Source organism: Adiantum capillus-veneris, chromosome 9 (assembly GCF_014529385.1).
Source record: "Adiantum capillus-veneris isolate H3 chromosome 9, ASM1452938v2, whole genome shotgun sequence".
Taxonomy (NCBI): Eukaryota; Viridiplantae; Streptophyta; class Polypodiopsida; order Polypodiales; family Pteridaceae; genus Adiantum; species Adiantum capillus-veneris.
The window spans coordinates 6,452,592-6,596,770 of NC_140939.1; the positions used below are offsets into that span (position 1 = coordinate 6,452,592).

The 144,179-nt window shown below is 42.6% G+C and overlaps 1 protein-coding gene and 1 pseudogene across 2 annotated transcripts; both read left to right on the forward strand.

The window, feature by feature from the left end:
- The first annotated feature begins 6,601 nt into the window (after positions 1-6,601).
- LOC147450079 (peptidyl-prolyl cis-trans isomerase CYP59-like) lies at positions 6,602-83,822 on the forward strand. Of its 2 annotated transcripts, XM_086519411.1 has the most exons (16): positions 6,602-6,844; positions 23,182-23,284; positions 23,491-23,595; positions 23,673-23,790; positions 23,877-23,927; positions 24,054-24,145; positions 24,229-24,328; positions 81,189-81,308; positions 81,393-81,470; positions 81,553-81,599; positions 81,684-81,739; positions 81,824-81,864; positions 82,023-82,137; positions 82,202-82,370; positions 82,462-83,073; positions 83,196-83,822. In XM_086519411.1, exons 2-16 carry the CDS (start codon positions 23,187-23,189, stop codon positions 83,353-83,355), a joined length of 1,962 nt encoding a protein of 653 aa, XP_086375537.1. In that variant the 5' UTR covers positions 6,602-6,844; positions 23,182-23,186; the 3' UTR covers positions 83,356-83,822. The 2 variants fall into 2 exon arrangements, with proteins under 2 accessions (XP_086375537.1, XP_086375536.1); XM_086519410.1 differs by having other exon boundaries at positions 6,604-6,844; positions 82,235-82,370; positions 82,462-83,265.
- An 18,589-nt stretch (positions 83,823-102,411) lies between these two features.
- On the forward strand, positions 102,412-103,749 carry LOC147450080 (uncharacterized; annotated as a pseudogene).
- The last annotated feature ends 40,430 nt before the right edge of the window (positions 103,750-144,179 follow it).

Sequence of the window (144,179 nt, forward strand, 5' to 3'; positions counted from 1 at the left end):
TCAACCACTGTATTCAACCAAAGCTACAAACGGTAGACAAGCAGTCGAGCTTAACCCACCATCAATCATCCATACTTCAAAAGTCAAGAAAACACAGGTAGTTATATATAAGCAGGAATGGGTAGTTAAGCAACTTGTCACAGCTCAAAAATCAACACCCAGAATGTGGATTCGAAAACATCAAAGTTCAATTCACCCCTTATGGTCAACAACCCCAAGAAGTACTTTAAAGACACAAAAACACTTGCCAAAGTTAGAACACACATAACAGTATGGCATCCTCAACTTTCGACACAAATTCCAGGGAAAAAGCCATTTTATTTTTTGTCAATTCAAAAAATGCAATGTAGAATTACAACACTTGTTACATGGTACGTGCTCATTAACACATGAACAAGTCAACCTTGTCGTCAAATGCCCTTAAGCACTTTCTTAAGACCCACCTCTTGCTCAACATTAACCTTTCCATGCATTGACTGAGTATGCATCCATAGGGCCACATTACAAGGCCTTGCATAGACACTCCTTTGATGTCCATGTGCAACACAACCGTGACGACTCACTGTCATTTAGGAGAACTCTAACTAGGAGGGGGGAGGCATTTGAAATGTCGATCAAATGAGAAAAGGGCATTGTTGGCATTTGATATCACATTTGACAAAACTTTTTGTTTTTATGTCCTGAAAAGATGAGGTATATCAAGAGTAAGGGACAAACATCAAATATGAGCCCTTAGGTGTGTGTAAATATGTACATAGTAGTGATTTTTGTTAAGAATATAAGTAAAATTGGAGCAATCCATCGAAAAAAATAACAATTAAGGATTTTTCTTTTGAAATCATACTTTTCTAATTTTCATTTAGTTTTGCTATTTTTCTCTATTTTCTAATGTTTTTCCTAATTTTTAAAGCAAAAATCACAAAAAGGTGGAGAAATTATAGAAAAAGCAAAATACAAGCACAAAGAGTCTATGAAGTGACAAGAACTTTGAGAAGTTGATTTGGAGACTGTTTGGTCAAGGTTCAACAATGGTTATTGAAGTTACGAAAACCGTTTTTTAAAGTGAAAAGCCTAGGGTTGGCAAAACTGATGGAATTTTACCATACGATGTCTGTTTTCAGAGATTTTTGATCCATAGGTCATCACACACATGCGGTAGAACTAACTACGAAGTCTCGTCAAAAGGTGAATTGACAACCTAGGATATGTAAAGATTAACCTCCATTACAGGCCTCAATTTTACTTTGTGTGTGTGTGTGTGTGTGTGTGTGTGAGAGAGAGAGAGAGAGAGAGAGAGAGAGAGAGAGAGAGAGAGAGAGAGAGCTAGTTTGTGGAGCAAGCTTTGCTTCCTCCATTCGCCAGCACACTTTGAGTCATGACATCAGCTATGAGAAGTACGATCCCTACCCATTGTACTATTGTTATATTAAGCTGCATGTCAAAAACGGTACATATAAACCTTGGTGAGACCTTAGCTTACAAAATGCAAACCAAGTCGTAACTCTTGCCCTGATTAATCAAATTATATCAGACTTCATAGATAGGTTTCTCTTTAGTCTACTAACCAATCCCTAGCTTCAAAATCACCATTGACCCTAGGAGAAAACCCTGCTGTAGAAAAACGCGTTATTTTCCTTGAGTCAGATGACCACCAAATTTTACTAACTGTTCACAGACATGAAGACTACCAACTTTTGTGAAGGGGGATCAATAATAATAGGGTAGGTGATGGACTAATAGCAAGAGAGCTTTGTGGCCAAAGAAAGCGTCCAATTGCCGCAAATCATGCAATGACATCAAAATGGAGTGATGCTTCCATAGGTCACCCACCTCGTGTCCCTAGCAGTGTGCCATGCAATAACCTATGGTCCAATTCAGATTGCAGAGGATCTTTTTTGGGGGCAAAATTGCCTAGTGAGTGATGTTACTACCCAGTTGTTGAGGTGACACCTCAAATGGGTCTCCAAGAAGTATATGGTTATGCAAGGATATTTACTTAAATGAAAAATTGGCTCTTTGTACTAGGTAAGAAAAAAACGTGTTTTTTTTCTCTCCCTCAGCCATTTGGTAGCACATTGAGTTTTGATGGTTACCAAATTGTTCTCATCACATTGAAAAATCAATGTCCAAGAAGATTCACATGCATTGGGTTTCTATTTTTCCCATACCTAGGATTTTCACCTAATAGAAAGTTTGAAGTTAGCCAAAATCTTGCCAGAAGTGCCACATTCAAGGTACATGTGGCTCAACATCCTTGTAGCATGTGGGGAACATGCCCACAAACCATGAATTTCATCAAACCTAGAATTTCCAATATGTGGAATAAAACACGTTTTTTCTCAAAGAGCTTAATCACAAGCCAAATAAGGTTTTCAACTTAATAGCCCTTTTGGAAAGAGCATGCAAACCACATTTGTGGGGTCAAAACTCAAAAATCCAGAGGTCTCCACTATGGAATATGTAAGATAGCACAAGCGTTCAACGGAAGGGTATTAAATTTGCAAAATTTATTATACATTAGGGGTATACATAAAGGATAGAGATAAATTTATTGAAGGCGTTTTTAAAACTCCCAAACATCAAGAAGCTTGAATGCATTTGCTTATGCTCGCCTAGCTAACAAACTTGCATTGATTTACCTAATATACATATGAAGAAATTTTTGGTGGCATACACAATCCTTACCTAAACACCTAGTGCATCTAAAAGTACAAATGATTGACAATGGGGGCTCAAAGTACAAATGCATGGGAAATGCATCTATGAAAACTCAGGCTCTACGTTACATTAGAGTTGTACATTTCTAGAGTGCAATGTGAGGCCATACAAGCCTCGAACTTTTGGAATGACTGAGTCTAAAATACTTGCATGACATATTGGAAACAATGAGATATTATGTGGATGGACTCAAATTCGCAAGTGGTTCTTTTATCTTAATTGCTTAGGAATGTCGTCAAGCACTACTTAATAAATATGGGCCTTATGTGCACACACGAGGATGGGGTGAACATATTCTTGCTAAAGGGTCAGCCTTACCTTGAGGAAGTGAAAGATTTGGTCTTCCATGTGGTCAAAACATGTGTCCCTAAGAGCATGTTCCTATAAGGCACATAAAAAGCAGTTTCAAAAGGGGCCATATACATTCAAAGGGCTCGCTTACCAATGCTTTGGAAATCCGTACACCTCATCCCGTTAAGCTTTTGCCACTGGATTCTAACACTATTCCAGTGACGCAAGCCAGAAGTCGCAAGTGAAGAGGAAGGAAGAGGGGCCGATTTGAAGCCTCAACTTGTCTCGATATTGCGCTATGTGTGTGTGAGAAGTGCGTGCTGAGAGCCTGGAATGTTGGGAAGTGCAGTTCTAGACGGTGGTTCAAACACCCTCTAACTCCATTCAACACTGGCTTTTGGGGGGAGGTGATACTAAGGCCCGTGTCAGATGAGTCCGGACAGACACTTTGAGTGCTGAGCTGTGCCAATAGGAGGGGGCACCAATGCTTCTCCATGTCACACAGATCCGGAGAACATCTCTCGTTTTGTTGTGCTAGCATGCCAAATCATGGGCAATAACCCCTCAACGACGGCAACCCCCCCAGGACCTTAACATTGCTAATTCGTCGGTTGCGTGTACCATGCTGTATTCTTTGCCACTTTTTGATCATGGGCATTCGCCTAGAGTGATCAAGATTGCAAATATTCTTTTACGCTTAAAAATGGAAACCCACCTTTAGTATGCCATGTCAGCAATGGCCACCGCCCTTGTGTGGCAAAGGCCTAAAACCAAAATGGTTTTGACTAAGCTCATCCCGCCCTTGCAAGCGGGGAAGAAGAAGAAGGCATGTAAGGCTAAATTAGTGTTCGGGAAAGGTTGCCTCAACTTAGTCTAGAGCCGGTTGAAAATCTGTCTCAGCCGCTTTCAAGCCAAGGCAGAAGGAAAAAAACCCCCGGTAAAAGTCCCCAAAGAGTTGGTCTAACGATAAGGCTTTGGTCTCTCAACTTACGGGTTGTGGGTTCAAATCCCTTGTTCGGTCACCTCTAGAGGGAATCCTAGTGCTCACTTGGTGTTCACGTTGCTAGGGCTCTTTCCCTTGGACACTCGAGTGTATCTTCCTTGATCACCCCAGGAGGAGGGGGTTCCTAGTTGGTTGCTCCCAGCAAGTGGTGCATCAATTAGATGGTACGCGGCCCATGTTTCATGGCTAATATTTGGAAGGCCCCTTGTGCATCGAAAAAAAACCCAGGTAAAAAATACATAAAAATAGTTCAAAAATCCTTCAAAAATTTACGTGAGCCAAAGTCTCTTTTTCATGTACCACGTGGCACATGGTTCAAAAATTAAAGAAAATAACACCGTGAAAAGCTCTGTTCAGCTGTTAATAAAAAAAGCCAAGAAAAGTGAGAAGCACCGTCCTCAAAAGCTTCCAAGTAATAAAAGGATATGCGCAGAGGCCGTTCGCACGTTCGCACAACCAATTCGGAGCAGTTCGCTGCAGCAGCAGTTCGGAGCGGAGCTTTTTGTGCAGGTTTGTGAGAGAGAGAGAGAGAGAGAGAGAGAGAGAGAGAGAGAGAGAGAGAGAGAGAGAGAGAGAGAGAGCTGCATATTGTTGTCCTCACGCTGTGTATCGCCATTGGTAATCTCACGCATAATTTTGATGACCAACCACTTGTTGATGGGTGTAGCAGCGAATTGGCTATTTGCATGCTAAGAACGACCACCAAAACCCCCACAAAGGCATTCATGTTCTGAATTCAAATCTAGAACATGAGAACTAGTAAGAAAGTGATTGTCCTTATCTGGACTGTGGTAATCTCGCAGCAAGCTAGCACCACGACACTGAAATCATCTTTATCTTTGCTATCAAAAGGTCTCGCCCATCTCTCTCTCTCTCTCTCTCATTCAGAGTTAGTTAAAAGCATCCAAGAACCTGTGTCATGACCAGGCTGTGGTGTTGACTAAGCACTATCCCCAAGATATTGACATCGGTGAGAAAACTCACATTGAGATTCCTAATCAGAAAAAAATGGGAGAAATCACTCAGAGTGACATGATTGCTAGTGTCTCTTGTCCGCAGCTGTGGAAAAGTATCAATAGATTTCGTGAGAGCCAAACCAGGGCCATGCACCATTTGCAACACTGTCAAGAAGCCGAGGTTTGACAGATTTGTAGACAAGTTTGGAGGTGAGTATGTGAACTTGACAAGTTGACGGGTTGACAAAGACAAGCAAAACAGTGGGAGCGCTTTTCAATGATAGTGGTTTTTCAACGGCATTTTTCTTAGCGATTTGCTTTTTAGCAACGTTCTTATCAATCTTAGGTGCTGACCATGCGATTAGAATATAGGGCAATGGCCTAGATCATGCCAAGTGGCCAGGTCCCAGCTCTAGAATGTAAAAACCTATATTAGGCTCATTAAGGTTAAAAAAAATTGAATATTTTTAAACCTTCAAATTAAGAAACTTTTTAGTTAACCGAAAACCTTAAAATTGTTAATGAACCAAAAACCTTAAATTGAGAAACTTTTTAGTGAAGCTTGAGAATAACTAGGGACAAAAGAAAAGTTTAAAATAAAAACTCTCGAGCTTGAGAATAACCAGGGACATAGCAATGGCAGGGCCGGAGCACATGTCAACAAATATGTCATGTTTTTATTTTAAAGCCTACGCCCTTGCATCTTCCTCCTCTCAAAGACGGTGTAATCTCAAACTTTGTCAAAAACGACGGACTTGAGCAAGGGTGCAAAGCTGGAGTAGAAGCCCCGCGTGTAGATCCGCTCTTAATTGGGCAAAAGACCCTAGATATTGAACATCACAAAGGAATATAAGAGAGTATGGCTCCACCCACTCAAACTTGATCATAAAAACCAGGAATAAATGGACCTTGTTGCTGAATTGTACTCACTAAAAAAATAGACCAAAACGAGCCCACAATGAGCGCTAGTCAACAGACAACCCAATTTTCTCTAATCAAATTTCAATTAAGTACAAGTATTCTCTTTAAGCTTGATCAATATCCTACATCTATTGTATTTGTCTTAATGCATGTTTACTTGGTTTGTGTATGGCAGGAAAGACATACAACACTTGACATTTCGATTATATGAGCGCGACTCGAGCTGGACTACAGTGCAAGGTTCGTTATCTCCATCCAACTCCCCATGACTATGCGTTTGCCTGGCGCAACACATAAACGCTACGGAGCAGGACACGGCTTTCGTTCTTATAATTTTTGGAGAGACCATAGTGCCAACTCTCCACCATACTTTTGTATGGCACTTCTGCATGACGTGCACTGTATACTTTGCAATTTCAGTCTGTGACATTTCATTGCAAGACGTAATGTTTAACTATTCACATTGCTTTTTTGTAACTTGCCTCAAATATCGGCATGTAGATTGGACAATTGAAAAGCACCAGTATAACATTGCAGGTCCGTAAAACACTTTATTCCTTGTTGCAATTCATTACCGCTTTATCTATTTGATTGGTTCGGTTTATTGGGACTTGTTTTCAGAACTATGCATTCGATGTCGATCAAGATCTAGACATGTTAATAACGCACGCAACTCTTCGTAGTGTATGGAAGTTGTGAATGCACAAGTAGTGCCTCCGTTGCCAAAGTTGTCATGGTCTTGTTTCCTTTACTGCTAGATGCTAAAACTCAATTTGCGTATATTCTAAAGATGTTATATAGCGAGGCCCACCAAGCAAGACTAGTTTCTCCCTGGGGTCCTCGAGTTGAGGGTGGGTGCAGGTACAGCAGGCGAGGTTGGTGGACTGAACCAGGGCACAAGCGCGGTGGACCTGCTGCAGCGGCTAAGGCACCCACATCGGTTTCTCTTGTTTTGGCAAGTGCATTTCTCTGTAGGCTACAGAAGTTTTAATAAACCATTCGTTTTTTTAGGGGTTCAAGGGATGTGAGTATTCTAAGCGCTTGCAGGAGAGTTAAATTCACACTTGTTTGTATGATGTGCTTGAACTGCCATTGCTTACACACCACATATCTCATCCGACAAAATAGTTATTTGCAAACTCTCCATTGATTCTAGTCCTTGCTTCTACTAATCAAATGTGAGTGATGAGAAGTGTTGCTTATGTTTGCAATTGGCATACTCCTGCAGGCATTGTTTGTTGTGATTTCGCTCTACATACCCTGCCTTGTGACTTACAGTCAATATTTGAATCGCATGAAGTTCGGCTATGAAGGACGTTGTTTTAATATGCTCTGGAATTTTAGCGTTGTGTGAAGAGTCTCAACGATAGGTATTCCAATCTCTGTGGTCGCAGATAGTGGTTTACTCTTGCCAAGGTAGCTCCACTCTTGAGCCTCTCTGAAGAAGGAAAGATGAAGAAATTCAACGAGGGACGTTTGCCTGAATTTTGTAGACGCATCCGCAAGATACTTTGCAAGGGATGGTGGAGTCAGCAATACAAGCTTAAAATGTACATCTCAGTGTACGCAGAATCTAATCCACGGAATCATTGAACACAGAAACATCAAATTTTTGTTAACCCTCCTCGACAGATATGTGGCTATCCGAAGAAATTTTGGAGTAAGGGAATTCAAACTGACTCTAAGATTTTGAACAAAAGATCCTTGAACTTTAAGTGGGAGGGAAGGTCTTGATCAAAGTTAAATCTTTGAAGAACTCATAAATTGCATATTGCTTTTATGCACTAGATATGCATGTGTCTAACCAAGTCGATCACTCTCGAGCATTGATGAGAGCAGGATCAAGTTGGAACATTGTTCTATGAGATGAACTGGTTTGCTAACCATCCAAAAGGTCAATAATTGATTTGGTATCCGGTAGTTCTCCCACAAATTATCTGCTATTGCAGGTAGGACATTACAAAGAACCATCTGCGATTTCAAGCAAGAAAAGCTTTCACTAAGCTTGAGTACCTTATGAACCAACATCCCCTACACAGTAAGGAAAGACATGGTAGTGCATTTTTTACAGGTGAATGAACACTCTTTTTATGAGGGAAGGAGCACAAGAGACGGCCTTGGCCTATGCTTGTAGAATTCTAGATTTGAAATCCTAGTTTATTGGATGAGCGGGTTTGCTCTGGAACCAAGTTGAGGATCATCTGGTTGAGCGTGTTCGCTCTGAGAATCTTACAAAAGGAAGGAAACCTTCCGAGTTCATAAAAGCTCTGATTTTGACATAGCATGAGTATTATGTACACTTTTAGGTACATGGCCAAAGCATAAAGATGCAGACCTTGTTGTCAAGGTGAGTTGACTACCAAGCAATTTTTTTCTGCTAGCCAGAATGAGATAAGCCACCTTCCGTTTCAGGAAGTGGAACGGCATTTGAGATAGTGCTTTTGAGCGCTCTTTTGCGCGTCATGATATTCCGACACAAGAATCTCTTTGTGAGTTCTGTTCGGTTGCTCCGTATTTCTCTTTTGAGAAGGGATTTTCTAACAGTCATTGAACATCGTGTGCACCACTTGGATTGACTACTCAAGTAGCAAGTTATGGTTGTCGCATACGCTTCCCCATAAGCAATTCAAGTGATGAACTCTTATGTTCCAAGATGAAAAGAACTACCTTCACCATATTTGGGAGAACATCCCTGAGAATCAAAGAGGGTTCGCTCTATTGTGAACCGGGTTTGAACGTACGTTCAAAAAATGCTATGGCTAGAATCCTATCTACCTGAGATTTTGCAAGTCGTCATTGATGCTTGCAAGGTGAAACTGAACTTGCAGGTACTTCATGGCTGAAAAACGTTGCATTGCTATGGTTGAAAATGCTGCGAATCTCCAAACGTTGGGGTATGCAAAATCGCTAGCTTGCTTGGTTCTGTTGGCGATGATGCTGATGCAAAACGCTAGGCTTGGGAGGTCCTGTGGCGATGGTATCCTGATGAAAAAACGCCAGACTAATGCAGTGGATGGCGAAGGTGCTTGATGAAGAAAACGCTAGCATGGGGGAAGGTTCTTCTTGCTTGGAGGAAATCCACCAAGTTCTTGTTGGAGAAGTTGCCTGTTGAGCTTGGCTCTTGTTGCCTCTTCTGCCATTTAGTGCTAGTCTAGGTTTGCTTATATACAAACTTACTCAATTTGCCCTACCTACTTTCCAACAAAAGTCACTTAAAAATAATAAGTGAAAAATGTCAAAAATAGGTAAAATAGGCTAAATGCATTGGAAAATTCTCCTGAAGGATTCTGATGGGAATGCTTATGATCATGCTGTGTGCAACCAAAGAATATGCATCTACAGTAAGTGTCTGGGCATGCACGGTCTACGAATAGACTCACAAAAGTGCCAGATCACTTCTAAATCTAGACTGACTGAACCCTTGTCGTGCTGTAGCTTGTCCACGGACTCATAGGGTTGGATGTGTCAGGTGACATCCCCTCCTTTTCAAAGTGAGGTACTGGTACCGAACTATATGGCGTCAAGGGAGATCGCCAATAACATCCGAAATTCTGGAAGGGACTCTTCGCCGGCCCACTCTGATGTGTGGGTCGTGTGATACTTGAACTTCATAAAGGTCTGCAAAGCTTGCTTCTTTGGGCGGCGTCGAAAGCGACAAAGTCTTTTGTGGCTCCTTCAATGCTTCAACTTCGTCAAGTGTCATGCTTCTTTCCTCTTCAAGAATCTCCAGGGCTGAAATTTCCTGAAACCATTTCCAACACAAAACCATGAATATACCTATTCCATGTAAAGTGAGTGGAAAAAATCGTCTTCCTCAAAGACTGTGTATGCAATGTAGATAAACAAAGAGACAGAGTGCCAAACCGTTCACCACACACACGCAAACAATGAGATCGAATCTTTCTCTTCTGATCTAGAGCAATCAACTGTGGCAATTCACAACGGAAATACCCATGCTTGGTGCTAGACTTTCCTGTCCTTTTTCTACAATTGTGTCGTGCCAAGGAAGAGACATGGAATGTGACTTCCTTGAATGTATACTTTCCAGCTTTTCATGAAAAATTCGCATACATCCGTGCTCATTCAAGAGTGAAACGTGCTCAACGTACAATATGTCATGCCTAGGAAAAGGGATCACATAAAGACGTTGACGAAAATACAGGAAACGATCACGAATGAAACACTCGTACAATGCGTGCTGACTAATCATGCGAACACATAGTACTTCTTGTGAGGGTTTTTGAGACCTAGGCTCAAGAGTCAAGATCGGTTCTTCCTGAGGGGGTTCTTTGGACCTAGGCTCGAGAGCCAAGATTGGTTCTTCGTGATTGATCGAATCTGCATAACGAGGTTAGCTTCGCTAGAAAAAGCATCAACTAACTCATCCTTCTTGTGAACAATCACATCTTCTTCATTCAAATCATCATGCTCGTGAGAAATCACATCTTGATCATGCAAATCATCATGCTTGTCATTGTCATCCAAATCATCATGCAAATCATTACCATTCAAATCATCATGCTTATCATCATGCAAATCCTGTGTATCATGCTGTGGAGAAGAAGAGACTGAGAGAGTCTCCGTTTCCCGAATCTCTTGCATCTATGCCTGAACTTGAGAAAAGAGTGGCAAGAATTCTTTCATGTGTTAGTCTCTCTGTTCTTGTCTTGCTTTGGCTGCTGCCATTCTTTCTTGGTGTTTGCGTTCCATTTCTTCTTTTCTTTCTGCGTGTCTGCGTTCCATTTCTGCCATTCTTTCTGCATGTCTTGCTTCGCGTTCTAACTTCCTTTTTATAAACATCTGGTCCAACTCCTCCATAGGAGTTAGTGCAATCCTTGGCGTAGATGGGGAAGGGGGAGGGTCGGACAAACCTCCTGGTGGGGAAAATTCTTCTTCGCCTCTCTCATGCTCATCACCTCCAAGCGAAGTATCCATTCCGCTTGGAGTGATGACCATCCACTGAAGTCGTGGGTTCTTGTGGTCTTGGGTTCTTAAGTTCACGAGGAACTTGGGTTCTTGAGGATCTTGAGGTTCTTGAGGTTTTTCTTTCGCTTGCAAATCGTGTTTGAGAAGGATCTTCTCTTCACCCGAATTCTACTCTTTTCCACGGGCGCACCCCTTGGCGGCCTTGCGCTCACACCAAGGTTGCTTTTTCCCACCTCACGTCGATTGGCCGGCCACTAAGTGCACGGTCTGCTCTCAATGAGTGAAAAGAGACACAAGGGGAGGTTGGACAAGCCCTTCTTTCTTGGGATTCCTGTCACTCTTCAAACACACAATCAGGAATCGACACGCCCAAAGAACTTGGGTTCGTGCGACCGCAACAAGCAAAAAAAATAAAAATTCTTGTGATTCATGTGGTTCTTTCCTTGAGTGATAGAGAACACTGCCAAAGCTCTGATACCAATGTAACAGTGCAACGGAATGAATGTTTGCGCTTTGCTCAAGATGAGTGCTCCGAACTGTGCTCAAGGTTCCTTTTGTTCTTATGGAAGGGAGAGCCTTCCATTCTTAATGAGAGAATGCTATGATCATAAAGAAAGTGAATGGACACTGTGCGTGTAAGTGTATGAGACTGAGAGATAGAGAGAGAGAAGAGAGATACGACACCAGAGACGTTGTAAAACCCTCCTCCGAAGGCCCCACTCTCCTTGGCGAGAGTGGTCTACTTATGATTGCACAAACTGGTACAAACTGAATGCATGTGACTGATGCAAGTCTAGGCTATGTCGACGATGACGACGAGGATGACGAGACTGACCTAAGGGCTGAAATATGCAATCTTCTATTTGCTGTCCAAAAACGCTATGGGCTAAAATCTGCTGCTAGTCCAAAAACGCTGATTTTGGGGGCTGTTTCTGTGGGTCTTTGACGCTGAAAATCTGCAGGTCTAGGGCTGAAAACTGAGGTTCTTAAGGTTGAAAACTGATGGTCTTTCCTGGCTGAATCTGCTACTCTCCTACTTCATGGCTGAAAAACGCTGCATTGCTGTGGTTGAAAACGTTGCAAATCTGCAAATGTTGGGGTATGCAAAAACGCTAGCTTGCTGGGTTCTGCTGGCGATGATGTTGATGCAGGCTTGGGAAGGTCCTGTGGCGATGGTATCCTGTTGAAAAGACGCCAGATTGATGTAGTGGATGGCGAAGGTGCTTGATGAAGAAAACGCTAGCATGAGGGAAGGTTCTTCTTGCTTGGAGGAAATCCACCAAGTTCTTGTTGGAGAAGTTGCCTGCTGAGCTTGGCTCCTGTTGCCTCTTCTGCCATTTAGTGCTAGTCTAGGTTTGCTTATATACAAACTTACTCAATTTGCCCTACCTACTTTTCAACAAAAGTCACTTAAAAATAATAAGTGAAAAATGTCAAAAATAGGTAAAATAGGCTAAATGCATTGGGAAATTCCCCTGAAGGATTTTGATGGATTCTGATGGGAATGCTTATGATCATGCTGTGTGCAACCAGAGGATATGCATCTACACTAAGTGTCTGGGCATGCATGGTCTACGAATAAACTCACAAAAGTGCCAGATCACTTCTAAATCTAGACTGATTGGATTGATTGAACCCTTGTCGTGCTGTAGCTTGTCCACGGACACATAGGGTTGGATGTGTCACGTGACAATGTGAGCGCATTGTCCTTTAAGAAAGTGACAACTTTTCTGACTTTAGAGGCTTCTGTAAAATTCCCTCCTGCATAAGCTGTATCAAACTGCCGAAGGAAAGTAAGAGCCTTTGCTTTATCCTCGAAGCCACTAAAGGTATTGAACTTCATAGCTGCACCTCCTTCTTGGTATGGTTTTGGCTTCTCTATTGGCCCCAAATTGTCATAGGGAAGCGTCTGCAGCATGGGCACTGTAGTAGGACCATCTGTGCCCCTTGGTCATTGAGATTCTGCATCAAAGGTGCCATATCTGGTTGCTGTCCAGAAAAACCAGCCATGCCAAAATTGACCTGTGGCACCCCAAACTAGCCCTGATTGCTCTGAAAGCCTTGCTGCATGCCAATGTTACCATACATGGGGTTTGGCGTCATGCCATGCATACACCCAAACACTGTTCCAGGCATGTATTGCTGGTTTCCAGGCGCATAACCAACCATACTTTGGAACACGGATCCACCCCTGAAATACCTAGGATGTATCGTGGGTGGTGGAAAAACCTGATGCATTGCCTGGAGACTGGTTCCTTGTCCATTCAATTCAACATTTTGACCCTAAAAGGTGGCGGGCTGAACTGGCAAAACTTGTGGAGTAGGGATCCTCGCCACCTGTTCATGGACAGGAGGGACCTGTCTAGGAGCCTGATGTGACTCCGCAACATGTGAATGCTCTCTATCCTGCTCAGTCGCATGGGGACCTGGGCTTGAGCCTCAACGGGCTCTGTATACTGAGGGCATTCCCTTGCTTGCTGTGACTTTAATGGTGCTTGCAGATAATCCATAAACCTGGGATTCTGCACCAATTGAGGGAAGACATTCACAGCAGCAACTAGTTGTGTCCTGAACGCATCCTCTTCAAAGTGCCCAATCATGAACCCTTGAACCTGTTCTCGCTGTGCATTCACACGAACAAAAGGCGTAGATAGTGGCGGTCGTGAACACTCGCCAACTTCATGCTGTAAAGGAATAGCCTGTCTACCCTGGGAAGAGGAACCCTCTTCTCTAGCATTGTCTGTCCTGTCAGCCATAGTGTAATTCCAAATTCCTGTGCTTTGTGTCTTCGCCGCAAACCAACCAAGGCTCACTTCTTGAGGAAAAAGTGATCTGGTCCCGGCAATGGAACCATGAAACCGGCCCTAGGATGGTAGACGTTAGCTTTCGCCCGATTCTTTAACACTTGACTATACGACACAAAGCAATGACTTAAAAGGAACCGGTCACGGAGACTGGAATTACAATTCAAAACAAAAGCACGGCTAGGAAGCTAGAATGCTCCCAAGCAGACAACGACACCTGTAGGCCCCCAAAGGTTGGCGCCCCTTTTGGTATTTCTTTATTCTTTAACAGAGGGAATAAAACCTGTGATTTCCTACAAGCTGCCCCACACAATCTGGGCTGAATTCCATTTGTTCTGGCCCGATTTCGGTAGCATAACTGTACTAGGTCACTTCACAGTCAGTATCCCCATGCAATAGATGACTTTTCCGACGCATACGGACACTTTGCAAAACTTGGTGAGAATCTGAAGCACGCTAAATTCTCTGTTTTCTGCCCCGAAAATGTGCTAGATCACCTCTACAGCGGTCCCCTCGCGTCCTCGAATCTGGGGGTATTAGGGACCATTTAGGGCCGAAACCCTAAACTTGCAAAAATACACAGCAGACTGTAATTTCCTGTTTTGGGCTCTGTTTCGCGTGCCGGTCGCATCGTAGCAAGTCCTCGAGCTCTCGCAGCTATAGGGCTACTTGCCCTTTGAATCGGACGAGATTTCTCACGTGAAACCTCTCCGAATTCATGTACCTGCATGGGATTAGCCACTAGCTAATCCAGTACCTGTGCAAGAGGCTCTTGCCTCGGCAATCGCGCATGAAACCACAGAACTGTACATTGGTCAGGGCATAACATAACTGCTCGTAGGGGAGAGAGAGAGCAGTGCGTAGCGTGCAAGGCATCACTCCTGGCACTGTACTATACATAAGAGGGAAAGGAAGCACTCCATAGCTCTTAACTTGTGACAATCCGCCTACAGTTGAAACTTGCGCCCCCTTTCTCTTGTAGACTCGCCCAGAGTGGCAGAAGTGCTCACAGAGTGACACCTTGCCCAATTTCTGACTTTGGCCAACTTCGCTAAAAAAATCTCAACTGGTACGTCAGTTGACTTGGCAGCAGAGCAATAAAATGTTCCCCTTGTCATTCCAGAGCTAATGACGCAAACACATTTTCAGGTCCAAAATAGCAGTTCCCTAAATTTTAGGAGATGCTTCCATGACACTCACACTGGCCATCTCACCATCAGTCACCACTGGAACCACATCGAAAAATGCAATGTCGGCCAGCTATCAGGTGATTTACACTCGTAGCCCCACCGTGGCTAACCTTAGTCCATTTACCCAACTTCAGTGCTCACTGGCGGTCCGGCCTAGACTCTCACCATCCGCCTCACACCATGCACCTCGGGCATTGGCATCTCCAGAGGGGTGCTTTAAAACAAGTCAAATAAAATTTCCCCAAAAAGAAATCAACAAGTAAAGTTGCCACAGACTCGTGACAGATACCAGGATCAGAGATACCTCGAATTATACTTACTGGAGATTCGCAAACACAGAGAGGACCTCTTGAAGAGGGGCACAATGAGAGAGATCCAGCGACAACGGAAGATTACAGATTTCTTTCAGTCACAGACAGAGGAATTTGAGCAACAACCCCCACAACATAACAACACCAGAGGCACCAGAGGCATACTGCTTGATCGAGCGATAGAGTTGGGGCGGTCCCGATGCCCACGGATGAGGGGGCTCTCTTGATATCGACGCAGATTGTGATAGAGGATCCATACTATACTGGCGCGACATAGGAGCCGTCTCGGATACTGATGTATATGCATATGATGCCTCGATTGTAAGAGAGCTCCATTGTATCAGCTCACCCTTTGTATTCCCTTTGTATCAGCTTTCATCCACCCCTACCCACTATTTTCTTTTCAGTTCTTTGTACTTTTTGTACCCAGACCTCGTATTAGATTCACCACATGTAACCTTTTGGTCTCATAGGTCATTTTGGCCTTTTGAAGACGTTAATATTACATTTCATTACATCTCTCTCTCTCTCTCTCTCTCTACAAGAAAAGGGGTTGTATTTTGTGTACATAAGAGACATCTAGAGATGCACAATGGCCCATCACCCAAAGGAAGTACAAAAGTGGGCTAACAAGGTGTGAACTATATATACATCAAGGTGGCCTATATGATGAATGTACAAGGAACCACTGTGGGGGTGCATAATGCCATGTGATGTAGCCATGATCTCGACGGAAAAGAACAGTTGATCTTGCTTATGCTTATCTGTAGGGGCTGTATTCTTTGTACATAAAGAGACCTATGGAGATGCACAATGGCCTATCACCTAGAGAAAGTACTAAAGCAGGGCAACAATGTGTAGCCTACGTAAACATCAAGGTGGTCTATACGATGAGTGTAGAATGAACTAGTGTGAGGGTGCAGAATGAACTGTGAGGGTGCAAATTGAACCAGTGTGAGGGTGCATAATGCCACGTGATGTCGCGGTGATCCCGACGAAAAGGAACTGATGACCTCGCCCATGTGTGAAGAAAGGCATCTCTCTCTCTCTCTCTCTCTCTCTCTCACACAGCGTGAGAAGCTCGATTAAGGTTTGCGCGGCAGACTGTGGGCAGGAGATTCGCGCGGCAGACAGGGGGCTGGAGACTCATGTGAAAGCCTGCGGGCAAGAGAGGACTCACGCAGCAGGACTAGGTCGCTCTCTCTCAGGTTCAGCAGCGCGCATAGTTTCTCTCTCTCTCTCTCTCTCTCTCTCTCTCTCTCTCTCTCTCTCTCTCTGTGAAGCTCTGTGGAGGAGCAGGTCTGGCGCGAGGCTGAAGCAAGGCAGTGGCAGCGCGTAGGTGCAGCTCCACCCCCTCGCAACCCCCCCCTCCTGCTGCTGTGGTAAGCTCGCGCTCAGGTGCAGCAAGGCAGTGGCGGGTCTGTCTCAACGTGAGCAGGACTGCAGCGGCCAGTAACACCGCCTCCCAGCACCACCAACCCCACGGGGAGGGCACGCGGACTGCAGCAACCAGGTATGAGCTCTCTCTCTCTCTCTCAGTGTGAGCAGCACTGCAAACGCTGCGCAGGCAATACAGTAGGCTTACCGCACAGCCCACAGCCCGAGTGCCATCGCAGGCCTTTAGGAGGTGGTCGTGGTCAGCCCTTCCCTGCAGCTGGCCCATCGCGAGCAGTCCACACAGCATCTACGTTGCTCCAGCAGTTATAACAATTTTCAGCCTTCCCATAATCCCTGCTTTGCAGCACAACAATACCACAATGTTCAACGCGGAGTTCCTAGTGTTTCCTTCGCGAAGAATTGTTGCATCAGCATCTGTCGGTCGGCCCAGTGTTGCATCAGCATATTGCAATAGGTTCGTGCAACCGAAAGTAAATACCAATCCGGCAACGGAGTGGGGGGCCCTTGGAGGAGGGTCTGGGACCCCATCTGGTGTATGTCTTTTGCGAAATGGTAAGTGAGCCGGATACATCTCTTGAACAACAAAACATGGAAGCAATCTCCCCTGCAATTGACCCTACACAGGACACGGAAGCCGTCTATATCTCGCCTGTTTGCAAGTCGCGTGCAAAGGCAACCTTCATGCTCACGAACAAGCGGATGGCGCAGATGGAGAGGGAAATGAAGGAGTGGAAAACAGAGATGGAAGGATGGTGGAAGGAGAAGGCCAACCTCCTTCAGATAGTCTTCAATGAAGGCGCACAATGGAAGAAGGAGAAAGAGAGCCTTAACGCAGAAATACAAACACTCAAAGAAGAAGTCTCAACCCTCAAACATGCGAACCCAAACGCTGAGATACGGACACTCAAAAAAGAAGTCTCAGCCCTTAAACAGGAGCTTGTTGATAGAGTAAGCAGTGGACTAGAGGAAGGCGAATTTCAGCCCTCGGTAATAGATGAAATCAAGGAGATCAACGAACAGATAAGGATGATCACAGAGAAAGAGAAACTGAGTGTGGCAAAGACAGCTTCATGGGCGGAGATGATAACAAGGACACAGAAAAAGGCGAACGAGACCGAAAATGGATTGAGGTCGCCAAGAAAGGGAAAGGTCAAGAAACCCCTTGTACACCGACGCTTATCAACATGACCCTCGAAGAGGAACAAAGAAGGCGGACGCGAGCAGTACATGTGAGAGTGACCGGTCTCAAGGACATAAACAATGTGGAGAAAGAGGTCACAAGCCTTACATCCATGATGGGTATGGAGAAGCCTTTGCACACAAAGGCGTGGAGGGTTGGTAAGAAAAGTGATGGCACGGGAGAGTCTTCAAAGGGGAGAGCTCTCATACTACGCTTCCCCTCGTTGGAAGAGAAGAAGGAATTCTTGAGGAAGAGGCCTACTCTCAAAAAGACAGGTATTTTCCTCGGTGATGACCCGACTCTCTCACAGCTCGCACATATGAGAGAGGTAATGCCAGAGATTTCAACGGCAAGGGAGAAGGGAAAGATAGCCTTTTACAGAGATGGACGGGTGGTGATTTTAGAGCGGCGCACTGCATGACGGTGCGAGACCTATGGGACCACACTGAAGATAGCTACCTGGAATTGTAATGGGTCTATGAGGTGGATGTGGGTGCATTTGAGGACAGTTTCAAAGACAAGTATATTGTATTCTTCTCAAAGACTTATCAGGCCCTTGGACAAGCGATGCCACAGGTGATGGGATATAGATGGGAGACAACTCAGGACAGAAGCGAGATCTGAGCATGGGAGTAGAGGTTCAGGAGTAGTAGTAGTGCTATTCAGAGAGGAACTACAACCATTACTGTATATTGTACGAAGAGATGATCATGCTAGATATATGTGGGTGAGACTGAGAGCTGACACAGGTCAATTCCTATATATTGCTATATGTTACTTTCCTCCCAGTACATCAGTGTATGCTGCATCCAGAGGGCAGTCGCCTTTCTCTATTCTAGATGATGACATATGGGAGTTTTCTAGGGATGGTGATATCATTCTGCTAGGGGACTTCAATGCCCGAACGGGCAACTCACAGACAGTCTTCTACGACACTTCAAATGAGATGCTTAGAGAGCTGGATGTGAGTGAGTTGGGACTTGATAGATGCTCTGATGACAGAGAGCGGACGGAGTATAGGAGATACCTTATGAAAATGACGACTACACATGGATTAGCCATACTTAACGGCTTACAACGATTTCCTAAAGCAGCCGGTTTCACATGCTTCCCACACAGACATGGGGCCAGTACAGTGGATTATGTTATGACACAACCGAGCTTTGTCCCCTACATTCAGGATTTCACAGTGGGAGCCAGGCCAGTGGGCATAGTAGTAGATCATGCTCTCTTGACACTGTCCGTTAAATTTCAGTATAGTACAACCCAGACATCAGGAGGCAGGTCACACACCGCTATACATTTACTCTAGAGACTGATTTCGTTTATACAGAGGAGATCTAGGACCGTCTATCGGAAGGCACAACTGGTACAAATGGTACAGGCCTCTCAGTGGAGGAGTGCACCACTCTACTGACTGAGACACTGCATGGGGCTGCATCAGTGGCATACCCACACACTCAGCCGGGCAAGAGACGACATTTTGGGAGCATGCCCCAGAATAGTTGGTATGATGAGGAATGCAGAGAGATGAGAGCCTAGCTTCAGAGGGATCTTCTTTTAGGAGTCATCACTTACAGACAGTCTCGGATTGCTTTCCGACGCCTTGTGCGACGGAAGAATCGAGCTTACCTAGCTCAGATGGAGCGAGACTTATATAAGATGTTCTTGAGTAGGGACTCAGGAGAGGCATGGCGACTCTTCCATGAGCACTCCCTTCCCCCAGTGATTACTTCACTTGATGTGGGGCCAATATGCGAGATCATTATATACGGTTCCTTGACAGGAACCCCTTCCAGACCCTACCAAGCCTTGCCCAGCTACGAGCACTTTCTTTACACTTGAGATGGTACAAAGGGCCATCGACAGGATGAGGACCGGGGAAGGCATATGATCATGAAGGTCTAGTAGCGGAGCACTTTATACATGCCAGGGATATGCTGATGGAGGTTCTCGCAGTGTTGTTCAATCGTGCCATGTGTGACGGATTACCTGAGACTTGGAGGTTGTCTAATATTGTGTCCATCTTCAAGGCTGGTGACCCTACAGAGCCTGGGAACTACCGCACTATTATGGTTGGACACACATTGGCACGGTTGTATGCATCTATTCTGGAGCAACACTTGAGTAATTGGGCAGAGGGCGAGGGTGTACGAGCAAAGGGTCAGGCTGGCTTGAGGAGGGGTTTCTCCACTCTTGATCATATTCTGACACTCAGGGCCATCATTGAGGAGGGCAGAGCACATGGGAGACGAATCTATTGTAGCTTCGTGGATTTTCGCAAAGCATTTGACATGGTACCAAGAGCTCAATTGATGCGTAGACTGCAGGAGATGGGGGTGCCCATAGAGGTGATTTGGGGGATTATGGCTTTGTACAGATCAGTGGTGGGACATGTACGCACTCCGGAAGGGGTATCTGATTTAGTTCACTCTATTATTGGAGTGAAATAGGGTTGCCCATTGTCTCCTACTCTATTTGGTATGTATGTTGATGAGGTGTCTGATTACATTGACAGAGAGGGTGACAGGGGTGCCCAGCTGGCAGGGACGTGGATCCCATTGTTGCTATATGCTGATGATATTGTGCTGATATCTGACTCACTAGAAGGTATGCAACGACATTTGGATGCACTACACAGTTTTGCAGAGGATAGTGGACTGTGTGTAAACCTAGGTAAAACCAAGGTTATGGTGTTTAACACCACACCGCAATGGGTCAGGAGATCAGTACCTACTTTCAAATATGGTATGAAGATTGTGGAGTACAGATGCATACACTTACCTGGGGGTGGTCTTTATTGGGCCGAGATTTTCTTCGAGAAGAGCAGCAGAGACTAGACTAACTAGAGCTGGTGCGCCTCTGGGAGGAATGGAGAGGATGTGTTCGCAGGTTGAGTTCCAGGAACCTAGGACAAAGTTATGGCTCTTTGACACTTTGGTTGCCTCTACTATGTTATATGGGGTGCAGGTTTGGGGACCTTCTATAAGCCAGGATGGCTGGAGGCGTATGGAGAAGCCCCTGGTATCTATGATCTCTCTGCTGATTAGAGCCAAGGCTTCCGTACCGCATGATATCATTCGAGCATAATTAGCTGCCCCCCCTATGGAGATTGAGGCGCTTACCAGATCAGTCTCCTTTGTACACAGTCTGTGGGATACTACCAGAGACAGATATGCCAGGGTGGCTCTAAAGTCCTCCAGACAATTAGCTGTTAATGAGGATACATCATGCTGGTATGCACAGATGGCATCATGGTTTCAGACACATGGTTTTACCATGGACATGTTGCCTCCTTTTCAATACTCTCTACAGGCACCCTTGAGGTCTCTGACACGGGTAGAGATTAATAGACTTATTCGTCAGGATCTGATCCAGCTGGACACGAGGAGGACATGGATAGAGCCGTTACAGGAGTTGGGTACAAAGATGGCTTTCTATAGAGAGCATCTTCTCCACCTCACGGGGGATGGGTTTGTGATTCGACCTAGCTATATGGACACGCATCTTTCTCATGGTTTGCGTTGTGCCATTGGCCAGATACGCACGTCCTCACATCAACTCGAGATTGAGACTTGCAGATTCAGAAGGACACCAGCAGACAGCAGGATATGCCGCTTATGCCATCTAGAGCCAGAGACAGAAGTACATTACATATGTCATTGCACAATGTACTATGAGATACAAGGCCGTTTTCATTGTCTATTCAGAGAAGGTTTTGGGCCTCTATCTAGGGTCATGAGTTATGAGGATCAAAGATGTCTTGGGCTATATCTACTTGAGTTACACAGGAATAGAGAAACTTTAATGAGGAGAGCTGAAGAGAGACAACCCCAGAGACAGATCACAGATTTCTTTACACTAGATATTGTACACCCAGAAGAACAGACAGAGGAGCAGCCAACTGTGGAGAGGTCTAATCGCACTACTGGCATTCTCATAGACCGAGCATTGGAGCTAGGGAGATCTAGACGACCCCCATGGAGAAGAGGAGCTACACAGTTTGGAAGGAGGCTACAACAAAGGATTTGAGCCATACTCTTTCGTCGTCCAAAGTGCAGATGAAGATGGATCTTTATGAAGATGGATCTCTACTCCCCTCCCATATTGTCTTCACATTGTATTGCTTAGTTTAGGATCCCGCAGTATTTATATTTTGTTATCCTAGTTTAATTTATTTTGTTAATCTGACTTTGTATCAGATACACCGCATTGTAACTTTCTGGTCTCATAGGTCACTTTGGCCTTTTGAAGACGTTAATATAACATTTCATTTCATTTCTCTCTCTCTCTCTCTCTCTCTCTCTTTGCTTGGATGCATCCTTCCTATCTCTCACACGGACAAAGATTACTAGGCTCATTAGTCAGGATCTAATTCAGCTAGATGCTAGGAGCACATGGATACAGCCGACACAGGAGTTGGGCACGAAGGTGGCTTTCTATAGAGAGCATCTTCTCCAATTCATGGAGGACGGCTTTGTGACTTACATGGTTACACACTTATCTCATGGGATGCGGTGTGCTATTGGCCAGATACCAGATAGGCACATCCTTGCATCAGCTTCAGATCGAGACTGGCAGATTTCAAGTAGTACCAGCAGAGGCCAGGATATGTCACATGTCGTATAGGTCCGGATACAGAGCTACATTACATAGTACATATGTCATTACCCCGTGTACTATGAGATACGAGGCCGCTTCCATTGTCAATTCAGAGTGTTTTTGACCACTTTTTAGAGTCATGAGATACGAGGACCAGAGGTGCCTCGGATTGTCTTTACTCGAGCTGGGCAGATATAGAGAGAGCTTGCTGAGGACATTAGGGGGGAGCCAGTCTCAGAGGCAGATCACAGATTTCTTTACACCAGCCAGTGGACAGCCAGACGAGCAGTCACAGCCAATCTCAGATCCCACCCACACTAGAGGTACGCTGACTGATCGAGCGACTAAGCTAGGAAAATCCAAACGCCCATGACCACGGGGTGCCTCACAGCCTTTTACGGAGGTTGCAGTAAAGGATTTGGATCACTCTAGCTCGACATGTGAGATGCCCATTCTTAGTACTGATCATGGAGGATATTGATAAGATTCGACAGCGACCGATGATGGATTTCTTGTGAGTTTGATCCACCTGCCTCTGTTGATTTGTATCACTCATTGTTTCAGCTCATTCATTGTATCAGATCCACCCCTCCCCCCCCCCCCCCCCCCCCCCCCCCCCCCCCCGCCCTCGCACTCTTTTTTTTCTGTACTCAGACATTGTATCAGATTCACCACTTGTAACTTTTTGGTCTCAGGGGTCATTTGGCCTTTTGAAGACGTTAATATAACATTTCATTTCCTTCATCTCTCTCTCTCGGGAGGATTGATGTCTTATGACTTGCATGAGTATGTGTTGTGATAATGACATTAGCGTGTTTGCTTTTTACTTTCAACTGTCCTTTAAACTAAACATGCTAATACTTGTTGTCTTCACAATGCAGATCATATGGCAGTCCTGCTAAACACAAGTCTTGGAGATATGGTCGTGGATCTTTACACTGAAGAATGCCCTTTGACCACCAAAAACTTCTTAAAACTCTGCAAGTAAGTTCCAACACATTAAGGGTTTTTATGCATTGTGCAGACTTGATATTACATGCACATGAAAAAGAAGATTGGGTATCTTGATCATTTGTTTTGACTAGGCCCAAGTAACTTATATGCTCACTGTCTGCAAAAGTTAGGTTGTTTCTGTTTACTAGTTAAGCAATTGCAGCACCTTATTTCTAAATCATTGCGAGCGGCTGCAGAATCAAATACTACAACAATTGCCTTTTCCATTCGGTGCAAAAAGATTTTTTGGTTCAAACTGGGGACCCCACTGGAACAGGAACTGGTGGAGATTCAATTTATAAGTAAGATCTGTTCCTATCATACTTTCAGCTCATAATTGGAATGTGCTTCAAAACATAAAGTTGTTTCATGCTGTTAGGTTTTTATATGGAGAGCAAGCAAGGTTTTTTAATGACGAGATCCATCAGAACTTGAAGCATGACAGAGTTGGGGTTGTTGCAATGGCCAGTGCTGGAGAAAACTTGAATGCTTCTCAGGTTTTCTTTCTCATCTATAGTAAACTTAATAGATTCTCTCTGGCCTATTCTGCACATGATGCAAACTTTTTTGAAATAATTTACAGTTTTACTTAACAACCCGTGCAGATCTTGATTATCTTGATGGGAAGCATACGGTATGATATCCTTGTCATCTCTTTATGGGTCAATTTTGTGACTTGGAGATTGAGTTTTGTGGCATAGTTTTGGTGAAATGAAGAACTCGGTTGTAAGATCTCTCTGTCTTGCTTTGTGGATAACAGGTGTTTGGAGTTGTTGCAGAGGGTGAAGAAATTCTTATGAAAATAAATGAAGCATTTGTGGATGATAAATTTCGCCCGTATAAAAACATAAGGTGGTAATGGAACCATTTGAGTCTGTCGGTCTTGTTTAAAGGTCAGGATTATTCTCACTTGTGGCTATTCTTGTGATTGATAGGATAAAGCACACTTGCATTTTGGATGACCCCTTCGATGATCCAGTTCAACTTGCTGAGTTCGTACCTGAAAATTCACCTGTTTTGCCACCCCCAGCGAAGGTAAAGGATCTGTTATTCTTTGGTCATTTTAAATTCATTTTTAATGCCATCTAATTGATGTATGAAGAGCGACAAGGCCGTTTATAAAAGGCAGTGAAGAAAGTTGGCTCTTTCTAGCCAACATTTTCAAAATATCATTAACATAAAAGAACCCTACAAGCCTTGAACTCAAGACTCGAGAGATTTACATACATGTGTGTGTGTATCTATTCACCTGTTTTGCTACATATATGTGTATACGTACATATATACACACATATTGTCACAACCTGATGATGTGGCATGCCCAAACTTGAAGATGTTTGGCTGAGAGGACATTTGGGGGTTAGTGTTAAAAACGTAACCCCACACAACTTACAGATTCTGGTAGAGAGATCCAAAGGGGGTTAGCCTAACCATATTAACTTAGAGAACCCGGCCAAGGGGCCTAAACCCTTTAAATATAAAGCAGGACCCTAGTATTTCATGGAGCATGACACGTGGCAGACTGTATGGCAGCCCCCATGTTTTGCGCTAACTGTTGACGTGGCACTGTACGGATTTCCGCGAATTATAGAATCAGCCTAGAGGACGCCGACTTTTGGTACAGAGCTTGTGGGATCTAGTGCTTTTGGAACAGAGCTTTTCATGCGACAAGGGGCCTTTATAAGTGTGCTAAGGCCTCTTCTCTTGGGGATTGGCTTGGGAGCACTGCAAGAGAGAGAACCCTTGGACAAAGTAATAATAAAGAAAATACCGGGAAGGGGTGCCAGTCTTTGGGGCCAGTGTATCTGGGGATGGAACTCCACCCTGCTGTGTCAACTCTCCTCTTGCAGATGATATTGTATTGATAGCAGAATCACCAGATGGAATGCAGAGGCAGCTAGATGCATCACATAAATTCGCGGAGGACAGTGGACTGTCGGTAAACTTGGGTAAAACCAAAGTTATGGTGTTTAACACCACACCGCAGTGGGTTAGGAGATCGGCACCTACATTTGCATATGGCTAGGATACAGTAGAGTACACAGATGCATACACATACCTTGGTGTGGTATTTGGAGGACCGAAGTTTACTCTTAAGAAAGCAGCGGATGCTAGATTGTCCAGAGCCTCTGCGGCCTTGGGAGGGTTGGAGAGGATGTGTTGACAAGTGCAGTTTCAGGAACCACGAACAAAACTTTGGCTCTTTGATACCGTGGTGGCTTCAGCTATGCTTTATGGGGTCCAGATTTGGGGACCATCTGTGGATCAAGATAATTGGAAGTCAATGGAGAGACCTTTGGTATCTATGATTTCCCGAATGATTAGAGCCAAGGCCTCCGTACCACACGCGATTACCCGAGCAGAACTAGCTGCCCCTCCGATAGAAATTGAAGCTCTTACTAGATCAGTGTTCTTTATACATGGTTTGTGGGATACAAATAACTGCCGATATACTAGACTGGCCCTCGAATCCTCTCGACAATTAGCAATGAAAGGGGATACATCATGCTGGTATGCGCAACTGTCCTCGTGGTTTCAAAGACACGGGTTCAGTATTGAAAGATTACCCCCCTTCCAATACTCTCTTGAGGCTCCATCACTGGCAATTACACGAATGGAGATTAATAAAATCATCCGTCAGGATCTTATACAGTTGGATACTAAGAGGACATGGGTAGACCCTACACAAGAATTGGGCACGAAGATGGCCTACTACAAAGAAAACTTCCTACAGCTATCTGAAGATGGATTTGTGATTCGCCTGAGCTACATGGATACCCACCTATCTCATGGTTTGAGATGTGCTATTGGTCATATTCGTACATCCTCACACCAACTGAAAATTGAATTTGGCAGATTTAGGGGAATCCCACCTGAGAGCAGAATTTGCAAGTTCGGAGACAGAATCACACTACATATGCCATTGCACCGTATACTATGAGATACGTGGGCGTTTCCATTGCCTATTTAAAGAAGGCTTTGGACCTCTAGATAGAGTCATGCAATACCAAGAAAAAGATGCTTAGGCTTGTACCTACTGGAACTACATCGGCACAGGGATAATCTAATGAGAAGACAAAGAGCACTACAGCCTTAGAGGCAAATCACAGATTTCTTCGGATCGAGAGAAGCAGGAGTGGAAGGAAAAGCAAGAGGCCAGCAGCCAGCACAAAGGAGTACCCACATTCATACCAAAGGCACCCTCATTGACAGGGCGATTGAGCTTAGGAAATCGAGACGACCACGACCGAGATGCAGAAGCACACTTCACCGGAGGAGACTACAACAAAGGATTAGAAGCATTCTAGCCAGACACCCAGAATGCTCCTAAGAAGTTTATTTATACTGTGTATTTAGTTTTTCACATTCACATTTATTTTCACACTTTCACACTTTTCACACTTAGTACTTTGGTACTAAGGTACCCAGACATTGTAACAATTCACCACTTTTGTATCAGTTTGGTCTCATAGGTCATTCTGGCCTTTTGAAGACGTTAATATAACATTTCATTTCATTTTCTGTCTCTCTCTCTCTCTCTCTCTCTCTCTCTCTCTCTCTCTCTTAGTTTAGTTCAATTGTTCTCTCAAGTGTGTTGCTGTAGATCTTTGGCTTGGAGTGTCTTAAGTCTATTACAATGGTATCATAGCTCAAATGGTTCTTCTTCTACAGAGGATCCAATTCTTTTTTCTGCAACACACATGGGTTCCCTCAATGATCCAGTGAAGGGAGAGTACTCAACTTCATGATGATGAAGTCAACCCCAATCCTAGTGGGGGATCAATAGATGCCAATGGGACTTTGGACGGGGGGAGGCCTCCCTCGGAAGAATCAGGGGGCCCGCTCCTGCCAAGTGAATACGACAAGATGGAGTTTTAGCATCAATTGCAGGTTGACACCTGTGCTAAGTAGCTGATGAAGTACTCCATGGATCCACAATATGCAAATTACCTAAAGAATCACCCACTTGACAAGGTTCATTCACGATGGCACGTTGTCGTTCACTCGCCTCTCAAGTCAGTCTTGAAGTAGAAAGCAAAGCCGGTGAGAGGCGGGTGTCATGAGACTGGACAACCACTATATATATTTGTTGGTTTCTTTCCCTTGATTTTTATTTAATTTTTGGGACCCTCTTGTTGAAATCACAAATGCATGGACATTGCATGGCCAATGTCAAACGACCGTTGGCTGAGAGTTTCACTCGTAGGAGTCAAGGCGAGGCAACCACGAATTGGTTGGGCCGATTAGCACTGGAATCAGACTTGTAAAGAATGGCTAGGCTCAGTTAGTCATTTAGGCCCCTCGGCAAGACTTTATAAGTTGGTGGGTACTAGGAATTGAACCAAAAGGAGCAAATTGGACACATGGCAGTAGGAGAGCAACCTGCAGGTCAACACACAGTCCAAAATATCTCATCCCAAGAGGGGGCGTCCAAAATTGAGGTTGAGGCTGATTTTTATCATTGTGCTCCACAGTGTGTGTGTGTGGTGCTCACAGCTTCAATGGAAAGCTTGCCTTCTCCCTTGTCTCATGGAGCGCGATGATTTGCTCTCGTGCATCTCTCTCTCCTCTTTGCACATATGGTAATACCCCGCTAGTATGGCTTCTCAGATGACCATGTACAGTTTTGGGGGTTTTATGCACGCTTACCAAGGCAAGAGCCTTTTGTATAAGGATCGGATCTCTCTCATTGCGTGTGGGAGCTTTTGAGACACGCGTAGACGTGTTTGCTCCGCTCAAAATGATACGAAATAGAAAATTATAGCTTGCTGTGTTTTTCTGTAGGTTTAGGGTTTCGTACCTAATCTGCAAGGTAATGCAAGGGGAGCCTCGGGAAAGCCTTGGGTGCTTGTACATGACAATTTAGAGAGATTTCCCGCGAGGAATCTCGTCTAATTCATAGGGCAAGTGATCGTATAGGTGCAAGAGCTCGAGGGCTACCCACAGGAGTGATCAGCACGCGAATCAGAGTAAAAATAGAGTGACAACTTGCTGTAATTTTTTGCAAGTTTAGGGTTTTGGCCAGTTTTGATGCCTACAGGTTCGAGGAGCTTTGGGGAAGCTAGGGAATCATTGAACAGGTGTTTTGGTGCAAATTGGAGGCCCAAAACAGAGATTTCAGCGTGCTGTAATTTCCATAGTTACAGGGGATGGAGGGGACGGGGCTTAGGGATGCAAAACGGCAGTAACCGGGCTGGGGACGGAGGGGAACGGCTTGGAACGGCCAGATTTTCATCCGACCGGCGGGAACGCAGCTTGCCGTACCGAGGACGGATGGGGACGGACCGGGGATGGGTTGGGACGGCTGGGAAGCGGGCATTTTTTCAAAACTTGAAAAAGTGATCGTTTTTAACGGGCAGAGGCAGCCAACGTCTACTTTTCTGGGAGGGCTTTGGCCCTTGGGAGCCTATAAAAGCACCCTTGGGCCTCATCTTCTCTCAAGTTCAATGAAGGCTCTCCTCTCTACCGTCTACTATCTAGACTCTACGCCGTCTATGGTCTACCTACGGGCGCTCAAGCTCTACCCTTGAGTCTCTCTACCCACTGTCTCCCTCTTCTACCCCTCAACTTTGAAGCTCTCCTCTATTCTCTCTCCACACAAGCTCTCCTCTTAGCTCTACTCTCTCTCCACCATCATGTCATCTCAAGCTAACTCCACTTCTCAAGCTGGTTCTTCTTGAAGGAGGCCCGCCGTGCAAACATGGTCGTGGTGGGATTAAGTCGACTCTACCGTGCGTGGTAAAGGTGGCGGTGCAAGACCATGGACGTGCAAGCTATGCCCGTACAGGAGAACGGGTGGTGCAAACAAAGTGCGAGCCCATCTTCTTCATGAACCCGGTCACGAGGTGAAGTTTTCCCCTCGAGTATCTCCCGAGAAGAGGTTGGAGCTTCTTGAGAAGCTCGCGGTGTATGAGGTCGCGGAAGTGGCCAAGAGGGGCCTTTTTGTTGCCATTGATCCCTCCGCCATGGCGACACCACGAGAGCAAAGGGAAGCCAACCTTGACTCCACCTCTCAAGCGTTCAAGACAAATGCATCTACACTGTCCTCTTCCATTGCGCATCGCCAAAGCACCCTGAACGAAAGTTGGAATCCTAAATTGAAGGAAAGGTGGATAGGTCGGTTGCCCGATTCTTCTTCCACGACCACATTGTTTTCCATGCTTCGTGGTGAGTTTCCCTTGGCATATGCACATTGCAATCTCCCATTTTGCATTCATTATGGGGTCTCGACTCTCGACTCTCCATACCAACACAACATGCTCTATTTTGTGTGAATAGGTCTCCATACTTTTGAATGGTTACGAAAATAGGGGAATATGGCTCCTCTTATGTGCCACCTTCATCGGAGAGGCTTCGCACCACCCTTCTTGACAAAGAGAAGCTTGCCATGGAGCAAGCGGCCCAAGCAACAAAGGATTTGTGGTCAAAGGATTTCGATCGGTGGAATCTGTTAGGTGTAGCGGAATGAATGTTGAACTTTGCTCAAGATGAGTGCTCTGAACTGTGCTCAAGGTTCCTTTTACTTATGGAAAGGAGAGCCTTCCGTTCCTTTAGTGAGAGAGTGCAATGGACTTGTACAAACAAAGTGAATGGACACTGTGAATGGAAGTGCATGCGACTGAGAGATAGAGAGAGAAGAGAATACGACACCAGGAAGCGAAGGCCCCACTCTCTATGGCGAGAGCGGTCTACTTATGCTTGGGTTTGCCGACGATGTCGACGAGATGGGCTGAAAATTGAAAACGCTAAGGGCTGAAATTTGCAAATCTTTATCTGCTGAATTCTGACTCTATGTCGAAGACGATGTCAATGGCAACGATAAGACGACGACGCGCTGAAAACGCAGATGCTGAAATCTGCGTTTGCTGGGCTGAATCTGTAAACCTTGCGGAATCCGACCGTGCGGCGAGGATCTGCTGTGGGAAGGTGAGATCTGTGAGGTTCGGGGGTTCTTCTGCGAGTGCTAAAGGCTGAAAACTGAAAACGCTGATGCTTCTGCTGATTCCGTCGCGGAGGAACTGCAAAACGCTAGGTGCTTTGCTGTCCCAAAAACGCTAGGGCTGAAATTGGTCCTGCTGCTGCCGATTGTTCTGCAAATGCAAAACGCTAGGCTGATCTGCTGTGTCATGATGACGCCGGGCTGATTTGCTGAACAAAACCGCCAGGCTGGTCTATTGATGCAAAAACGCTAGTGTAGCTGCTGTGAGGCAAAAACGCTAGGGATCTTGCGAGTTTTGTTGAGAAAAGTTGCCTGTTGAGCGAGTGCTCCTGTTGCCTCTTCTGCCAGAAAGTGCTAGCGCTAGGTTTTTATTTATACAAACTTAGCAAAATTGCCCTACCTACTTTCCAACAAAAGTCACTTAAAAATAATAAGTGAAAAATGTCAAAAATAGGGAAAATAGGTTTAATGCACTGGAAAATGCTCTTGATGGATTTTTTTGGTAATGTTGATGGTCATGTTGTGTGCAACCAGAGGATATGCATCTACTCTAAGTGACTGGTCATGCACGGTCTGCGAACAGACTCACAAAAGTGCCAAATCACTTCCTATTCTAGACTAACTTGACTGAACTGAACCCTTGTCATGTAGTAGCTTGTCCACGGACACATAGAGTTGGATGTGTCACGTGACATCCCCTCCTTTTCAAAGTGAGGTACTGGTACCGAACTGTATGGCATCGAGGGAGATCGCCAATAACATCCAGAATCCTGGAAAGGACTCTTCGCCGGCCCACTTTGATGCATGGGTCGTGCGATACCTGAACTTCATAAAGGTCTGCAATGCCTTCTTCTTTGGGCCATGCCGAAAATGACAGTCTTCTGTGGCTCCTTCAATGCTTCAATTTTGTCTATGGACGTAGGTCCGTCTTCTTAAAGAATCTCCTGAGGCTGAAAATTCTTGAAACCACTGCTAACACAAAAGCATGAACATACCTATTCCATGTAAGTGAGTGGAAAAAATCTCGTCTTCTCTAAAGATTGTGCATGCAGTGTAGATGAACAAATAGACGGAGTGCCAAACCGTTCACCACACACACGCAAACAATGAGATCGAATAGTGTCTTTCTGATCTAAATCAATGAACTGTGGCAATTCACAACGGAAATGCCCATGCTTGATGCTCAAACTTTCTTGTGCTCTTTCTACGACTGTGTCGTGCGAAGTAAGAGACATGGAATTTGACTTCCCTTGAATGCATACTTTTCAGCTTTTCATGAATAATCCGCATACATCCGTGCTCATTCATGGGCGAAACGTGCTCAATGTACAATATATCATGTCTAGAAAAAGGGATCACATAAAGACGTTGACCAAAATACAGAAAACGATCTCTAATGAAACACTAGAACAATGCGTGCTGACTAATCATGCGAACACATAGTTGTCACCAACGTGTGACTACTATCTATCCTTTTTGTTGATTTCTTTCTTATTATCTATTTACTTTCACCTTTTGGAAACACCCCTCGGGAAATCTAACTGCCCTGCATTGCATAGCTAGTGTGGAACTATTCAGAGGGAGTCCAGGCCTGAGGGCAAGAGAGCACTAAGGTTGGACAAGGACTATGGTTAGCCAAGTGGGGTCATTGACTAGCCAAAGTGGAATCCTTTGCTACAGAGGCTACATTTCAGTTCTGGATGTGGCCGCAGTGTACAAAGAGGGTCGGATGACCTAGAAAGATACAATGGCAGCATCTCCTAAAATTTAGGGAACTGCTATTTTGGGACCTGAAAATGTGTTGGCGTCATTACCTCCGGAATGACAAGGGGAACATTTTCTTGCTCTGCTGCAAAGTCAACTGACGCACCAGTTGAGATATTTTTAGCCGGGAATGCCCAAAGTCGGAAAATGTGCCATGTGGCACTCTGTGAGCATTCTGCTACTCGTGGCCAGAGAGGGGGCGCCTAAAATGAGAGAGGAGGCTGATTTTCAGATTTTGTCACAGGTTAAGAGCTATGGAGTGCTTGCTTTCCTTCTTATGCACAATGCGGTGCCAGGAGTGATGCCCTGCACGCTACGCACTGCCCTCTCTCTCCCCTTTGGCAGTATGTTATGCCCCTCTAGTGGGCTCTTCATTTGACCAATGTACAGTTGTGTGGGTTCATGTGCGATTGCCGAGGCAAGAGCCTCTTGCACAGGTACTGGATTAGCTAGCGGCTAATGCCCCCCACAGGTACAGGTGAATTCGGAGAGGTTTCACGCCAGAAATCTGGTCCGATTCAAAGGGCAAGTAGCCCTACAGGTGCGGGAGCTCGAGGACTTGCTACGGATGCGACCGACACGCGAAACGGAGCCCGAAACAGTAAATTACAGCCTGCTGTGTATTTTTGCAGGTTTAGGGTTTTGGCCCTAAACAGACCCTAATACCCCCAGGAGGTTCGGGGACGCAAGGGGACCGCTGTACAGGCGATCTGGCGCATTTTCGGGGCTGAAAACAGAGAATTCAGCGTGCTGTAGATTCTCGCCAGGTCTTGCAAAGTGCCCGTATGCGTCGGGAAAGTCACTCAATGCGTGGGAATACTGACTGTGAAGGGTCCTAGTACAGTTATGCTGCCGAAATCGGGCCGGAATAGTTGAAATTCAGCCAAGTTTGTGCGGGGCAGCTTGTAGGGATCCACAACGTTTATTCCGTCTTTGGAAGAATAAAGAAATACCGAAAGGGGCGCCTAAGTTAGGGGCCAATCTGGTGTCGGTCTTCTCATATAGGTGCATTCTAGCATCTCTATCCCATTCCCCTCTCTTGTGTCACTATAGCGCAGGTATAATAGACGACTAATAATGGGTGAAAGCTAAATCAAGGTTTGAAGTAAAGTCTACCGCCCTTTTTGGATTGAACAGGCCGGTTACATGGTTCCATTGACGGGATTAAATCACTTTTTCCCATAGAAGTGAGCCTTGGTCAGTTTTGGGCTTGAAGACACAGGGGATCATAGACCAGACACAGGGAATTGCAATTATGGCTGACAGACCAGATGATGTGACTGAAGAGGTTTCCTCTTCACAGGGTCAACAGACACATGAAGTGGGTGAGTCCTCAAGACCACCACAGACAAATGACGATATATTCAGGACCCAGTTGGCTACTGCTGTGGCTATGTTCACACAAGTAATGCAGAACCCGAGGTTTTTAGCCTTTCTGCAACCTCTTGTTCCGTCTCAGCAAGTTGGGTCACTGGATCATATTCAAAAGCCTGTTAAGGCTCGAGCACAGGTGATTCATACCGCACAGTCAATGGAAACACCTGTACACTTGACGGAGAACATGCAGTCTCCACAACCTATGCCTAAGGTGCAAGAACAGGTGGCTGAGATGCCAGTCTTTCAAGCTGTACCAGTTCAGCCCGCCACCTTTCAACAGCCTATAGCTAGTTCTAATGGGCAGGGAAGCAACCTACAGGCTATGCAACAGGTCTTCCCACCACCTTCAGTACACCCTGGCTATTTTGGAGGTGGATCGGTATCCCAGAGCATGGCTGGTCATGCACCTGGAAATCAGTTTTACACGCCAGGAACAGTGTTCGGGGGTGCTCAAACGATGATACGTAACCCCATGTATGGTGTCACGGGCATGCTACCATGGTTTCAGAGCACTCAGGGCCAATTTGGGATGCCACAGGCAAATTTTGGTATGGCTGGAATTACAAATCAGCAGCCAAATATGGCATTTCCAGGTCAACTTAATTGCGGCCAGGGAACACAAATGAACCCTAACAGTGTTCCCATGTTTCAGTCACTTCCATATGACAATTTGACGCCGCTGGAGAGGCCAACTCCGTACAAAAAAGGTGGCAAAGGTGTGTCTTTCACGACCTTTACAGGGTTTGATGACAGGAAGAAGGCTCTCTCATTCCTCCAGCAGTTTGACAAGGCCTATGCAGGGGGAAACTTTACAGAGGCTTCAAAGGTCCGCAAGGCAGCCACTTTCTTGACAGGGAATGTGGGACAATGGTGGACAACTTTATTGCTTCAAGGGCAAGCTCCGTCCACATGGATTTATTTCAAGCAGATTTTTGCAGCAGCATGGTTATCTAATGACTTTGAAGCAGATGTCATGACAGAATGGCACCAGCTTAATGCTGCCACTTGCAGAAATCTGGATGATTACAATCGGAAGTTTTGGAAAGCTCTACTTCCAGTAACTTCCTATAGGTTTGTGCCATTGACAGAACAGATTGAAAAATACTGTTGTGGCCTACCTAAAGGATTGAGAAAGTACTGTACGAAGACAAAAGTCACTACTTTGACGCAACTCATCGAGGTAGCAAACACTGGCAATGGGTTGCTCAAGGGAGAAGATTGTGAATTTAACACTAGCGTCAAGGCATCAGGCAAGAAAATTCAGCCAAGAAGCACGTTCCCAATGAGGCTCCTAAAGGGACTCAGGAGTCAGCCAACGTAGGGAAAGATAAAGCTACGGTTGAATCAGAAAAGGGACAGCGAAGAAATGGAAAAGACGTTTTCCTCGCAAGTTTGAAGAGCAAAAGAAGGTCCTGAGGACAGAGAACAAATGCTTTATTTGTGAGCAGCCTGGCCACATTGCTTACAATTGTCCTACAAGAAAAGGCCAGCTGATTCTGATGACAAGGAAGACAAGAAAGGAAAGAAGCCCATGGCTAGTCTAGTGCCAGATATGGTGGGCGACAAGACAAATTCACATGCAAGTGAGCTTTGCAGAGCATGGGGAAAGGTCAGGGATCAAACAGTGCTTATCTTCTTTGATCCAGGTGCCAAAGCCATCTTCATTTCCTCAGAATTGGCTTCAAAGTTGGGAATCAGACCTGAAGAGATGGGGTATACAGCAGAGGCAGGTTTGGCATGTCTTGGCCATACAGAGGCTGTGACACCCATCATTGGAAAATTGCGCCTACATATCCAGTCCTAAGTAGATGCTGAAGAATTTTACATCATGCCACTGAATGGATGTGATGTGTTGTTAGGTATTCCTTGGTTGTTTCGTGTACAGGGAATCTTGGATGCCTACAACAAAAAGATCACTGAACAGAGCAGGGAAAAGACTCACATTCTGGATGTAAAGCTTAAAGGGGAGTCTATTCCCACTGTATCAGCTTCTGCTATTACTTCTGTAATGAAAAAGCATCTTTCTGCGTACTTGGTTTTTGCACGTGAAGTGTCAGATTGTGATGAATCAAATTTATCTGTGCTAGATAAAGAAAGGTCAATGTTTTTACAACAGTATAGTGACTGCTTTTCCGATTCATTACCGTCTCAATTACCGCCAGAGAGACCCGAGGACCATGCGATAGATTTGGTGCCAGGCAGTAGCCCACCAAATAAGCCTCCGTACAGGGTTAGTGCAGCTCAGCAAAAAGAGATAATGGGCCAAGTACAGGAGTTGTTAGAAAAGGGGCTGATTCAGCCCAGTTCATCTCCATTCTGTTCTCCAGTATTGTTGGTGCAGAAAAAGGATGGCTCATGGCGTATGTGCATAGACTACTGTGCATTGAACAAGAATACCATCAAGAATAGGTTCCCTATACCTAGAATTGATGATATTATGGACAAATTAGAAGGAGTAGCTATGTTTAGCAGGATAGATCTAAAGAGTGGGTACCATCAGATCCGCATTAGATCAGAGGATGTGCACAAGACTGCTTTTAGAACGACGTTTGGCCTTTACGAATTTTTAGTGATGCCCTTTGGTCTCACAAATGCTCCTGCTACGTTCAATAGGATGATGGACAGAATTTTCCGTCCACACCACCGGTTTGTTGGTACATTCTTTGATGACATGATAGTCTACTCAAAGAATGAAGAGGAGCATAGGCATCACTTGGCCATTGTGTTCAAAGAGCTACGCAGTCATAGGTTGCTCATCAATGTAAAGAAAAGTGAGTTTTTTCTCGAAGAGATTCACTTTCTGGGACACATTGTCTCAAAGGATGGTGTCAGAATGGATCCTGCAAAAGTTGAAGCGATCAAGTCATGGCCAAATTTGAAGACGGTGCATGATGTCCGAAGCTTCTTGGGACTATGCTCCTATTACAGAAGGTTTATCCGAAATTTCGCTGAGATTGCTTCACCTTTACATGCTCTTCAAAAGAAGGCAGTCACCTTTAGATGGACACAGAAAGAGATTTCAGCTTTTAATCTCTTAAAGGAAAAGATGACTTCAGATCCAGTCATTGTGTTGCCAGATCTTAGGAAGTCATTTGTGGTCCAGTGCGACGCCTGTGGTAGTAGCATTGGTGCAGTGCTAATGCAAGATGGCCGGGTAGTAGCCTATGAGAGCAGAATTTTGCAAGGGCCAGAGATGACCGTGCAGGTCTATGAGAAAGAGTTACTGGCTGTGATTCATGCGCTCTTAAGTTGGAAACACTACCTGGTAGGTGCAGATTTCGTTGTCCAAACGGACCATCAGACCTTGCGGTACTTCTTGACACAGACAAAGTTATCTGAGAAGCATATGCGATGGGCAAATATCTTGTCCATGTTCCATTTTCAGATTGTGCATGTGGAAGGAAAGAAGAATGTTGTGGCTGATGCCTTGTCAAGGAAGCCACAAATTTCAGCTGTGTCGATTCCTTATCATCATGCACTTGATGATATGAGAGAACAGTATGAAAATGATGAAGATTTTGCAAGGGTCTTTGAGCAGCTAATGCAAGGACAACGTCATGAACACTATCTTCTCAAAGATGGGTTCATGATGATGCATGGCAGATTGTGTCACAAAGCCATTGCGACGCAAAGTTATGGAAGAGAGTCATGTCCCACCGTATGCAGGGCATCGTGGTATCGATGCTACAGTTAAAGCGGTTGAGACATTCTTCTATTGGCCTACATTGAGAAGAGATGTGGATGCCTTTGTGCGAGAATGCCTAATTTGCCAGAAGGTCAAGTTTGACAGGCAAAAGGCACCAGGATTATTGCAACCACTACCTATTCCAGATAAACCATGGGAAAGTATTGCTATGGATTTTATCTTTGATCTTCCGAGAACGCAGACAGGAAACGATGGTATTTGGACCATTATTTGCAGATTCAGCAAACAGGCTCATTTTATTCCTGTCAGGAAGAAGATAAAACCAGATCAGATGGCACGCTTGTTTATGAGCAATATTTTCAAGTATCATGGCATGCCACAGTCGATTGTTAGCGACCGTGATCCACGCATGACAAGTTTGTTATGGAGAGGCTTGTTTGAGAATATGGGCACCACACTCAAATTCTCTTCGTCGTTTCATCCTCAAACAGATGGGCAGTCAGAAGAGGCAAATTCTATTGTCCTAGATCTGCTGAAGTGCTATGTGTCAGAGCATAAAGGAAAGTGGGAGCAGTATTTGCCATTGGTGGAGTATGCATACAATAATACAGTGCATTCATCAACTGGCAAGGCACCTTTTGAGATTGTTGAAGGTGGCAAGAAAGTTCCTCCCATAGTGCATACAAAAGACAAGATATTTGAAGCAGATAAGTATGTTCAGGACATGGATGAAATGTACAAGAAGGTCAAAGTGGCCTTAGAAAAGACTCAGGCAAAGCAAAAGAAAGCAGCTGATCGTCACTGTCGTGAAGTGGTATATTCACTTGGTGATTGGGTGCTTTTACGCTTTGAAAAGGCAAGGTTAAAGAAGATGAAGGGCAAGGAAAGACTGTTTCCAAAGCTCAGCATGCGTTACTATGGGCCTTTTCAAGTATGCGACATAATCAGTGATGTTGCATATAGGCTGAAATTGCATGATAGTTGGAAGATTCACAACGCGTTTCATGTGAGTCTTCTCAGACCCTATGTGGGTGATGTGCCAGAAGATATGCCAGCTGAAGATCAGCCGGTAGTCGAGGAACTTGACGAGATCTTGGTCCTGGAACAGATTTTGGCACACAAAGAAAGGAAAGTGAAAGGCAAGGTTGCTAGGCGTTACTTGGTAAAGTTCAGAAACTATCCACCAATGGATGCTAAGTGGATGGAAGAAGGTGAACTTGCAGAGTCACCAACTGTGTTATCACTTTACCTTGAAGCCTTCGGTTTGCAACCTACCTTGACCCCATGAGTTTTAGAGCTACATGGATTGTCAGTGTGACAATGGCTTCTGAAACAAATGATGTACATGGTATTTAAAGTGAGCTCAAATGAAATACTTGTTACATGAATGTTAGAGCTAAACAGATTGTCAGTTTGGCAATTGCTCTTATGGAATGTCCAAAAGTTTGGTTAGTGCTATAGAAGTGAGTATTTCTTGTCAGTTTCTCAAGGATACAATAGTTGCTTCTATTAAAGAGTACATGTGTAACTGCATTCTTAAACTGTCGGTTTGGGTATGCTCGAAAGTGTTACGGGATCCAACGTGTACTATTAAACAGTGGCAAAATGTGCAACTACCATTTTGTCATTGGAAAGTTAGTGACTCAAAGCAATGGCAGAGTGCGAAGCTACCACTATGTCATTGGGACAGGGTTCACACGCAGGCAATACATGTGTCGACGAGGTGTTGAATACACCAGGGTTGACAATGAGCATGTATGTGTCGTACATGTGTCGACAGGTGTTGAATACATCAGTGTTGACTAGGAGCATGTACGACATAGATGCAAACGAGGACGTTTGAGATTTCAAGAGGGGGGTATGTCACCAGCGTGTGACTACTATATATCCTTTTTGTTGATTTCTTTCTTATTATCTATTTACTTTCACCTTTTGGAAACACCCCTCGGGAAATCTAACTGCCCTGCATTGCATAGCTAGTGTGGAACTGTTCAGAGGGAGTCCAGGCCTGAGGGCAAGAGAGCACTAAGGTTGGACAAGGACTATGGTTAGCCAAGTGGGGTCATTGACTAGCCAAAGTGGAATCCTTTGCTACAGAGGCTACATTTCAGTTCTGGATGTGGCCGCAGTGTACAAAGAGGGTCGGATGACCTAGAAAGATACAATGGCAGCATCTCCTAAAATTTAGGGAACTGCTATTTTGGGACCTGAAAATGTGTTGGCGTCATTACCTCCGGAATGACAAGGGGAACATTTTCTTGCTCTGCTGCAAAGTCAACTGACGCACCAGTTGAGATATTTTTAGCCGGGAATGCCCAAAGTCGGAAAATGTGCCATGTGGCACTCTGTGAGCATTCTGCTACTCGTGGCCAGAGAGGGGGCGCCTAAAATGAGAGAGGAGGCTGATTTTCAGATTTTGTCACAGGTTAAGAGCTATGGAGTGCTTGCTTTCCCTCTTATGCACAATGCGGTGCCAGGAGTGATGCCCTGCACGCTACGCACTGCCCTCTCTCTCCCCTTTGGCAGTATGTTATGCCCCTCTAGTGGGCTCTTCATTTGACCAATGTACAGTTGTGTGGGTTCATGCGCGATTGCCGAGGCAAGAGCCTCTTGCACAGGTACTGGATTAGCTAGCGGCTAATCCCCCCCGCAGGTACAGGTGAATTCGGAGAGGTTTCACGCCAGAAATCTGGTCCGATTCAAAGGGCAAGTAGCCCTACAGGTGCGGGAGCTCGAGGACTTGCTACGGATGCGACCGGCACGCGAAACGGAGCCCAAAACAGTAAATTACAGCCTGCTGTGTATTTTTGCAGGTTTAGGGTTTTGGCCCTAAACGGACCCTAATACCCCCAGGAGGTTCGGGGATGCAAGGGGACCGCTGTACAGGCGATCTGGCGCATTTTCGGGGCTGAAAACAGAGAATTCAGCGTGCTGTAGATTCTCGCCAGGTCTTGCAAAGTGCCCATATGCGTCGGGAAAGTCACTCAATGCGTGGGAATATTGACTGTGAAGGGTCCTAGTACAGTTATGCTGCCGAAATCGGGCCGGAACAGTTGAAATTCAGCCAAGTTTGTGCGGGGCAGCTTGTAGGGATCCACAGCGTTTATTCCCTCTTTGGAAGAATAAAGAAATACCGAAAGGGGCGCCTAAGTTAGGGGCCAATCTGGTGTCGGTCTTCTCATATAGGTGCATTCTAGCATCTCTATCCCATTCCCCTCTCTTGTGTCACTATAGCGCAGGTATAATAGACGACTAATAATGGGTGAAAGCTAAATCAAGGTTTGAAGTAAAGTCTACCGCCCTTTTTGGATTGAACAGGCGGGTTACAATAGTACTTCCTGTAAGGGTTCTTTGGACCTAGGCTCGAAAGCCAAGATCGGTTCGTCGGGTTTGGTTGAAGCTTCTTGTGGGGGCTCTGTGGACCTCGACTCGAGAGCCAAGACCGGTTCTTCGTGATTGATCGAATCTGCAATGAGGTTAGCTTCGCTAGAAAAAGCATCAACTAAACCATCATCCTTGTGAACAATCACGTCTTGATCATACAAATCATCATGCTTGTGAGAAAACATATCTTGATCATCATGCAAATTATCATGCTTGTCATTGTCATTCAAATCATCATGCTTATTATTATCATTCAATTTATCATGCTTATCATCATGCAAATCCTGTGTGTCATGCTTTGGAGACGAAGAGACTGAGAGACTCTCCTTTTCCCGAATCTCTTGCATCTGTGCCTACACTTGAGAAAAGAGTTGCAACATCTCTTTCATGTGTCGGTCGTTCATGGCTTTTCTTGCTTTGTTCTCGCGATCCATTTCTGCTTTTCTTTCTGCGCATTCACGATCAAATTCTGCCATTCTTTTTGCTCTTCTTGCTTTGCGTTCTAACTTAGTGTCCATCATCATCATGTCGAAAGCCTCCATAGGAGTTAGTGCAATCCTTTGCGTAGATGGGGAAGGGAGAGGGCTGGAAAAAACCTCTTGGTGGGGAAAATTCTTCTTCGCCTCTCTCATGCTCATCATTTCCAAGCGAAGTATCCATTCCGCTTCGAGTGATGACCATCCACTGAAGTCTTGGGTTCTTGTGGTCTTGGGTTCTTAAGTTCACGAGGAACTTGGGTTCTTGGGTGTCTTGGTGTTCTTGGTTCTTGGGGTTCTTGAGGGTCTTGAGGGTCTTGAGGTTCTTCTTCGCTTGCAATCTGTGTTAGAGAAGGATCTTCTCTTCACCCGAGTTTTACTCTTTTCCCCCTTGGCGGCCTTGCGCTCACACCAAGGTTGCTTTTTTCCAGCTCACGTCCATTGGCCGGCCGCTAAGTGCACGGTCCGCTCTCAATGAGTGAAAAGAGGCACAAGGGGAGGCTGGACAAGCCCTTCTTTCTTGGGTTTCCTGTCACTCTTCAAAAACACGATTAGGAATCGACACGCCCAAGAGGACTTGGGTTACGTGCGATTGCAACAAGCAAAAAAATTATGTGGTTCTTGTGGTTCTTTCCTTGAGTGATATAGAACACTGCCAAAGCTCTGATACCAATGTAAGGTGCAGCGGAATGAATGTTGAACTTTGCTCAAGATGAGTGCTCTGAACTGTTCTCAAGGTTCCTTTTACTTATGGAAGGGAGAGCCTTCCGTTCCTTTAGTGAGAGAGTGCAATGGACACAAACAAAGTGAATGGACACTGAATGGAAGTGCATGAGACTGAGAGATAGAGAGAGAAGAGAATACGACACCGGGAAGTTGTCAAACCCTCCTCCGAAGGCTCCACTCTATGGCGAGAGCGGTCTACTTATGATTGCACAAATCTCTACAATGCTTGGGCTTGCCGACGATGTCGACGACGATGAGGACGATGACGAGACGGGCTGAAAACTGAAAACGCTAAGGGTTGAAATCTGCAAATATTTTCTGCTGAATTCTGACTTTATGTCGAAGATGATGTCGATGGCGACGATGCGTCGATGACGCGCTGAAAATGCAGATGCTGAAATCTGCGTTTTCCGGGCTGAATCTGTAAACCTTGCGGAAATTGACCGTGTGGCGAGGATCTGCTGCGGGAAGATGAGATCTGCGAGGTTCGGGGGTTCTTTCTGCGAGTGCCAAAAACGCTAGGGATGAAATTAGTCGTGCTGCTGCCGGTTGTTCTGCAAATGCAAAACGCTAGGCTGATCTGCTGTGTCGTGATGACGTCGGGCTGATTTGCTGAACAAAACCGCCAGGGCTGGTCTACTGATGTAAAAACGCTAGTGTAGCTGCTGTGAGGCAAAAACGCTAGGGATCTTGCGGGTTCTGCTGAGAATTTGCTTGTTGAGCGAGTGCTCCTGCTGCCTCTTCTGCCAGAAAGTGCTAGCGCAAGTTTTTGATTATACAAACTTAGCAAAATTGCCCTACCTACTTTTCCAACCAAAGTCACTTAAAAGTAATAAGTGAAAAATGTCAAAAATAGGTTTAATGCATTGGAAGATGCTCTTGATGGATTCTGTTGGATTTTGATGGTAATGTTGATGATCATGCAGTGTGCAACTAGAGGATATGCATCTACTCTAAGTGCCTGGTCATGCACGGTTTGCGAACAGACTCACAAAAATGCCAAATCACTTCCTATTCTAGACTGACTTGACTGAACTGAACCCTTGTCATGCTGTAGCTTGTCCATGGACACATAGAGTTGGATGTGTCACGTGACAGAATCGGCCCTGGTTGCTTGGGTGGTGGTGGTCTTGCCCTTGGTGGAGAGATCTGATTCTGTCTTCCTCTATTGAAGTTTTGCCTTCTTGGATGAGGACAGTAGTACATGCCATGGCCGTCCTCTCCACAGTTGTAACAATGGTAGTCTTGATTCTGTCTTCGCTGCCCTCTTCCTTGCTCTGGATTTTTGATAGGTGCATGCCTTTGTTGCACCAGATGTACTGAAAGATTCTCTAGCTAGTTGGTGATTCGGTTGAGCAGGTCTTGTTGATCTTCAGCCGGTTCCTGTGGCTGATTCCTCTGGACGACTGCTGCAGGTGCAGCTAGGTGTGGTCGGGCCCTTCCCGGTTTCTCTTCCTCGGTAGTTCTGGCTTGTAGACGCAACGACCAACAAGGAGGTGAGCATAGGATGGCGGCTTGCATTGGAGCGCCTTGAGCCTAGCAGTGACACTAGGCGCAAGATTAGAGACGAACTACTCAACTACAGGCAAAAGAAGGGCTCCTATGGATGTGTAGATGCACAACTTGATCGCAACAAGATTGGCTCGATTTTGTGATGGGAGGACTATGGAGGAGATGGCCCACATTTGCAGCGCTTGGCTGTTCGTGTCCTTAGCCAAGCATGTACCACTAGTTGCTTGGAGCAACTATGGAGTGTGTACAACCACATTGCCTCTAAGAAGAGTAATCGCCTTGGGGTCCAGAGAGTCAATGATTTGGTGTTTGTGAGCGCTAACTTGCGCATGCTTGCCAAGAGCGTCACACACAAGGCAGATCCCTTCACCGAGTGGGAGATGGCACAAGAGAATCCATCTATGGCCGAGACACTTTTGGAGGAGCTAGAGGAGGACTTCGAGCCTCAATGCGAGCCTCGCGAGGCCTCATATGTCGCTGACAACCAGTTTACGACGACGATATGGAGATTCGGCAGGCGAGCACTTCTTGAGTTTGATGATCATTGATCAATCTTGAGTCTAGAGTCTACTCCTCTAGTTTCTTTAGCCCTTTGTACTTTTTGTTATCCTTGAGGCTTGTCCTAAGTCCTTTTTGAGCCCTTGTGGCATGCACTTTCATTTTGTATCCATTGATGTTTTATTAGCACATTGCGCCTATATGACTCGTGCTCTTTGATCTATTTAGTGTAAATTTGTGGTCAAAGTGATGCTCTATGTGTGTGGCATGTGTAGGTCAATAAATGCCAAAAAAACTCTATTTTTTTTGCCGTTCCGACCCCCGTCCCCGTTTCCTGACTTTTGGCGTTCCCTCCCCGTTGCCGACCCCAACCTGCCGTCCCTTGTAACTCTGGTAATTTCTGGCCAGGTTTTGCAAAGTGCTCTAAAGTGCGTGGAAAGTCATTGTTTACTTGGAATTTTGTTCGTGGATACTTCTACTATGGTTATGTTGCCAAAATCGAGTTAGAGTAGGGAATTTGAGCCTGATAAAAGTGGGACATCAAGAGGGGGGTATGTCACCAGCGTGTGACTACTATCTATCCTTTTTGTTGATTTCTTTCTTATTATCTATTTACTTTCACTTTTTGGAAACACCCCTCGGGAAATCTAACTGCCCTGCATTGCATAGCTAGTGTGGAACTGTCCAGAGGGAGTCCAGGCCTGAGGGCAAGAGAGCACTAAGCTTGGACAAGGACTATGGTTAGCCAAGTGGGGTCATTGACTAGCCAAAGTGGAATCCTTTGCTACAGAGGCTACATTTCAGTTTTGGATGTGGCCGCAGTGTACAAAGAGGGTCGGATGACCTAGAAAGATACAATGGCAGCATCTCCTAAAATTTAGGGAACTGCTATTTTGGGACCTGAAAATGTGTTGGCGTCATTACCTCCGGAATGACAAAGGGAACATTTTCTTACTCTGCCGTGAAGTCAACTGGGCAACCGGTTTGGATATTTTTAGACGGCAACCCCGAAACGGGAAAATGCTTATAAATGTGCCAAGTGGCACATTCTGGTGCAGTTTCCAATGCAAGAGAGAGTTGGCGCTGAATTTGAAGGGAAGAAGGGCTCATTTGCTGATTTTTGGTCACAGGTTAAGAGCTATGGAGTGCTTGCTTTCCCTCTTATGCACAGTGCGGTGCCAGGAGTGATGCCCTGCACGCTACGCACTGCCCTCTCTCTCCCCTTTGGCAGTATGTTATGCCCCTCTAGTGGGCTCTTCATTTGACCAATGTACAGTTGTGTGGGTTCATGCGCGATTGCCGAGGCAAGAGCCTCTTGCATAGGTACTGGATAAGCTAGCGGCTAATCCCCCCGCAGGTACAGGTGAATTCGGAGAGGTTTCACGCCAGAAATCTCGTCCGATTCAAAGGGCAAGTAGCCCTACAGGTGCGGGAGCTCGAGGACTTGCTAGGGATGCGACCGGCACGCGGAACGGATCCCGAAACAGTGAATTACAGCCTGCTGTGTATTTTTGCAGGTTTAGGGTTTTGGCCCTAAACGGACCCTAATACCCCCAGGAGGTTTGGGGACGCAAGGGGACCGCTGTACAGGCGATCTGGCGCATTTTCAGGGCTGAAAACAGAGAATTCAGCGTGCTGCAGATTCTCGCCAGGTTTTGCAAAGTGCCCGTATGCGTCGGGAAAGTCAGTCAATGCGTGGGAATACTGACCGTGAAGGGTTCTAGTACAGTTATGCTGCCGAAATCGGGCTGGAACAGTGGAAATTCAGCCGAGTTTGTGCGGGGCAGCTTGTAGGAACCACAGCGTTTATTCCCTCTTTTGAACAATAAAGAAATACCGAAAGGGGCGCCTAAGTTAGGGGCCAATCTGGTGTCTGTCTACTCATACAGGTGCAATCTAGCAGCCTGTATCCCTCTCCCCTTTGTTGTGTCTTGAAAGTACAGGTAAAATAGACGACTAATAATGGGTGAAAGCTAAATCAAGGTTTAAAGTAAAGTCTACCGCCCTTTTTGGATTGAACAGGCCGGTTACAGACACCTTGTAGAAGTTTATAGGTTTTTCTCAAGTGTAATAAGAATAAAGAAATACCGAAAGGGGCGCCAGTCTTTGGGGCCAACAGGGTGTCATTTTCTTGGGAGTGCTCTAGCTGCCAAGCCGTGGTTTGTTTGAAGTGTTGAATTCTTGTCATAGGTTTCTTTGTGAAGTTCCTTTGTGTTGTAAAGTTCAAGTAAAGTGTATCAAGTAAAGATTCGGGTGAAAACTAAAGTCTACCGTGTCACAAGACGGGCACCACGTGCCAATAGAAAAGAACAGATTGAACAGACTTTTAGCACTTCAATAACAACTGAAGAGTATTGGCCCCAAACCTTCGCGCCCCTTTCGGTATTTCTTTATATTGCCATCAACATAGTACAAGCCGGTACTCCAGACTCTGTACCTTTTCTAGGAAGCGTGCCTGAGAATGAGCCCTAACCTCATATTTAAAGGCCCTTGGCCTGAAAGCACTTACAGTGAAAAGCCTTCAAAACTCAAAAGCTTGTGGTCCAAAAAGCAAAGCCTTCAAAACTCAAAAGCTTGTGGTCCAAAAAGCAAAGCCTTCAAAACTCAAAAGCTTGTGGTCCAAAAAGCAAAGCCAAAAGCTGCCAGCGTAATTTTCGGAAATTCGTACAGCCTGCCACGTCATTAGCCAGAGCAAAACGTGGAAATCCGTACAGCGTGCCACGTCATCATGCCAACACAATTTTCGGGAAAACTTGCCACATCATCAGTTTGTGTGTGTGCGTGCAGGTCCTGCTTTATTTTAATCCTTTGTCACTTGGGGCCTAATCGGATGGGGTCTCCATAAGTTGGTAGGACTTCTTCTTATTCTGCTACTTGTTCTTCTTAGGGTTTAGGCCCTTGCAAGTTGACCCCCTTCTTCAATGCTTTGACACGTCAGCAGTTTGTTAAATCTCCCCTTCTTGAAAGAGAGTAATCGTCCGCGATTACAACATATCTGCAAAACAACTCAAGTTAGCTCAAAAATTTCCGAGGGACATTTCGAGGGACAATCAGTTTGCTCTTTTTATTAAGGAGTTAGCTTCTCCTTTCTGCTCTTGGAGTTAGCTTCTCCTTTCAGTTGTTTTGATCAAAGAGTTATCTTCTCCTTTCTGCTCTTTTGATCAAGGAGTTAGCTTCTCCTTTCGTCCAGATCGGAACTCTTGATATTCCGGCGTAGTAAAATTAGCCATCACACCCAGACCGTACTGATCTTCCACGGGTGTCTTGATGCACTAAAAAATTACATACCCAGGCAATCTCATCCAATTTGGAATATTCAATAGCTGGCACATTACAATGCAACACAAATGCTTACATATGCATGTTACAAGACATAGAAACATAAAGCCGCTAATGAACACTCCTCCCGCATAACCTAACAAGGTCCGGGTCGGGAGATATTCAATGACTCCCTCATCCCTCCTCCCGCATAACCTAAAAAGGTCCGGGCCTGGAGATATAGAGGCCTTTTACAACCAAACGCCCCCCCAGACCGCAGCCTGCGTCATTTGGAGGTGCTGAGAGTAACCACTGCTCAGACTTCTTAATACTCCTCTCGCATAACCATCCAGGTCCGGGCCAGGAGTCACAACAACAATTATTTAACAAGCATACAACCAAACGTTCCCCAGGCATCGGCCTGCGTCGTTCAGGGCTTTGACACGTCAGCAGTTTATTACATACCGCCCTTTGGGCCAGTTTCAATGGGGGTGCAAAAGACCTAGTGACCTCTACACCAAGACGATGCACGATGGCCTCATCAAGAGTGGTATACAATAGGGGCACCACCTAGCTTGGGATGTGGCCAAGACGCAAATACAAATGACTAAAACAGTAGAAACGACACGCTGTTTAGCTAAGCCAATGAGAAAGAGAATGATGATACACGGAATAGAAAGGATGCACACTCTAAAAAAAAGGTGTGGGCGGTAGATGTGAGTGGTTTATGTCATAAATTGTTGACATGATACAACTGGCTAGCGGAGGCATTGTTACATGAGACTCTTGACACAATCGAGACAAAATGACATGCGAAAACACCCGCGAACATATCCCTAAGTGTCTGAGCTAGGGAGAGAAAGAGAATCGACGCAAATGCATGAGAAGATCAAACTTCTCTTAATGATACTTACAATGGTGAGCATGAGATGACACCAACATCCAAAAAGGAAGAGAGAGAGCTCGTGATGCGGGGTGTTCCCAGTGGAGTGTGGACCGCCATATGGTGCATGACAATCTCGAGAGTTAGCAAGATTAGTGGATTAGCGGCGAGATTAGTACCGGAAACATCATGACGATGGGGACATTGACAGTATTGTGAGCGATGACAAGTGCTAGGAGTGCCCAAGAGTAGATGGAGTCGACGCTCGTTGCCCTAGAGTGCTCATGGTGCCTTCAAGTGCTTGCTTACTACCTTAGTGCATGGTTTCTGCATGAGTGCATGTGGTGAGTGGTTGTGCATCTCACTGTGTTGCTGTGCTACCTCTCTTGTGTCTCATGTCGTGTGTCTCCGCAGTGGTGTCGTGTTGTGTTAGTGACCTCTAACCCTCTTTATATAGGTGGAGGGGAGGAATCTTTCACAATTTTTAATTGCCAGACAAAGAGGGCCATGGCATGTGGCTCGACCCCACCAGGAAGATCACTGCTTTCATGTTATTTAGGGATGATGATGTCGGCTAGATGCCCTCTAGCCAGTGGGTATCCGCCCTGGCTAGAGAGAGGTAAATACAATAAATTCTGGTATTAAAGGTACAAGAAAAGATGAGGTTAGTGATAGGTAGGGTAAAGAGATATTTACAAGTTGTCATGCTGTCGAAGACAATGCCCAATGCTTGTGTGAGATGGTCACGACTCTTAGACTTACACCACTCAGCTGCTTCACAGGTCTAGGGCATACATGTACGGCTAGTGTGCCTCCGGGCTGGTCACCCATGCTTGTATATGCATATAGGTTGCACTGTACGGCCGCCCAGGCTGCCCGCCTTCTTTTGTCCGGGCGCCTATCCTATATTTCTTTTATGCTGGGTCGTAGAGAACTTTCTGGCACTGCTCGACCCCCTCCTTGGGCACCTATATATGGAGCCGGGGGGGTACACAGCCATTCATTGGCGTTTTCTGTCTATGGTCAGTGGGGGGGCTGATTGCCCCCTCTTCCCCTACACTAGCGTTTGTGTTCTCTCTCTCTCTCTCTCTCTCTCTCTCCCCTCTCTCACGCTTCCGCACACACGCACTCTCACATGGTATGTTGTAAGGTGCAGTGGAATGAATGTTGAACTTTGCTCAAGATGAGTGCTCCGAACTGTGCTCAAGATTCCTTTTACTTATGGAAGGGAGAGCCTTCCGTTCCTTTACTGAGAGAGTGCAATGGACACAAACAAAGTGAATGGACACTGAATGGAAGTGCATGAGACTGAGAGATAGAGAGAGAAGAGAATACGACACCAGGAAGTTGTCAAACCCTCCTCCGAAGGCTCCACTCTATGGCGAGAGCGGTCTACTTATGATTGCACAAATCTCTACAATGCTTGGGCTTGCCGACGATGTCGACGACGATGAGGACGACGACGAGACGGGCTGAAATCTGAAAACTCTAAGGGCTGAAATCTGCAAATCTTTATCTGCTGAATTCTGACTCTATCTCGGGGACGATGTCGATGATGACGATGCGACGACCACGCGCTGAAAACGCAGATGCTGAAATCTGCGTTTTCCGGGCTGAATCTGTAAACCTTGCGGAATCTGACCGTGCGGCGAGGATCTGCTGCGGGAAGGTGAGATTTGCGGGGTTCGGGGGTTCTTCTGCGAGTGCTAAAGGCTGAAAACTGAGAACGTTGGTTTTATGGCTGATTTTGTCGCGATGATCTGCAAAAACGCTAGGGTTGTTTCCTGTCCTACTGCAAAAACGCTAGGGAATCTGTAGAGTCTGAGGTCATCAAGCTGATGCAGAAGCAAAACGCTAGGCTGATCTGAGTCCTTGTCCAAAAACTCTAGCCAGTCCGATGTGGAGCAAAAACGCTAGGCTATTCGGGGGTATTCTGCTGAGAAGTTGCCTGTGAGCAAGGTGCTCCTGCTGCCTCTTCTGCCAGAAAGTGCTAGCGCTAGGTTTTTATTTATACAAACTTAGCAAAATTGCCCTACCTACTTTCCAACAAAAGTCACTTAAAAATAATAAGTGAAAAATGTCAAAAATAGGGAAAACAGGTTTAATGCACTGGAAAATTCCCCTAATGGAATCTGATGGGAATGCTTATGATCATGTTGTGTGCAACCGGAGGATATGCATCTACTCTAAGTGTCTGGGCATGCACGGTCTGCGAACAGACTCACAAAAGTGCCAGATCACTTCCTATTCTAGACTGACTTGACTGAACTGAACCCTGGTCATGCTGTAGCTTGTCCACGGACACATAGGGTTGGATGTGTCACGTGACGTCCCCTCCTTTTCAAAGTGAGGTACTGGTACCGAACTGTATGGCGTCGAGGGAGATCGCCAATAGCATCCGGAATCTTGGAAGGGACTCTTCGCCGGCCCACTCTGATGTGTGGGTCGTGCGATACTTGAACTTCATAAAGGTTTGCAAAGCTTGCTTCTTTGGGCCGCGTCGAAAGCGACACAAAGTCTTTTGTGGCTCCTTCGATGCTTCTACTTTGTCTAGAGTCATGCTTCTTTCTTCTTCAAGAATCCCCATGGCTGAAAATTCCTGAAACCACTTCCAACACAAAAACATAAACATACCTATTCCATGTAAAGTGAGTGGAAAAAATCTTGTCTTCCTCAAAGACTATGCATGCAACGTTGATGAACAAAGAGACGGAGTGCCAAACCGTTCACCACACACACGCAAACAGTGAGATCTAATCATTCTCTTCGATCTAAAGCAATCAACTGTAGCAATTCACAACGGAAATGCCCATGCTTGGTGCTCATACTTTCTTGTGCTCTTTCTACAACTGTGTCGTGCCAAGGAAGAGACATGAAATGTGACTTCCTTGAATGCATACTTTTCAACTTTTCATGAAAAATCCGCATACATTTGTGCCCTCACAACGGAAATGCCCATGCTTGGTGCTCATACTTTCATGTGCTCTTTCTACAACTGTGTCGTGCGAAGGAAGAGATATGAAACGTGACTTCCTTGAATGCATACTTTTCAGCTTTTCATGAAAAATCCGCATACATTTGTGCTCATTCATGAGTGAAACATGCTCAACGTACAATATGTCATGCCTAGAAAAAGGGATCACATATAGACGCTGACTAAAATTCAGGAAACAATCACGAATGAAACACTCGAACAATGCGTGCTGACGAATCATTCGAACACATAGTACTTCCTGTAAGGGTTCTTTGGACCTAGGCTCGAGAGCCAAGATCTGTTCGTCGTGTTTGATCGAATCTGCCTGGGGGGTTGCTGTGGACCTCGACTCAAAAGTCAAGATCGATTCTTCGTGATTGATCGAATCTGAAACGAGGTTAGCTTCGCTAGAAAAAGCATCAACAAAACCATCATCCTTGTAAACAATCACGTCTTGATCATACAAATCATCATGCTTGTGAGAAATCACATCTTGATCATGCAAATCATCATGCTTGTCATTGGCATCCAAATAATCACGCTCATCATTATCATTCAAATCATCATGCAAATCCTGTGTACGATGCTTTGGAGAAGACGAGATTGAGAGAGTCTCCTTCTCTTGAATCCGCTCAATCTTCGCCTGCACATTAGAAATGAGAGATGGAGAATGAACAATGTGCTCTCCACGAATGACAATGGGAGAGTCACTTTTGGCATTGAAAGTGAACGTATTTTCCGCCCAATCAATGAGAGTTATGCTCAGGAAACCATCGAATGCCCAAAATCATATTACATCCTGAGAGAGGAGAGAAATTTTTTTTCTACGGAAAGTGAACTGTAAACAACACATCAAGGCACTCTTTTGTGATGAGAGAGTCCATACCAGGAGCGAAGCCAGAGACCTCGAGAGGAAATTTTTGACTAACCTCTAGGCGGGCTCTCTCAACAAGAGAGAGACTGATCACATCATGCATACTGCCTGGGTCAAACAATATGACAAAACGCTGCCCCGTCATATGACCAAAACATTTAATGAGAGACTCATCAATGGGAGGGTCAGGAGAAACTTGGGGCACACTCGTGTTCTCATTGATTGCATTGACAGAGGAAGTGGGTTCTGTGGATTCTTTAGATTCATTAGAGTCAAGCTTAGGACATGTTCTTTTTATGTGACCCTTAATGTGACAATGAAAAGAACGACCTTCCTTAGAATAAGTGCTTTGCTCTTCCGACGTGATGTATCCTCCTAGAATTCCTTGTGCTACCTTTTCATCTGGAGTGAGCTTAGGTTTAGCAATTGTGTTAGCCTTACCCTTGGGTTCACTTTGAGACAAGGTTGGATCAAAACGTACGTATTGATCCGTTCTGTACCGTACGGACGTTATGTACGGATCAGTACCGTACGGAACGATCCGTACACTTTTTTTTTGTTTTGTTTTGTTTTGTGGTTTTTTGGGGTGTGGGAAGCCCGTACAATGCTAATTTTAAATAAAAATCCAAATCTCTTGCAATAGTTACACAATATATGGTTGTCTTGTAAAACGTGTCTTTGAATGTCTCTATAAGTTGTTGGCTTCTCTCTTGTTTTTTATTGGAAATGTCCTAGAAAATTTAGTACTTTGCGGTTTTTTTACAAGAGTACGTATTTTACGTACGTAAAAAAATTTCCTGTATGGAACAACGTACAGTACGTACATATACGCCACGTACAGTACGTTTGGTACCACCTTGCTTTGAGAGTTCTTTTTTGAGAGACTATTGAAAGATTGGTGCAAATGATCACAAACAAAGTGGCAAACACTGTGAATGAAGGTGCATGAGACTGAGAGATAGAGAGAGAAGAATTCGACATCAGAATGTTGTCAAATCCTCCTCCGAAGGCCCCACTCTCTATGGCGAGAGCGGTCTACTATTGATTGCACAAATCTCTACAATGCAATGGACTTGCCGACGATGTCGACGAAGAGACGAGCTGAAATCTGAAAACGCTAATGGCTGAATTTGCAAATCTTTATCTGCTGAATTCTAACTCTATGTCAATGACGACAGCGACGACGACGATATGATGACGACGCGCTGAAAACGTAGATGCTGAAATCTGCGTTTTCCGGGCTGAATCTGCAAACTACGCTAGATCTGACCGTGTGGCGAGGATCTGCTACGGGAAGGTGAGATCTGCGAAGTTCGGAACTTATTCTGCGGTGTCTTGATGCTGAAAACTGAAAACGCTGATTCTAATCTGGGTTCTGTCGCGATGGAACTGCAAAACGCTGGCTGTTATGCTGCTCCAAAAACGCTAGAGTTGATGTGTGTCCTGCTGCAAAAACTCTAGGCTGATCTTGCTGTTTTGCTAACGCTAGGGCTGATCTGTGATCTTGATGCAAAAAACGCTAGGCTTTTGCTGATGAAAAACGCCAGGCTTGGTGTGGGGGGGGGGGATCTTGCTAAGAAGGTGCCTGTTGAACAAGATGTTCCTGCTGCCTCTTCTACCAGAAAGTGCTAGAGCTAGCTTTACTTGTATACTTGCTTAAATTGCCTGTAACAAACTGCTGACGTGTCAAAGCCTAAAGAATGTAGCCAACTTATAGATGATGTGGCTGCCCGAGAGCAAAAACCCTAACCCTAATTTCTGCGAGAAACCCTAACTGCTGAAACCCTAATTCTAGAAACCCTAACCCTAAAACTTAAAAACCCTAATTCTAGAAACCTTAAGAAGAACAAGCAACAGAAGAACTCCTACCAACTTATGGGGACCCCGTCCGATGGGGCCCCAAGTGACATAAAGGCATTAAAAATAAAGTAGAACACACTCAAAAGACTTGGACATCAAAATATGATGATGTGGCACTTGTATGGACGTCTCGGAATTCGCGGCGGATTTTTAGGGAAATCCCGAAATTTTAGGAAAGTGATTTTTTGGGGTCAGCTTTTCATATTTGATGCTTTTAGGCTTTGGGCCTTTAAATATGAGCCTTGGGGGCCCTCTCTGGCACTTTTTAGCGCGTAGATTGCAGAGCAGGTGCTCCTCGGCTGTTGTACTTTGTGAATCGGCAATAATATAAAGAAATACCGAAAGGGGCGCCAAGGTTTGGGGCCAATACTCTCTGGGGTGGATTTCCGCCACTCCGTGTCGCGTGTCGTCTCTCTCTCTCTTTCAGTTCAGTTGTTATTGAAGTGCTAAAAGTTTGTTCAGTGTGTTCTTTTCTATTGGCGCATGGTGCCCGTCTTGTGACAGTGGTATCAGAGCATCAATGGTTTGCTTTTTTGAAAGCATACCGGTCCTACAAAAGAGGAGACATAGCTATTGGAATTGAATTATATTTGAGGTATCAGCCACTCCCACCCTTACTGCATCGTGCATCGGGCGTGCTCCTGTCTTCACCGCTCATGTCTTATAGGGCATAAGCCAATTAAGATCCCAGAGAAGGATCCAGAATTGTTTCAAGTCACTGTTTTTCTCAGAAGCAGTGCCATGCAGATGCTGATGTCTACAGCTACCAAGCAACATACTCCAAGTACTTGGCAAGCTTTCAAGAAAATTTTTGCCCGAAGTTATATGGTTTTTGACATCTTCCTTCGGAGTGCAACTTCTGGCAGAGTGGGGTATTTTGCAATGGTTGCCATGGAAACCCTAGCAGATTATAACTTGAAGTTTCTCGACATCTCCCAGTAGATGTCTCTTCACGAGCAGATGACCTTGGAGGTTTAGTGTGATTGTTATCTCTTGGAACTACCATTGCCGCCAAAGAAACAGTCTGTCCAAGAGCTGATGGACCATGCCGTACTCGGCTGCGACCTCATGGAAGGAACCTAACCCTAAGTTTTGGTGCAGGTTTCAAGATGGAAAGTCAGTTGACTTTTCGAGCTCGACTAATGTCGATATTGCTTTTTAAGTTTGAGTTTTGTTTAATCTTGTTTGGTGATCCTGTTTGGAATTTGTTTGAAATGGATGGTATCTGTTTTGAACCTGTTTTGGTGCCGATTTGAATTGTTTGACTCTGGTTTGATACTGGTTTCAACGATTGGTGATTTTACTCCTGGGTGGAGAAGTGAGAAATATTGTTTTGGTATTGTTTGAACCTCGGAACGACGTAGGCCGATGCCTGGGGAGCGTTTGGTTGTATGCTTGTAAAATAATTGTTGTTGTGACTCTCGGCCCGGACCTGGATGGTTATGCGGGAGGAGTATTAAGAAGTCGGAGCAGTGGTTACTCTCAGCACCTCCAAACGACGCAGGCTGCAATCTGGGGAGCGTTTGGTTGTAAAAGACCTCTATATCTCCCGGCCCGGACCTTTTTAGGTTATGCAGGAGGAGTGGTGAGGGAGTCGTTGAATATCTCCCGGCCCGGACCTTGTTAGGTTATGCGGGAGGAGTGTTCATCGGCGGCTTTATGTTTCTATGTCTTGTAACATGCATATGTGAGCATTTGTGTTGCATTGAATATTCCTGAATTGGATGAGATTGCTTGGGTATGTAATTTTAGTGCATCAAGAGACTCGAGGAAGATCAGTACGGTCTGGGTGTGATGGCTAATTTTACTACGCCGGAATATCAAGAGTTTCGATCTGGACGAAAGGAGAAGCTAACTCCTTGATCAAAACAACCGATAGGAGCAGCTAACTCCTTGATCAAAAGAGCAGAAAGGAGAAGCTAACTCCTTAATAAAAAGAGCAAACTGATTGTCCCTCAGAATGTCCCTAGGAATGACCCTCGGAAATTTTTGAGCTAACTTGAGTTGTTTTGCAGATATGCTGTAATCGTGGACGATTACTCTCTTTCAAGGAGGGGAGATGTAACAAACTGCTGACGTGTCAAAGCCTAAAGAATGCAGCCAACTTACAGATGATGTGGCTGTCTGAGAGCAGAAACCCTAACCCTAATTTCTGCCAAAAACCCTAACTGCTGAAATCCTAATTTTGAAAACCCTAACCCTAAAATCTGCAAATCCTAATTCTAGAAACCTTAAGAAAAACAAGCAACAGAAGAAGAAGTCCTACCAACTTATGGGGACCCCGTCCGATGGGGCCCCAAGTGACATAAAGGCATTAAAAATAAAGCAGAACACACTCAAAAGACTTTGGACATCAAAATATGATGATGTGGCACCTGTACGGACGTTCCGGGATTTGCGGCGGATTTTTAGGGAAATCCCGAAATTTTAGGAAAGTGATTTTTTGGGGTCAGCTTTTCATATTTGATGCTTTTAGGCTTTGGGCCTTTAAATATGAGCCTTGGGGGCCCTCTCTGACACTTTTTAGCGCGTAGATTGCAGAGCAAGTGCTCCTCGGCTGTTGTACTTTGTGAATCGGCAGTAATATAAAGAAATACCGAAAGGGGCGCCAAGGTTTGGGGCTAATACTCTCTGGGGTGGAATTCCGCCACTCCGTGTCGCGTGTCGTCTCTCTCTCTTTCAGTTCAGTTGTTATTGAAGTGCTAAAAGTTTGTTTAGTCTGTTCTTTTCTATTGGCGTGTGGTGCCCGTCTTGTGACAGTGGTATCAGAGCATCAGTGGTGTGCTTTTTTGAAAGCATACCGGTCCTACAAAAGAGCAGACAGAGCTATTGGAATTGAATTATATTTGAGGTATCGGCCACTCCCACCCTTACTGCATCGCGCATCGGGCGTGCTCCCGTCTTCACCGCTCATGTCTTATAGGGCATAAGCCAATTAAGATCCCTTGCAAGAGAAGGATCCAGATTTCTTGTAAGTCACTGTTTTTCTCAGAAGTAGTGCCATGTAGATGTTGATGTCTACAGCTACACCAAGCAGCATACTCCAAGTACTTGGCAAGCTTTGAAGAAAATTTTTACACGAAGTTATATGGTTTCTGACATCTTCCTTCGGAGTGCAACTTCTGGCAGAGTGGGGTATCCTGAAAGGGTTGCCATGGAAACCCTAGCAGATTATAACTTGAAGTTTCTCGACATCTCCCAGTAGATGTCTCTTCACGAGCAGATGACCTTGGCGGTTTAGTGTGATTGCTATCTCTTGGAACTACCATCGCCGCCAAAGAAACAGTCTGTCCAAGAGCTGATGGAGCATGCCGTGCTCGGCTACGACCTCATGGAAGGAACCTAACCCTAATTTTTGGTGCAGGTTTCAAGATGGAAAGTCAGTCGAATTTTCGAGCTCGACTAATGTCGAGATTGCTTTTTAAGTTTGAGTTTTGTTTGATCTTGTTTGGTGATCTTGTTTGGAATTTGCTTGAAATGGATGGTATCTGTTTTGATCCTGTTTTGGTGCCGATTTGAATTGTTTGACTCTGGTTTGATACTGGTTTCAACGATTGGTGATTTTACTCCCGGGTGGAGAAGTGAGAAATACTGTTTTGGTATTGTTTGAACCTCGGAACGACGCAGGCCGATGCCTGGGGAGCGTTTCGTTGTATGTTTGAAAACCTCCGAACAACGCAGGCCGATGCCTGGGAGGTGTTTGGTTGTATGCTTGTAAAATAATTGTTGTTGTGACTCCCGTCCCGGACCTGGATGGTTATGTGGGAGGAGTATTAAGAAGTCTGAGCAGTGGTTACTCTCAGCACCTCCAAACGACGCAGGCTGCGGTCTGGGGGGCGTTTGGTTGTAAAAGACCTCTATATCTCCCTGCCCGGACCTTTTTAGGTTATGTGGGAGGAGTGATGAGGGAGTCGTTGAATATCTCCCGGCGTGGACCTTGTTAGGTTATGCGGGAGGAGTGTTCATCAGCGGCTTTATGTTTCTATGTCTTGTAACATGCATATGTGAGCATTTGTGTTGCATTGTGATGTGCCAACCACTGAATATTCCTAGTTGGATGGGATTGCTTGGGTATGTAATTTTAGTGCATCAAGACACCCGAGGAAGATCAGTACGGTCTGGGTGTGATGGCTAATTTTACTATGCCGGAATATCAAGAGTTCCGATCTGGACGAAAGGAGAAGCTAACTCCTTGATCAAAACAGCCGATAGGAGTGTTAGGGAATAAAGGCCTAAGTGCCTTGTACTTATAACTTATAAGTTAAAAAGACTTATAAGTGAGGGGGCCCAAGTGTGAATGGCCCCCTAGTCACTTACTCATATACTCAAATGTGAAGCCCAAATGTATACTAGCGTAGCTTTTCCCAAAAATCCAACGAGCTCTCTCTCTCTCTCTCTCACGTTTTCTCTGCGTGTGCTCTTTCTGCGCCAATCTCCTCTTCTCCTTCACTCTCATTGCATAGGACAGCAAGTGGGCTCTCTCTCCTGCTCCCCCACACATGGTATCAGAGCTTTAGGGTTTCCAAGAGAGCCATCTTCGCAACACAGATCAAAATTCTGTTTTTGCTCGTTGCGGGAAGGATATTCAACCGTTTTCGATCAACTCTGTCGCGAAGGGATCCCCTCACCGTGTAGAATCGACCTCCGGTGACAGTTTCCCCAAAATTAGGGTTTCAAAAACTGGCGAACAGCAGCCTATTTCTGCTGGAATTGACCAATTTCGGGGTCAATTTGATGCAATTTCATTAGGGCAAGTCTCACAGGTCAATTTTACAGGTGTTTCCACCAACGAGGTTCTGAAAATTCAGCAAAACAGGTGTTTACAGGTTTGATTTTTGCCCTAAAACAGGGAATTTCAGCAAAAAAATGATGTATACACCTTGTGGAAACCTTTGGTAAGGGTTTGGCAGTGAATGTACGCCGTTTTGGGGTGATTTCGCGTGAAATTTGCTCGCTGTTTTTCTGTAACAGTAAGCTGTTTTCTCAAGGGGGATATAGTGGAATGAGTAGTGTAATTGTGAAGTTGGATGGTAGTCAATCAATTGTTACACGTTGCGCACATTTGGGCGTGTTTAGGTCGGCAAAACAGGGTTTCAGTGTTTGCAATCACTCAGAATGGCTTCTAGCAGTGAAAGTGGCAATTTGTTGCACATTCGCAAGCTTGAAGGTGCCCATAACTTTGCTATATGGAAGAAGCAATGTTATAATGTGATGTTGCAGAAGAAACAGGCGAAACCTATTAAGTTACAGGGTGTGAAACCGGTTGATATGGAGGTTGAAGAATGGGAAGAAGTGGACGTGTTGGCTCGCTCCACGATCATGCTTTCGGTGTCTGACAATTTACTCTTCAATGTAGAGAATGAGCAGACAGCATGGGGCATGTGGAAGCGTCTAGACGAGCTGTATGCACAGCAGAGTGCTGCCAGTAAAGTGTATTGGCTTAAGAAGCTTACGGATCTCCGCATGAAGGAGGGCACGCACATGTCAGTGCACCTCAATGAATTCAATTCTATTTTCAGCCAACTGACAGAGCTGAAATTCACGATTGATGAGGAGTTCAAAGCTACTTTTCTGCTATGCACATTGCCCGAGAGTTGGGATGTATTCCGGACAGCTCTTAGTAACTCAAGTGCGTCACTTAAGTATGCAGATGTAGAGAGTTCTCTCTTGATGGAAGAGATGAACAGGAAGAACACCACAGGTGGGTCTTCTAATGCATTGCACTTGAGAGGCAGGTCTCAACAGAGGGAGAAATCTGACAGTAAGGACAAGGCACGCAGCAAATCTCGTAGGAAAGATGTTGTGTGTCATCATTGTGGAAAGAAAGGGCATTATAAACGGGAATGCTATGAGTGGAAGAAAGAGAAGAACAAGGGTGCTGAAACTGATGCAAAGGACAAGGGAAATGCCAAGAAGAGCACTGTGTTGATTGAGGAAATCAATGTTGCTAGTAGTTGTGATAGTGACAGCAGCACTGATGTACTCAATGCCTCTTCTGTGGATGCACATACCCTTGCTATGGGTTCTGATGTGGACATGCATACTTGGATTCTTGATTCAGGTGCGTCCTTTCATGTAACACCTCATAGGGATTGGTTTACACAGTACTCAGGTGAGGTGCAGGGCACTGTTTATTTGGGAGACAACTATGCATGTGACATTGCAGGTATTGGCAGTGTCCAGTTTTCCTTTGCTGATGGTATGACTTTTGTTTTGCACAAAGTGCGTCATGTGCCACAACTCAAGAAGAGTTTGATTAGTACAGGGCAGCTAGATGATGCAGGCTATCACACCACTTTTGGTGATAGTAAGTGGAAAATTTGTAAAGGGGCCTAGATTGTAGCCAAGGGTTGTAAATCGGACACTTTGTATCCTTTGCATGTATCTAGTGTGCGTGACCATGTTGTCGCCGTAACCGAGCAGCCAAGTGTCTCTTTGTGGCATGGCCGGTTGGGACACATGAGTAAAAGAGGAATGGGAACTCTGTCTCGTTGTGGTTATTTGCCGTGTTTGAGGTATGCTGATTTTTCTCATTGTGAGCACTGTATTTATGGTAAGCACAGTCAAACACCGCACAAAAGGTCACTTTCTTTGAAGTCTGACAGGTTAGACTTAGTGCATTCCGATGTATGTGAAATGCCACAGTTGTCCTTAGGGGGAAAGAAATATTTTGTCTCGTTTATCGATGATGCTACACGTAAGGTGTGGGTGTATCCAATACGTGCTAAAAGCCATGTTTTGGATACTTTCAAGAAGTTTCTTGCGTTTGTTGAGAATCAAACTGACAAGAAGCTTAGGTCTTTGCGCTCAGACAATGGGGGGGAGTATGTATCAAAAGCATTTATTGACTTTTGTGCTACTAAAGGTATTAAAAGAGAGCTCACGGCTCCTTTTAATCCCTCTCAGAATGGAGTTGCAGAGAGGTTGAACCGGACTATCCAAGAGAAAGTTCGGAGTATGCTGTCACATGCTGCATTACCTCATGGTTTTTGGGCAGAAGCTGTGCAAACAGCTATTCACTTGATTAATCGCTTACCTAGCAAGGCTTTGGGTGGAAAGGTGCCTGAGGAGGTGTGGTCTGGCAAGCCACCCTCATATGCACATTTAAGAGTGTTTGGTTGTGAGGCCTATGTTCACATCCGGAGTGAACTGCGCACCAAACTAGAACCAAAGTCTCATAAATGCATTTTCCTAGGATATGGTGAGGATGGTGAAATGGGGTATAGATTATGGGATCCCGCATTACGGAAAATCATATGCAGCAATGATGTCATCTTCAATGAGAATTGCATGCACAAACAGCCCACAAAGGTCGAGGAAGTGCGCCGGGTTGTTTTTCGTGAAGATGTTACATATGGACAGCCAAGAAGGCCCAATGTTCAGCAGCCTTTACATGCTGAAAATGGTGCTGAAAATCAGCCATTAGCTGCTGAAAATCAGCCCCAACAAGTTGCCATTGATGCACCACAGGTAGGGGAACAGGTTGATGCTCCTAGACCGCCCGTTGTTGCGATGCAACTGGCTGAACAGCCTGCTGTTTTTGATGGTTTACAGGCCGAAAATCCACCTGTTATGGATCATTGGGTGCGTAGGTCTACTCGGGTGACAAGGCCCCCCGATAGATATGAACCGTCTTTGGACTATGTCATGCTTACTGATTGTGGTGAGCCGTCTTGCTATAAAGAGGCTATGCAACGGGAAGACAATAAGAAATGGTTCAAAGCAATGGTTTCGGAAATGCAGTCTTTGGAGAAAAACCATACATGGGACTTGGTTGATTTGCCTAAAGGGCATAAGGCTCTGCCATGTAAATGGGTTTACAAGACCAAGGTCACATCTGATGCTTCTTCTAAGTACAAGGCACGTTTGGTTGCTAAAGGGTACAAACAAAAGCATGGTGTTGATTTTGATGAAATTTTTTCTCCTGTTGTAAAGCTTGCCACATTACGTCTTGTTTTAGGCCTGGTTGCTTCTGAAGATATGGAGTTAAAGCAAATGGATGTCAAAACAACGTTTTTGCATGGCGATTTGCTTGAGATGATCTATATGATGCAGCCAGAAGGTTTTGTGTCAAAGGGGCAAGAGAAGAAAGTATATAGACTCTTGAAGAGCTTGTATGGTTTGAAACAGTCTCCCCGTGCATGGTATCACAAGTTTGATACATTCATGAGGTCTCAAGGATACAGAAGAAGTAATTCTGATCACTGTTTGTATATCAAAACGGCAAGTGATGGATCTCTTCTATTGCTGATTTTGTATGTTGATGACATGCTTATTGCGGGTAAAAATGTCACGGAGTTGGATGCATTACACCAAAGCTTAAAGAATCGCTTTGACATGAAGGATCTTGGTGATGCTAATCATATTTTGGGCATGCGTATCTCTCGAGATAGACCCAACAGGCGTCTGTATCTATCTCAACGAGATTATGTTAATAAGGTGCTACATCGTTTTCATATGGATGGGGGAAAGGCACTTGGTACTCCGTTGCCTCCATATGTAAAACTGACTGCACATGACTGCCCAAACACAGATGATATGCGGGCTGAAATGGCCAAGATTCCTTATGCATCAGCCGTTGGCAGTTTGATGTATGCTATGGTTGCTACACGTCCGGACATTGCATTTGCGGTGGGAGTGGTAAGCAGGTACATGAGCAATCCTGGCAAAAAGCATTGGGAAGCAGTGAAGTGTATCTTGAGATACTTGAAAGGCACTAAAGACTTGTGCATTTGTTTTGGGAAGAGTGAGACATCTGTGCATGGCTTTACAGATGCAGATTTTGCTGGACATCCAGATTGCAGGAAGTCTACCTCTGGATATGTGTTTACATTCACAGGAGGTCAGTTTCTTGGATTTCTAGACTGCAAAAATGTGTTGCTTTGTCTACCACTGAGGCTGAGTATGTGGCTGCCACAGAGGCATGCAAAGAAGCTTTGTGGCTCATGCGTTTGGTAGAAGAGCTTGGCATTAAGTCACCGGTTCCTGTGCTACACTGTGATAGTCAGAGTGCTATTATGCTTGCAAGGAATCCTGTTTTTCATGCCAAGACAAAGCACATAGAGGTGAAGTATCATTTTATCAGGAGTGTGCTTGATGACAAGAGCATTACACTTGTCAAGGTGCACACAGATGACAATCCTGCAGATCTTTTGACCAAGAGTCTTTCAGCAGAGCGGTTTGCATATTGCCGTCAGATGATGGGTGTTGGATGAGTAAGTGCATGATCAGCTGTTGTATCATAGTTAGCTGATTCTTTGATCTCCCAAGGTACATTGCCTTTAGGTGGGAGGTTGTTAGGGAATAAAGGCCTAAGTGCCTTGTACTTATAACTTATAAGTTAAAAAGACTTATAAGTGAGGGGGCCCAAGTGTGAATGGCCCCCTAGTCACTTACTCATATACTCAAATGTGAAGCCCAAATGTATACTAGCGTAGCTTTTCCCAAAAATCCAACGAGCTCTCTCTCTCTCTCTCTCTCACGTTTTCTCTGCGTGTGCTCTTTCTGCGCCAATCTCCTCTTCTCCTTCACTCTCATTGCATAGGACAGCAAGTGGGCTCTCTCTCCTGCTCCCCCACAAGGAGCAGCTAACTCCTTGATCAAAAGAGCAGAAAGGAGAAGCTAACTCCTTAATAAAAAGAGCAAACTGATTGTCCCTTGGAATGTCCCTAGGAATGACCCTCGGAAATTTTTGAGCTAACTTGAGTTGTTTTGCAGATATGCTGTAATCGCGGACGATTACTCTCTTTCAAGGAGGGGAGATGTAACAAACTGCTGACGTGTCAAAGCCTAAAGAATGCAGCCAACTTACAGATGATGTGGCTGTCTGAGAGCAGAAACCCTAACCCTAATTTCTGCCAAAAACCCTAACTGCTAAAACCCTAATTTTGGAAACCCCAACCCTAAAACTTGCACCCTAACCCTAAAACCTGCAAACCCTAATTTTGGAAACCCTAACCCTAAAACTTGCAAACCCTAATTCTAGAAACCCTAGGAAGAACAAGCAACAGAAGAAGAAGTCCTACCAACTTATGGGGACCCCGTCCGATGGGGCCCCAAGTGACATAAAGGCATTAAAAATAAAGCAGAACACACTCAAAAGACTTTGGACATCAAAATATGATGATGTGGCGCCTGTACGGACGTCCCGGAATTCGCGGCGGATTTTTAGGGAAATCCCGAAATTTTAGGAAAGTGATTTTTTTGGGTCAGCTTTTCATATTTGATACTTTTAGGCTTTGGGCCTTTAAATATGAGCCTTGGGGGCCCTCTCTGGCACTTTTTAGCGCGCAGATTGTAGAGTAAGTCCTCCTCGGTTGTTGTACTTTGTGAATCGGCAGTAATATAAAGAAATACCGAAAGGGGCGCCAAGGTTTGGGGCCAATACTCTCTGGGGTGGAATTCTGCCACTCTGTGTCGCGTGTCGTCTCTCTCTCTTTCAATTCAGTTGTTATTGAAGTGCTAAAAGTTTGTTCAGTCTGTTCTTTTCTATTGGCACGTAGTGCCCGTCTTGTGACATTGCCCTACCTAGTCCCCAACAAAAGTCACTTAAAAATAATAAGTGAAAATTGGCTAAAATAGAGAAAATAGGTTTTCTGCATTGTAAAATGCTTCTGATGGAATCTGATGATCATGCTGTGTGCAATTAGAGGATATGCATCTACTCTAAGTGTCTGGACATGCACGGTCTGCGAATAGACTCACAAAAGTGCCAGATCACTTCCTAATCTAGGCTGACTGAACTGAACTGAACCCATGTCATGAAGTAGCTTGTCCACGTACACATAGGGTTAGATGTGCATGTGACATCCTCTCCTTTTCAAAGTGAGGTACTGGTACCGAACTGTATGGCGTCGAGGGAGATCGCCAACAGCGTTTGGAATCGTGGAAAGGACTCTTCGCCGGCCCACTCTGATGCGTGGGTCATGCGATACTTGAACTTCATAAAGGTCTGCAACGCTTGGTTCTATGGGCCGCGCGGAAAGCGACACAAAGTCTTCTGTGGCTCCTTCAATGCTTCAACTTCGTTTACAGGCATGCGTCTACCTTCTTCAAGAATCTCTGAGGATGAAAATTCTTGAAACCACTTCCAACACAAAAACACGAACATATCCATTCCATGTAAAGTGACTGGAAAAAGACTAACTGTGCATGCAATGCAGATGAACAAAGTGACGGAGTGCCAAACCGTTCATCAAACACACGCAAAGAATAGGGTTGAATCTTGACTTTCTGATCTAAATCAATCAACTGTGGAAAATCACAATGGAAATGCCGATGCTTGATGCTCAATACTTCTTGTGCTCTTTCGGATACTGTGTCATGCCAAGGAAGAGACTTGGAATGTGAATTCCTTGAATGCAAATATTTCAGCTTTTCATGAGTAATCCGCATGTATCCGTGCTCATTCATGATTGAATCGTGCTCATCGTACAATAGGGCATGCCTATGAAAAGGGATCACATAAGGACGATGACTAAAATACAGGACAACATCACGAATGAAACACTCGAACAATGCGTATTGACTAATCATTCGTACACAGAATGTTTCCTGTGGGGGTTCTTTGGACCTCGACTCGAGAGCTAAGATCGGTTCTTCGTGATTGATCGAATCTGCAATGAGGATAGCTTCACTAGAAAAAGCATCAACTAAACCATTATCCTTGTGAGTAATCACATCTTTTTCCTGCAAATCATCATGCTTGTGAGTAATTACATCTTGATCATGCAAATCATCATGCTTATCATTATCATGCAAATCATGTGTGTCATGCTTTGAAGAGACTGGGAGAGTCTCCTTCTCCCGATTCTCTGCTCCTGCACATTAGAGAATAGTAGGACAAACTCTTGCATGCGTTGGCCTGTCTGCGCTTCACACTCTAACCGTCTTTCTTTGCGCTCGCGAGCCAATTCGGCTAGTCTTTCTGTGGACTCGCGATCCAATTCTGCGTTTCTTTCTGTGGCTGCCAAGTGTGCTTGCTCGCACTCACGCTCTATGGCTGCCATTCTTTCTTCGTGCCACACTTCTCGTTGTCTACCTTGTCGTACCATCGTGTCCATCATCGACTTGACCAAAGCCTCCATAGGAGTTGGTGCAATCCTTGGCGTAGACGGGGAAGGGGGAGGGTCGGAAAAACCTCTTGGTGCGGAAGTGAATGTTGAACTTTGCTCAAGATGAGTGCTCCGAACTATGCTCAAGGTTCCTTTTACTTACGGAAGGGAGAGCCTTCCGTTCCTTTAGTGAGAGAGTGCATGTAATAAACTGCTGACTTGTCAAAGCCTAAAGAATGGAGCCAACTTACAGATGTGGCCGAGGGGCCTAAACTATCACAAAGTGATGACGTGGCTGTCGACGAGCAGAAACCCTAACCCTAATTTTTGCCAGAAACCCTAATTGTTGAAACCCTAACCCTAAAACTTGCAAACCCTAATTTTGGAAACCTAACCCTAAAACCTACAAACCGTAATTTTGAAAACCCTAACCCTAAAACTTGCAAACCCTAATTTTGAAAACCCTAACCCTAAAACTGTAGAAACCCTAAACCTAACCCTAACCCTAACCCAAAGGACAGCAGGGAGATTTCCGAAAATTGCGCTGGCTGATGACGTGGCAGGCTGTACAGATTTTCGTAAATTACGTTGACAGCTTTTGGCATTGCTTTTTGGACCAGAAGCTTTTGAGTTTTAAAGGCTTTTTATTGTAATCTGCTTTTGGGGCCTAGGGCCTTTAAATATGAGGTTAGGGCTCATTCTCTGGCATGCTTCTGGAGAAGGTGCAAAGTCTCGAGTACCGGCTTGTACTATGTTGATGCAATATAAAGAAATACCGAAAGGGGCGCCAAGGGTTGGGGCCAATACTCTCTGGGGTGGAATTCCGCCACTCTGTGTCGCGTGTTGTCTCTCTCTCTCAATTCAGTTGTTATTGAAGTGCTAAAAGTCTGTTTCAGTCTGTTCTTTTCTATTGGCACGTGGTGCCCGCCTTGTGACAGTGGTATCAGAGCATCAGGCGTGTGCTTTTCTGAAAGCATACCGGTCCTACAAGAGAGCAGACAGAGGTATTGGGATTTTATTCGGGATATCTTCGCCCTCCAACCTGGACTTATTAGCCACTCCCACCCTTACTTCATCTCGCATCGGGGCGCTCCCGTCTTCATTGCATTGTCTTACAAGGCATAAGCCAATTAAGATCACTTGCAAGAGAAGGATCCAAGTTTCTTTCAAGTCACTGTTTTTTCTCAAAAGCAGTGCCATGCAGATGCTGATGTCTACAGCTACCAAGCAGCATACTCCAAGTACTTGGCAAGCTTTCAAGAAAATTTTTGCCCGAAGTTGTATGGTTTCTGACATCTTCCTTCGGAGTGCAACTTTTGACATAGTGGGGTATCCTGAAATGCTTGCCATGGAAACCCTAGCAGATTGTTTTCTCGACATCTCTCAGTAGATGTCTCTTCACGAGCAAACGACCTTGGAGGTCCGGTACGATTGTTATGTCTTGGGACTACCATCGCCGCCAAACAAACACTGTCTGTCGAAGAGCTGATGGACCATGTTGTGGTTGTCTACGACCTTACGGAAGGAACCTAACCCTAATTTTTGGTGCAGATTTTAGGATGGAAAAGTGTCACAAAACGGGAGCGTACACGAGCACTTAGAAAATCTGAAAATTATAATTCTTTGAAAACATGAGAAGGGAGAAGATCGACACAGTATTGGGGACCAGAAGATGGGCTGGTCCCCCCCCGTTAAGAGTATTCTTTTATTCAGGGAGAATTCGTATACAAGCACGAGACCCGAGGAAACCCCTCCGTTCTGTAATCTTAGACCCGAAGGTCGTGCTTTCCCGTAAAGGGCTTGGGCACAAGGCCGTTCCTTCCCGTAAGGGACTTAGGCGCGAAGCCGTACTTTTCCGTAAGTGACTTAGGCGTGAAGCTGTACTTCCCGTAAGACGAGAGATTCCTGCAAAACAAACCACACAAACACGCGACAACAATTCGTATGGCGAATCCACAATAGATACCTGTCGCTCTTGCGCGGGAAAGAGCGACTTCCGTGCTTCATAATCTCGCGATCTCTTGTGGCAGAGTCTTCTCTTGCTGACGTTGGTACCCCCTTTGAGTGAGGGCATGTGGTGCTTTTATAGCTCCCTGGCCACGGCACGAATAGCTGCTCGTGTAGAGATCGCGGCCGGGTTTTTTTTTTTTTTTTTTTTTGCGCTGTTCTACCCGAAATAGGGAGAGAGAATTCGCTGGCTGGTTTTGTTGCTTTATCTTCTAAGTGGCTGCCCACTTATTAAGTGGGCGGCCGGCATATTTTAAAATTGGTCTGAACCTGTCCAAAAACTCAATAAAACCTTATAAGTTAAAACCAATGCATTTCACAACACTTCCGAGGCGTCCCTGGATGCAACCACATGCACGAATGCAATGCAAACATAGTTGGTCTGAACCTGTCCAAAAACTCAATAAAACCTTATAAGTTAAAACCAATGCATTTCACAACACTTCCCAGGCGTCCCTGGATGCAACCACATGCACGAATGCAATGCAAACATAGATTCCTCGCAGGAAAGCGTCTGCCTTCCCGCGGTTGTTCCTGCTTTTCGTAAAAAGCTTCATTGAACCCATCTTTATTCTTGTGCTTGCGTTCTTATGCGTATTTTCTTACTCAGTTCGGATTTCCTCCTTAGCCTACGGAATGCCCCCTTACTGATGCACCCGTCACCCATCATGTGACGCATCAGAGGCACTCGTAACGCGGCCCTTTCCACCGAACTTACGGAAACTCCTTCGCGATGTTTACCGTCACCCATCAAATGACACATCAGAGTTGTCCGTTCGTGATGGCAGTTCCTGTAGCTACAATCTTTTTAACATTCTTAGTGCACATAATAAAATATCCTAAAAAAGAGATTTAATCATTAAAAATAAGAAAATAGTCCAATTAGCAACATCCCTTTGGCTTCTAAACAGTTGACCTCAACTGTAGTGCTTGGACATATACCTCCAGTATCTCGGGATAAGCTGCTAATTCCTCTTGCGTCATCCACTGAGCATCTAGATTCGAATAGTTCTTAAACTTAACCAAATACTTCCGTGTTATCTTTCCGGATTTGAGAGACCGCTCCAAATGACTTACTATCTGCTCCGGTTGGAGTATTTCTTCTGTTTCCTCAACCTCAGGAGGTTCCTCAATGCTAGGCTGGCTCGGAGGCGGTCCTACATACGGCCGGAGTAAACTGACATGGAAAGCATTATGGATCTTCCAATTAGGCGGTAGCTCTAATCGGAAAGTGACATCATTCACTCGCTCAGTGATCTTAAACGACCCATAATAACGGGTAGAAAGTTTTACCACTTTCCCCTTATGAGACGCTTGTTTCTTAAGTCTTGCCTTCTCAAACTTGAGTAAGACTAACTGTCCGACTGTTAAGTCTAGATTCCTTCTGTGCTTATCTGCAGCTTTCTTATGCTTTTCCTGAGAGCGTAGAATAGCTCTCCTAACTTGCCCGTAGGCTGTGTCTAAGTCCCGGACAAATTCATCCACTGCAAAGATTTTATCCTTAGTTAAAAGGATGGGTGGAAGCAAGGCTTACCATAGAGAATCTCAAAAGGTGCTTTCCCCGTCGATGAGTGTATGGTATTGTTATACGCATACTCGACTAGAGGCAAATATTTATCCCAGTCAGATTGCCGGTCTGACACATAAACTTTCAACATATCCAATACTGTGGAATTGGCTACCTCACTTTGCCCGTCCGTTTGAGGATGGTAGGCAGATGAAAAATTCAGCGTTGTACCAAGATTATCCATCAAGGCACGCCAAAAATTTCCTGTCATGCGAGGATCTCGATCGCTCACAATAGACTTAGGCATTTCGTGATGCTTAAAGATCTGTGCTAGAAAGACCCTAGCCATACGATCTACTTTGATCGTTTTCTTGACTGGTATAAAGTGTGCTTGCTTGCTAAACCCGTCCACAATGGTCCAGATCGCGTCATTTCCAGTCTGAGTTCTAGGGAGGTCCATGATGAAGTCCATGGCAATACTTTCCCAAGGTTCATTAGGCATAGGCAACGGTTGTAGCAACCCAGGCGTCTTATGCCGATCATACTTCACTTTTTGGCAAACCAAGCATTCCTTGACATACTTATCAATGTCTGCTCTAAGGCTAGGCCAAAAGAAATATCTTTCCATTGCTAAGGTCGTAGGGAGGATACCCCGATGACCCGCATAAGGCGAAGCGTGTGCTTCATCCATGATCTTCTTTCTTAATGGTTCCGCCACACATATGGCCTGATGGCGGTAGAGGTAACTGTCCCGAATGGAATAGGGAAACTCATTCTCTCCACGATGTAGCTTTCCCCAAATGGTGGAGAAGTCTGGATCATTCGGATACAGATCCGGTAGTGCTTCTAATTCTTGGTGATACACCGAAGTGATAGCGTTCACCCTTGGCCGCCTAGACAATGCGTCTGCGACTACATTCTTACTCCCAGCCGTGTGAAGGATCTGGAAGTGAAGCATAGACAAAAAGTTTGCCCACCTCATCTGCTTCTCAGATAGTTTCCTTTGCGTAAGAAAATACCGCAAACTCTGGTGATCAGTCTTGATCACAAAATCCGCTCCTAGAAGATAGTGCTTCCAGTTGGATAAGGCGTGAATCACAGCCGAGAGTTCCTTTTCGTAGATTGATGCATGCAACTCCGCATCCTTAAGCCGTCTGCTTTCGTATGTCACTGCATGGCCTTCTTGGTTTAACACTGCTCCGATGCAATCACCCGAAGCATCGCAGTGAACCTCAGTTTCCTTAAGTCAGGCACTATCAAAATAGGTCCATGGCTTAGCAAGTACTTGAGCCGATCAAAAGCTCCTTGTTGTCTCGATCCCCATCTGAAAGGAATCTTCTTCTTTGTCAAATCATGAAGTGGTCCCACTACATGAGCAAATCCTCGGACAAACCTTCCATAATATGAACATAATCCCAGAAAGCTACGTACATCATGTACCGTAGTGGGAATAGGCCAATCTTCTACCACTCGGATCTTGGCAGGATCCATACTCACTTGATTGTGAGAGACTATATGGCCGAGATAGTGTATCTCTGAGAGAAAGAACTCGCTCTTCTTTGCATTCACATGCAACTCATGCTTTCGCAATTCTTGAAACACTAAGTCTAAGTGCTTCCAATGTTCCTCTTCTGACTTAGAGAAGATGAGTATGTCGTCAAAGAATACTCCCGTAAAAGCTCGATACGGGCTGAAAATGCGGTCCATCATGCGATTGAATGTCGCAAGAGCATTGGTCAAGCCGAAAGGCATTACCAAAAATTCATATAGTCCAAAGGTTGTGCGGAAAGCAGTCTTATGGACATCCTCAGGGGCGATCCGTATCTGATGATACCCACTTTTTAAGTCTATGCGACTAAAGACACTTGCACCCTGCAACTTATCAAGTATATCATCAATCCGAGGGATCGGAAAGTGATTCTTGATTGTGATCTTGTTTAAAGACCGATAGTCTATGCACATTCGAAACGTGCCATCTTTCTTCTGCACCAGTAGAACTGGAGAGCAGTAGGGTGAAGCACTTGGCCGTACTAACCCTTTCTCTAGAAGCTCGTTGACTTGCTTCAAAATTTCCTCTTGCTGAGCAAGACTTACCCGATAAGGGGGTTGATTGGGAGGCGAGCTACCCGGTATGAGATCTATGCTGTGATCTTCCGGGCGTACCGGAGGGAGTTCATTAGGGAGTGTTTCCGTGAAACAATCTTGGTACTTTTCAATAAATTGAAGACGCTTAATTTCCAGAGTGGAGAGAGAGTCTCTACTAGTTTTATCCTTCTCACGTGCAAAAATCAAGTAAGTAGAAACACACTTCTTCATCTCTTTCTTAATGGAGATATGGCTTACAATTGGGAACTGCCAATCTCCTGCATCAGCATGAATCTTTATTTTCTTATCCCCATGATCAAAAGTGAGGGTCTTTTCCACATAATCGGGAATAGGTGTCATGTGGAAGTGCCATGGCATACCCAAGATGATATCACATCCCTCGATGGGTGCCATTAAAAATGATTCGCAGTCCTTGTACTCGCCAATCCGAAGATTGAGCTGTCCTTGCACGGGAGTTGAATTGGTTGTCAACCCCTCGAATGCCGATCTGGATGTAACCGGTGTGCCAAGCTGAGCCGGTGTGAGGCACAATCGTTCCGCAGTATCCAGGGAGATGAAGTTATCCGTGGATCCTGGATCATAAAGAATCAGTACTCGCTGGTTGTTCAAAGACCCCCAGCCCTTTAGAAGTTGACGCTTCCCTTTCTCCGTTTCTGTGTTTCCTTGAACATCTGGAATTGAGTTCGAGCTTGGTGGAGCGGGTTCCTTCCTTGCTTTATCTTGCCTCGTAGAGGCTTGTTCTTGCCGTTGCTGCTTTAGAGGGCAGTCCGGCTTCATATGTCCTTTCTCTCCACAGTAGAAGCATCTTCCTTCCTCTCTGAAGGTTTGGAGTTGAGTAGGAGAGAGATACTTAGTTCGCTTACCATTGCCCTCTGGCTTCTTAGAATGATCATGGTCCCTAGATGGAGGACGTTTTCTTCCTTGGCCCCCTTGGTCATCGTAGACCCCTCTTTGTCTTGCACGGTAAGTGCTATGCTCCATTTTTCTGGGCGTCCCAGTTGAGTGCAAATCCTCAACAATGATTGCTGACTCCATCATCCTTTGAAGAGTGTCATGCAGATACACTTTCATACTCTTTCGAAGCTGCGGTTGGAGACCCGCTTTGAATTTTCGTTTCTTTTCTCGTCGGCAATCTTCATGAAGTGAGTGACCTTCAGAAGAACCGACCAATACTTGTCCACATAGGTCGTTACTCTCTCATGTTCCTTCTGGGTGAGCCAGTCCCATTCCTTCCGTATGTCCTGCTCGAAGTCAGGCGGAAGAAACTGTTCATAAAATTCAGATTTGAATCTCTCCCAAGTTCTGGCCTGAGAACCTTCCAGAATCTTGGCTAACCACCAATTACTTGCCGTTTCCTTGAGGTGCATCCCCACATGGCGCAATTTGGATCTTTCTGTGAAGTGCCCATTGGTAAAGGCGACTTCAAACTGTCTGATGAAGGACAGTGCTTTGGAGATATCCCTCCGTCCATTGTAGGTTTCGAACTTGATGTCCTTGTCTCCTGATTTGAAGACTCTCATGCGATGTTGAGACTTGCGACCATGCTTCTTGAATCGAGGCTTATCTTTAGGTTGATGTAGGGTAGTAGTAGTGGCGGCTTCCTTCTTCTGACGAAACGATCGAGAAGTAGAAGTATAATCAGGGGAGTAAGATGGAAATGAGATAGAGATGTCCTTGCTCTCTTCTAACAAAGAGAGCGCTTTTTCCTCGCCTTTCCTTGGAGTAGGCCGTTCATTCCGATCCGAAGATCCTTTGTGCACCTCGGCACGTTCTGCTTCTCTTTCCTTCTGTGATCTCACGTCAATAGTGTGGTCTGGATGCCTGGCTGCATCGGTTCCATTCGTTTTCTTCATTCCGCCCAAAAGCTTTTGGACGTCTGGCAACAGTAAAATTTGTTGCAACTCCGCAAGCTGAGCTTGCACTTGTTGAAGCTCCTCTTCAACGCTTCTCCCTTGGCTCGATATGGTTCTTCCCGTTCTTCCCGGAATCGTCCTTCTTTGCAGAGAAAGAGAGGAGTCCGGGATCTGATACCATTGTCACAAAACGGGAGCGTACACGAGCACTTAGAAAATCTGAAAATTATAATTCTTTGAAAACATGAGAGAAGGGAGAAGATCGACACAGTATTGGGGACCAGAAGATGGGCTGGTCCCCCCCCCGTTAAGAGTATTCTTTTATTCAAGGAGAATTCGTATACAAGCACGAGAACCCGAGGAAACCCCTCCGTTCTGTAATCTTAGACCCGAAGGTCGTGTTTTCCCGTAAAGGGCTTGGGCACAAGGCTGTTCCTTCCCGTAAGGGACTTAGGTGCGAAGCCGTACTTTCCCCGTAAGTGACTTAGGCGTGAAGCCGTACTTCCCGTGAAGGGCCTGCCCGTAAGACGGGAGATTCCTGCAAAACAAACCACACAAACACGCGACAACAATTCGTATGGCGAATCCACAATAGATACATGTCGCTCTTGCGCGGGAAAAAGCGACTTCCGTGCTTCGTAGTCTCGCGATCTCTTGCGGCAGAGTCTTCTCTTGCTGACGTTGGTACCCCCTTTGAGTGAGGGCATGTGGTGCTTTTATAGCTCCCTGGCCACGGCACGAATAGCTGCTCGCGTAGAGATCGCGGCCGTTTTTTTTTTTTTGGTTTGCGCTGTTCTACCCGAAATAAGGAGAGAGAATTCGCTGGCTGGTTTTGTTGCTTTATCTTCCAAGTGGCTGCCCACTTATTAAGTGGGCGGCCCACATATTTTAAAATTGGTCTGAACCTGCCCAAAAACTCAATAAAACCTTATAAGTTAAAACCAATGCATTTCACAACACTTCCCAGGCGTCCCTGGATGCAACCACATGCACGAATGCAATGCAAACATAGATTCCTCGCGGGAAAGCGTCTGCCTTCCCGCGATTGTTCCTGCTTTTCGTAAAAAGCTTCATTGAACCCATCTTTATTCTTGTGCTTGCGTTCTTATGCGTATTTTCTTACTCAGTTCGGATTTCCTCCTTAGCCTATGGGATGCCCCCTTACTGATGCACCCGTCACCCATCATGTGACGCATCAGAGGCACTCGTAACCCGGCCCTTTCCACCGAACTTACGGAAACTCCTTCGCGATGTTTACCGTCACCTATCAAATGACACATCAGAGTTGTCCGTTCCTGATGGCAGTTCCTGTAGCTACAATCTTTTTAACAGTTCTTAGTGCACATAATAAAATATCCTAAAAAAGAGATTTAATCATTAAAAATAAGAAAATAGTCCAATTAGCAACAAAAAGTCAGTTGACTTTTCGAACTCGACTGATGTCGAGAGTGCTTTTTAAGTTTGAAATCTGTTTGAGAACTTGTTTGGTGATCCTGTTTGGAATTTGTTTGAAATGGATGGTATCTGTTTTAAACCTGTTTTGGTGCCGATTTGAATTGTTTGACTCTGGTATGATATTGGTTTCAATGATTGGTGATTTTACTCCCGTGTGGAGAAGTCAGAAATACTGCTTTGATATTGTTTGAACCTCAGAACGACGCAGGCAGATGCCTAGGGAGCGTTTTGTTGTATGTTTGAAGACCTCGGAACGACGCAGGCCGATGCCTGGGGAGCGTTCCGTTGTATGCTAGAAAACCTCCAAACGACGCAGGCCGATGCCTAGGGAGCGTTTGGTTGTATGCTTGAACCTCCAAGCGATGCAGACTGCGGTCTGGGGAGCGTTTGGTTGTACAGTTCTCTAAGCTTATGGCTCGGACCTTTTTAGGTTATTTGCGGGGGGAGTGACGAGGTAGTCGTTGAGTAGCTTATACCGCAGACCGTTTGTCTCGAGAGAGTGCTCAACGACGCTGTTTGTTGTGTCTTGTAACATGCATATGTGAGCATTTGTGTTGCATTGTGATGTGTCAATTACTGAATATTCCTAATTGGATGAGATTGCTTGGGTATGTAATTTTAGTGCATCAAGACACTCGTGGAAGATCAATACGGTCTGGGTGTGATGGCTAATTTTACTACGCCGGAATATCAAGAGTTCCGATATGAACGAAAGGAGAAGCTAACTCCTTGATCAAAAGAGCAGAAAGGAGAAGCTAACTCCTTAATAAAAAGAGCAAACTGATTGTCCCTCGGAAATGTTTGAGCTAACTTGAGTTGTTTTGCAGATATGCTGTAATCGCGGACGATTACTCTCTTTCAAGAAGGGAAGATGTATCAAACTGCTGACGTGTCAAAGCCTAAAGAATGGAGCCAACTTACAGATGTGGCCGAGGGGCCTAAACTGTCACAAAGTGATGACGTGGCTGCTCGACAAGAGAAACCCTAATCCTAATTTTTGCCAGAAACCCTAACTATTGAAAGCCTAATTCTGGAAACCCTAACCCTAAAACTTGCAAACCCTAATTTAAAAACCCTAACCCTAAAACTTGCAAACCCTAATTTTGGAAACCCTAACCTAAAAATTGCAGAAACCCTATCCCTAACCCTAAGGGCAGCAGGGAGATTTTTGAAAATTGCACTGGCTGATGACGTAGTAGGCCGTACGGATTTCCGTAAATTACGTTGGCAGCTTTTGGCATTGCTTTTTGGACCAAAAGCTTTACATTTTTAAAGACTTTTTACTGTAATATGTTTTTGGGGCCTAGGGTCTTTAAATATGAGGTAAGGGCTCATTCTCTGGCATGCTTCTTGGAGAAGGTGCAGAGTCTCGAGTACCGGCTTGTACTGTGTTGATGCAATATAAAGAATAACGAAAGGGGCGCCAAGGTTTGGGGCCAATACTCTCTGGGGTGGAATTCCGCCACTGCGTGTCGCGTGTCGTCTCTCTCTCTCAATTCAGTTGTTATTGAAGTGCTAAAAGTTTGTTTCAGTCTATTCTTTTCTATTGGCACGTGGTGCTCGCCTTGTGACAGTGCAAATGATCACAAACAAAGTGGCAAACACTGTGAATGAAGGTGCATGAGACTGAGAGATAGAGAGAGAAGAATACGACACCAGAATGTTGTCAAGCCCTCCTCCGAAGGCCCTACTCTCTATGGCGAGAGCGGTCTTCTATTGATTGCACAAATCTCTACAATGCAATGGACTTGTCGACGATGAGGACGACGACGAGACGGGCTGAAATCTGAAAACGCTAATGGTTGAAATCTGCAAATCTTTATCTGCTGAATTCTGACTCTATGTCGGTGACGACGGCGATGACGACGATGCAACGACGACGCGCTGAAAATGCAGATGTTGAAATCTGCGTTTTCCGGGCTGAATCTACAAACTACGCTAGATCTGACCGTGCGGCAAGGATTTGCTGCGGGAAGGTGAGATCTGCGAAGTTCGGAACTGGTTCTGCTGTGTCTTGATGCTGAAAACTGAAAACGCTGATGCTAATTTGGGTTCTGTCTTGCGATGGAACTGCAAAACGCTGGCTGTTATGCTGCTCCAAAAACGCTAGGGCTGATGTGTGTCCTGCTGCAAAAACGCCAGGCTGATCTTGCTGTTCTGCTAATGCTAGGGTTGATTTGTGATCTTGATGCAAAAAACGCTCGGCTTCTCCTATTAGGCTTTTGCTGATGAAAAACGCCAGGCTTGGTGTGGGGGGGGGGGGGGGGGGGTCTTGCTGAGAAGGTGCCTGTTGAACAAGATGTTCCTGCTGCCTCTTCTGCCAGAAAGTGCTAGCGCTAGCTTTACTTATATACTTGCTTGCTAAAATTGCCCTACCTAGTTCCCAACAAAAGTCACTTAAAAATAATAAGTGAAAATTGACTAAAATAGGGAAAATAGGTTTTTTGCACTGAAAAATGCTCCTGATGGAATCTGATGGTAATCTGATGATCCTGCTGTGTGCAACCAGAGGATATGCATCTACTCTAAGTGTCTGGACATGCACGGTCTGCGAACAGACTCAGAAAAGTGCCAGATCACTTTCTAATCTAGGCCGACTGAACTGAACTAAACCCATGTCATGAAGTAGCTTGTCCACGTACACATAGGGTTAGATGTGCACGTGACATGGTATCAAAGCCTTCAGGCTTTGCTATGTCCCAAGGTGCATCTTTGCATCAGTTCCCCTCCCAAGGAGGAGAATCTTCATCGATCTCATCCCCTTGAGGCTAGCACTAGCATGTCTGCCGATTTCCGTCGTGGGAAAGTTGCAGAACAGTCTAGCGTTTTTCAGCCCTAGCGTTTTTTGCATGATGAGTAGGGTTCTTGCATTTGCCGGCCCGGATCTGCACACCTACTGTAGGCGCTACCTCCCTAGCAGCAGATCGTACCCAAGAAGCCAAGATCAGCCTTGAGTTTTTGCTGGCAGATTTGTGTTTTCGGGACTGCTGGCGTTTTTAAGAACTTGCTGCGTTTTCAGTCACACGCTGCCCTTGTTCATTCGAGTTAGCGGTCTACACTCGCCTGGAGAGCCTTCTTCAGCCCCTTAACGATTGAGAAGTGCGAGAACCCCCTCCTCTGACACTCTGTGTCATGAGGACGTGGTAATGGCTAATTATTGTCACGAGGACGTGGCAACTGCTAACCTTAGTTGTTGGTTTCTTTCCGATGATTTTTGTTTAATTTTTGAGACCCTCTTTTTGAAGTTGCAAATGGCCGGACATTGTATGGCTAGTGTGAAACGGTAGTTTCACCCGCAGAAGTTGGGCGGCACTGAAATTCCAGTAACCCCCCCCCCCCCGGCAACGCATCCCGAGCACACCGTCGGTCCCGTTGGTGCTATTGGCTCCTTCAAGCATCCGTCGGCCCACTCCGTCCCATCAATGCGTCCATGCACACGGTCGGCGCTATCGGCCACATCACGGTGGAGTCGCAGGTGGCTCCCTCATCGCACTCGTTGGCCCGCACCGTCCCGTTAAGGGTGTCTAGGCTCTGTTCAAAGTCATCTAGGTCCCCTCAACAAAGACAAGAGGTTGTGGAATCCCACGGCTTCCAAAATTTTGTGCCAGTATTCTCCAGGATCCCAGGTAAAGAATAGAACCATCATTTGCAATGCCCTAACAATAGAAATTTCTACTTCATGCTAGAAAGGATAAGATTTGTAACCCGCTTCTTTGAAATTAGCATCCTGCTCTAAGAACGTTTCTTTAGGAAGGAATATCTTATCTTCTTCTGATCGTTATGCTCTTACGAATTTTCATCGTGATATTGTAATCTCTTATGTAGATAAGTGCTCTAACAAAAGGTTCTATTTAGAATACTTGTTAGGTGAAGTAAACTCTCAAACGTACAATGGTTGTGGTCTTTCGATGCAAGAGGCTATCTTGAAACATCAAGACTTTTGTAAGTCTTTTGGCTTCAAGTGCCAGCCTAAATGACCTTTTTGGTATACCGTTTGGAAGTTCCACAAAAAACCTAGACTTATAGCTGCTTCTTGTAACACCTCTCTGAGCGAGGTTTCCAAATGGCTTAGTTATTGTTTCAAAGCCATTTTATCTAGCATAAATGAACTATGGAAAAATCTGCTAAAGGAAGCAGAGGTACCTATCGATTCAAGTTGGATCTTAAATGATTCAATAGTTGTGATTCTTGTCATAAAGTTTTGAACTCTTCAACAAGCATTAAGGACAAATCTTCTCCTTTTATGTCTCCAATTTTTTGACTTTACAATGCTATATACGAAGTTAAATTTGGAGGACCTTAAATTCAGAGTCAAGTCTCTTATTTCAAAAGTTTTCGCATACAAGCTTGAGAAGGATAGTTATTGCTAGCAGAAAAGTCAGCCTTGAACTTTGTTTCTTATGGTTAAAGTAAGAATGTAGATGTAGACAAAGGAAGAAAGAGATTCACTGGGATTGTAGATGACATTGACATCATATCTTGGTTATATTTTTTTTTGGATAATTTATATATAACCGTTGGTGACTCTCTTTTCAAGCAAACAATTGGTATTCCTATGGGCACTGATTGGCTTTTTTTTTTTTTGGCTAATTTCTATCTTTTTACTTATGAGTTTGATTTTATGGAGTGTCTTGTCCTTGCTAACACTTACCCAATATTTTTGCACAAGTTATGTAATGTAAGACGCTTTGTAGATGATCTTTTTGTTCCTGACGTTCCTTCTTTTCAAGATTTTATGTACTTGAATTCGAGTTCTGTAGGGGGAAGAATTGATCCTAAGGAGGTTTGTGAACTTAACTGTATCACAAATAGTGATTGTTGTGCCCTTTTTAGACCTTAAAATTTTTCAGACACCCTTGGGATTGGAAGTAGATATCTATGATAAATGCCTTGAACCGGATTATGCCAATCTAAATATCACATGTTTGCCTCACATTTCTTTGAACATTACTCTTTTAGCTAAGTACGGTATCATTTGCTCTCAACTATTTAGATTTTCTCGTCTTTGTTCTAGTAAACCTGCTTTTGTTGTTGAGTCGTGCCATCTTTTTTCTTTACTCGTTGAGAAAGGATGCTCATTCAAAAGAATCATGAAAAACATTCGTTCATTTTTGCATCGTAGTAAGTTTATTTTCAATGTTTTTTCCTTTGGAATGTACAAGATAATCAGTAGTAAATTCAATAAAAGTGAGGAGCTTAAAAGCCCACTTATTGTTTGACTTAGTATCTCACTATTTTGATGTTTTGATCTCTAGCGCTTCTAGTATTTTTTCTCTAGCTTAACAAATGTTAGCCTTTATCATGGCTGAGTATGCCCATCACCTCTGAAGGTGATAGAAACTCAGTTCGTTGGTTTGATAGAGTATGTTCAAAGCATGAATGGCCTCTATACAAACCTGCACCTACTCTTGGGCATTTATGACGTGAGTAGGGATGTCATAGATGTTGTTCAAGCTATGCATGATAAAGGTGATAATCTTATTCTTCTTGCTTGGACAAGTAGCAAATTTGAGGTCACATATTGTCAAGTTTGGATCTTTGTACTTCTTTGGTTATTTTCAGCCTCTTCTTCGTAGGTTTGTAGCAGTATTCATTTCTAGTTTTTAGCTTACTTTAGGACTTGAGATTTTGTTCCTTTAGAAGTTGTTGTGTGGAGGAGGAGATTTTCAACAGGAAAAAATTTAAGATAAGGTTCGAGCAATGAGATTTAACTAAGTTAGGGAGTCGAAAAAATATGTAGTTTCTTGGTTTCAACATATAAATTCATTTTTAGTTGTCAAACTACACTAGAATAGCCCCAATTCCATGAGAGGACCTTTGGAAGACCAAAATTATGCTCTTACTCAGCACGTGCTTTAGTATGCAATTATGTCTCAAGTGACTTGGAAACTAGTCTTTAAAGTAACACTAAGTACTAACACGTGGCTTTTACAAACATAAAAGACGTCATCTCTACAAAGAGATATAAGCATTTCATGATTTTCTTGAGAAAACATGTTAAAATTTTAATAAAATTTATGACTTAGAACTTAGCATAATTCTCTCCACAGGGCTTGTATTTAACATGGAGAAAAATCCAGTGTTTTCTTTCTCTCATAATCAGAAGCGACGTGTAAAAAACTTAATTCTAGCTTAAGAAATAAGTTGCCAAAACTTGGTAGGGAAAGAGGACAATTAGCGTCTCAGGACACTCGAATGTCCAGTTACAGAAATAGTGTTAACAAGATCATAGAGTTTTGTGGACTCACCAACTGTGAAATCTGAAATGCCAATTTTTTGTCGCGGCTTAGACTTTTGCTCGACTCCCCCTTGGTCTTCATCTTTTCTTCCCTTTGTGAAGCTTCCTCATGCCTAACATGCTTAACTGCCATGGCGTCTACCTCTTCAGTCTTGGTCTTCCCTTTCGCTACTCCCTTCATGCGTTTCTCTAGTGATGGCTTTGAACTGCCTAGGATGGGGCGGCAAACCAAAGAGTCTATCGTGAGGTCCACTGATTTACACACCAGAGGAAATTAAGGTGCATTCAGCCTAAGAAAAGATTAGTTGCCTCACAAACAGCGTAACAAATGGTTTGGGATCAAAATCAAAGCAGAACTGCTGGACGTTGCTTGCTGCTCCAAAGGTGGCTCGAAGCCCTGGCTCGAAGCCCAACTCCAGAAGTAGACTGTTTGGTGTCAAGGTCTCCTGTGAGGCTGGTGGGCTTGATGAAACCAACAAAATTGCTTTATTCGTATTTATGCAGGGCGAGGAAGTGAGGCTGGAAGATGATTGGGCGCCCATGGATGAACAGATGGATTCAGAGGAACTTGATAAGTCCTTGCGACGTAAGGAAGCACATTCAAGAGCAGTTGTACTTGAAATGGTATCAGCTTCTGGCCCCTCTTTTTTTCTGTTTTTTATTGAATTGTAAGTACTTTCTGACATCATGTTAATTTGAGTGGATTAGATAGGGGACATTCCAGATGCTGAGATGAGCCCACCAGAAAATGTTCTTTTTGTATGCAAACTTAATCCTGTGACCCAGGTAATACTTTTTGCCTTGAATAGAGGTCATAATTTGTGCATATTCCACGAACGATGGGAGGCTTATACATTGAAGTTTGCAGGATGAGGACTTGGAGACAATTTTCTCTCGCTTTGGCAAGATAATCTCGTAAGTACAAGTTTTCTTGGGGTTTTGTATCAGAACAATGACGACTTTTGTCCCTCTAACCTTGTAACTTCTCTAATTGCTTAGGGCTGATATTATCAGGGATTACAAGACCGGCGACAGTCTTTGTTATGCATTTATAGGTTTGTTTATTATTTCCCCTCTTTGGCGATCAAAATCAACAGTTTACAATATGGTTTACATGGTTTATTTTCAATCTTCTGCAGAATTTGAAACACAGGAAGCATGTGAAGCAGCTTACTTCAAGGTAAATTCTCCCTCTCTTGCAGGACATGCCACTTAAAAGATGAAGAGGAAGGATTTGCTTGTACTTGGTCTGACTCCTGCATTTTTAGTCCTATACAGCCTTCCAAAACATTTTTTGTCCAAATTAGAGGAATAAAGTTCCTGAGTTTCTTTGGACAGATGGACAATGTTCTGATTGATGACAGGCGCATTCATGTTGACTTCAGCCAAAGTGTGTCAAGGTTATGGACACGCTATCGACGGTTTGGCAAGAGGGATGTTGACGATGGCAAAGGTTAGCACTCAAGTGAAGTAAGGCCCATAGTCCAGACCTTTTTCTAACCTGTCTGATCTGGCAGGTAGCAACTTTGATCCCAAGTCAAATGGTACAGGTTGTTTCAAATGCGGTGTTTCTGGCCATTTTGCTAAGGATTGTCCTGGTGAGAAAGATGAGGACGGGCGACCACAGGAACGGCCCAAATATGAAGTCAAAAGTACTGAAGGTCAGCATGGTGGAGCGGCAAAAAGGTGAGCCAAAGTATACTCTATTGGGAAAAAAAAAACAGGAAATCCTCTTGACTTTTGCTACGAGTGCTTATTTTGACTTGGAATTTTGTAGGTATGATATGGTGTTTGAGGATACCTCAGATGCAGAGGATGAACAAGCTGGACGCCAACTTAAGAGTTCAAAAGAAGAAGGAAGGAATAGGCTGTATGATTCACGTGCAGCCAGGCGGGAAAAGGATGAATCCCATGGAAATCGAAGTTATCATCATCAAAGCAAGGAATATAAGAGGTATCGTGAAGCAGATGACAGAGGTGAACATCAAATCAAGGAGTCTAAGAAATATTATAAGTCTGACAATAGAGAAGGTAGACATTTATCTGGCTTTGATAGTAGGCATATAAAAGGCATGGATACCATTGATGAGATAAGGTCGGATAGAACCAGGAGCCATCGTGATAGACTTGAGAGCAGCTCAGATAGACACGCTAGTCGGAAAGACAGTTCACTTGAAGATTATCGTAGGGGCCATCGTGACAGACATGACGATGTTTCAGAAAGACGCACAAAGCGGGAAGACAGTTCATCTGAGGAATACCATGAATCCAGACGCCATTTTTCATCCAATACACGGAAAAGAGACCGGGAGAGTTTGCGAGAGCATCCATATCCCGGTTCGCGGAATGATAAAAGCGACAGGCATGATAGTTCTGTTTCACGGAACAGGTATAGAGAGGGTTCACCAAGGGATAGTCATTCCAGGGATGCAGAAAAGAGTCATGGTAGACATGGGAGATAAATTTCTAATTAAGCAGATTCATCTATCCATAGCTGTATTTTTTCCATAGAACCCCAGCAGTTGCAAAGGAACATCACGGTGGGGATTACAGCTTCAAGACATGTATGAAGGGAAGGGAAGACGAGAATGAACAGACGAATACAGAAGACATGCAAATTTGGAAAATGTTGGGATTGAAATTGCTAGACATTGATGTTCCTGGTATGTGAAGTACATTTCACAAATTCAATTGTGTAAAGCTGGAGTACAAAAGCATACCACGACAGCTTTTATCTCATGTAGTGAATCAGCTCGATATCTGTTAAAGACTAACCATACAGCTTCCAGGTCCGCTCTTAAGTAGAGTGCAATTTAATGAACGTGCGAGCATCATCAGCACAAACGTGCATAACACAGATACTCCTGTTGTAAGTTGATACAGAAGTATTTTGTCCTCTTTCTTTTTGGTGAGGCTGCCCAAGATATGTGCCCCACTTGGTTTTCAGTTGTAATTTTTGTTGAGCCTACTTTTGGTTAGGATTATACAGTACAGGCACCATGCATACAGGCAGCGTGCAACAAAACTCCTGCATGAGTTGGGTAAAGAGATGTCAACTCCAGAAATGTGTCTGTCAGCAGGATGAAAATGATATGTTTTATCTTTATTTGGTAGTGGTAGTGTTGTTTATTCTTGGCACATGGCTCTGCTGATGACACTTTGTTTTGGAGTTTTGAGGAACTCTCTTGCGAAGTTGATGCGCAAAACTCTCTGTCGTATGCCAATAAAACCTATGATCAGCATGAGGGCCTTTGCATAGAGGGGTCTAGGTTTCACGAGGCCTCTACCCTCTACAAAAACTTCCTAGTGCCAATATATGATAGTGGCAATAGATCTAACCAAATGGCAGAGGCTACACCCACCACTAGAGATGATCCTTGAAGTTGGGAATGAAAGTCTTCGATTTGGAAGTTTATAACCACTTTGTTGAGGTGCCTTCCTGTGGCGTCAATAATAACATGTTGGATTGATGTTTTCTGAAGTGTGGACATGGTTTCAATCTCTTGCTTGAGATGTATGTAATCATTTCAAGAATATAATATTGCTTGGTGTTTCAATTTGCACACATGCGCTTGCGCACACTTTTTTCTTTTGTAAATCAGTTTGATTAATTTACTAGTGGGAAACCTCAAAGCGAGGAAACCCATCAAGAAGATCATATACAAGAGAGAGCACATTAGTGTTCGGTTGTACAATATGGCTAAAAACATTCATAGGAGAGTTGATGTACCTTTGCGATGATATCACCAACTTCCAAGACGAACCATAAAGATTGCCTAAGAGAAAGCTTGAAGATTGGGATCTGCATGAATGTGATGGAACATATAGCCATTACGTTGATTGGTAGAAATGAATGTGATGGAACGTATATGTCCAAAGTAAGCCCAATATCTGACCCACTGTTGTAAAGTGGGTGAGAAAATGCCAAATGCCCAAAACCGTTTGTGGAAAACCATTGTTGAAAAATGGATCCGCATACAGGCTGACACGTGGCAAAGGAAATCTCTAGTAATGCAAATCCCATAACAAGTGGCAAACATTCTCTTCCACAGTCGAGCAACGGACACAAGAAAAAGGGCAGATATGATGTGCCCTAAGAAAAGTGTCCATCGGTAGCACTCAAAGCAAACAATGACAAAAAAACAACCACTTGTTTGAAGGCAAGTGGCTTTTCCACAGAGCAGAGAGAGGCTTCCTCCACTAGATATCAGATTTGTGCATGTGCCAAAGGGCATTACAATGGTTAGCAAGCCAAGGTTGTGATAGAAGAAAAGAAAAAACTCGATTGGTAGATATATCTTGAAAAGGCGTTTCCCTAAGATTCCAATCAGACATGTGATCACCATCAGACAAAGGTGAAATGGGCAAAAAGTCAACCAGCATTTGTTGAAGTTCTCTCTAGAATTGATGGTAATGCATGCCCAATCCAAAATGGCGAGAAGCAAGGGAAACTCAAAAGTGTATCCGGCCGCATCCACCACATCCTCAACCATACGATTGTCACAGCAAGAGAGGAAGTATGCTTAGCTATGCAAGCGGTCAACCAAAGTAAGAGAGAATGCCCGGCTCCAATGAAGACTCTCCAAATGAAGCAGTTTCCTTCATGCCAAGCATTCCATGATAAATGAATCATAACCTCTTTCCAAGTGGAGAGCAAAGTGGAAGCAAGAGGACATCTAGGAAGGTTCCCTTCCATCTTACCAAATACCACCTCTCAAATAGATGATTGCTAGTAGCCAAATGAGGACGTAACATGCTGACTCAGGAATGCAAACATAAGAGTACAAGGTTGAATTTCTTGTGCAAGTGTAGTCAACAACATAGATGTCTTAGCAAGAACATGCCTACATAAGTCCAAGATATTGAGACTACCAAAACGTTGGGGAGTGCAAAACTTTTTCATCGACATCGAAGCGCACGCCTTTTTTGTGAGTCGCCACAAATGAGACAAAATGGTTGACATAAGAGAATTGAGACAATGACGAGGTCAATGCATCACTGGTAAAAAGAACTGAACATATGCCATCAAGATACTTTTGAACAATTCGCAAGCGAACATGCAATGGCCAAATGGATAGCTTCCAGCAATGCAATTTGACACTCAAGCATTGCATAATCCAATCCACTTTTTGAATGTGAGTGACATTCTATCCAATTGGATACCCCAAATGCCTGGTGATCAGACGACTGTGCAAAAAGAGTTGAGCAGGGACACAGAAAAGAGCTCGCAAACCTGCCATAGGGACAAGCTGAGGCCATTGAGTAGCACGCAAACGGTACATCAAGGGCAGACAACGCGCAGAGGTAGAAGGTGTAGAGCTTAGGGCAGTACGTTGAGACTGACGACGTGCAAGTAAGCTTATGCGTAGAGCTCGCACGTGCGCGTGGACACACTCACACTTGGTCACTTCATTCGCTATGATTGCTTCATCCAACTACACACACACATAACTACCTAAGCTTACCATCCTTAACATAGGTCATAATGATTTAGGATAAAGCATATGGTAATGATCTTATCGGTTACTAGGTTTTTTACTGGCCGCATCCTATTGCTTGATCATAGTGTTTTTTATTATTGAATTTAGATCACTTGTACTTTTATGATGGTTCTTTGGTCAATGCGGATAGGGGTTTTACTGGTTGTAGATGAATCATCGGTACATAGGCTGTTTTGACTTAAAACATGGTGCTGAATAATGATCTCTGTTGACAATGAAACTGCAACCACGTTTAGTGTTGCTTGCCTGCAAATCATTACCATAAAGGGGGAAATCGAATACCGTTGTTTTTTTCCTCTGGCATGGATACTTTATAAATTTGTCTTGATGGTTCACTACTATACTGAATATACAAGGTATAAATATGGTCGATTTTGATAAGAGGCTTTCATTGCTCAAAAAAGGATGCAAAGTTTTTTATTTGACTCTTAATATTGTAAAGCTGAGTGTAGGTGCTTTTTGGTTGTACCTGGAACTCACTAGCCTTGACCTGAAATTGTTGACTAACTTGTAGAACTGAAGCTCGCTATAGATTATGAACTGATACAATTCACTACTATTTAGATTTACAATGGCTAACAACTAATAACCAGCTTATTTTTTGCGGAACTACTGGCTGTTTGTTACTTTTCATACTATTCCATTAGCATCATTGGAGACTTTTGAGAAGTGAACTAATGACTTTTGTCGATACTTTACATGAAAAAACTAACATCCGGACATTCTAACATATGGCTTTAGCTTGATAAGCTGGATAAGCCAAGACCATAAGGAATGGTTATACCACTTGTATCACAAGAAGGTGATGGCCTTTTGATCCGCATAACAGTAAAAAATATTTTTGCAGTAAGAAAGATGCATAACTTATCTAGTTACATCATGTTTTGAATACAATTTTTGTAAAAAAGGGATCTTTCTGACACTTAGATGAAAAGGGGAGGTGGCCTTCTAATCACAATAAATACTCTTTAAATTAAGGGGAACTTTTGACACTTGGATCAGAAGGGGTGGTGGCCTTCTGATCACTATCAAAACATATGGATATACACTTCCTTTGGATTATATATATATATATGGATTTTTTTTGACACTTGGATCGGAAGGGGTGGTGACCTTCTGATCACAACGAATACTCTCTAAAATAAGGAGAACTTTTGACACAGATCGAAAGGGGTTGCGGCTTCTGATCGCTATCAAAACACATGGATATACACTTCTTCTAGATTATGTACTTACTCCTTGATGGATTGTTAGTCTCTTAAATACTTTGCACTATTTGATACTCTAATTAGGATAGTAAGTTTTATTTAAAAAGTTTTTAAGTAGGGCATGGATAACAATTGATATGCTCATAAACACATGTAATACCAAAGCTAATGAATCTATTGTCTTGTTTATATGGATGCAGGTGAGAATTCTATCTTTACTTAGGATCTTTTTGGCTTAGCTGTTGTTCAGCATTGAAGAACCTAGTTTCCTCTACTTTAGAACCACTTTTTTTACTATCTCATGTATAAATGCCTTGGAATGACAATTCATTCTAACTTTGATGTACAAAAATGAATCTAAGACTGAGTCATTTTTGTGTTGATCTCTGTCCTTTGTCTAAAGCCAGTATTTTGAACTTTTATGTTCTTTTGTGCATAAGTTTATAAAACACACACACACACACACACACACACACACACACACACACACACACACAATGGGGCTGCTGTAATAATTTGGATGTTCAACAATTAGGCTCTAAACCCACTACCAAAGCACTCCACAACTTAGTGGTGGATGCTTGGATAAAGCAATTATCTAACTTGGTTAGCTCATGATGGTTTTTTCCATCACTAAAAAGGGGAGTTATCCACGTAAACAAACCACCATTATGGATGGAGCTCCTTGTCAGATCCCAATTTTTTTTTCCTTGAGAAAGGCAACTTCCTTGCTTTGTTTTTCACTCGTATGGCAAAATAAGCATGCAAAAATCACAAAATACTCATTGTGCGAGGGTGACATCCTTGACATTTTTAGTCCTTAGCCTCCTCCTCCTTACCTTTATATCACCCAAGGGTGGTATCCCACATCATCCTCCATACTAGCCTCTAGATCTTGAGTACAAGAATAGTGGGATGGACTTTTGAGGCCTCTTAGAGCTGTCCCCCTATTGCTTTGTGAGTTTAGTGATATTAGGGGAAAAAAAGTTTAAAGTGGTCTCGCATGTAAAAGTTAGTAGGCTCACAATAGCAAGTGTGCACTTTACTTTATGAAAAAAAGAAAGAGATCATGTGTTGAGGTGTACTTGCAAAAAGAAAGGCTTATTCTCATTGGTTAGACATTGTTGGTTGCTGCTAATACAAAGAAAAAAGTGAGTCTTACATGCATTATTTCAATTTAGAAAAATGTTCCCTTCATCCTACTCATTTCAAAAGCTAAACCTGAGGCACCTATTCAAGGGTATTAGTTTAATCGGACTAATACCCGGCACAATGGGGGACCCGGCTCTTAATATTGCATCCAGAGGCCTAGAAAATTCTCTTCTTCTTTCTCTCCACATGTGCACACTAACAGCCTCTATGGTGTGTAACTTGTAAGCAATTGGTTCAAGCTCTCCCTTAGGCCCTTCCCTATTGTCCATGCCCAAGATTTTGGGGTTAATAATGCTAGCGAGAAGATCAATCAAATATCTCGTTGCACACATGCCTAAGCTAGGGCTTGTCTAATGGCCAATGCTAAAAAAATTTAAATCATGCCATAGAGAAGGAGAAAGGCATACAAACTTCTGGATGTCTATTCTTTCCTTCAAGGGCCTCATGTGACTTTCTATTCGGTTTGTGTTTTAAAAATCCCATGTGACCTTCATCTTGTTTCTTTTTTCCTTAAACTCGGAAATAACCAACAGTGCTGAAAGAAAAAACTAGGTGGTGTAATCCCACACGTGCATTCAAAATTTTTCCTCTAAACTGTAATTTAAGAGGTGAGAAAACCTACCTAAAGTGGAGGGATATACTATAAACACCTTCAAATTTAGACTAGCTCATATGTGAGCCTATCATGTTGTGGCAATTGTCCAAACAAAGAGTATCCACCTCAATACAGGAAACTTGGGTTGATATGTTCTTTTTCCTAGGTTTACAAAATACCATCAAATGAAGTATTAACAATTTGATAAGATAGGTTTCATACAAATGCTTTAAGTTTTCTTATATTGCTAGAACATGAAACGAGCATAACATGGCCAGCAGCTATAAGATTCTTAAATGATTATTCTCATTTCAAAAATACAACGCCATTTCAATGAATACACATGTATTAACATCGGTGTCAAGTCATCATAGATTTTGGTATCAATAGCATTGAGAAGAAGGTAGCCATAATTTTGGGCAAGGGTATTTACAGATCTTATGCACCCCTCCACTCAAGATGGTAAAAAAATGATGAAGTATTTAGAACCTCATCTCTCAAGCAAGAGTGCAATCACCCCTTATTTGTGCCTAAATAATGATCTCTCCACTCACTCTCCCCTCCCTTCCCCTCATCATGCCATTTTTCATGACATATTGCAACTCACTCCTGGGTCCCCTCCCCTCCCTTGCCCTCCCCCACCCTTCCCTCCTTCGCACACCAATGTTATTCCGCAAAGTGTTTGATATAAGGTAGTATAAGGACATGGGTCATATGGGCAAGGCCACCGGCACGGCCGGACAGTGTACACACTAGGACGAGGCTACAAGATAGCACGGTTGGGTGGAGAATAGCACACGCATTACTACTGCCCTTTCAATGGTATCCGGGCTATTTTTGGGAGGAGGCTAAAAGTGGCTTGCATGTGCGTGAGACGCTCACTTCTCTCCCACGTTCCGCAGACAGCGACGTCTCCGTTATGCAGCAAAAGAAGTCAGACACGCTTTCCTGTGCACAATGCGTGGAGAGACAACGACAGTCGACCGCTCCATCTACGCCCTCCACAACGGACGGCCAAGGCAAACTCGACCGGCAACTCGAAGGCACCTAGGCTCCGAAGGCTTCCATTGGCACCGTTGGCTACGCACGTAAGAAGGCTCGCTTAACCCTTGCATGAAGGAGGGTTGAACCCACCCCATCAGGGTAAGAGGCCAACACTTTACCATCAAGCTATTGGCCCTTGTTATACACTTGTTGTGTATAACAAGGAAAGATAGTCTACTTGTGTTGAAAGAAAAACTAGAAGGAAAGGGAAAGCTTCAAACGTCAAGGAAGTAGCTTCACCCTTCCTTTTCATTTCTTGGAGGAAGGCAAGTTTTCCTCAAAATATTCTTTTTTCCTCAAGGAGGTAGCTTCAAAGTGAAGAAAATCCTTTACAAAATTGACGAGTTTTTGTGAAGAATCATCAAAGGTGTTCTTACAACGAACGACAAGTGAAGCGCTCAAATTTCTGCAAGGCGAGGTTCGCATGCAACACAAATCGTGGAGCATACAAAACACAAAGACTTCAATTTTTTAAGGTACAGTTGTCATTTTTTCTCTCTTTTTGCATTAGTGTGTGTTTACCATGGCCCGTGAGGATATCCCACTTACACACACTTTTGATTTTGAGGATGTAGATCAAAATCAGGGCACCACGGGTACTGCTGACACTAATATGCATGATGATGATGATATAGGAGATCATGGGCTTGTAGATATGGCTTCTTTCAAGACTTTGGAACATCACCAAAGCGTACTTGAAAGCAACCTCTCTGCACTCAATGCAAATGTTACCAATCTCACGGAGTTACTTGTGAATTCACAGACGACTAAAAGAGCCGCAGGTGGCACGGTTCATGGGAACCAAGCTCGCACGACTCAAGGAGTCCAAGAGACAAGTTTTGCAGAAAATACAGAAGGTAGCAATGCATTACTTAAGAATATCACCATTCTTGAGTTTCACGGGGGAGAGCGTGATCGCAACAAGAATGCGGTCAATACGGTCTTACACAAATGGGAGTGATATTCATAGATTGAGACACACTCAGGACATAAAGACGGCTATGGAAACAAGTCTATCTCTTAAAGGCAAGGCTTATAAGTGGTGGATGACATTTCCAGTGGATGCTCGTCCTCCATCTTGGGCTGCGTTTCAAGCCTCTTTCGCCAAAGAGTTTTTGGACTCCAATGAAGAAGATAAGAATTGGCTAGCATGGGATGCATGCCGCATGTCTGGCCTCTCTCTCACACAGTACCTTTCGAAGTATCAAGAAATCATATTAAAACTAGAAGGTCTAGATGAATTCCAAAAGATAGGGGCTTTAATAGGGGTCTTGACAAAGACTGTCGGCTTCATGTCAAGACTCAACATCCAAAAACTTTGGAAGAAGCCACTAGTCATGCACAAAGATATGATGATGACCAAGAGAGGAAAGGAAATGTTCCCTACTCTAAGAATACTTTTGCTAAGAGCAATGTGGCTAAGAGCCAATGGCGAGGTAGATCTCCCACACGTTCCAAGAGGAATAAGAGACAATCTACCTCTCCACGCCCACAAGAGGCTAAGAAGCCTAAGCAATCACAAGATACTCCACGTGGGTTCTCTCAGCACTGCTGATTTTGAGCGTGCAAAGAAACACAATTTGTGTTTTAGATGCCTTTGGGACCAACATAACAAGAAAGATTGTCCTCTTTTGCAAGGCAAAGAAAAGTCCATGCACACGGTACAACGCTTCACATTAGATTCATCTCCTAAATATTGTGTTGTAGAGGTTCTTCATATGGAAGAAAAGCACAAGTTTTGTGTTCCTGCTTCAATGTGGCAACCCATCTTTGGCCCCCATGATTTGATTTGCATGCATGGCACTATTAACGAACAACGTGTGTATTTTAGTGGATGATGGTACAACTCATAACTTCTTGAACTATAAGCTAGTCAAGAAATTGAAGCTTACATAGACTCCCTGCTCTCACAAGTATGTGGTGGAGTAGATGTTTGGGAATGATAAAGAAGTATGGGACACGGTAGCTCAAGGGGTTGAGCTTATTGTTCAAGATCATACGATGATCCTTGACTTCCAAGTTATGAACATGGACTGTGTTGATGTAGTTTTAGGACGGGAGTGGCTGCATGGTTTAAGAAACACATTGCACACTAGTTATGAACACAACTCCTTATCCTTTATGGCCAATGGTAAACATGTGCTTTTATAGGTGAGAAAAACATACCATCTGCACCTCTTATATGTACATCCAAGCTTTCTATTCTGCAGAAAGAAGATTTAATAGATGAAGTCTTTTTGTGTTACTGCTTGTCTCCAAGTCTTGTGAATTCTCAAGAGCAAAGTGCGGTGAAATCTAGTAATGGTATGCAAAGTGCAATGAATTCTAATGGTATGCAAAGTGCAATGAATTCTACTGATAAACAAGATGGACACTGACAAGGTCGCTGCCATTCTTCGATGGCCACATCCCAACACGATTGAGGAGCTTCAAATATTTTTAGGCATGGCTGGATTTTATCGATAGTATATCCATGATTATGCCAAAATCATTGTTCCTATGACGGATCAACTTAAAGAAAAAGGTAAGACCTTTTCTTGGGAAGCCCAAAAACGTAGTTTCAAACAGCTCAAGGTAGCTATAGCCACTGCTCCCATCCTAGCAATCGTCGACCCACTTAAGCTGTCATGGTAGAGACTGATGCTAGTGATAGAGCCATTGGTGTGGTATTTCTTCAGGAGGGAAGACCTATAGCCTTTGAAAGTAAAAAATTAGATAGAGCTCAACATAATTATTCTGTTTATGAGAGAGAGCTCTATGTCATAATTCACGCTTTACGAAAGTGGCGACACTATTTATATGGTGCCGAGTTTGAAGTAGTTTTTGACCATGAGAGTATCAAATGGTTTACTACTCAAACAAACTTGATGGGCCGTAAAGCTAGAAGGGCAAACATCCTTCAAGATTATGATTGTAAGCTACGATATCGCAAGGGGCGATATAATGTAGTAGCGGATGCACTAAGTCGGATGCCTCAGATTAATTCACTTGTTTTCACGGAACTAAAGAGTGGATTTTTGAAGTCATCACGTGGCAAGTGTTCACAAGATCAATCATATGCTGAAGTGTGGAGTTCAGTTTTAAAAAGGGATCCCTCACACTCACATGTCTCTGAACAACCAGATCAACATGTCTTTGCACGCGCAGATAGAAACTCCAACACACAGAGCTCCACCCCTACTCAGGAAGAGCTTAAGCGATGTAAGAATTTTTCCATTGATTATGGCTACTTACTCCACAAAGGTAGAGTATGTGTGCCAAAGGACTCAGACACTAAGCGCCAAATCTTATTTGAGTGTCACGATAGTCGAAGTGCTAGTCATCCGGGTATCCGTAAGACGTATGTCTTAGTTCGACGAAAATTTTATTGGCTGGGCTTACATCATGATGTTCAAGAGTACGTACTAAACTGCCAACAGTGCCAAGTTAATAAGGCAGAGCGCCTCAAGGTAGGTGGCCTTTTACATCCTTTAGAGATTCCACAAGGTAAGTGGGAGAGTATCTCTATGGATTTTGTAGTAGGACTACCTACTAAAAATCGTGGCCATGATGCCATTTGGGTAATTGTAGACCGTCTCACAAAGATGGGTCGATTCATTTTCACTAAGACTACGGTTAAGACACCGAAATTAGCACGACTATTTGTAGAGCATATATATAAACTCTACGGTCTTCCAACTAGTATCATTAGTGACAGAGATCGGAAGTTCAATAATCACTTATGGAGAGCTGTGTTCCAAAAATGGGAAACTAAACTTAACCTAAGTACGGCTGATCATCCAGAAATGGATGGTCAAATAGAAAGAGTTAATCAAGTGCTAGAGGATATGCTACGAGCGTACGTTAGCAAGAAGCAAACCAATTGGGAAGACTACTTACCTATATTGAAATTTGCTTATAATAGTTCAAAGCATGTGACTACATGGTTTAGTCCATTTATGCTTTTGTATGGATTTCAACCTAGATCATCCATTATGGTGGGGTTAGCTAAGGATAAGATACAACAAGCGAAGGATTTTCTCCAAGACCATTTTGACATGCTTCGAATTGCTCAACAGAATGTTAAGCAAGCTCAAGATCGATATAAGAAGTACGCAGATGAGCATCGACGTCTTGCTAGTTTCAAAGAAGGAGACAAGGTTTTCCTCAAAGTTCCGGAGCATTCAGAAAGTCTGAAGACGGGAAAAGTTGTTAGACTTTCACCACGCTATTGTGGACCGTTTTCCATTCTCAAACGTATAGGTCAAGTGGCCTATAAGTTAGCTCTTCCAGAGCACTCACGAGTTCGTCCTGTTTTTCATGTTAGCCGTTTACAAAAACAGCTAGGACAGAATGATAATGTGATTGACACAGGTGTGTTGGTTGACCTTATCGCACCGCCAAGCATTCCTCATGAGTCCGAAAAGATTTTGGATTCTCATGAGCTTCGCACCAAACATCATGTCAGACGACAAGTGTTGGTAAAATGGCTAGATAGAACTGAAGAAGGTTCTACATGGGAGAATGTATCCGCACTTAAGAAACGTTTTTCTACGTTCGTTTTCGAGGATGAAAACAATTCTCGAAGGGGGGGGGGGGGGGGGGGGGGGGGGGGGGGGGACATGGGACCTATGGGAAAGGCCATCGGCATGGCCGGACATTGTGTACGCTAGGGGGAGGCTATAAGATAGCACGGTTGGGTGGAGACTAGCACATGCATAACCATCGCCCTTTCAGGTAGCTACAATATTCTCACTGGTAACCTCCTAGTCTTTATGATGGTATCCTCCTAGTCTTTATGATTGGTGGACCCAAAAATTGATGGACATAATCTCCCCCCTCATTTGGTAATTTCTCCACCCTCAAGTACATTAGCCTTTCTTGCCACTTCTTTAGTGGAGCAATCCCTCCCAAGCTCGTCTCTTCTATATATAGGTCGTTATTTTCTCTTAGGCTATTACCAATCAAATTGTGGCATCCATTCTGCTTGAGATTGATAACTAAGCTGCATTGAACCTTTTCTCTTTAAGAATTCACTATGATAGGGAAAACCCTTCCCTAGCAAAGGGTGTGCCATCCCTTTGTTGGCTTTTGCCTTGAACCTTTTCTCTTTAAGTAAACACTATGATAGGGAAAACTCTTCCATAGCAAGGAGTGTTCCATCCCTTTGTTGGCTTGCAAGACATCCTGTTGAGTTGAGCTGAGCTCGACAACTAAGTTGCATTGAACCTTTTCTTCCTAAGAAAACACTATAATAGGGAAAACTCTTCCATAGCAAGGGGTGTGCCATCCCTTTGTTGGCTTGCAAGATGTCCCATTGAGATCGACAACTAAGTTGCATTGAACCTTTTCTCTTTAAGAGAACACTATAATAGGGAAAACTCTTCCATAGCAAGGGGTGTGCCATCCCTTTGTTGGCTTGCAAGACATTACTCCCATTTGTCCAAGCCTACTTAGCTTCTCTACATGTTAATAGGCTTGGTTCTTGTCACAAAAATTGAGCAAGAGAAAGGCATAAGCCTTCATTCATTCAAGAGAGGGGAAGAAAAAGAAGGATATGGGTTATTGTGCATGCATAGACACTATTCAACCAAGAAAAAATTGGAGTAGACTATACTCCAAGAAAACAGTTTCCTTTGAATATCCATAATTAGTGAGCTTGAAGAGTCTCACGGTGTGAAAAACATACAAGAGTTGGAGAAAATCATTCGTTTGTATAGATGCATGAAAAAATGCAAGATTTTGTTAACCACTCACAGACAACCTATCACCATTGACGAACGCCTTATCAATTATTTGAGCCCCTGTGTCCCCCCCCCCCCCCCCCCCCCCCCCCCCCCCCCCCCCCCCCCCCCCCCCCCCCCCCCCCCCCCCCCCCCCCCCAATCCAGGCATGTCTTTAGAGGACACCAAACTCCCCAGTATCCTCACTTTTTGTCGACGGAATCATCAATGTTCATACCAACAATGTCCACTTGCTTTTTTTTTGACAACTGTATTACACCTACCCACTTTATGTAAAGCACTGAGACAGTTGTAGGACACTAAGACAGCTGTATCCCACTATCAATAATATATGCACTATCTTTCCACGCGTCGAATAACGACCATCCTCCCTCTTGTATATAAGGAAGGGTTTCGTTTGTATAAGGGCGTCTTTTGATAAGCCTTCTATCTAGTGTTCTGAGAAGTTCTGTTGTATTAAGCCATCACTAGCATTCATCTTGTAACTCTGTTCTATCCATGAAAGCAAAATAAGAAGCAGTTACCAATTTCCATCTTGCTCACTTGTGTTAGTAAGGTCTTTGAACCGTGTCTGTTCATCTATTTTGATCTGGTATAAATCATTTGCGCCTCATCTCTGCTAAGAAGAATATTGACCTTTGATCTTGTCTGTGTTTGAGTGTGAAGGAGTACGAGCGGAAGTGCGACGCGAGAGAGAGAGTGCGAGAAGAAGAGCACGACGATATGGTGAACTCGCTCTACTGTAATGTGTAGAGCATAGTGAGTTCTTATTAGGTTTTTCCAAAAGAATATGTGTACATACCTGGCGGCCCGCCCACTTACCTGGGCGACCACATTGGGCTTTATACCCCAACAACCTCCCACTTAAAGTCCAATGTGGTACTTTAAGTGTGAGAGAAGCTACTATACAAGCTAATATACAAGAGATGTAGAGAAGTGATGTACTACCCTACACCTAACTGCTTACGAAAATGCGCAAAGCTCCCTGGGGGAAGTCCTTTTGTAAGTAGATCAGCAGGATTTTATGTGGTGTGAACTTTGACAAGCTGAAGTTGCTTATCCTCGAGCATTTCCCTGATGAAATGATACTTCACATCCACATGCTTTGTCTTTGAGTGATAAACTGGATTGCGAGCCAATTGTATAGCACTTTGACTATCACAATATAACACAGGCATCTCTTCTTTGATTCCCAAATCTGTTACTAGTCGATTAAGCCAAATTGATTCTTTGCATGCCTCTGATGCAGCAACATATTCAGCCTCTGTAGTAGACTGAGTAACACAATCTTGTAATCTAGAACGCCATGATACTGCTCCACCAGCCAATGTAAAGACATACCCTGACGTAGACCTTCGGTTGTCTAAGTCACCTGCATAATCTGAGTCTGTAAAACCCTTTACACTTAGCTCCTGACTCCCATAGCATATACGCATACTCTTTGTAGCTTTCAGGTATCTCAATATTCCTTTCACTGCCTCCCAATGTTTCTTGCCTGGGTTTGACATGTATCGACTTACTACTCCCACTGCAAATGCAATGTCTGGGCGAGTAGCAATCATTGCATACATCAAACTACCCACTGCAGACGCATATGGAATCTTATCCATTTCAGCCTGTTCTTCCTCAGACACAGGACAATCTTGTTTGCTAAGTTTCACATATGGTGGCAATGGAACACTCAATGCCTTTCCCTTCTCCATATTGAAACGTTGCAAAACCTTGTCAATATACTCTGTTTGAGATAACCAAATCAACTTCTTTGATCTGTCTCTCTCAATGCGCATACCAAGTATATGACTTGCCTCACCCATGTCTTTCATGTCAAACGATTTTTCCATCTTTGACTTCAAAGCTGAAATTTCTTCCAAGTGCTTGCCAGCAATCAACATGTCATCCACATACAAAATAAGGATCAGCCAACTACCATCCTTAGCCTTCTTTGTATATAGACAGTGATCGAACTCACTACGTTTGTAGCCTTGAGAAAGCATAAACTTGTGGAATTTATGGTACCATGCCCTCAGTGATTGTTTTAAGCCATAAAGACTCTTTAACAACTGGCATACCCAATCTTCCTTGCCTTTCTCAACAAACCCTTGTGGCTGCTGCATGTAAATTTCCACATCTAAATCACCATGCAAGAACGCTGTCTTGACATCCATTTGGTGCAACACCAAATCTAATATGGCAACCAATGCAAGAAAGCATCTCAATGTAGTCATCTTGACCACCGGAGAGAAGACTTCATCAAAGTCAATGCCTTGTTCTTGCTTAAATCCCTTGGCAACAAGCCTTGCTTTGTACTTTGGCTGACTATCATGAGCGGTGATCTTATACCTGTAAACCCATTTACAGGGTAGAGCCTTTTTGCCTCGTGGTAATTTAACTAGCTTCCATGTCTAGTTTTTATGCAGAGCTGTCATCTCTGACTGCATGGCCAATTGCCAATTCCCGGAGTCCTTCATTTGCACTGCTTCCTAGTAACATGAAGGCTCATTGCAATCAGTCAACATGACATAGTTCATAGATGGAACAAACCTATCAGGAGGTCGCGTGACACGTCCAGATCTACGCATAATAGGTGGCTCAGGCTCAGCCACAACCTGTGGTTCCAATCTATCATGTCCTTGCTCCTCTTGAGCCCTGACATTTTGTCTTGCACGTGCAGGTCCATCTTCTTGGAAGACAACTCTTCTAATCTCCTCAACCCTCTCTGGTTTAGAATGATATTTGGATTCATTAAAGCGAACATCATTGCTGCGGACAACCTTTCTGGATTCGGGATCCCAAAGTCTGTACCCCATCTCACCAGAATTACCATAGCCTAGAAAGATGCACTTTCTACTCTTTGGCTCAAGTTTGTTCCTAAATTCCTTTGGAACGTGAGTATATGCCTCACAGCCAAAGACTCTGAGATGCTTGTATGAGGGCATTTTGCCTGACCATACCATCTCTGGCACTGAATCCTTCTGCAAAACCTTGCTAGGAGATCTATTTACAAGATGAACAGCTGTTGATACAGCTTCAGCCCAAAACCCATTTGGCAGCTGTGCATTAGACAACATACTTCTGACCTTCTCTTGTATGGTCCTATTCATCCTCTCAGCAACACCATTTTGAGGAGGATTGTAAGGAGCAGTAAGTTCACGTTTTATACCTTTTGACTCACAAAAGTCCTGAAAGGCCTTTGAAACATACTCTCCACCATTGTCAGTGCGTAAGCATTTAAGCTTCTTGCCACTCTGATTCTCCACAAGTGTCACAAACGTTTTGAAAACACTAAACGCTTCATCCTTGTGCTTGAGAAAGTAAACCCATACTTTCCTCGAGTAATCATCTATAAATGTCATAAAGTAAGAAGCTCCCCCTAGAGATAGGTTAGGCATAGGTCCACACAAATCACTATGAACAAGTGCCAACTGTGTATCTCTTCTACTGCTTCTATGCTTATGTGGCTGCTGTGTTTGCTTACCATACAGACAATGTTCACAGAATTCAAAATCATTAAATGAAAAGCCAGGCAAATAACCAGAACGAGACAAGATTTCCATTCCCTTCTTGGACATATGTCCTAACCGGCTATGCCACAAAGAAACGTTCGGCTGCTCGGTTACATTGATTACATTTTTAGAGACATTTGATACATAAATCATGTAAAGTCCTCCAGACTTTACTCCATGTGCTACTGTCATAGAACCCTTGGATATCTTCCACATGTTCTGTCCAAAAGTGGTGACGTAGCCAGCATCATCAAGTAAACCTGTGCTGATCAAGCTCTTTGTAATTGCGGGAACATGTCTCACATTCTTCAGCGTGAAAGAAGAGCCATTCTGAAACTTCAATTGAACATCTCCAACACCTAAGATCTCACATGTCTGCCCATTGCCTAGCCGAACATGATCTTTAGTGGTCACATAAGAGGTAAACCACTCCTTGTTTGGAGACACATGAAGTGATGCCCCTGAGTCTATAATCCAGTCACTCAGTGCATTTCCATCAGATGCTGTAAGAAGAGCTGAGTCCATTGTATTCTTCAAGAAGTAGATGTCTCCTGACACTAGACTGTCATCCTCTGCAACAGTGTTTGTCACATTTATTTCTTGAATCTTCACTGAGGACTTGTTCTTCTCACCATGGTCTTCAGCTTTCTCTTTGCCTTTTTCTGCTTTCCATTCTCTGCAGTCTCTTTTCATGTGACCCTTCTTGCCACAATGGTAGCATTCTATGTCACTCTTGCCTTTAGCACTGCGGGACTTGCTACGAGACTGATTCCTCTTTCCACCTTTGTACTTTTCTTTGGTCCTTCCCCTGACAACTAAGGCTGTTCCTTTGCCTTTGTCCATTGTCTTTCTATTGGTTTCTTCAGTAAGCAGACTTCCTTCTACACCTGCTATGTTCAAACCATCTGGAGGTGCAAAATTACTCAAAGCTGTGCGAAAAGTGTCCCAACTTTTCGGCAATGTGATCAACAGGAACATAGCTCTAACAGGTTCATCAAACTTGACACCTTGAGCTGACAACTGACTATAGATTGTGTTGAATTCATTCAGATGATTGGACATAGGTGTCCCTTCTTTCATCTTCAAGTCAACAAGCTTCTTAAGCCAGTATACCTGTGAAGCTGCACTCTGCTTCTCATAAAGATCACTCAGCTTTAACCATGCTTGATAAGCCGACATCTCGTCTGCTACATTGAAGTAAACGCTTTCTGCCAAAGTCAGCATAATGGTAGAAAGTGCCAATTCATCCATTTCGCTTCATTCATCTTCGTCCATATCTTCTGGTTTTATCCCCTTGAGCTTTATAGGTTTTATCTGCTTCTTTTGTACCAACACGTGCCAAATCTGCTGCTTCCACAATGGGAAATTGGTTCCATCCAGCTTCTTGATATTGTAAAGAGCAGTGTCCTGTGATCCAGCCATAGCTACGCTTCACAGTAGTTTACTTTCCTGGGAAAAATTCGGCAGAGTTTCCCCTGTAAACTGACCTCTGAACCAATATCAACCTGTCAAATGAACCAAGAAATCTTCAGATTCTACATAAATTTTGGCAAAGTCTCCTTTGTAAAATGGCTCTGGTGTACTAAAAAACAGACCAAAAACAGCTCAAAAAACACTGTCTCTCTGACACTGTAAGCTGTGGGTAAACCTGTCCTGCACATGTACTGTCTCTGACTGTCCTGTCACTGTCCTGTAAGCATAAACTACGACAATGCCTCAACGGCAGTAAAGCAAAGATGCAATCCCAACTGTCTAACTCACAGTCAATACATCCTAGCTGCCTATCTAAGGGTGCTCGAGGGATCGCTCCAAGACCTGTATCACCGAAAGGATCTCAACATTCGAGAATCCCCCAGCTCAATAAAACCTCACTCGACCCTCAACAAAGGCTGCAGTAAATTTGACAGTACATAGACTTCCCACAAAGTCATACATCCACAAATTTCCCAGTATATGCTGTAACCGCTGCGGCGGTTGTTTGCTGCGTGACTCACAGCCAGCAAACCCTCAACAGACATACATCATCTCTGACAATACATCCCATGTGGAAGTACCTGCAATGTCAGGATGAAATCTAGAATATCAAGCAGCAAACACAAGCTACCTGATGAACTAGTGGATGTCGCCTACAGTCTGTGTGTAGATGCGCCCGTGTCGTATGTGACACGCCTCCAAGAACTGTGAGCCGTCCTTCGATGTGTAGACAGCCACAAATCAACACTCTGGGAGTGTCGATATTCTCAGCACCTGCAGTCGTAGGCCGAAAACCCCAAATTTGCAGAGTCGGATCTGCACCCGTCGAGACCACGTAGTCGAAAATGGCCTGCACAGACCTTTGTCGAAGCCGAACGGTGGCCGAGATGACCTCAGAATGAAATTCTGACAACACCAAGCCCTTCGGGCTTATCCACGAGATTTGGGGCCGTGTCTTCGCCTGTCGAATTTCACTCCAATCTGAGTTGGTGACTCTAGCCTCCTGCAGTGCTGCCCCGAGCCTCGATCTGAGCTCTGATACCAGTTGAAGGAGTACGAGCGGAAGTGCGACGCGAGAGAGAGAGTGCGAGAAGAAGAGCACGACGATATGGTGAACTCGCTCTACTGTAATGTGTAGAGCATAGTGAGTTCTTATTAGGTTTTTACAAAAGAATATGTGTACATACCTGGCGGCCCGCCCACTTACCTGGGCGACCACATTGGGCTTTATACCCCAACAGAGTGTTCCTGAGTATTCCGCTATCTAATTGGTATCAGAGCCAGTTTTCTATCGTTGCTGTATAGAGGTTGATGGTAATAGTCTATTCTCTTACTGAGTAACTTATCCCATAAGCCAGAGCATCATCATTGAAATTAGTAAAGCTTAAAAGTCACAGTCGCTTAGGCAAGGTGCCGTTTATATGCTGGCGTTTCAGAAGCTTACTCTAAGAATTTCAATTCGATCTCGGCTAAAAAAAAGTTACACCCGAAGAAACCACTACCTTCCAATCTTCCTTCAGCAATGGACATGATTATCTCTTCATTCAAGAAGCTGCTCATAGACAGTATCGAAGTAGAGGAATCTACTCCTCAAGCTAGATGGAGTTTACCAGCAGTGACTGCTAAACAGGTATATAGGCACAACAAACTATTTTCTTTATCAGGAAATACTTTGTACCATGAGACTCATGGAAAGCTTAGCATCAAGGACAGTGAAAATGATGATCATGTCATCCATTTGTTCAAAGAGCTAGCAGATTCAGAGAAAAGGCTTTAAAAAGAAACCACCAGTTTGTGCATACAGGGTATATAGCAGTAGGCATAATACCTCTCTTCCGTCAGGGACTTAATGTGTCATGTATAGGAGCTTTACTAGACACTAGACACAAGAACCTGAATGATCAAACAATCAGCATCCTACAAGGAAGCCTGTCCAATGGTCCTATATATATAGAATGCTTCCCTAATCCCGTAGTCTATTTGATAGATACTTCAATGAAGTAGTATCTTTGTTGATAAAGACAAATGGTCTTGTTATGAAGAATACTGCTGATCACTTGCAGATAGCCTATAGGATGATTGTTCGCACAGTGAATACATGCATCCCTTCTGTCTATAATCCTGGATATTTACAAGATTGAGAATCATCCAAAGGACAGAATATAGTTATGAAAGTAGATGAAACTACTTTGGGTACTCTACCTGAAATGGTAGAATGGCAGGAAGTTCAGTTTCCTGCTGAATGGAAATTAAATATTTTCAAGACTCTCATGAATGAGGTTCATCACCCTGAACCTATGAAGATTGAGCCTTTGGGCTCAACAGACCAGTACAGAGTTCTAGGTAAATCAAGGTCAAGGCGAGAACTTGCTTCTGTTCTTGCTCCACCGTAATATCAAACTGCATCAACTAGCTCTGCAGTGTCTTCAAGTAAAGGTCGTCCAAAGCTAGTCCAAAGCTAATGAGCATACATCTAGAGACCTACAAAGATTTTGAAGGTTTGTTTAGGTGCAAGCTTTGCAACCGAATAATTGCCACTGACTTTGCCATCAATGGAATTGAATGTCTCACCAAGGAGGCAATCAATGATAAAGATATGTCAACAAGTCAACCATACATCTTGCCTTCCCCGAATTCAAGGTTGCAACCACTAGAGGCTGCTTCAAATTGGCATACCAATGCCATCAAAGAACTCGCTGCTTTGCAATACCAGGTATTATCTAAGCTAACAGTCTTCACTTCACCTTTGTCTCTTGCTAGACCAGTATTCATCCCTGAATCTAAGGTTCAACAACAACCTGTCATCACTTTTGGTGGCACTAGTGAAGACAAAACATTCCCACGAATTTTTTCTAGAGTTCAATAGGAGCTAGCAATTGAATCTGTCGATCAATTTCCACCTCACATGTCTCCATTTATTGACGAGGATATCGCTGATGGCTTTTATCCTAATTTTCGTTGGGGGAAAATGCACAGGTACAGACATGGGCACAAAGGTAGCAACTAGGAGAAGAAATTCGTAACATTTTGCCCAAGGATATTGATTGGATTGTCCTACAAGATGACTCTTGTGTTAAATATGATGACATAGAGTTAGATGAGATGGATGTGCAGATACCACAGATATTTCCAGACCTGACAGCATCTTCTTAAGATGAATCAGATATCAGTACTGATGAAGAAACCAGAATTATGAACCCTGTCAGTAGAGAGAACGAAAAGATGAAGGTAGAATCGCCTACCTCTTCCTCTACTAGCGTAAAAGAGGTAAGTAAGATTGGGGATATGACCATACTAGACATAGATGGTCTTTCACAAGAAGATATCTGGAATGCTCACTATGGCATCTTGTATAAGGAGTTAACTCAGAGACAATCTGTCTCTATGATTGTGGCTGGATTTCAAGGTATGTTGAGAGCATGGTGGGACGATTTGAGTGATGAAAGTAAAACTTATATAATGCAGGGAGGACCTGAAGGCAGAGAAAACTTTGATAATGTAATATCTCTGTTCTTTGCTGCTCTAGTCATGCAATTCCTAGGTTCTACCACCAAGATCCAAGATCGCAAAAGAGAAGCCTTCTTTCGTAGTAAGCTCTGTGATCTTACTCGGATAAAGAAATATCAGCAACATATGACCTAGTTGATGTACCAATTTCCAGGTGGCTACTTTAAGACTGAGTACAAGCAATACTATGTAAATTGTTTTCCTGAATCTTTTGCAAATTTGATTAAGGAAAGAATTAAAGATGCTGGATTGCATATTGATGAAAACATATCCCTTGCCCAAATCAATTCTTTCATCAACAATGAAGTTACTGATCTTGAATGTGCTCGATTGGGAGTCAAGCGTGACATCAAAAAGGTCAAAGGATTCAACTCCAGCTTCTGCACCAAGGAAACTAAAGCCCAACAGTTCGGATGCAGGCAGGCTTAGGAATGCAAATGCAAAGTCAAACTACACCGAAATAAGTTTGGCAAAAAAAACAAGGTAGTTAGAAAAAAGAGAAAGCTCAACAAGGAAGAAAGACAACAGGTTAAATGCTGCATTTGTGGTAAACCTGGTCACATCGCTCCTAACTGCCCAAAGAGGAAGAAAAAATTTGGGAATGTTGTTTTAAAAGACAGGTATGAGTATGAAGTCGTCTACTATAATGTTCTATAGAAGAAGGACTTTCCCATCAGGCAATACTCATTGTATGACTCTGATGAATCCGACTCTTCTACTGAAGAATCGAGTTCTGAGCCTACTAAAGAACCTGTTTTTTCCGATGACAGCTTAGCTAATGATAGCTTCACCAAAATTTCCAACATGGTAAGGAAGCCTTATCCTTTTCCTAAATCTGCTAGGTATGATTCTTCTTCTATAGATGAAGATACAACCAGTACCAGTGAAGAATCAGATACATTGCCAAGAGGATCAAGGCCTATAAAAATGAGTTCGTCAAAGAAAGAACAACAACGCTATAAAGTATTTTCTAAATTTGATCTCAAAAGTGGTTTTTGGCAATTCAAAATACATCCAGCTGACAGGCACAAAACAAGTTTCATAGTACCGTAGGGAATGTTTGAATGGAATGTTTTGCCTATGGGAATTAAACCTGCTCCTTCCTTATGTCAAGAAAGAATTGAAATCATTTTTGCAGATTGCAGGGAATTCCTACTCTTATATATTGACGATATTTTGGTTTATTCCAAAGATGTCAATAGCCATGTCAAACATTTGCATCTGTTTCTAAAGAAATTGTAGAACAATGGACTTGTTCTGAGCTTAAAGAGGATTGAGCTTTGTCAATCTCTAACAGCTTTTCTGGGAGTAGAGATTTTCTCAGGCTATATCAAAATGCAACCTCATGTCCTTAATAAACTACAAAGTTTTCCCGAGGTCTTTACTGAAAAGAAGCAACTCCAGTCTTTGGTTGGCTGCTTGCAATGGATAGCTCCCCAGTATCCTCATTTGGCTAAAGATTTGCTTATCTTTAAGGAACTAGAACGCAACACTCAGTTCTTCCTGATTGACCAGATGAAAAAGACAATTCAACAATAAAGAAGGTCTGTAGTCATTTACCACCGCTACAAATCCCCTCCGACAAACCTTTAGTGGTATACTCAGACGCATCTAAAGAAGCTTGGGGTGGTATCCTCTGTGAAGAAACAGAAAATGGCCCTGTCATCTGTCGATGGGCGTCTGGACGATTCAAAGATCTAGAGGTCAAGTATCATTCTATTCAGCGAGAGCTGCTTGCAAGAGTAAATTCAGTTTTGGCTTTTCGCTTATTTTTAATGGGAATCCCGTTTACCCTTCGCAGTGACCTTAAGCACTTCGGAAAGTTTTTAGAAGAAAAAAATGCTGGAAAAGTGGCTAACACTCGCATTTTTCGATAGTCTTACAAACTTAGTCACTTTGATATTTCCTATGAATATGTGCCAGGTCATAAGAATAATATCGCTGATCTACTCTCGCAAATCAAAAAAGGGGAGGAATGATGTCATTGAGAATGATGCTATCAACTCACTTTTCGTCGACAGAATCATCAATGTTCATACCAACAATGTCCACTTACTTTTCTTTTGACAATTGTATTACACCTACCCACTTTATGTAAAGCACTGAGACAGCTGTAGGACACTAAGATATCTGTATCCCACTATCAATAATATCTGCACTATCTTTCCACACGTCGAATAATGACCATCCTCCCTCTTGTATATAAGGAAGGGTTTCGTTTGTATAAGGGCGTCTTTTGATAAGCCTTCTATCTAGTGTTCTGAGAAGCTCTGTTGTATTAAGCCATCACTAGCCTTCATCTTGTAACTCTGTTTTGTCCATGAAAGCAATATAAGAAGCAGTTACCAATTTCCATCTTGCTCACCTGTGTTAGTAAGGTCTTTGAACCATGTATGTTCATCTATTTTCATCTAGTATAAATCATTTGCGCCTCATCTCTGCTAAGAAGAATATTGACCTTTGATCTTGTCTGTGTTTGAGTGTTCCTGAGTATTCCACTATATGATCAATTATAAACCTGTTTCCTAGAGGATCTGCTCGACCCGTCAGAAGATCCACTCTAATGACAGAATCTTGGAACTGCAAGTAGACATGGTTTTTAGACCAGTCATGCACCATTTTTGCTTCCCCCATGAAAGGACGTCCTAAGATCATCTCCGATGCCATAGTGTGTTTGGAGAAATCCATAACAATGAAGGTAACTCTTATTTTATGTCCAAAGACCTTGATCTTGAGATCTTCTAGCATCCCAATAGGTTTAACAATAGACCCATCGGCCATCTTCACTACTATTGTTGTGGTCGCAAGGTGAGGTCTTCCCATCGTTTCCCAGCAATTTTTAGTCACAATGCGAACCCCAACGCCACCATCAAGGATTCCCTTCACAGTTAATCCCTTAGTAGTGGTTGGTATGGTCGCATTGGATTCATGACCCTCAAAGTATTGTCCCAACTTGTTAACAGGTATTTCTATAACAAGGTTCTCATCTAGGTTGGGTTGTGGATCTAAGTGTTCTTCCTCTGTTGGCATCTCCCCAGCTCCATCCATCTGTGCAAATTGTGGTAGCCCAAACTTTAGTTCTCCATTGAGGAATGCTCGAAGAGCTGAGACTAGCTCAGGGTCTTTATATTGTTTGGACATGATGATGGTTCTAACTTTTGAAGACATGAAATCCATCAATTTTGCAATGTTAAAAGACACCTTTGGAACTTCCGTCCCTTGACGTAGGGAATATGGGATCTTCATTTCTTCGATAGGATCAAGTAGTCCCTCTGTAAATATTCTTTCCATCAAGAAGTGAGTACGCCCACTTTCCCATGACTTTAAGTCACTTTCTTCTTGGATGACACTAGGTATGGCTAAGGGTCTATGGTCTTGGTGAGGTTGTTGTTGCGTAGGGAACACGGTGTCTGTAATCTGGATCTTCTTAGGTGCTAGTTCTAGATCCCTTTGGGTATCTTCTACCAAACTCCTTAATTGCTTGACTCGCTCGACCAGAAGGTAGTAATTCAACCAAGTGAGTTGATAGCATCATTCTTAATGACATCATTCCTCCCCTTTTTTGATTCGCGAGAGTAGATCAGCGATATTATTCTTATGACCTGGCACATATTCATAGGAAATATAAAAGTGACTAAGTTTGTAAGACTATCAAAAAATGCGAGTGTTAGCCACTTTTCCAGCATTTTTTTCTTCTAAAAACTTTCCAAAGTGCTTAAGGTCACTGCGAAGGGTAAACGGGATTCCCATTAAAAATAAGCGGAAAGCCAAAACTGAATTTGCTCCTGCAAGCAGCTCTCGCTGAATAGAATGATACTTGACATATGGATCTTAAAATCGTCCAGACGCCCATCGACAGATGACAGGGCCATTTTCTGTTTCCTCACAGAGGATACCACCCCAAGCTTCTTCAGATGCGTCTGAGTATACCACTAAAGGTTTGTCGGAGGGGATTTGTAGCGGTGGTAAATGACTACAGACCTTCTTTATTGTTGAATTGTCTTTGTCATCTGGTCAGTCCAGAAGAACTAAGTGCTGCATTCCAGTTCCTTAAAGATACTCAAATCTTTAACCAAATGAGGATACTGGGGAGCTATCCATTGCAAGCAGCCAACAAAAGACTGGAGCTGCTTCTTTTCAGTAAAGACCTTAGGAAAACTTTGTAGTTTATTAAGGACATGAGGTTGCATTTTGATACAGCCTGAGAAAATCTCTACTCCCAGAAAAGCTACTTGAGATTGACAAAGCTCAATCTTATCTAAGCTCAGAACAAGTCCATCGTTCTACAATTTCTTTAGAAACAGATGCAAATGTTTGACATGGCTATTGACATCTTTGGAATAAACCAAAATATCGTCAATATATAAGAGTAGGAATTCCCTGCAATCTGCAAAAATGATTTCAATCCTTTCTTGACATAAGGAAGGAGCAGGTTTAATTCCCATAGGCAAAACATTCCATTCAAACATTCCCTGCGGTACTATGAAACTTGTTTTGTGCCTGTCAGCCGGATGTATTTTGCATTGCCAAAAACCACTTTTGAGATCAAATTTAGAAAATACTTTACAGCTCTTATTCTTCGAAGCACATCGTCTTAAGCGGTAGAGGAAACCTGTGTGGCTCAAGCCAATCATTAATCGGCTTATAATTGATTACAAGTCGCTTCTTTCCTCTCTTCTGTTCAGAGTGATTATTGACATAAAATGCCCGGCAAGCAAAAGCATTATTACTTGGAGAAATTAATCCATTCTTTAGCAACTGTCCAATCTCTTCATTGCAGAGTTTGGTGTCCTCTAAAGACATGCCTGGATGGGTTGCTTTCAGTCCTGCAGTAGGAGGGTTCCCAGGTAGAGACACCCATTACTCTTCTCTATCCCAGAATTCCAATGGGTTGTCACTAGTGTGTAGTGTAAGCAATTCTCTGATTGCTTCCAATTCATTGGCATACTTACTTCGTTCTGATAGAAACCATTGTTCAAATCTTTCTTCTTTCTCAGGATTAGGGAGATTTGGAATCATCCCCCCCAAAAGAAGAGCACCACGAGGTTTAGTGCTTACCTGATGAGCAATATCTCGAACAGAAAATTGTATGGAGAGATCAGGTAAAACTGAAAAGGGTGTTATCTGAGAGACTAGATCTGCGCCAAGAGTAAGATCTGTATTTGGATGAGGGTGCAGATATAGTGTAATGAGAAACTTGACTGTCCCAATAGCAATCTTACAAGACACAACTTTCTGAATTCGGCCTCTGGTATTATTGGCATAAGAAACTGTGATACCAGAAGGTAGTAATTCAACCAAGTGAGGTGGAACTAAGGCTTGGTTAATATAGGACATAATAGATCCGGAATCCCATAATGCATCAACATGAAATGAGGGATTATGAGGAAATTTAATCCAAACCTCAGAGTAGAATGCCCTATTTTTGGTGTCAAAATGAATGACATCACAAACATTTAAAATGTGATCAGGTACCCATTCACTAATGGGCTCAGTAGCTACCTGATTCATGGCTACTAAGTCGTTGAGATTAGTGGCAATAGCATAAGTCTGATCCATTTTTTCTTCAATAGAGGCTAACTGAGATTCCATGGAGGTTAAGCACTGGCTTAATTCTCTACATTCTAGATGCACCATTTGGATAGCATCTAGGATGGCCTTATCATTCTTACTGCATACCTGTATGAATTCTGCTGCATGCTCCATTGATGGCAAGGGACGGTAGTAGCAAAAGGTTCCATAGGTGGTTGTTGAGGGACAGATGTTGAAACAGATGCATATGCAGTAGCCCTGGATGGTTGTCTAGTTGAAGATGGTTGGTCAACAACTTTAGATCGTTGATTCATTTGTTGCTTCCATTCAGGTTGGTTGACAATGTCAGTAGTTTGTTCGACCATGCTTCTAAATAGAGGCAATGGATGATAGCGTTGTTGTTCTTTCTTTGACGAACTCATTTTTATAGGCCTTGATCCTCTTGGCAATGTATCTGATTCTTCACTGGTACTGTTTGTATCTTCATTTGTAGAAGAAGAATCATACCTAGCAGATTTAGGAAAAGGATAAGGCTTCCTTACCATGTTGGACATTTTGGTGAAGCTGTCATTAGCTAAGCTGTCGTCGGAAAAAACAGGTTCTTCAGTAGGCTCAGAACTCGATTCTTCAGTAGAAGAGTTGGATTCATCAGAGTCATACAATGAGTATTGCCTGATGGGAAAGTCCTTCTTCTATAGAACATTACAGTAGATGACTTCATACTCATACCTGTCTTTTAAAACAGCATTCCCAAATTTTTTCTTCCTCTTTGGGCAGTTAGGAGCGATGTGACTAGGTTTACCACAAATGTAGCATTTAACCTGCTGTCTTTCTTCCTTGTTGAGCTTTCTCTTTTTTCTAACTACCTTGTATTTTTTGTCAAACTTATTTCGGTGTAGTTTGACTTTGCATTTGCATTCCTCAGCCTGCCTGTATCCGAACTGTTGGGCTTTAGTTTCCTTGGTGCAGAAGCTGGAGTTGAATCCTTTGACCTGTTTGATGTCACGCTTGACTCTCAATCGAGCACATTCAAGATCAGTAACTTCATTGTTGATGAAAGAATTGATTTGGGCAAGGGAGATGTTTTCATCAATATGCAATCCAACAGCTTTAATTCTTTCCTTAATCAAATTTGCAAAAGATTCAGGAAAAGAATTTACATAGTATTGCTTGTACTCAGTCTTAAATTAGCCACCTGGAAACTGGTACATCAGCTAGGTCATATGCTCTTGATATTTCTTTATCTGAGTAAGATCACAGAGCTTACTACGAAAGAAGGCTTCTATGTTGCAATCTTGGATCTTGGTGGTAGAACCTACGAATTGCATGACTAGAGCAGCAAAGAACAGAGATATTACATTATCAAAGTTTTCTCTGCCTTCAGGTCCTCCCTGCATTATATAAGTTTTACTTTCATCACTCAAATCGTCCCACCATGCTCTCAACATACCTTGAAATCCAGCCACAATCATAGAGACAGATTGTCTCTGAGTTAACTCCTTATACAAGATGCCATAGTGAGCAGAGTTATATATAAATTCAAACACTTTCCAGATATCTTCTTGTGAAAGACCATCTATGTCTAGTATGGTCATATCCCCAATCTTACTTACCCCTTTTAAGCTAGTAGAGGAAGAGGTAGGTGATTCTACCTTCATCTTTCCGGTCTCTCTACTGACAGGGTTCATAATTCTGGTTTCTTCATCAGTACTCATAATTCTGGTTTCTTCACCATCTTAGATAATACCTGGTATTGCAAAGCAGCCAGTTCTTTGATGGCATTGGTATGCCAATTTGAAGCAGCCTCTAGTGGTTGCAACCTTGAATTCCGGGAAGGCAAGATGTATGGTTGACTGGTTGACATATCTTTATCATTGATTGCCTCCTTGGTGAGACATTCAATTCCATTGATGGTGGCGAAGTCAGTGGCAATTATTTGGTTGCAAAGCTTGCACCTGAACAAACCTTCAAAATCTTTGTAGGTCTCTGGATGTATGCACATTAGCTTTGGACGACCTTTACTTGAAGACACCGCAGAGCTAGTTGATGCAGTCTGATATTGCAGTGGAGCAAATACAGAAGCAAGTTTTCGCCTTGACTTTGATTTACCCAGAACTTTGTACTGGTCTGTTGAGCCCAAACCCTCAATCTTCATAGGTTCAGGGTGATGAACGTCATTCATGAGAGTCTTGGAAATATTTAATTTCCATTCAGCAGGAAACTAAACTTCCTGCCATTCTACCATTTCAGGTAGAGTACCCAAAGTAGTTTCATCTACTTTCATAACTATATTCTGTCCTTTGGATGATTCTGAATCTTGTAAATATCCAGGATTATAGATAGAATGGATGCATGTATTCACTGTGCGAACAATCATCCTATAGGCTATCTGTAGGTGATCAGCAGTATTCTTCATGTCAAGACCACTAGTCTTGATCAACAAAGATACTACTTCATTGAAGTATCTATCAGATAGACTACAAGGGAAATTAGGGAAGCATTCTATATATATAGGACCATTGGACAGGCTTCCTTGTAGGATGATGATTGTTTGATCATTCAGGTTCTTTGTGTCTAGTGTCTAGTAAAGCTCCTATACATGACACATTAAGTCCCTTACGGAAGAGAGTTGCCTATGGTAGGTGGAGGTTGTGTAGAAGCTTTTACCTCTATGGATGCATTACATGAGGAGCTAGAAGCTTCATGGAACTCCCCCTTTCCTGAGCTAATCCCAATAGATTGGTTTTGCATTGGAACCCAAACTAGCTCTGGAATAGGTGTGTAGCATTCTGTGATCTTTTCGTTCCCACAATCTTCCATCGGCTTTGGAATCACAAGGTTTGACTCACATGGTTTTGTAGTGGATAGGAAAGGACACTATTTACATTTAGGTAACCAATTTTGATCATTTCCATCATAGTAGCCTTGGGCTTCTGTTTGGGAATCCAACATGATTTGGTTTTCACCTTCTTAACCTGAGTGGACGCCTTCCTTTGAGGTTTCCTTTGTAAATTAACTTGAACCATAGGGGGGGTCCGATAACGATACCTTGGGGACCCATTGATATGTACCCTTGGTCAGATCATGTGGAACCTTTGATGTAGCACTATCTGTCGTAGCCATGGAAGTTGAATCTTTAGAGGGTTGTGCTACTAGCAAGGATGTTGTGACTTTTTGGATTGGCAATATTTTGTTGTTTTTTGTGTTATGAAGAGGTGAGATTTCAGGTGTTATTCCTTGAGCCGTAGGGCCATGAGTTGGTTTTTGCGTCGTGATACTCCCAATCGATATTACATTTGACTACAGAAATACATTTGCACCCCAGGTTTATATTACCCTCCATAGTACCAGGCATGACCAAAAAGCTTTGAACCACGGTTCCATTGTCATAAATGACAGGAGTGTGTAGGATTCCAAAAACAGTGGTCTTCTTCTTATTGACACCCTTGACTTGGATGGTGCTTGTGTATAGGGGTGATTTTCCTAGCTGACACCAAACTCCATAGGATAACAAATTATATTGAGCTCCTGTATCCAATAATGTGTTATATAGTACTCTCCCATAGAGGCTATTTAGTTCAATTGGATATTGTAGAGGTGGCTCAGATTCCAATGAATCATCATCAGTGTCTTCAAAAAACGCTTATGTGATTCCCAGTTTAGCCTCTCGTTGGCGTCTAAGATGTTGTTGTCTTTTTTGAGCCTCAACTCTTGCTTCGATCTTTTTAAGCTCTACCTGTTCTTTGGTTGCTTTCTTTTGTTGTTGAGCATCCAATTTTTCCATCAGAGTCTTATGTACATCCATGGTGTTGCTATAATCTTTCAAGTGATCCATGTAGTGGGGCTCCATTTGGTGCAAGTAGATATAAGCATAGCCCCAATCTTGAACCTTTTTTAACTGGCGCATGCATGGTCTTCCTAGAATAACATCATAGTTATTTTTTATACCAAAATCTACTACAACAAATGTATGCTCATACTGAATTCCACAAGAAGTCAACACTACATGCTTTAAAACTCCAATAGGCTTTTCAATATGACCATCAACTAGTTGTAATTTCATTTTTGTTTGTTTGAGGGCATGTTTTTTCCAAATTCCTTTGGTGGCTATGGCAACATCTACAACACTATCTAGAATAGCTATGGTCTTTGTTCCATGATATTCTAGAGGCAATGGGGTGTTTCCATCTTCATCTTCACAATAATCACCAACTTTGTTTATGGGGATTGGCTTAGCATCCTTTTTGGTTTTTCCCAATCCTCCACCTCTTCACCTATTGCCTCAACAAGATTTTTGACTTCCATTTCTTGAGGCATCTATAGACATATACCCACATTTGAGGTCTAACTTTTAACAAGACAATTATAGTAAGTATGCATCTCACCGGCGTTGACATAAATTCGTGCAATCCTTGAGAATCTAGGACTAACTAATGAGCTCATCTTTGAGATGGTAGAACCATAATATTAGATCTTTCCTCATAAGGTCCTAAGTACGATGGCAACTCCTGAAAGGTTTTCTCCTTACTATCCTCTTATTTTTTTGTTCCTTGATCACCATACACAGAGTACATTTGAAGTCCATCATTCCCTTATCAAGTTTGACTTCTCCAGTAGGTGTTGATTCCCATGCATGACTTCCATCTCTAGCCTTCCTAACTACATCCCAAAGTTCTTGAGGCCAATTACCTTTGAATTACAACATGGTAGGAGCTATATGTGAGTAGATTTCATCTATTGTGTTCTCTACCACTTGTTTGATTGCTTCCTGTTAAAAGGTCAACCTTTCAACAACGCTTCCACAAAGATTCCATAAAGATTCCTCAAAGATTCTCTAAAGATACTCTAAAGATTCCAACTAAAGATGCTGATGAAGTGATGAAGACGAAGATGGATACTGTAATGTGAAGATACAAGCTCATGGACATCATCGAATATCCCGTTATTATTATTTTGAGCCATTACGGCCACTTTTGTAATGTTTACGGGAACTTCATATTTTAAGTCGGCAATTGTATTATGGCCACAGATGCTTGTTGGATGAGCAAAGCCAGCTCACGGTGTTGTAATTAAGCTCTATAGAAGCCTAGGGACAAATTAGGTCATTTTGGTCGGACATTAGGTTTTCTAAGGCTTAGTATATAAGCCAAAACCTAAAGCATTGTAAAGAGACTTCTAATAAATCTGATCTTCTGTGTCGTTGGGAGACTGCGAGAGAGTGTATGTGTGTGCTACAGGAGCTACGGTGGTCGAAATCGCAAACGAAGAGCAGCAGTGTGTTGCCCACGAGGAGAGCTACGCGTTGATGCTTACATCACGCGCGTTCGTCTGTGTTTTGGCAGATTCACCCGCGAGCTACTTTTGGAGTTTCGGTGAGTAACTGTTGTCTGTTTTTGCATTTCAGCATATCCACGCGATCAAAGCGAGTAGAGCTACACATTAGGCACTTTAGTTTTTGGAAACGTCGACCTGCAAAAACCGGCCAGACATCCTACGCGTTTCTGCACGGAGGGTATTGAGTAGGTTTTTTTGGTCACGGACCTTAGGGAGAGTGGCCTATTGGTGTTAATAGGATATCCCTCAAGTTTCGTAACGTTTTGAGAACGTCTAATGGGCTTTTGGCTTGCGGTAGCATCATAGGAGACTCTCACATTCATAGAACCGATGGCATGTAGAGTTGATATCTCTGTAGGAAGTAGTCATTAGTCGGTCGAGTAGAGATTGACACCCTTTGCTTGCTTCCACGCGCCTGCGGGTCGAGCTTCGTCCTCAGTTGACATTATATGTTAGGTGAGTTCTCGCTATGCTGACGTCCGTCGCGGCGTATCCGTCCAACACTTCCTCTCCACAAGTAATCACATTCCTCATTCCTTATGGATGTTGGATCTTTGTTTTGTTCTCTTTCCCACTTCTCTTGTTTAAGCTCTTTTGGTGAACCATGTCATTAGTTGAGATCTTAGCTTCCTTCATCGGTTCTTCTCCAGTCATGTCATTTGAACTCACTTCCTTGTTGTCATTTGCTTCTTTAGAGTCAAGAGGTGGTTAAGGTATTATCCTATCCCGAGTAGACATAGCCGCTGGAGGTTCCATAAGCTCTTGAGTAGTCTCAATCAACTTTCTGCACATATCCAACCTGATCTTCTCTAAAACCACATTAGGATAAGTCATACATCTATGCTCCATTGTCTGATGGTTGTCTAGTCTTACTTCATAAGCCTTCAGAATTGCTTCCAATGGCTCAACCTTCTTATTGACTAAGATTGAGCCTCCAGAACTAGAATCCTTTGGCTCTAATCCAATTGACTTTTGTTCACTTTTACGTATTTCTCCTAGTGTTACACTAGATGCAGATCTTTTAGGTTGTGTGATTGCTCTCCAGCTTGTGACAGCTTAGCTGTAACAACCTTTAACTTCTAATGGTATTGGGCTCTAAATCTATCCTCCCTCATAGATTTTCTTACTGATTTCACACTAATGGATTTGTTAGATTCATTGCTATCTTTCTCACTTGTCGCTTTTTGTCTTGCTTGTGCTCTTGTTACCACCTTCAATGGAACTTTTGCATGTGAATTTGAGCAAATGGAAGAGGGTATGACGTCTACAATGTGCACCATCACTTTTTCTTTATTATTCGAGTGTTAAGGGAAATTTACCACAATCACTGCAATGCCCATGTAAAGCACTACATGTTGCTTGCAGAGAATTAGCAGTCATACTAGATATATTGTTTGTAGCATTAGCTTGGTTGGTCAGGAAACCCGTCGCTTAATGGTCTTCTTGACACTTAAAACAAGGTCCTAGAATCCTCTATTGCCTACATTGTTGGGCATATGGTCTTTAAGGATAGGTGTTTTTTTCTAGCCTCTCCTTGATTGGCTATGAACATCAGTTGACCAAAATTTACTAGAGGATGAAGCCATATTCTCTTGGTCATATGACTCCATGATCCTTCGGTTTGGATCGTATGCTTGGTGATACCCATGGTTTTCCTCTTCGTAATACGATTTTAGTGGCACTAAAGCATTCTCCTTTGGGTATTGGTTTAAATACACATGTCTCATAGCTACCTGACCTTCACTTGGCAGTGGTGGTTGGTGTCCCAACATCGGTCTTGATCTTTCATCTCCTGGCTATGGATTTAATGGTCCTGGTGCATATCATAGCCTTGGTGGTGTTGGTCTAAGCTCATCTATAAGCTTCTTAAAATTCACTAGTTGATATTGTAGCGGTGTCCTCTTTGTTGTATTTATATCACTAGTAGTTGATCGTGAATCATTTGAGGCAGTATCCGCATCTTGTGATACCTCTCCATAGATCTTACAAATTTCTACTAAATAGACAATTTCTCTCGTGACCTCATTTAAGGTAGAACATTTTTTCAAGTGCAGGTCCTTCTTGAGGTGTTAGTGCTTAATCCCTTCAATGAACAATAATACTTGTCGGTCCTGTGAGGTTTCTCTTGTGGTGGAAATCTCTTGATATAGTGCTTAAATCACAAGGCCGCCTCTCGTACCTTCTCATTATCTTTCTGCTTGAAAGAATGGATTTTATATACTATATTGTGCTTAATCCCTCCACAAAGTTGTGCAACAACTCCCAGTACGCGAGCAGGGGTGGCCATAATAGTGGCTTGGGAACCTGTAGCCACTGAATACTCTGATCGTGGGGCGTCTTCTCACCTTGAGCAAACCGGATGAGCTATAAAAGGTGAGGGTGTTATGGCCCCTCACTTAGTCTGTGGGTATATTTCTCTTTGCGTGTGTTTTCAAAGTAAGGTGTGAGGGATTTGACATTGTGCAGGTATGGAGGTGGTTGAACTACCGTCTCAGGTCGGTGTTCTCCATGTTAATGATACCTTGATGGCATACAATAAGGTTTTTGTACATAATGCATGAAAACATCCTGTCACTGTGACGAGTTTAGTTTGTTTTTTGCTATTATATTTCGTGAAGTTACCACCTGGCTTGACCTGATTTTTTGGGTGGGTATTTTTCCGTTACTGCATACTATGCATGAACTGGTTGTTTGAAGGATGGATGGTGAAACACTATTTTTTGCAGAACTCGTTTTTCTCATAAAACAAAAGATGAGTATTGAGGGGATAAATGTTTTTTTAACTCATACTGATCATGCTGATTATTGTCCGTTTTTTTGCCTTTTTTATGGTAGGTAATTGGTTTTTCATACAGTGGGTTATGATCCAAAAAAAAGCAATTGTGGACATGTATATTGCCTTAATAAATTGTGGTTTAGGTTTCTAGAAACCCATGCATAATCATAGTCTTGATGGTAGATAATGCCGTGTTCGAACATCATAATAAAGGGGGATTATTGGGTACTTGATACTGTTGTAAGTCTGGTTTTTCATGATACTACGCAGCCTAATGTTTGTGTTTTTTATAGAAAAAGAAGTGATATGATTTTCCCTTGTCACTCGCTAAAATGATAATGGTGAGGTTCACCCCAAAGGACAAGTATTACTTGAACCACGTTATGGGGAATATGGGTTCCTTACTTTGGGATAAATTGCTGATTCCTTTTTTATACCAGGTTCATACCAGGCTATTCTACCGCTTAAAAGATGCCATTTCTAATGTTGTTTACTAGCATACAATAAGTTTTAAGCTAGGTAGACTAGATTTAGCAAAAAAAAAATTATGTATCACAACATATACCAGTACAAATTGAGGTAAGTTGGATTTTGTATGCCCATGTGGGCCTATGAGTTTTGGTTTCTGCTTGATGGCATAGCCAAACTTGATGCGTTAACCCAACAATGGAATTTTGTGGTACATATCTCAAGTTGTTGATTAGGTTACTTTATGCTTTATGGTGCTTGTGGAAAGAGGAGTTAGGGCTTGACAATATGGCAAAGTAATATTTGAAAAACTAACCTATGGGCTAATATAGGGATTAAGACACTTGGATCAAAAGGGGTGATGGCCTTTTGATCAGAATGATATGTATGTTAAATATCTATTTAAGGTCTTATAAAAATTGGGCTATATAGAAAACATACTTATAATTACTCCCAATAATTGGGATAATAAACTTTTTTACAATAAAAACTAAAGAACTGGAAGATATGAACACTTTGGACAGTGGTTTTAAGCTAAAAAGAGTTGTAAGTTGGACATGGATAACAACTAATATAGTCCGTTGACACTTGTAATACACATCCCAGGCTAATGGATATGTTGTCTTGTTTGGATGAATGCAGGTGAGGACTCTATCCTTTTGGAATTTTTTTTGGCTTAAAGTTATTGTTTGTCCGAGAGTACACTTGCTCCTACCACTTGGGAAGTAATTTTTTATTGGATCACTATCATTGTATACTAGAATGTGGCTTCATTCTCATATTCCATATACATAGATAATTCTAACATTGAGTTGTTTTTGTACTAATTTTTGCCTTTTCTCTAAAGCAGGCTGTCTTTTGAATGTAAAAGTTCATTTATGTCTTATTATATAATTTAAAACAACTACACACATGTCCTGTACATAAGGTTTGCATTTTGAAAAACCAGGACGCTGGCTGTAGAAACTTTCTTGAATCTTGGTTGTATGTTAGACCCACTGCTTGTAAATATTGGTTGGCTGGTGTTAGGTGGTCCTTCATACGCTAAGGTTCTGGTTTCTTGCTCAAGGCTATCATGGTCTCTGACCTTGCCGATTTAAGGATTGCAGGCCCAACCTACTGGACTAATTAAATATATACTTTCTTTTAGGATCACAAACATTTTAAGTTGATAGCTTGCATGAGGGTAAACCACAACCCAGAGAAACATACAAGGATTTTAAAACAAATTAGATTTTAATTAAAGGACCGGTCTCCAAAAAATTCCCTAGCTATTAGAACTAGACCTTTTTTGGCTAGACGGGCCAAATATTGTGTTACATATTACCGCAAGTAATCCATGACTTACTAGCAGAGTTTGTCTATTGCAGACCCTTGCTCTCTCGTAAGGCCTGGAACTATCTTCTGAGCCCCTCTCTGTGGCTACCTCTCTTGTCCTCAGATGTATTGGCAGTTTGGATGCTTCTTAATTAATATATGATTCGGCTCTAGATTCAGATAAAAAGCTATCTATCTTACACATGTTGTCCTTTAATGATTGGGTCAAAATTCTGGCTACCTTGGACAAGGACTCCAAAGATGGGGTAAATATGATTTCTTAGTACATAAACCAATGGCCTATTTTCTATACAATAATCCATCTTTTATTAGTACCCCTGCTGCCCCAACTGCTCCTCAAACATATGGAATATTTTGCAGAGGTAGTGCAGCACTTGAGGCTGTCAAGGAATTCCGAAACAATCTTTGCTCCCTAAGTGACTCTAACCTTTTAGAAATGGTACCCAAAGTATCCAAGGTTTTTTCTTTCCTACCTGTTAGACATGTTGAAATTGAATCCTTTGGTGTGGACCATCAGCTTTGGGTTCTACCTAACAAAGCTTTTTTGGCACCTATTCTTAGTGAAACCTAGGTGTATCTGGCTAATCTCTCTGCCACCACAATTGAGGATTGTAGACTGTGAATTCTAAAAGGAGGTTAGTTCTTAGACAAAGGAGAACTCATTAAAGCCCCCTTCAACCTTAACCTAAAAGACCCCTTCAAGTTCTCTTCTAATACCGATCTATACATACAAACAAAAGGAAACATGGAGTTTGCTAAAAGTAATCCTGATTTCTACACAGAATTCATTTGGAATGTTTTTTGACCTTATGTTAAATGTAAATTTCTTGACGCTAAAGCTTCATGTGAATTTAACAATATGTGGATTGACCATGTTATCTGGTTTATCCTCAATCATTCGGACCAGTTCTTTCCTAAAAAATCGATGGACTTTCATCTGTCCCTCATCTGCTCTTGGCTAGGTGGCCAAGCTAAACAAATAGTAATTGCTCAAATTGCTTTCTACATTTTCATGGGCTTATGCTAGATATCCTCAAAGAATTGAAAATGGATGAACCAGGGACATATTTAACTACCTATGCAAATTACAAAGGTGTTAAGGTTATCACCATTCTTCTCAAGCCTTGTGTTGATGATGATGACTCCCCCTTACTAAAAAGACCCAACTCTCTTGCCACCCCCAATTCTTTCACTTCATTCCTGACACCCAGCTCCTCCTCTAAGTTTACTAGATGAAAATTTTGTAGCTTCACTAGGGGAAGAGGAATGAATACCCCTATCAGGCACCTTCTTGACTTATGATCACTTATGATTGTGCAGGTTGCGGCTGGCCCTTGTGGAAGATTGTCTCTCACCAAAAAGACATCTTGCAAAGATTATATTTACGAACATTGTCTTTTTCAAAATGTACTTTTGGATTGGATACACCCTTAAACACTTTTTTTGTGAATGTTTTAACTTACTATTTGGAAACCATGAGATACTTGATAATGTTCTTATTGGTTGGAAGTATCAACAACCTATTAAGAATGTGGTCTACAGTAATGATTTTTTACGACACGACATTGTGCCTGATTGTTCTTGTGATAAATTTATCCCATATTGCAAAGATTTTGATACTTATGGCTTACATGTCTGCATTGTAATCTGGATCTTATTGAAAATACCACAGTCCAAAAAATCCTTACTAAGGGACTTAATCACATACCCACTTTTCCTAAAAACCCATATATAGCTTTAGCAACTTTGCTTAGCTGTTTAATTGACCTTGTCAATACTCCCCGACTGGAGAAGACAGTCCTATTGGACTTAGTTAAATTGGTTGAAAAATGCTTCTTTCAAAAGATCTCACATATACCTTTTTAATGGCTGTCTACTGAAAGCTCTTGGATCACACCACAACATTTGTTGATTTTCAAAAACTTTCATAGGACTGGTTTATTGTAGGACTTGCTAAAAGCTCCAATTGTCCCACTCTTATATGGAAAAATTGGCTTGGAATGCAGCTCACTCTTGGATTTATGGGAAGGAATTCACACCACTTAATACATCTCCTTATGAGGTCACCTATAATATTTCAAAACATATAGAAAATATGGGGCATTTTATTCAAGATACCAAACTTTCAGTTCTTTTTCCCACCTATCAGTTACACAAGCATAAGATGCCTCAAATAGTATTATTTCTAACATTACCAAAGATATTACCCTACCTTGTTCTTTCAAAAATTTGAAAATATTTGTGCTTCTAAACAAAAAATCTGTTCGAACTTTCTACAGATACACTATAATCCTTCCGGTTGGTAAAAAAATCCATTGAGGTTACTCTAAACCTCCCTAAACAAATTTTTCATCTGTTCACAACAGATATTACTCAGTGCTATGAGAATATACCTTTGGAAGGAGAATTAGGACTGAGAGATGTTCTATCTCAGATGATTAAGCTCGCCTTCAAGAATGCTAGGAATAATGGTTTCTTCTACATTTTGCTCTCCAAGAAACCTAGATGGATCACAAAAACACAATCTTCTAATCCCCTTCACTTCGATGATGAAAAACTATTTAAAAACATATCTTGGGTACTTGATAACTCTACTATTCTCTTCAGAGGATAGTGCTTTAATAAAAGCTAAGGCATTCCCATGGGATTTTCTTGCTCAGCTCTTATGTGTGTAATCTATACTTAGCCTTCTTTGAATACAAGCGGTTTCTCAAAACCATGAGTGACAAAAGTAACTATCGTAAACTTTCACTTTTTAATCATACTTACAAATATATGGCTGAATTATTAAGCCTCAACAATAAGTTATTCTTAGAAGAAATTTATCATGTATATCCCAACTGCTTAAAAATTGAACCAACCTTTAAACATGGATTTACTTCATCAACCGGCTTCTTTGCCACTACTATCCAGTTCCCTAACTTTACAATTGGACTACATAACCCTTGTGTAGGAGACTATGACCAAAAGTTTACTTGGAAAAGAGACCTTTTAGATATCCCACCTATTGACTTCTTAAAAAAGAACAGTAACTCACCACTTAAAGCTGCTCTTAGTACTTGTATCAGACTCCTATACCTGATAGTATACTCCTCTTCCAACTGCTTGTTTGCTTAGGAAGATATAGATACTTATACAAAAAATTTTCCTTAATGGATTCAAAAGAAAGGACATAATTAATAGAACCACACAATCCCTTTCTCAAAACGATTTTCCTGGCTTACATTTCAACCACAATAACCTCATTTCTCTAATTAAGTAGTAGGCCCAGTCACAATGGGCCTACTATCGACCCATTGTGTATGGTTCCCTCGACAAGGCGGGTACACACACACACATATGTGTGTGTGTGTGTACTTATTTATCCAACAATTAAATTATATAAAAATATAAAAAATATTTTTTCACAAGGATTCCTATTTACCTTGATCAAAGCTCCTAGGTTGTACCCTATACTACATCGTATGGGGTGGTTTTTATAAAAAATGGGGGGCAACCCTCTTCCTTCTATCTTCTCATGGGTACCCACCCCTAAAGATATTATGTGAAGATCATGGCTTTCATTGCTACCCTACCCTTCACTCCCTCCCTCTCTTTGTCCCCCTTGTCTGTACTACAACCCACCGCAGCCTAGTGCTAACTCCTACACACACTCTCTCTCCCTCTCAACTCCTAGTACGCGAGCAGGGGTGGCATAGCGGTGGCTTGGGAACCTGTAGCCACTGAATACTCTGATCGTGGGGCGTCTTCTCACCTTGAGCAAACTGGATGAGCTACAAAAGGTGAGGGTGCTATGGCCCCTCACTTAGTTTGTGGGTATATCTCTCTTTGCGTGTGTTTTTCAAAGTAAGATGTGAGAGCTTTGACACTATCCAACTATGGAGGTGGTTGAACTACCGTCTCAGGTTGGTGTTCTCCTTGTTAATGATACCTTGATGGCATACAGTAAGGTTTTTGTACATAATGCATGAAAACATCCTGTCACTGTGACGAGTTTAGTTTGTTTTTTGTTGTTGCATTTTGTGCAGTTACCGCCTGGCTTGACCTGGTTTTTTGGGTGGACATTTTGCCGTGACTACATACTGTGCATGAATTGGTTGTTTGAAGGATGGATGGTGAAACACTATGGTTTGCAAAACTCATATTTCTTATAAAATTGGAGATGAGTATTGAGGGGATTAATGGCTTTTTGACCCATACTGATCATGCTGATTATTGTCTATTTTTTTGGCTTTTTTACGATAGGTAATTGGTTTTTCATACAATGGGTTATGACCCCAAAAAAAGCAATTGTGGACTTGTATATTGCCTTATTACATTGTGGTTTAGGTTCATGGAAACCCATGCATAATCATAGTCCCGGTGCTAGATAATTTCGTGTTCAGACAACATAATAAAGGAGGATTATTGGGTACTTGGTACTATCGTAAGTCTGGTATGTCATGATACTACGCAACCTAATGTTTGGGTTTTTTAATAAAAAAGAGGTGGTATGATTTTCCCTTGTCACTCGCTAAAATGATAATGGTGAGGTTCGCCCCGAAGGATGAGTATTACTTGAACCACGTTATGGGGACTGTGGTTTGCATACTTTGGGATAAACCGCTGATTCCTTTTTGATACGAGGTTCATACGAGGCTATTCTATCGCTTAAAAGCTGCCATTTCTAATGTTGTTTACTAGCGTGTAATAAGTTTTACGGTAGGTGGAGTAGAGTTAGCAGATTTTTTCCTTATGTATCACAACACATACCAATACAGATTGAGGTAAGTCGGATTCTGTATGCCCAGGTGGGCCTGCGAGTTTTGGTTTTTGCTTGATGACATAGCCAAAATTGATGCTTTAACCCAACAATAGAATTTTTATGGTACATACTCAAGTTGTTGATTAGGTTACTTTATGCTTTATGGTACTTGTGGAAAGAGGAGTTAGGGCCTGACAATATGGCAAAGTAATATATGAAAAACTAACCTATGGGCTAATATAGGGATTAAGACACTTGGATCAGAAGGGGTGATGGTCTTTTGATCAAAATGATATGTATGTTAAATATCTATTTAAGGTCTTATAAAAATTGGGCTATATAGAAACCATACTTATAAGTACTCCCAATAATTGGGATAAATAAACTTTTTCACAATAAAAACTAAAGAACTAGAAGACATGAACACTTTGGACAATGGTTTTAAGCTAAAAAGGGTTGTAAGTTGGACATGGATAACAATTGATATAGTCCGTTGACACCTGTAATACACATCCAAGGCTAACGAATCTGTTGTCTTGTTTGGATGAATGCAGGTGAGGACTCTATCCTTTCTTGGATTTTTTTGGCTTAAAGCTATTGTTTGTCCGAGAGTAAACTTGCTCCTACCACTTGGGAAGTAATTCTTTATTGGATCACTATCATTGTATATTACAATGTGGCTTCATTCTCATATGCCATGTACAAAGATAGTTCTAAGATTGAGTTGTTTTTATACTAATTTTTGCCTTTGCTCTCAAGCCAGCTGTCTTTTGAATGTAAAAGTTCATTTATGTCTTATTATATAAGTTAAAACGGCTCCCAAATAGCTACACACACACACACACACACACACACATGCCAAGGAATATTGACTTAAAATGGGGAAATTAAATTTCCCTTGGTTGGAAATATTACTTTCTTTGTGTGTAACTAGGCTTAAAAAATCCTTTTAAGGTTTTTTTTCACTTGGTGAGCATTACTAAATTGGGGCATACTCAAATCGAGTAAAGAGAGTTAGGTGAAGCTTTGCAGCGCGTTAATTTTGCTGTCAAATTGGGAATCATCACATCTGTAGCCGAGAGTTTCTAGCGGAGGGGCACATGGGCCATTCATGGCAATCTACCTCCACCAAATGCATGGCTGTAGATGATCGGCAGGACTCTAAGTGTGGGCTGTAGAATTTTGGCATGTTCCGCAACAACATTATAAAAGGTGAGGGTCTCCCTCACTTAGCTGTCTCATATGTGCTTTTTCATTCTTTGTGTGTAACTGAGGGTTAGTGCCTGAGTGGTTGAGCTTGGAGTGTATTAAACTATGACAAAAGGAAAGCAAGTCTTGGAAGTCCAACCGTTGGCTTCTGCTTCTTCTCAGGTCTAGTTTCGTTGCTTGATATATAATGAGTGGGAATGCAACCCATTTCTTGACATTAAGATTATTGAAAGAATTGTTCATTTGGATTTTTAGTTAGCAAAAGAATTTGGTTTTTGCTTCATGCCTGGTACTGATTGCATACACACTTAGTTTTTTGCTATTGTACTAAAAAATGACATCAAATCTGACATACATATGGATACTATTTTGGTTTTTTTTACTGATGGTGAGTATAAGGTTGAAATCCTGGTGGTGTTGTTGGTTATGCTGCCATGAAATATATATAAACATTCTGGCTTTTGTACAAAGGTTTTTTGTGACCCTTTTGGATGCTGGACTAAACGGGATTTTGTTGTAATGACATTGATTTTTGTCGGCATTGATAAACTGCTGCAGTAATTGGGGTGTAATTTTTTTGAGAAGGAATCATGCTCACTACCTTTGTCTAAGAGGCATTTTCCATGGCAAATTCCTTTAACTCTTTACAGGTTTAACTTTTTCAAAATTGGCAAAATACTGGTCTTATAAACATGGATGAGTGCCAAATCACCTGATGATTGTGGGGGTGCTAATCAGTAGGGTAAGGAATGGATAGTATTTTGACTAGGGATGTTACTTATTAGTTTTTAGTTCTGGGCTGATAGTTCAGCTGGTGCTTTGATTCCAAGGGAAATTTTGACTAACATGGATCTGGTTTTTTGATACTATTACTACCTAAATGTGGTATAATATTATGGTATAGGGAGGATGTTCTTAACTTACAAAGAATTTGACCTTGTTGCTTGGATGTCTTACTTTGATCTAGTTTTGATAAACATATTCATACACATACAATGGCTGTGGCTGGCTTTGGCTCTGGCTCTGGCTCTGGCTCTGGCTCTGGGTAAATACTTATCTGACCCTGGCTATTACGTCTCTGAAAGGGGATCCTTTATGGTATCTGGAGTAATGATGATTACAAAACATCTAACCTTCACCTGTTGCTTGGATATCTTGCTTAGATCTGGTTTTGTACATACTTATTCCACTACATCAAGTGATTATGCTACCATAAAATATATTCTGGTTTTAATACTTTACTGTTTGCTTTGACTTACAATAAATGTGATCTTTTGCTTGTTGCTTGAATGCTTGGCTTAGATCTGGCCCGTACTACCATAAAACCTTTTATATACATACATATTTTGGTTCTTTATGCTATACTACTTGAGATTTGGCATAAACTAAGATTCAGACCGAGATGGGTATAGTGTTACTCTGGCTCTGGCTGATATTCCTATGGCTTTGGCTGGTACTTCTCTGAGTTGATAGTTCAGTTTTTTCTTTAGTTTCAAGGGGAACTCTTTATGGAATGTAGTATAGTGCTGGTAAATATGCATAAACTACTACAAAATATTGGATGACTCAGTGACTTCAGGTTCTGGATATCTGGCCTAAAAATTGGTCGAATGATAACCCTAGTTGATTTTGGCCTTAAAGGGCTCGACCTCGAGGCATATTTTAAGAGGGGGACATGGATAGGAGCTAGACCAGCTAGTGGAAAATAGAATTTCATAAAATAGGTTTTTGCTAAACTTTCTAACTCAACATATTACTATAACATTTACAGATTACTTCAGGTTTAATCATTGTAGATGTACTCTGGTGTTTATGGAGTCTAGCCACTTGAAAGTGGAGGAGGCCGCTCAAAATTATGGCAAAAACTATCAGGGTTTCATATATAAAAGCAATTTGCAAGAGTGTGTAATTCTTATAATGCCAAAAAATGATTTTTCTACTATTATCTTGTTTTACCAAGATATAGGATGACTGCTTGGATGAGTACTATAGTTGATCCGATCAAGAGAGACAGATCTCAAAAAAGCTTAAGGCAGCTAGGGCTGAATATATAGCATCATTTGCGGCAAAGAATAGGGCATGGTCAAGGCAAAGAGCATATCTTAATCGAATCTGCAAGAATAAGGAGATAAATTATAAAGATACTTAAAAGAAAATCATTGGCAGTTTGTAAACTGATGAAGCTCGTTGTGACGTTGTAATTGACTACCAAAGTCTTGTTAAAGTTCATTTTTTAATAATAAAGTCTATTTGCAAAGAAAAGTTGAAAGTTTGTGACATGGATAACAACTAGGATGCCCATACATCACCTTCATACAGAGCCAATGCTAACAGAATGTTATGTTGTTCTATGGGTGTAGGTGAGGTCTACTCTCTTTGATTCAGCTTTTTGGTTGCTTTATGGTTTGGAGGAATGGCTACTGGTTTGCAGTTTGTAAAAGAATTTCTACATTTGGATGGTGACTTGTACCAACTTGATGATATTTATTTATACAAAATCATGCTGTCTAAAGTTTGTTTTGTATAATAAACCTTGTATTTATCTGGGTACCTTGGTCTTTGAACATATGTATGTCCGTTTGTGGGTAATATATGTAGATAACTAAAACACACACAACAACTTAGATCCAATTTTACCAATGGGTCAGGACCAAGCTCCTAGAATTTTGCTAGGACAGATTGATCAGATTGTGCATTCAATCTGCTATAGAGGGGTTAGCCTCACACAGTCATTAAGAATAATTTTTCACTGGGTGAAGGTTGAGGTCGCTACCAGATTACTATATTAAACCATTAACATTAGGGCTTATTCTAAGATTCTTTCTTTTACATTATTTCCTTTTGAATTTTTTATAACTACGCCTCCTTGAGGCTATTTTCTTGTATCAAGGATTGGAATTGCCAATGAAGCCACTCTCAAGAGCTTCACTGTTGGTTCTAAGATGCATTCAAGATGTGGAAGTGTAACATTTAATGGCCTAGTAACTTGTGTGTAGCGGAAAATAGCATCAACATAGTGAGTGTTTCATTAGAATAGATTCCTAATGAGCTTAACAAGAATGCTTGGGCGGAGAGAGCAACAAAAAGCATAACCCCTAGTTAGATAGCATGAACAATACTTCAAAAGAGAGAGAAAATTAAGCAATTGACAGCAGTTGAGGACTGGATTTTCATGGAGCCAGTCCCCCCTCCAAAAGGCTTTGTGTTATGGCTTCTCCCATCAAGAGAGACATTTTACAATACAATTTCTTGTGTTCCTTCAATACTATCTAGTGCAATGAAGATGGAAACTTCATGCACTACTCAAAACACTTATCAAACACAACATCAATTCCCTCACAGTCTCAGACCCAAGACCTCACACACCTTCGAAGATGGTGAGAGCTAGCGGGGTATGAGAGTAGATTGAGAGGAAGAAGGAGTATTCTTACGAGAAAGATGTACATCTCCTCACATAATCACTCATATTAGCATAGCTTAGCTTATTAATTAGCATGGTAGAGGAGATGAGCATGCATTGAAGCTTGGCTCTTGGTTGGATTTGCATCACAAAGCCAAGAGTTGTTGGTGTAGGCCTTCCTTCTCACAAGCTTGGAGTAGGTGATAAGCTTTCCATTAAAGCTTGAGAAGGAGAGAGAGAGAGTCTTCTTTACTTCACATATGAGCTAGTGTGAGTGTGTAAGTGGAGGTTGAATCCTTCGGGGTTGAGCACAAACTTTGGTTACTCCGTAACAAAGGATTTCTGGCTCCTATTTTAGAGACCTGGGTTTTTTGGAAAATCTACCTGCCTCCACAATGGAGGACTCTCGACTGAAGATACTCAAAGGAGTGCAATTTTTAGACAAAGGTGAGATAATTAAAGCTCCATTCAACATGAATGTTTTGGACTCCAAGAAGTGTGGGTCTAATGCAGGGCTTTATGTGAGAACGAAAGCACTCATGGAATTCAGTAAAAACTTCATAACAAGCTTCATCAGTTTACAAGCTGCCAATGATTTTCTTTTAAGTATCTTTAAAATTTATCTCCTTATTCTTGCAGGTTTGATTAAGATATGCTCTCTGCCTTGACCATGCCCTCTTCTTTGCCGCAAATGATGCTATATATTCAGCCCTAGCTGCCTTAAGATTTTTTGAGATCTGTGCTCTCTTGATCGGATCAACTATAGTACTCATCCGACCAGTCATCCTATATCTTGGTAAAACCTAGTAACAGTAGAAAAATCATTTTTTGGCATTATAAGAATTACACACTCTTGCAAAATTGTTTTATATAAGAAACCCTAACAATTTTTGCCATAATTTTGAGCGACCTCCTCCGCCCTCAAGTGGTTGGACTCCATAAACACCAAAGTACAGCTACAATGAGCGAAGTTTCACTTAGAGACCATAAATCTTTTTGAAATTCTTTAACTGCTTCCAAAGCTGCTGCATCTCTACAGAAAAGATTGTTGGTAGGTGGGAGAATCGAAATAGTCAGGGTTGTGACAATCCACACTGCTTTCTGAGAAGGTTAGCAAGTTCAACACCATCAGATAAGACTTAGCCAAGTCCTCTTTATGTGCTTTAGAGATAGTTGGTACATTTGCAATAATTTCGGAAATAGCCGAAACACCATCCTTATTGTTTTTGACTAACACTGCCAATGTTTTGACCCATTTGTCAAATGAGACTGTGTGAATAAGGGAGGTGATAGGATTACTAGACGAAGCCACAATGAGAGCAGATGCTTCCGCATCTTGAATGCATCTTAGAACCAACAGTAAAGCTCTTGAGAGTGGCTCCATTGGCAATTCCAATCCCTGATACAAGGAAATAGCCTGAAGGAGGCGTAGTTAGAAAAAATTCAAAAGGAAATAATGTAAAAGGAAGAATCTTAGAATAAGCCCTAATGCTAATGGTTTAATATAGTAATCAGGTATCCACCTTAACCTTCAACCAATTAGAAATTATTCATAATGACTCTGTGAGGCTAACCCCTCTAGAGCAGATTGAATGCACAATCTAATCAATCTGCCATGTACAAAGATAATTCTAAGACTGAGTTGTTTTTATACTAATTTTTGAATTTTCTCTAAAGCCAGCTATCTTTTGAATATAAAAGTTTATTTATGTCTTATTATATAAGTCAAAACAGCTCCCAAACAGCTACACACACACACACACACACACACAACCCAACTAGGGCCCTGAGTTGGAAAAAACAAAAACGCTTGGTGCCATGAAACGGCTTTCAACATTATTTGTATAACCCACTCTCTCTCTCTCTCTCTCTCTCTCTCTCTCTCTCTCTATAACACACACACACACTCTCACTCGCAACTGCTATTTAAGAGCAATTTTGTTGAGCCGAAGTCTATTGTGTATTTATTCTTAACACATACAGCAAGATGCACCTCACCTGTCTAATTGCTACACAATAAGCCTGTTTTTGGTGAGGATGCATGCATGTACGATCCAGTTCTGAAAGCCTTCATCTTTGCACAAGCAATATTATTCATTGCACTAAAACCATACGACTAATATCAAGCTACACATACTTTTGAAGGTCGAATCCTCAAAAGTCCAGACATAGGCCGGACAATCAACAATACACATGTTCTCGGTATCGTTTGTCTACAGAACTTTCAATACAGCTACTCTCATGACAGAGAAATGTATGGAGAATGACATCTTCGATGCATCCTCTTCTTACGTGGAAGGTTTTTTCCTTAAGGGTTTTTTCTTCCTTTGGATCCAAAGATAAAAGAACTCATTTTATTTATTCTATTAGATTTTCACATTAAACTTGTTTTGTTAGTAATTTGATACTTTTCCATGAAAAATAAGTATCATCATTCGTTTCAATTACTAAATTTTCACTTTAGAGATATTTTTGTCTACATAAAACTACCAATAATTACAAGTGCAATAGAAATATAGTTATATGTCATATGGTGTATTAACCATATAATGCTAAAAGGTAAAAATGAATCCTAAGAGACTTTAAGGTGCAAAGGAGGTACTTTTCCCTTGAACATAAATGCATTTTTATTTACCTTTGTAAATTCTCTTTTTGAATCGTTTGGTTCAAGTTGTGAATAAGGTATATAGATTAATACTTGAACACACACAAAATAGGCACAAGGGCGTAAATTGATCTGTCAATTTAGGACCAAGTGATTGACAAAGAGACATAAATATTAGACCTAGATTTCTAATAGGGATACATACACACATGCATAGTATCCTCAGATTGACTGGTTTAAAGGTTGTATGTATTACCATCTTACTTTTTCTTAATTTTTTTCTTGAGGTGTCTCACTGCTTCAAATAGAGTACCCAAATACGGATCATTAATAACCCAAAAATTTCTAGAAGCTATCAATAAAAAACTTAGAATCGCCCGTGCCAAATTGTACAAACATACCCTTAAGCGGTCTTTGATGGCAAATAGATACATGCCTTTCCTTGCTAGAGATTCCAAAAAAATTTAATTAAATAATTTTTGTTGTACTTTTGACTTTCTCTCTAATTTATGTTGATCTCTCTATTTTTAGAATGACTCTTTTTCCCTTGGGATGGAATTCCTAGTCGAGCTCACTTCTTCTAAATCAAGTGTCTATGTTTTACGTTGCATTGAGGATGCAACAACATCTAAACTTATTGTTGGTTCTACGAATCTTGAGAATTATCCTCATGGGTCTTAATTGCAACTTCTTTCCTTTAAGGATTGGATCAAGCTCTTAGCTGCGCTGGTGAAAAACAAGAAAGAAAGAATTGAACTCTTAGAAGAGGAATTAAAACAAATTCCTCTTCTTCAAAAAATAGACACACAGTCATTGGCTACCTTTTCCTCCTCAGGTGCAGAACTAACAAATTTTCTTTAAAAGTTATGTGGACTTCATTACTACACCGTCAACTCCATCTGTCAATGTGTTTAGCAGTATTTTTAGTCACAATCCAACGGTACTAGAAGCAGTTAAGAATTTCCAACAGGATTTATGCTCTCTTAGTGAGTTACACTTTTGAAAATGGTTCCTAAAGTGTCAAAATGATTTCCTTTTCTTCCTCCAAAACAAGTTGAGGTTGAAGGGGCAAGTGTGGACAATCAACTTTGGACATTACCTAACAATGGTTTTTTAGCAGCTATCTCACTTAAATCTTGGATTTTTTAAGCCAACTTGCCTGCTCTTTGCATGGATGGATGTCGGGTTCATATTCTTAAAGGCACTCAATTCTTGGATAAAGGAGAGTTAATCAATGTTGCTTGAACTATGAACATATGGATCCCGCCGAATGTTCCACTAATACTGGGATTTATGGACCCGCAAAGGGTATTATGGCCTTCTCTAAGCCTAATGTAGACTACTACTCAAATTCTATTTGGAATATTTACAGACCTTATATCAAGTGTGCCTATAAATTTCTCGACCACAAAGCTGCTTGCGAGTCAAGTATTATATGGTTTGATCATGCGGTCTGGTACATTCTTAATCACCTGGAATTATTATTCCTTGACAAAGTTGTAGAGTTTCACCTATCTTTAATAGGTTCTTGGCTTGGAAGACAGGCTTGCAACTTGGTGTTCGCAAAAATTGCTTTCATTCACTTCCAAAACATGATGCTTTAAGTTCTCAAAGAGCTTAAAGAGGATGAACCTAGAACTTTTATGTCTCCCACAACGATTCAATTAAGCACTACACACACACACGTGCGCGCACGTACACACACACACACACACACACACACACACACACACACACACACACACACACACACACACACACACACACACACACACACACACACACACACACACAACCCAACTAGGGCCCTAAGTTGGAGAAAATAGAAAAGCCTGGTGCCATGAAATGAATTTTAGTGCTATTTGTATAACCCACTTTATCTCTCTCCCTCTCCCTCTCTGTCTCTCTCTATCACACACACACACACACACACACTCGCAACTGATATTTAAGAGCAGTTTTGTTGAGCCAAATTCTATTGTGTGTTTATTCTTAACACATACAGCGAGATGCGCCTCAACTATCTAATTGCTACACAATAGGCTTGTTTTTGCTCAGGACGAGACTTTAGAGATATTTCAGGATGAGACTTTAGAGATATTTCTATCTGCACAAAACTACCAATAATTACAAGTGCAGTATAGAAATGTAGTTATATGTCATATGGTGTATTAACCTTAAAATGCTAAAAGGTAAAAATGAATCTTAAGATATTTTAAGGTGCAAAGGAGGTACTTTTCCCTTGAACATAGTATCAAGCCTCATACTATTTTTAGTGCTAATATGTATGTGTTTAATTTCCTTTTCCATAACCATATGAACTAATGTCAATTTAAGTTCATAATCTGCTAAACACTAAGCTGGAATTAAATTCTATGCTCGAAGGTCAGTTCCATGACTTTGAATGCTAGAAGTTATTCTTAATCTTCATTTAGCTTTGTACGATGCTTATAAACTCTATTCCAACTTTGATTAATGATGTACAATGAAAATCTTGTCATTAACTCACCTTCAAGTCCAGACTAATTACGTATGGTTGTTGTTTTTATACATAGATTTAGACAAAATCTCTTGTCAACACAGAAAAAATTTGTATGGTTGATTAGACGGACATGGATGACAATTATCGGATCCACCCTATACTTGCATTCCATGTCTAAACAAAATTGCTAATGATTTTTTTGTTTATATGATTGTTGCAGGTAAGGATTCCGGCTTCTCTTTTCTTTGTATTCAAACAACATCTCCTACTACTACTTCGGTTCCTTTTCAAATGTAATAAAAGCATCAAAAGTCTATTTAAAATGTACATATATTTTATGGAAAAATGTATGTACTCATTTTTATTTACCTTTGTTAATTCTCTTTTTGAATAGTCTGGTTCAAGTTGTAAATAAGGTATATAAATTAACACTCCAACACACAAAGAGAAAGGGGACACCTGGTGGAAATAATGTTCCTAGGAGAGATTCTATTAGTGGGGTGAAGGCTTAAACCTTGTTAAAATTCCATGGAAAAATAGGTAATAATTGTGAATCATGATTCTTCCAATTTTCTTCAATACTTGTATAAGTGGCTAAAAGAATTCTCTTTTTTGTGCAACATGTTACACTCCTTGGTTCAACACTTGCAAGGATGTATGCCAAGCTGATGTTCCTCCCCTCTCACTACATGTAAATATTTGAAGAGACCTTCATGACCAGGATTTTTGAGATAGATTCCACCATCTTTGACCCTCTTACCAAAGACTTGCACACCCAGCATGTCGCCTATTACAGTACATTGTTGAACAACCCGTTCAGAGATTTATCCATCAAAGCTGACATGATTGCCAGAGCTACCAAGTTTAACCAAATTACAAAGACACCGGAGAAACAACAATTTGACCACTAGAGAGCAGTCCAGACTTGCACAAGGACATGCAACATCTAGGAAGGGGGGAGTGTTTGGTTGATGCAGCTAACGGATGCCCTCCTAGCGAACCACACCTTGTTTGAGCCTCACATTTTGATGTAATTGGTCCTCTTTCTTTTGAAAAGCCTTGTAAAAGATCCCATGTAATTTTGATCCAGATGTTGTATAATTTGAGTTATATTCTTTTGTCATGAGCCCAAAGCCATGTGAGCCGGTCATAGGCCATTTGAAAAGCCCTAGGTATAAAGCTAAAAAAAACCTTAGTTTGAACAATTAGCGTAACATTATCTTGAGTTTTGAAGAGATTCTGTACGTGCAACTGTGAGTGTCTACTCAACTACAACTTGTGATCAATTTTCTCATGATTTGGTGATCAAAATTGATTTTGAAAGTTGCATTGTGTTCCTTCTCTCATGCTCTTTCAATTAAGTGTCATAATTTCTAGTTTTTTTGTGGTTCGTGATTACACAGTTATGAGCCTTATCTATAGATTTGAATGCTTACATGACTATTTTTAAACATTTTGACCATAGAAGCGTGTTATTAGACCACCTTAGGGAGACCTATCTAGACTATTCTATTGCAAATTTTTTGACGGACGATGATGGATTGAGATTTTGATGCATTGTCAGATGAATATGAGACTTTGTAGATTAGAGCTCTTAGATCTAATATAGATTCCCTTAAAGTTTTGTGATGATCCAAGTTTGTTTTGTCGACAAAATTTCACGATGAACGAGAGCGGTGAGATAGTACATATGCATATTTTTAGATTAAAGAGTGATGGTTTGCTTGTTGAGGTGATGTGATTGCTTGCTAGATTCACTTCTTGAGGTTGACACCCCTGTCCAAGTTACTTCCCTGAGTATTGACATTATGTTAGTGCCAGATAGCTATACTATAGACATCCGTCATGGAGATCCATTAACATTGTCCCATAAGGCTTTAGCAGTAGCCTCACCCACTATGGTGAAATACACAAACTTTGCAAGGTGTAGATGTACTGGAATTAGCTTTGGAATCAAGCATCTTCTTCTATGCATCTGTATAGCCATACCCTTCTTGGCGCTTAGAAATTAGCTTCAATTGGCCTTTTGGATTAACACATTCTAGATTTTCTATTTCCACATAGAGAAATTTGTGCCATTGTAATTTCTAATATTGTAAATGCCCTTCTCAAAAGAGGATGTGATATCTATAAGACTTGAGCACTATGGCGAGAAATGTCAAAAAACTATGGCAAGAAACCTAGCAAAATTTTGTTAGAACCTCCTTTGTAACAAGAGCAAAATCTCAAGCCAGAATGGTGCTGTAAGTGTCACAAAATGCATAGGGAGACTCACGGGATAAATCTGGCAGAGTGTCCTTGGTATAGGGAGCTAGTATTCAATCCAAATGATGTGTGAAAACCATAAAATGAACTCATGAGAGTAAAATTGAGCATAAACTATCAACCTTCATTTGATAAACACCTGCCATATGCAGCATCAAGAAAAATTTCCCAAAAGATACATGACCTATGGAAATGATGTATCATTGAATGTATCTCAACATTCAAGAGTACCCCAACTCAAAAACAAAATCACGCATGGCTCTCCAAAGGCTAAGCATAGACCTAAGACACTAACAATAGCTTCAAAAAAGGATCTTCTAGTTTCATTCTTAAAAATGGTTGAAAAACTGCCAAAAATACCAAAGAATGGCTTCACATAGTATACACTAGGCAATGTCCGCAACTCAATCTACATGAGTGAAAAATGCACATAAATAGGCACCAGGTGAGATGCAAGTAAATAGTAATTTGTACAAGGATACGGCTCTCAAAAGACCACACACAACACCAGGAAGTGTTTGCTACGCATGTACTATGCATACTCTCTTAAAATCTATATACTATGTCAAAATTGTTTGTATAGCCTATATCCAACGACCCATAATCCTTGTATCTATAGAAGTTGACAAACTATGTGCAAAAAATGCACAAACAATATCCCTATGAGTGCACAACTCCATGTGTGATGTTAATGCAAAACTACACCTCATCTAGCATAAAATCCACGACCAAAACTCTAACAAACTCCACATCTAATGTCGATATTGATATTCCACCTCTTAACAATATGCTTAGGAAATTGATCTCTTGAGAGACGAGGAGAGCCAAAATGTACGATCTTGCTCCAAATATCACTCATTGTGAGAGTAAGTGATCCAAGGTGTGTGGCAATGGTAGGCCAAGAAAGGCTTCCAATACCAAGGATGCTATCAAATCGATGTGATGTCAAAGACTATGTGAGCTGATAGCGTCTTCTACTATTGGATGAAAGTGACAAGCTCGATGCCAATGTCGTGCTCATTGATGTTCAAATTTTTCAAGATGTTGAGCCGCTTGCCAATGCTCAATGGAGCAAAGCCACAATCCAAAACCAGAACTAAGTGTTGAAACTCATAGGTTTTGCTCTCAAACTCTCGAGTTTGATTCTCTAAAGAAGAGTATGATGGTGGCTGCCAATGTCCACGCCCTTGTGGACTCCTTTGTGTTAAGTATGGAGCTTGATTTACCCCTTGTAATTTTCTGTGGTAAAAACGCACATTTGTAAGGCCCCCATTATGAGGAGAAGCCATCGTGTGTGAAGGAAAATCACTTGTCGGAAACCAAAATTTTCACGGCCAGAAATTCAAGGGCGGAGTATTCCTTTTCGTCGGAATATTATGGCCGGACGGCGGTCGAAAAGTGGTCGGAAAACGATCGGTCGGTTGGCCGGTGGCCGGCAGTCAATGGCCGGTGGCCGCATTCAAAAGTGGACTTGTCTTCTCAAGGGTGGACGCACATGGGCGGATTGGAGGGTCCGATTTGGACTTATCTACACAAGGGCGGCTACACATGGCTGCCTCTCATGAGAGAGAACAGCCCTTTTGGCCTATAAAAGGAGGCCATTTCTACACACATGATATAGTGTGAAGTTGATGCAACAAGGTGAGTGTGAGGTGGTGAGAGTGAAGGAAGGCGGGACCTCTATTAAGGGTATAATCCCTTTGTAAACTACTTCTTGTTTTGAAGTATAAAGCCATTGAGGGTTGATTTCCCATGGACGTAGCCCACGTTGGGTGAACCACGTATATCGTGTGTACTCTCTCTCTCTCTCTCTCTCTCTCTCTCTCTCTCTCTCTCTCTAGCATACACACACACATAGAAGGAGAAGGAGTCAGAGATGGAGCAAGATCACTTCTTAGCTTACACCTCAAAGAATGCAGATTTTTAGGTCAAATGGACCTTTTATGAGAGTTTGGCCCATTCACACATGGGTGCCCACTATGGCCGATTGTTGCAAAACTGCTGTAAAAACATGGTAAGTGGTACGCCTCTAATTGGCGGTCACCTACACACCTATTGGACCGACAAGCCCGATCCCTGACTCTACTATATAAATAATACGACGTCCGTCGTAGGTGATAGGGTGTTCGTGAGGGTTAACATGTCCCCCTTCCTAATGTAGACTCCGTCCTCGGAAGCTATTGAGTTGAAGCTCGTTCGTCGAGGTGGAAGAGCATTTGAGATGATTGTCCTTAGCCTTCTTCAGTCAGTGAAAAATCAAACAAAATTGGCATAGTAATTGCATTCTCATATACAATTAAAAGGCATATGTAGTGTAGGCAGACAAATTGATTGGTAAAAAAATTCTAAACAATTTTTCAGCAATAAACATTAACTTGTAATATAATCAAACGCATAAACAGTTGTAAAGGTCAAAAACTAAACAAGTTTGGGATTGCTAATTTAATGATCGAAAGGCACTAGAGGTCAACTATTGATAACATGGGCAAGCTTCTCAATTTTCTTTGGTCAATAAGGTTGTTTAATCGCAAGAGCCAAGTATTTCATGTCACATGGCTGACTAGAGGCTATACCTAGAAGACCTCCTAGTTAAGCTACGCTAAAAGGAATTTTTCATGAAATCATCGCCTGACTTATTTCCTTTTCTTTGACCCCCCAAAGTCTTTTTACAGTGATTCAATTTTGATGTGTGTGCTTATTTTATATGCCTTGGGTTTTTTGCTTTTCAAGGAAAAGCGCCCACACTGGGAACCTCTAGGGCTCTAGTACCATAGGCAATACATGTGAGTGAAGTACCAAATCAAGCTGAGATTCCTCTTACAGCTTAGATTTTACATTGTGGCACTTTTATTTTTTTGTTTGTTCGTTTTCAACATTTTAATTTTGTAACTTTGGGGGGTCATATAACACTGTTACCCTCCCCCGGCTCATCACACTAGTAAACTCCCTTTACGATACTTAAGCTAAAGGTCAATAGGGACTAAGCCCACTAGAAAGCCCTAGTACATTGCACACAATGCTGTCTAAATCGGATTAAGAACCTAAAGTAACCATTGATTATTAGGAAGGCATTTCCCATGGTATTAAGAGAAAATATCTAACTCCTAACTTGGTCAAACTAGCTTAGTCAGACTGCTTGATTTTGAAACCTAGACAAGGGATTATGACATAAAATTATATAGAATCTAATGTTTAATCTAGAAAAATGTGTGGAATATTTTGCTACCAATCACAATTAAAGCAGACAAACATGGATTGCAAAAAAGACAAGGCGCAATGCTAATGGACAAGAAACACTTGTTTGTGTTGATGATTGTGCTTGATTCGAAGAGTGAACGAGAGAAAGACTCCATGAAGTTCAAAGTCCTAACATCCTGTACACACTAGAAAAGACAAAGAATACCTCTAGGAGGCACATCAATGGGAAGAGGCACCAAACCTTATTGAACACAATCAAACAACATAAGGAACCCTAACCTAATTATTTACACTCCCCCTAGAGAGTCAAGGGAATAGGATATTGTAGAGATTGGAGGGAAACCCTAAGGCTAAACCCCTATCCTCGTCATCATCAAGAAAAATGAAGTCATCATCCGTGAGACCATATGTGCCATCCGTGTAATCATGTAACTCTTTCTCATCATTAGAGGCACAAATGTTCACTAAGAACATCACTAGATGCTTATAGTCAACTTGGTCAAGAGGGTAGTCTTGTGCAATTGGGGTGACGTCCTCTACTAAGTATGGATCAGTTGTGGCCAAGAGACGTATGAACCATTCTAATTCTTCAAAATTGCTCTCACACGCTAGCGTATCTACCAAATTCCATTCACATGCAAGCATCGGGTAGACTATGTGAAACACTTGTGCAAAGTAAAGAGGGTACCTCTCACCCAAGGTAGGAGTGGATGGCTCTATTGTACTAGCCATATCTGTACACACAAATAGATGATGGTTAGACTACAAACATTAAAAGGGTCGTGTCAAAAGGCCGTGTCCTTGTGCATAATGTGTTTTTATGATTTTGTGTTATGTATAGAACTCGTAGGTTTCCAGATTTTTGTTTGGTGGCTCTTGCTCTTTTCATTTTTTATTTTTTTCTTGTGAGTATAAGGCTTTATATATACATTCCCTAAGATTGGAGATTGAGAGATCAAGGAGGAAGATTAAGAGGAGAGTGAGTGAATGATGATTGTCAGCAAACATTCCCCCCTTCCTTGGGTAGATCATACCTTTTGGAATGATGTCATCACCTTTGAAACCAATTGTTCCAATTGTTATGGGTGAAGGCTTTAACCAAAAGTTTTCGACCACCCTATGCATTTCATCTAGTTGCAAGGGTGGTTAGTTACTCTCCCATGATTTTATTCACAACGTTGTTGTCGGTGGTGAACTTACAACGGGAGGTGCAGACTCTTCCTTGTTTGTATGGATATGTACAATGGTAGGTGGAGGTTGTGTCGAAGCTTCCATTTTTGTATAGGAACTACATGAAGAGCAAGAAGCTTCATTTGACTTCCCTGTTCTTGAGCTAGGTGGAACAAATCGTTCTTTCTTCGGTACCCAAACTAGCTCTGGAGCGGGTGTGTAGCATTATGTGATTTTCTTCTTTCCGTGATTGTCAATTTGTTTTGGAGCTACAGGATTGGGCTCATATGGGTCAGGTGATAGGTAAGAGCACAATTTATGTTTTGGCATGCAGATTTGATCATTTCCTTCATAGGAGGCTTGGGCTTCCAATGGTTTTTTAGGAATCCAACGCAACGTTTCTTTACATTCCTTGGGACGAGTGGGATGTCTCTTACTAGGCTCCTATCTTTTAGCACTAGCTATGGTCCCTAAAGAAGCTTTAGGGACCCACTTGTATGTTTTCTTTGTTATATTAGGATGGGTCTTGTGTGTTTCAAGCTTTATTTCAACTACAGCAGTTGAAGCTTTAAAGAGTTGGGCTTTGGGGACATATGGTTCAACCTCTTGGACATGCAATGTTTTGGGTTTTATTTCCTTAAGACGCAATATCTCAGGGAGTATGGCTTGAGTAGTACGGCTAAGAGTTGGTTTGTGCATTGTGACACCCCCAGTCCCCCAATCTATAGTGCATTTGGTGGCTATCATCCACGTGCATCCTAGGTTTATCTTACCCTCCATACTTCCAACAGGCATGACCAAAAAGTCTTGAGCTACAACCCCGTTTTCATAACTGACAGAAGTGTGCCAGATTCCAAAAACCGTGGTTTTTTTCTTATTGAAACCCTTGACTTGGATAATACTCTTAGATAGAGATGGATTCCCTAACTGACACCACACCCCATATCATAGCAAATTATACTTAGCACACATGTCCAATAAGGCATTATATATCACTTTTCCATAGGTACTATTTAGCTCAATAGGGTATCATAGAGGTGTGTCAAAGTCCAAACAATCATCCTCTGTTTCAACGTGGAATGCATGTGTAACTCCTTGGTTGGCTCTTGTTGGGGTCTTATACGTTGTTGTTACTCCTTAGCCTCAGCTTGAGCTTGTATCTTCTTCAACTCGGCTTGTGTCTTGGTTGCCTTTTTTTAATGGATGGCATGTATCTCCTCTTGGCTTAAAGGATCATAGTATCTTTTAAATTTACTCACATTGAGGAATCAATGGTGTCTACTTCATCGGGAGTTTTGACCCAAATGGTACCTTCTTGGGTGATTTTGCATACTCTATATGATCCTTTTCCAGCATATTTCAACTTTTTCTTCTTGTTACACACTCCATACATAAGGATTTCATCACCAACATTGATATCTTTGTCCTTTAGATGACGGTCAAACCATTTCTTCCTCCTATCTTTCTCCACAAGTACGTTTTGCACAGTCAATTGTCTTTCTTTATCTAACCTTCTTGTGAAGCTACAAGCAGACTAGGAATTACAAACTCCCATGGCATAACTGCTTCTTGTCCATACACCTTTTTGAATGGTGTACAATTAATAGCCACTTTGTAAGAAGTACGCTAAGCCCATAGGGCTGAAGTCACCTTCAAATCCCAATCTTTGCGATGAGCTTCCACCATTTTGGTCAAGATAGAGATTAAGGTCTTGTTGGTACTCTCAGCTTGGCCATTTGCTTATGGATAATAAGGTGTGGACTTATGGTGAGATATCATGAAGTTGGTAGTGAGTTATTTTATCACTCCATTTATAAAATGAGTGCGATTGTCACTCACAATCTCAAAGGGACAACCAAATCTTGTAATGATTTCTCAAAGAGAAACTTGGTAGCTGACCTTGCATCAGCCTTATGTGTCGCCTTGGCTTCCACCCACTTTGTCACATAGTCAGTGGCAACGATAATATATCGAGATTGAGTGCTACGAGCTGCCAGACTAATTGGGCCGACAAAGTCCAAACCCCATTTTTCAAATGATTGAGTCACTTTAACAGGACGTAAGGGCATCTTATCCTTCCATTGTGTGATCTTGTAATGTTGGCATTCATCACATCCTTTTGTAAAAAGTGATGCATCCTTAAATAAGGTAGGCCACCAATAGCCTGATTGCAATACCTTTTTAGCAGTTAGTTCCCTTGAGAAATGTCCTCTTGCTATACCCATGTGGGCTTCTTGCAGTATGTATACATACTCATCCTCACAGGCACAATGTCTAAGAATATCGTCCTTCCCTAACCTGTAGAGAGTTCCCGCAATGAGAGAATAAGGTTCACATCCTTTTAACAGTTTTCAAGCTACGTCCTTACGAAGCTCTTTGGATGGAAAACCATTAACTGAAAAGTTCACAATCTTCTCACTCCATTCAGGCATGGTCTCGACTAGAAATAAGGAAGTACGAGCAATTCATCATTGACTCCAGTAGGGGCTTCACCATTGGGTATGTGAGACAAATGATCCGCCATGACATGTCTTTTACCAGGTCTCACCACAATGCTAAAATTAAACTCAAGAAGAATTAACAACCATCGTGTAATTCTTCCCGTAGAACAAGGTTTATTTACTAGATACAACAAGGCTTGATGACCAACACAGAAAACAAACTTGCTGGCCAAAAAGTAGTAGCAAAATTTCTTTATTGTATAGATCATACCTAAACCTTTCCTCTTTGTAGTGGTGTAGTTTCTCTCGGTATCATTCACTTGACGACTTGCAAAGCTAATGGGGTAGTCCAATTTATGTTATCCTGGTTGAGCTAGAACACACCCAATAGCAAAGTTTGATGCATCAATATGCACATGGAAAATTATATTCCAATTGGGCACTTGTAGAATGGGAGTGCTTGTCAAGGTCTTTTTCAATGACTCATAAGCATTGTCATACTCCGCGGTCCAGTGGAACTCAATAAGCAGCTTGTACAAAGGACGAGCTATCTTGGCAAAGTTTAAAATAAACCATCGATAATAACTAACATGGCCCATGAACCTTTGCACACCTTTATAGTTTGTGTGGCAATTCAGCAATGGCTTTAATTTTGCTCTCATCTGTGGAAATCCTATGTTTAGACATCTAGCACGCACATTTTCTCGATATCGTCGCCTCTATATCTCTTACTCTTCTTGTCTATTTTTTTATTACGACCCATCTCTAGTGAAGAGTCACTAGATGAATCGCTACTTGTGTCTTCTGCTCCCTTGGATAGATTGTCA

Coding starts and splice junctions, on each gene's coding strand:
- LOC147450079 (XM_086519411.1), top strand. CDS start 23,187: ATGGCAGTCCTGCTAAACACAAGTCTTGGAGATATGGTCGTGGATCTT. Junction 23,596..23,672: donor GGTGGAGATTCAATTTATAA/GTAAGATCTGTT, acceptor TCATGCTGTTAG/GTTTTTATATGGAGAGCAAG. Junction 81,471..81,552: donor AACTTAATCCTGTGACCCAG/GTAATACTTTTT, acceptor TGAAGTTTGCAG/GATGAGGACTTGGAGACAAT.